This window comes from Styela clava, chromosome 12 (assembly GCF_964204865.1).
Source record: "Styela clava chromosome 12, kaStyClav1.hap1.2, whole genome shotgun sequence".
NCBI lineage: Eukaryota > Metazoa > Chordata > Ascidiacea > Stolidobranchia > Styelidae > Styela > Styela clava.
In genome coordinates this window covers 13,670,970-13,803,684 of record NC_135261.1, presented here as the reverse complement: position 1 = coordinate 13,803,684, position 132,715 = coordinate 13,670,970, and the positions used below count along the sequence as shown (strand labels likewise).

Sequence of the window (132,715 nt, the reverse complement as noted above, 5' to 3'; positions counted from 1 at the left end):
CATATTGAGTATACGAGGTTAATTGAGTACATTTGTATGTAAACCTCGCTAACTTTGTTGTGTGTTGAGTAAACGATTTGTCCTTTGTAGCAACAATAGCTCATAGGTTTTTGATTCATTTCATTGCATATAGCTCACATGCCTACCTATCATGAAATTGTTTTAGGTGTTTGTATCTGAAATTTTTTCTGTTTGAGAAAAAAATTGTTCTGGAAACTTTCATATGACACCTATATATTTGTATATTTAAAAATTTTCCTGGTGCCCTTTGACACACACTGGTAAAGACTCTAAAAACGCCAGTGGATAAGTTCAGTATAACTCATTGTCTTTTTGTGATGTTTGAAAAAATTGATGTAAATTGAGTCTACTGGAAATTTGCGGTGGTGTAAATTCTGAAATTGAGTAGGCTATATGCATATATGACTATTACTGCTGCTATAACACAGAATTTTAAAAGTCCTGTGTAACTATTTTGAGTCCTGACACTTTTTTGTAGCCTGCATCGAGTGCATTTTTCAGTATGCAGGTATAGGATTCTATTTCCTGTGTATATAACTGTGGGCCTTATGCAACACTGATAAAAAATTATCAAACCTCGTGACCCACAAACATTTGCCTTTACTGTATAATACAGGTATGCATGGCTCGCGAGCCAAACTATTATAGTTCAGTGGTTCTCAACCGGGGATCCCCGAAGATTTTACAGGGGGTCCGCGATTAAATTAAGATTTTACGAAATTATTTGCAGTTTGATATCGATTTTATTGTGATACGATCGAACATTTGCTGCCTATGACAATGTGACAATAGCCTACAAAAACTATTTTGATTTATCTCCCGTAGACCTATTGTGACAAATACGAGTTATTACATGACAATGGTAATACGAGAACGCAGCAGCTACAATGATCACTTTCTCAGTTTTGGTGCGCAAGTTTGCCGTCAGACCCAAAAGTATCGATGGAAGCATTACGTGTTATTGTTCCATTCGAATCCAAATACCTTTGTGAAAGTGGATTTTCTGCTCTCGTTCAAATCAAATCCAAGTCTCGTAACCAACTAAACGTCGATGACGATATGCGTCTATCGTTATCAAAAACAAGACCACTAATTTCAAGACTTGCTTTTGATATACAACAGCAGAAATCCCTTTAAGTGTATTCGAAGTTTAAGCTATAAACTAAATTTCAAATAAAAAACTTTTGAGGGGTTAGGGTTAGTCCGCAAAGACAAAAAGGTTGAGAACCACTGATATAGTTATTGCCAAATTTGGCAGAACATTTGCCAATACGATTAAGAACACACTCTCAGCGCCTATCTAAATTATGTGCGCTGGTGCGAGACAGACATTGTGACTAAACTAAGGCTGTAAGAGATTTTGGAACATATTTTGTGACATCACGAAGGAATAAAGTTTCGGAGCAATGAATAAAAGCCCTCCGTCCGTTTGTACTGTTTATTTGTTATATTATTTATAGCACTGTCAGACTGTGGAGATGCCTTATAGAAAAAGACGATGAATATCGAGGATTTCACATCATGTGTTGCATGTTAGCACTCGCTCAAGGCCCTCAGGGACAACATGTAGCATCAGAGGTCACATTAATTGTATATTGTAAGAAACGGACATGATTAAGCAAAGAAAAAAACATACTTTTAGTAGGCGTAGCATAACAATTTTTTGACATGCCAATCCTAACCCTTACCTGACTACGCCATCCAAAAATTACGTCACTACGATGTCACAATCACGTCATAGAGCTTGCCAAATACTCGTACGATCGCCCGAAATGGCATCGGCGCCGACGATAAAGAACTGACTAACGCCAGCGATCTCAATCCTATCGGGATCGTTGCGACGAGAAAACGAGAGAAATGGCTGTTCGATTTCGGGTGCTCATTTGCGCGTCTCGGATGGCAGTTCGTATAGTTTGAAGGGCTCCATTACGTCACTGTGACATCGAGTTGACGTAATTTTTGGATGGTGTAGTCAGGTGGGGGTTAGGATTGATACCGGTACGTGAAAAAATTGTCATGATACGCCCACTAGAAGTATAGTACGGTACCGGTACCGGTACCGTACGAGGTACCGGTACAAAACTACATGAGACCCCTACAGATCTAGTTAAAAAAAATTGGGGTCTGGTATAGTTCAGTAGTTTCGTAAGACATGTACTTCTAGTTGGCCTGGCTCTACAATTTTTGCATATGTCAATCCTATCCCCCACCTGACTACGTCACCGAAAACTACGCCATTTCGACGTCACATTGGCGTAGGCTAATAAGGCCCACCAAAGTATGCGGATGGTCGTCCAAAACGCGGAGACGATCACCCGAAATCGAGCAAGCTATTTCTCTCGTTTTCTAGTCACAACGATCACGATAGGAGAAAGATCGCCGGCTATAGCGAGTTCGTTATCGGCGTCGCAGATGCCATTTCTGGCGATCGTAGTTATACCGGTAGGTAGGCGGTACCGGTACTTTGGCAAGCCCAGAAGCCATACCGGTATGACATGATGGTGATCTCGTAGTGACGTAATTTTTGGATGGCATAGTCGGGTGGGGGCTAGGAATAACATATTTTGCAATGGTGGTACCGTACTAAACTATACTAGACCCAAAATTTGGGCGTATGTTCACCATCTATCTATCTACCGTACGGTACCGGGTACCGTAAAAGCGCCTAACTTCGGACAGTTCCTAACTTCGGACAAAATTTTTGAACGGCCATATCTTGGCTAAAACGCGCCGTATATTGCTAATTTTAATTATTATAGGTTGCGCTGTTATATCTACATCTATTCTCATCTTTTTTAATGTTGCATAAATATTTTTTTGGTGAAAAAACGGAAATTTTGCCGAAAATTGACTGCCCGGCATTCAACGGCGCAGAGCGTCGCTCCTACTGAAGCTATCATCGTCAAAATACCATCATTCGGTAGAGGGCGACAACAATGTATATAATTTATTTGAGTGATCGCAAGATGTCGTACGAGATTTAAATAAAACCTAAAATTCTGAATTATAAATTCCGTAAGAATATTAAGATTTCACGCAGCGTCAAAAATTACGTCAACCTCACGTAGATTATTTTTCGCTCACTTCCGACACGACGTCACACTGCGTCTCGGAAATGAATTTTGACGCCAGACACAACGGAGCCAATATGACAATTTCCGTTAAGATAAAGACGGCGTACCAATGTAATATTTTTGTATTTTGTTCGGTCATGTATGAATATATGCCAAAATAACATTAATGAAAATACATGTCACACTTAATCGATGACGTTAAAAATCGAATATATAAAACTATGATAATTCCAACGTCCATATGGCACAGTGCACTGACTTAACCATTATTTTATGATTAGTAGTCGAAATGACAGTTATTGAATACGGCCTGGGTGAATTTTATTCACTCGAAATTAAAAATAAATTTGATCTCCAACAAATAAACGGGACCTACATGTTTACAAGATTAAGTTGAATTTTAAATTAAACTTTACAATCGGATTTACCGTGTGTTTGATATAAATTATCATTTATAAAGATAACCGCGCAGAATAAAAAAAAGCTATCCGTCGAGAATATTAATACTTCAAAGACTTCGATAGAAGCCCGTTAAAATACTTCATTGTGAATTGAAACGGTTTGCATCAGATATATTTACGTATGCATTTCCTAATTAAAATGACTAACGTGTTATTATACTCATCTGAAGTTTCGAAAATAACGAACGAAAGATGTAAACATAGGACGACGGAAGTTTCAAATAATGCATTTTCGTCGTGACGTCAATGTTACGTTACGACGACGATCGAGCGTCTTATCTTCACGCAACGACGTGATTACGTCATCCGCATCGGAAGCCTCTTTCTCTCTGTGCGTCGCGGTTACGCAGTGAAGAAAATGACTGTCCGAAGTTAGGGCAGTGAAGGATAACGGTCAGATGGCAAGAAATATCGATTATTTCAATAGTAAAAATAGTCCAATTGAACCGAAATTTGCAGGGAATGTAAAGTACCGCACGAATGTTTTACCGAGCAATTTTGGCACCGTTTGGACAATAAATGGCCGAGTAATTGACGAAAATATAGTAATTTTGTCCGAAGTTAGGCGCTTTTACGGTACCGTAATAGTTCTATTTGGCGTACTGGCGTAGCACAACTATTTTGTTATGTGTTATTCCTAACCCCCACCTGGCTCCGTCCTCCAAAGATTACGTCACTATGACCTCATTATCACGTCAAAGAGCTTGTCAAGGTACCGGTACCGGTACCGGTATAACTACGACCGCCAATGATAACGCTCACTACAGGTACCGGTACGGTACCGCACAGTCGCACTCAACGACTAACATACGGTACCGGTCGCACTACAGGTACTGCATTACAGCATCAACGCCGGTCGCCAGCGATCTCTCTCATATCGGGATCGTTACAACGAGAAATAGGCTGCTCGAATTTTTGTTCTGAAGTAACGTTACTTAACTTACGTCGTGTCAGTATAGACTCAATAGAGTATAGATCAGGGTCGTTCAACCCGTGGCCCGCGGGCCACGGCCGCGCTGTATTTTTCGGAATTGGATAAAAAATTGAGTAAAACTTCTACTTTTCGAGTGATGTAGTATACAAATATGTGATACAAACGATTTGTTTATTTTCCTGAAATGCGATCTGCCAGCCCCTTCAAACGAGCCATGCGTGGCTTATTGTATTGAAACCATCTGAGACATCAATGCATAAAGGTTTCGTAGTTGCTTAAACACTTGGTCTTCTACTATTTATTACGTTATCTGATCTGTGAGAGAATCTTCTCCTATTTTATCACGTGGTCTATCATTCAAATGTAGCATTAACCAAATATTACTCGATCAAACATGACATACCAAAATGAGGTGAGACAAGATAAAATAAAATGAACAAAAGTTCTTCGAGGACAACAAAATGTATTTTCGAAACTTTTTATGCATCAGGAGTCAGTCGTAAAAGCGAGCTACTTGGTGGCAGAAATGATAGGAAAACAATCGAAGCCATTCTCAGATGGAGAATTCGTTATGGAATGAATTGTTCGGGTTGTCAATGTTTTAAGTCCGGAAATGAAAGAGGAGTTTGAAAAAATAAGCCTGTCAAGGCAGACCATAACTCGTCGTGTTGAAGAGCTTGGGAATTCTATAGAGGAAAACTTTAAATGCAAAAGCGGGAAAGTTTTCATCGTATTCGTTGGCGCTCGACAAATGCACTGACATCAAGTCTACTGCTCACCTGGCGATCTTCGTGCGGGGAGTTAATGATGATTTTGAAATCACCAAAGAACTCGCAGCCATTGTCCCAATTAAAGGCACGACCAGAGGCATTGATTTGTTGAGAGCTGTGATGGAAACGATCAAGCGTCTTGGCTTGTCTTTGGCAGACCTTTCGGAAATCACCACTGATGGCGCCCCATCAATGGTTGGGAGACAACAGGGTCTAATAAACTTACTCCAAATTGAAGCATGTAAAGTCAGAAATGACACTACTATGCGGTTCCATTGCATAATACACCAAGAGAATCTTTGTGCCAAGTCACTGAAAATGCCAAATGTCATGTCAGTTGTCACTAAAACGGTTAACTTCATTCGTTCCAAAGGACTGCGTCACAAAGAATTTCAAGAACTACTGCACAGTATGGATGCAGACTTCGATGACATTCCATACTACACCGAGGTCCGATGGTTAAGACGCGGCAAAGTGCTGAAACGGGTGTTTGAACTTAAGGATGCAATACCAACTTTTATGGAAAGCAAGGGTAATATCATGGTTGAATTCAATAACAAGGAATGGATAGAAGATTTTGCATTTATGGTGGATATAACTACCCATCTGAACGAATTGAATTCACGTCTGCAAAAAAAGCGGCCGACTAATACATTTCGTATTTGATCATGTCAACGCCTTTGTTGTGAAATTAACTATATGGGAAATGCAAATAAACAACAACAACTTCGTCCATTTCCCTAGTCCTCATAGTCTTCAAGTTCGAAACAGCCAGAAATACGCAAAACTAATAACAGAATTAAAAGAAGATTTCGAACTCAGATTCGCTGACTTTAAAAAGTCTGTCGTGTATTTCAAGCTGTTTTCCTGCCCTTTTTTCTGTGAAGATAGATGAGTTACCTGAAAACCTACAGATGGAGTGCATTGATTTTCAATGTTCAACTGATTTAAAGGAGAGGTTTAAGAACTTGCCATTACTAGAATTTTACCGAAAATGCGTCTCTAAAGAAAAATTTCAGAGGATTCACAGAAAGGCAGTTTTTATGATCTCATTATTTGGCAGCACTTACTTGTGCGAGCAATTTTTTTCACAGATGAACCATGTCAAATCCCCTGTGCGATCACTAATTTTTGACAGTCATGTGGAAAATTCGCTTCGCATTGCTACATCGTCCATTTCAGCGAATATTGACAAACTTGTTAGCGCAAAACAGTGCCAAACTTCACACTAAAATACCAACGTGTAGAGAAAACTTTATTGACTTTACTCTATCTTTGTTTTTGTTTTATTGTTCTTAATACTGAGAAAGTTTGGTGCGAGGGATTTGTTTGTTTTTTCATTAACTTTTAGTCAGTGTAGCGAAACTATAACTTACTTACCATGTTAAGTGGCCCACGCAATTATTAGTAAACTAAGTGTGGCCCGTCGGCCAAGAAGGTTGGCCGACCCTGCTATAAATGGTTATCATTCTCTGTGGTGTCAGCGTGTTGTGAACATGGCCCAAAAGTTGAGTAGGTTTGATATGAGTTAAACCAACCCCGTGTAACTCCCGATGTTGGATTCGCCGTCACGCCCGACTAGATTCAGACAGATTATTGCTTCCAATATCATCGTGCGTTTTCCTGTGTTCTGACGGCGTTGTCTCGCGACAAGATTAAGTGAGTGACTTTATAAATATTCAAATTAATTGTGTATAACATTAATAAAGATTTTATTATAGAATGCAGATTACAAAACAAAGTAGAAAAGCAATCATTTTAGAGGGAAGACCCTAGAACATGTCCTAGCACTTGAAAGCATGTTGACAAATGACAGGAAGATCTGAAGATTTTTAATTCACTTTAAAGCTCCAATGGGTAGATGTAGTAGCATATCAATTGATGAGGGGCCGTGAAAGACTCGGCGAGTCATCTAGTCAGCGACACCTTATATATCGTGAATTTATACCATAATATAAATGTGTTGTGGCTGCAAAATTGGTCAACGTGGTTCATTAAAATTTTGTCAGAGATTTTTCTCTTTCCAGATAGGGTAACCTCATTCCTATGCTGTTTATTCACCGTGAATTCGTATAAATGCACATCAAATTTTGCATTAGTATTTTTGCATACATTCTCCGACCGTATATTGATGTTGTTGATACGTAAGGCTGATGAACAGTCAGTTACGCGTATCTATACTATCACAATGATAAAGTATGTCTGTATACGATCGGACAATGATGATATCTTAAGCGTAGAATGTTGCACAGGTGAGCGTGAAACTCTGCACAGGTGCACACAGCAGGAGGTTGGACCACATACGGGTAAATTGCAAAATTAAAAAAGAGTATCAAAGTTTTTTTGCCGTTTTTATCTGTTTCTTGTCATTTGACGTTGTCTATCTGCTTGTTAATATATTATGTCTGGATTATCAACACAATGCCAAAGCGAACGTACAACTCCTGCAATATCGAGAACTTGCAAAAAGCTATAGATGATGTCAAATCTGGAATATCATATTCGCAAACTGCTAAACGCCATACAGTAAAAAGATCGACATTATTTAATAAAATGAGGAAGATTTACTCTAAAAGTTTTGGTCAACCGACTGGATTGACAAATGAAGAGAAAAAGCGATTTGCCAAGAGCCTCGGAATTGCTGCGCGCTGGGGTTTGCCCATGGGACCGGAGGACATTTGCAACAAGATTAAAAAATATCTGGACACAAAGGAAGTTTGCTCTCCCAGGTTCCGAAATAACAAACCTGGTCGGATATGGGTAGACAGTTTTTGCAATCGACAACGGTTATCTACACGAGTTGCTTCAAATATTGAAAAAGCACGTGCCACCGTGGGCTCCGAAGAAATAGTAAATTATTTCAACGGACTTGAAGGAATAGCGATGCGTTTACTCGCGACAAATATATTCAACCACGATGAAACCAATCTTCGCGATGATCCTGACAGAAAACGATCTATTGTACCAACCGGCACTAATAGGGTGGAGATGATCCGCGACTTTTCTAAGAGTTCTATATCAATCATGTTCTTAGGATCTGCCTCTGAAAAGCTCCTGTCTCCTATGGTAGTATATTCAGCGATGAATGTGTATGAATACTGGACCACAGATGGCCCAAAGTTACAGTTTATGAGGCAACGCTGAGCGGATGGTTCGACACAAGAACTTTCATTCGCTGGTTTAAAAAAGTGTTCGTCCCATTCTGCAATGAACTTGACGGTGACAAACTGCTCGTAGGGGACAATTTATCTTCGCATTTAACAATGAATGTTATCGAGTTGGCCGAACATAACAATGTGTATGCCTATTTTACTTGCTTACCTCCAAATAGTACGCACCTCCTTCAGCCGCTCGATTGTTCATTTTTGCTCTCTTAAAAGCCAAATAGAACACAATACTAGCTGACTGGAGGGCAGAAACATAGGAACACTTCCCGCTTTTATTTTTTTAAATCAGAAAAGACAGCGCTGAAAAATATAAAATCAGGGTTCCGCGTTTGTGGGATTCGTCCATTTAACCCCTCCGCTGTGTTAGCCAAACTGCCAGCCCAAGAATTTCCATCAATCGAAAGTCAGGAAATTGATCAAACGACATCTTGCCTCATAAACTATTTGAAAACTATACATGAAACGAGCGAAAGTCCAACGAAACGTAAGCGAGGATCAAAAATTACTCCAGGAGGGAACATGGGCCGCATGGATCAGCAAAAATGTATTTGTAAACCTGCTAATAAGACAGACGACACACGAGAGGACGTCTGCTCAGCCTGTAGTAAATGGAATGATCTAAATCAGGGGTCGGCAACCTTTTGTCGCTCGCGGGCCAAAATTGAAGGTTGCAATCATTGGCGGGCCGCACATATTTTTAGAATGTTAAAAATCGAATGGATGACTGATGAATCACATTTTATCACACAGACCATAAGTTAAATTTCAAGCAGCGCGCGAGGACTGACCATTTGAATATTTTTTGCGCCATCAAACCATTTGCACTTAGCATCAATTTTTCTGCGTTTTGTTGTCATTTGTCTAAATTATAATTAAATTATAGGCTCATTAAACGAGTAATTATGAATTATATACTTGTTACGTTATAATATAATTTAGTCTACACGTAAATTTTTTTGCGTAAAGAATATAATCGACAAAACAGCTATAATTTGTTACTATAACCCAGTGAAGCGTCGCGGGCCGGATTATATTGCTCCGCGGGCCGGATGCGGCCCGCTCGCCGACCCCTGATCTAAATGGTACAGCAGAAATTGAGGACCAATGGGTTGGTTGTAAAACATGTAAAAAAAACTCATTGGTTTCATTGCTGCAAAGACACATCCAACCCGTGTGAAAAAATTTAGGCATGATTTTTAGACTCTTTTTGCCTTACCTGGTGTTATGCTTGTTCATTCAGTGTCTTTTTTTCAGTTTTATAATTTATACATCACCATGGTGCAATTGTTCCTCGTACTATATTCCTACTATTTCTTCTAATAAAATATGTTACATCCAATGTATCTGCTAAATCGCCAATATACTCCTGTAATTATTGTTAACTTTCACCTGAAAAATTTATTTAGATTTATACAGATATATTTAGACCGCTAACGGTAAACCGTACGGTACCGTATTACGTCTGTACGGGTAAAGGTACCGTACGGCTATCGTTCAGTTGCCCGTTTACCGGCAATGAACTAATGAAACTACTCTCTTATTATTATAAAACTCATTGTGTTAATTCGATTTATTATGGGGTACACCCAACGACTAAAGGGTACACCTTGCTTTTTCTACCAATGCGCACTCCACACTGTGAACACGTGGTTACCAATTCTAGGTCACCTTCAAATTTCCCCTTCCGTCTGTTGGTCTTATTATTAAGGTCTCCTATATAATATCTGGTAAACGATGTTAGTTAAATATTTCATGCAATGCACACCGTCAATGCAATGTAGACCGTCAGCAGCCAGTGCGGAACGCGTCAAAAGTTGTCTGAGCGACTTTCAGCAAAGAATGTTTGTTTACATTTGCTCGCTTGGGTTAGGAATACTGGTGTGTGGATGCCGGGGAAAGGTTCACTGGGTTCTCGCCTCCGTTTCAATTTGCTATGGTATTCTATAATTTGTCTTGTGTGTATACAAAATTTTGTCCTTGTTTAAGGTTCTGCTGTGAAGTTAACGTGAAGGCCAACTTACGTATGGTTAGTGTGGTTTGGGAGTTTTTTCATTGTTTGCGATGTTTTTTGTATAGTAGAATGTCAAAACAATGATTTCCACTCGCATCAGTTTGGTTTCCGCAAGCAACACTTCACTGCTATGGCTGCTTTTGACACCAATGACCAATCCATCCTTTTAAGTAAGCTCTATCACTATAGAATTGGAAGCGTCCCATTGAATTGGATCAGGAGCTACCTGCAAGAGAGGAAACACGTTGTGCAATATGACAATTCATTCTCTACAAATATTTGTGTCACGAAGCACGGAGTTTCTCAAGGATCTTTACTTGGCCCAATATTTTTTCTAACTCACATTAATGACATGACCAGGTGTCTGAAATCCTCTGAGTCAATCATGTTTGCTGATGATACTAACTTGATTCTTCGTGGGAAAAACCTTGAAGATCTACTCACAGTTGCTGGATGCTAGTTAATAAATTATCACTTAATGCTAACAAGACTAAATTTATATTATTCCATCCAAGCAGGCATAAAAGTGTAATTGTGCAAAACCACTGCTGCTCAATGGCAATGAAATTGAAAGAGTGAAAGAAATAAAATTTCTAGGAGTTATCTGTCATTGAAATCACAAATATTGCATGTTATTGGTAAAACAAAATGAAATTTGGCAGTTGCTGCCAAAGTATCCCAGTGAGTTAATAAATCAGCTTTATTAGCAATGTTTGAATCACTACTACTCTGCCACATCCGATGTTGTTGCTCAGTCTGGCTCCATGGTAATAAAACACTTGTCTCAAAGTTGCAAAGTATTTGTTATAATTTTTTAAGAATTGTTTTTAGGAAAAGTAAAGGTGAAAGTGTAAACCATTTCTATAAAACGTTAAATATACTCAAAGTTGAAGATATAATGAAATTTGAAGTATTCTCATTAGTTTCTATGATTCTATGATTTTCATAACAATTTCTTGCCCAACTGCTTCGACGACATAGCCTACTAACTAAAATTACTTCCAATCGAAGAAGTAGTTCCAATTTGTTCATACCTTTTATGACTACATCTGTGAGCCAGCATGCCCTATGTCAGGGGTGGGCAACCCCTGGCACGCGTGTCAAACTTGGCACGCGAATCCATTTATTCGGCACGCGAGCGAGGCCTCAGAAACGAGATCTCATTCCAGATAAAAAGTTTCAAGACTGAATTATCTGATAAAACTCGGTGTTCGTTTATTCATTATCGTTTGTTAACAATCTGTTATTTATTTAAACTCTTTTTGTCTTTTCATGGTATATGGCTTCAAAGAAATATATATATTATGGCGTAACAACTGAGCTCGTGACGAATTACAGAGTTCACGACGTTTGGCTACATTGTTACGTAATATATATTTCTGATTGATTTATGAGGTTGTGCAGCTCATGTTGGTTAGAGATACTTGCTAACTTACTGTTATGTATTGATTTCGAAAGAAATATAAGCTATTAGGAAAGGGAATACAAGAGAGAAGTGCAGAAAACGAATTATTACATATTTGGGATGCCATTCCCGAGAATTTTTTTAAAACTTAAAAACTTTTCAATGCATTACTCTACAACAGGGGTCGGTAAACTGAGGGCCAAATGCGGCCCGGGAGCTAATTTGTTGCGGCCCTCGAACAACCCGACATTTATTAAATGAAACAAAAATCGATCCCAAATTTGTTATTGTCTATACGCGGATTTATGTGGTAACAAGTTCTGCTGCATGACGCTTGTTTTGTAATATGTAGGTCAGTTGCATGACGTTCGAGTTAATTGTGATTTTTAAAATTAAAAAATGTTTGGAAAACGCGGGGTAGCTCGCGACGAGAGCTGAACATTCCAATGTGCTTCGACGAAAAAATTCGACCCGAGACCAAGACTGCGCCACAGCTGATCTATGCGACAGTGCAAAACATGTAATGGGCACGTTCGGAAGCACATATTGCTGCGAACAGCTTTATCTAAAATGCATTACACTTGGAATAAACTTCGTACTCGCTTGTCAAGGATCTTTTGGACGACGTACCGTGGCGGGCAAGTTAGCCTAAAAACATCATCCTTCACATTAATAACAAGTAAATAAAAACAATATGTTGTTGGACAATATATATATATATTGAAAAACGGCACATACACATCTCATAGTAGCAGGCTTTTAACACAATAATAGAAGGTGTGAATGCGCCACAATTTGAAATTCAATCTAGCGATTGTTCGAAGGCGGAAATATTGCGGCCTGCGCGCTACAGGGAATGTGTGTATATTTGGCCCGAAAGTACATAAAGTTTGACGACCACTGCTCTACTTGTTATCATCTGCATATGCCTGTGTGAATCTTTGTTCTCAGTTATGATTGGAACTTTAATAAGTCTCGTAACAGGAGTGGCCTGGAAGTTGAAACCAGTAGTTCGTGTATTTTTTGAAAGTTACAAAATATAAACCCAATGTAAATTCTCTATCAGCGGTAATGCAGCAGTAGGAGTCTCACTGATATAGAATAAGAAAAGTAATCAAATCTATTTGTCAGACTGATATTTATCCGAATAGTGAATCTGTCTGTACATGTTTGAAAGGTTTATTATTATGTATTTTTGCTTTGAAAGTAAGTATCAAAGCATTATTTTTAAATTTGGTCGTAGTCCAGCGGACAAGACCTCAAAAATGATGGAATTGTGCACTTTTGGAAGCAATCATGAAACTTGGCACACATTAACAGTAGCATATTCTGATTAATTTTGGATATGGTGCCATCCATGAAAATACCTCGTTGCCATGGAAACGAGGCATCATCCGTATTGCTATTTAAGTGAAATGAACATTACTTTATTAAAGGATATTTTCAAGACATGTGAACCGATGTGTATGTAAGAAGTGAAGAATATAATCAGAAGTGCATTTTGACAATTTCCCTTGATAACAGAATACCTGGTTACCATGGTAACGAGGTATCATCATCGATCAGACGCGATTATTTGTCGCACAACCTGTATTTTCTGTTATTGTCATGAATCACAAATTAATTAAGCTACATTCACTTTCAAAATGCAATTCCTTTTGTGCTCAATCCACTGACATCGCCAATGGTATACTTTTAAACTCATAGCCACGTAAAGCTGGTGAAAATATAAAATATATATCTCATAGCTGACGGATTATTGTTATCTTGGAGCTATCATATCGTCATCATATATATTATTAAAGATAAATTCATTCTCTTAACTCTGGCATGGAGTATATCAGCCAGATAGAAACGGAAAACTTGCATTATATTTCAGCTCAAACTCGGCTGGAATCGTTGATTATTGTAATATATATCTAACGTCGCCGTATGTGAGTGCTACAATAAAAAATAAATAGAAAAGCGATTGAAATATTTATATTTTCCAAAAATATATTCCACTATTTAGATATATACTCCTGCACTTTTGGATGTAGGCATGAAACTTGGCACACTTGGCACACTCAATTTGACTGCAATGTCAGTCGTTATTTCCGCAATCCCCATCACAGAAACATAGTGGTGTACATACGAAAAATTGTAAAACATTCAAAGATTACAGTATCTCGATGTTTCTTCCACATCTAAAATCATGGCTCAATAAAGCTCAACGAGTCGATTTAGTGTGGGATGATTATTTTGATTACAGCTTAAAAGCAGGCTCGAGAGAAAGAAGAGGAAGAGGCCAACGTAGAAGGGTGCCTTCGTCAGCACCTCTGCCCACTGACCGGCAAGCATTTTTTAGATTGGATGAAAATAAGAAGGAGCTTTTCTTTTTTCTGTCTATGGAAGCTGGAGACCTTGAAACAGGAGGAAAAGAGCTGATTGTTACCCTAAAAGAAGGGGTCGTTTGTCATCCAACAAGGGAAACACACATTCTTGCACTATGCTCACGCGAGGAAGCGGACACGAGAATGATGGTACATGTTGCAGATGCTACTGCATCAGGTTATAGTTCAATCCTGATACGAACTGTGGACACTGACATTGTTGCACTTGCAGTTGCGGTTGTTGATGAAGTTGAAGTTTCAGAACACTGGGTCATGTTCGGAACAGGAAAGAATCCAAGGATTCTACCGATTCATGAAATTTCCAAGAAGCTCGGGAAGGAAAAGTCGCAGAGTTTACTCCTATTTCACGCTCTAACAGGATGTGACACAACGTCTTTCTTCCTTGGTCATGGCAAAAAGAGGGCTTGGACGACGTGGGAAAATCTTCCAGATCTGACTAAGACGCTGTTAAGCCTACTGAAGCTAGAGGGGACAAGCGAAGTGCCTGCACAATGCATGGAGATTGAAAAATTCATCATTCTGCTCTACGATTGGACAAGTATGTTGTCACAGGTATGTACAGTTGAACTTAGCAATTACTCAGATGTTAGATAGATGTTAAAATACTGTTGAATACTAATTGATGACTAGAATCGACAACATTTCGACCTTTATCTATCGACATGTGCCAGCTAGGTAAGCCAAAAAATAATTTAGACTCGTTGGATATTGAACAAACTTCAGAAGCAGAAGCTTTCCTCTCGGATAATTATTTTATTTCCCCTCAGGTTAATGAGCTACAACATCATCTGTTTACAAAGAAAGGGAAAATGCCAGAGAACATCCCCCCTACATCAAATTCTCTGTTGCAACATATACGTAAAGGCAATCTTCCAAGGTGTGTTTATTTGGAGCAAAGCAATAGAGGTTTCACCAAATTTACCTGATGCACAGAGATGGGAATGGGAAAAAGTAGGAGACAAATTTTTTCCAAGATGGATGACTATCCCTGGAGCAGCAAAAATTTGCACAGAGCTGATTCATTGTGGCTGCAAGAAAGGTTGTGCTGCTTGCTGCAAATGTGTCCGTGCTGATTTAGCATGTACACCACTATGTTTCTGTGATGGGGATTGCGGAAATAACGACTTACGTTGCAAAATTGATCAGGGGATGCTACTGTACATGTGTGCCAAATTTCATGCTTGCATCCAAAAGTGCAGGAGTATATATCTAAATAGTAAAATCTCCCCCACTAGTTATTGGGGAGTCTTTGTGGAATATATTTTTGGAAAATATAAATATTTCAATCGTTTTTCTATTTATTTTTTATTATAGCACTTACATACGGCGACGTTAGATATATATTACAATAATCAACGATTCCAGCCGAGTTTGAGCTGAAATATAATGCAAGTTTTCCGTTTTTATCTGGCTGATATACTCCATGCCAGAGTTAAGAGAATGAATTTATCTTTATTAATATATATGATGACGATATGATAGCTCCAAGATAACAATAATCCGTCAGCTATGAGATATATATTTTATATTTTCACCAGCTTTACGTGGCTATGAGTTTAAAAGTATATCATTGGAGATGTCAGTGAATTGAGCACAAAAGGAATTACATTTTGAAAATAAATGTAGCTTAATTAATTTGTGATTCATGACAATAACAGAAAATACAGGTTGTGCGACAAATAATCGCGTTTGGTCGATAATGATACCTCGTTTCCATGGTAACCAGGTATTCTATTATCAAGGGAAATTGTCAAAATGCACTTCTGATCATATTCTTCACTTCTTATATACACATCCGTTCACTTGTCTTGAAAATATTCTTTAATAAAGTAATGTTCATTTCACTTAAATAGCAATACGGATGATGCCTCGTTTCCATGGCAACGAGGTATTTTCTCGGGTGGCACCATATCCAAAATTGATCAGGGGATGCTACTGCACATGTGTGCCAAGTTTCATGCTTGCTTCCAAAAGTGCATGATTTTACCTCTTATCCGCTGGACTATCGGCACGCGGAAGAATGTTGTTGTTAAATTTAGCCGATTTTGGCACGCGAGCCAAAAAAGGTTCCCCACCCCTGCCCTATTATATACTGGGCCCAAGCTGTGGAATTCTCTCCCCTTGAATTTGAAAACATTGAAATCCAAAAAATCATTTCAGAAAAAAGTCAAGTCTTACTTGGTATCCAAATATTGGAAGTTATTTTTTCAGAATCACAATGATATAGATTTTAATTAGCTACAACCTCCAAAGAAAAACCATGACATATGTTGGGACACCCCTCACCTGCACATATTTATTATTTTCATGAGAACGTTGAACAACCATAATATTGTTATTGTACCTGAGATTGATAATTTATTTTTGAACAAGCAGTTAAACTTTCTTCATCTGTTTTGCATTCTAGTTGGCCATTTAGTTTGTTCTATAGCATGCGTAGCATAAGATTTTTCCTCATATGGCTGTTCACATTCTGACATCTGAATGCGCATGTTTCTTTTTTTTAATGTTGGGTTTCTAATACTCCACATGCATGATCTTTGTTTTCCATTTGGGGGTGTGATTCTTTGTGAGGGTTGTAGAAGGTATAATTTAACTCCTGTACCAATTATTGTAATTAGAAGACCAGTCGAGCTATATTTGGATTATCTCCTACATTTTAACTTGCTGTAGTACTATATGCTGTGTCCTGCGTGTATATTTTTGGCAATTTGGCATTAGGTGACTCCAATTATAATCAGCTTGACGATATCTTTTGAGGAATGTTTTTCGATCCACAGTATATAACTCTTGTTGACTAATACGGTATCCAATTTGGCAATCCTCATAAAATTATTAATTTGGTGTGGCAAAAGAATTTACTAATTTTTTATTTGTTTTTATATATATATATTTTTTTACTGACTAATTTAATTGATTTCAAGTCGCTTTTTTTTAACTTTCAACCTTATCATGTCTCGATGATGTGTGTGTGCGTGCTTTAATTTGTTTTATACTTTTGGGTGAGCAAAACGTACTACTTCTTTCATCAATACCTTTCCATCTAAAATCTGTACGCTTTAAACCTTACTTGAGGTTTTGTTTGCTTTCCCGATTCTTTAATCAGTTATTTTCTTCTTTTTTTGTCTTTATCTATTATTTTATCTGATTATGGAGTCGAAATAAACGTATACCTCAACCTAAATTCACCTTGTGTCCCAATCACAATACAACTCAGGTCTTCCAACAAGCGTTTTAAAGATAAATAACTAATGATCAATATCTACTCAAAACAATAATTTCTTTTCAACCAAAGTATAGAGTAGTGCTGTTTCCTAATACGTGATCCTTGAATATTCTACTCGCTGATTTATTTTCTGTTTTTCAGTTAGTTTTGTTATGACGAATTCAGTGGCTAGCTCTATAATTACTATAATTGGCTCCTTATTTGTTGAATTAAGTGGTCCGGCCCAATTCTTCTAACTTTGGTTGGGCGTGGGTGCATTTGTGAAATATTTCAATTTTCAATTATTTTAGGTGAGTGAACACGTACCGCTTCTTCTTAGCAAAACCTTTCATCTTATATACATTCTGTACGTTTTAAACCTAACTAAGGTTTTATTTTGAACCCTGATTTTATAATCAATTTTTGATTTGTTTGTTTTTATCAATCATTTTATTGTTATGCTGATTATGGCGTCGAAATAAACTTACTAACACTTAAAAAATACATGTGTAGCGTACCGGCAGTCTATGAAATAATTATCCAAGTTCAGAATATCTTGCAATATGGTTCGACGTCAAGTTTCCTCTCAATATTCACTTCAATTTATGCTATTTTGTTCTATTGATTAATTATCCTCCAATGAAACGGTTTATACAATCAATTATCAAACACTCCAAAGAAACGGAAAGCACACAACAAAAACAACAATACAAGGCAGTAAAATGTAAGAAAGCAATATACACCATAAAAACACTTGCACAATTTGCAAAATAGGCTGAAAATAACTCATGACAGGCATTTTGAAAGACTATAAACAATTCTATATGTGCACACCATTTGAACAATACTGATGATAGTAAATTCCATGATAAAACTGGAAATACAACACTAAATAAACTGCAATGGCACTACACGCAAACAGCAACAGGGACCCAACATTAGCTCACTGCCCATCACAAAAACATCCAACCAATCCCAATCCAACAGTCACAAAACCACAAACAAACATCCCCGATAACCCACCGTAGACCAGAGGCACTCACACAGACACAAAACACCCAAAATCCAACCGAAACAACCACACTGTACCGGTACCAACCACAGCACACGCTAGCAGACTACACCCAGAAGACAGACCAACAGTGTCACAGCGTCCCCAGTGTCTTCAATATCAAATATGGAAAAATATCACATGACATCATTTAACACAGGGGTGTCAAACTCGCAGCCATATGGAACTTCCAATGCGGCCCTCGAACGCTCAACAAATATCGATATATTTTGTAAGGTTTTTTATCTATATTCTGAATGTAATACATTTTTCAAAACTTTCAAATCGAAATTGATCATCCACGTAGAACACGACAAATTACTGAAAGTAGTTTTGCAAAATTACAATTTTTTTGTTCTTGTTTTGACCTATGGCATTTTCTATAAAAATGGGAGTTGCAATATTTCTCAAAATTCGAAAGCACACTGTTTAATTTGTCACTTTTCTATCAGTACAATGAATAAATACAATATAAGTGGACAATATCAGAATAAGCCCAGCAGTCAATATGACAAATTTAAAGATCAACTTCGAAACATGAAACTGTTGCAGTTGAAAGCACAGCTAATCAGCAGCGAACTTGTCTTGTAAAAACAGTTGGAACAGTTGAAAATTTATCATTGACAAGAAATACAATTGCTACTTGAATTGATAAGATGTCCGCAAATTTAGAAGAACAAATCAAATTTGCCTCTTCTGACTCCGAATGTTTTTTCTTATCAATTGATGAATTGTGTGATATATCAGGCACTGCACAACTTGCGGTTTTTATTCGAGCTTGTGATGCTAAATTACAAATAAGGGAGAAATTTCTGAAATTAATCAAACATTCTCAACGATCCCAATTAACCGATGATCATGTGATCTCGTTAATAAGAGTTGGTAGCCTACTGTAAAATCTGTAAAATTTCAGCCTGATATTAGTAAGATGTTTAAGTTTATTCTGTATTTTTGTAAATTTTAGGTTATATATTAAGATTAAGTCATTTTTAGTATATGCATTTTTCTTTTTTAAAAATGTTTTGGATGTTTGTATATGAAAATTTATGATTTTTTTGTAATAAATAAAGTAAATTGCAATATTATTGAAATGCAAGAAATTAATATGCAAATGCCATTTGAAATTTAGGGAAAAAGCAAAACTTTATTTGGCTGTTTAATTACATCACAATATAAATCACAAAATACACCTATCTAAAAATATGCCCAAAGTATACATTATTAAAAATAAAAACTGCAATGCCGCCCTCGAATACACACGAGTTTGACCAAAGATTTTACATGGCACCCCTGATTTAACAGATATAACAAGGGTCGTCACACATGATTTATTATTTCATGAACACATGGATGATCTCATACATAGATCAATCATTATGTGACATATTCTATGCAATACCGGCTTTAATGAATATATTTAAATGTCTAAAATTCATGCATAAATATGATCAAATATTCATAGATAGATAGTGATTAGAAAAATGCCTGAACATCCACTTTTTTTTTTTTTTTTTGATTTCCTGTTTAATTTTTATATTTAAAAAAAAGAAATTCAATGTCTTGTTGTTGTTTTATTGTTATTAATATTATTATCCTTAGTGTGTCCAAGGCACCAAACATATGCGTTAAAATAAAATTTTGTCATTTATTGTTTCGTTGCTATTTTGCGTACCTGATACCAGGCTGTGTAGTCGAGAAAACTTTACATACGACTCTTTACTGCAAGACATTCAAAAAATGTTAATCAGTTTTCGACTCCAGTAATCCGATCCTTGTCACGTTCAAGCGGGGATTTTCTTCTTGTTTCGTATTGTGCAATCTTTGGTGTTGTGTTCATCTGTTCTTGTTTCGCAAGGATTTTGTTCCTTATTTCGGAGCATCGACAATCGACATCGTAACTTCGTATAGCGATTGCTCGACTGGTGAGTTGTCTGCCTCTCATTGCTCGGTAGTCGAGTTCACAATGTAGACTAATGTTATGTGTGTTACTGCAATGTATAAAGGTTTTATTATGTTTAAAAATACGCATTCGAAAATCCAATATCAACAAAATTCAAACGCACACAGTCCTATATCTGTATATACCGTACCGGTGACAATTTGACGTCGGCGGTCTAACATCACTGATGTTACCATAGACAGACCCAGTTTCCTCTGTCTGTCTGTAGACTGTATTCAGGTATTTGTGTAACATGGTCACTTATACACATAAAAATATTAATGTGTTTTTCTTGCCATTGGAGCCCTGAAAAGATTGAATTTACACTCATATACGGTAGTCTTATAACGTCACCATGGAAAAGGCGAACAACTCATCAGACATCTCCAATCTCTGTAGTCAGTTGCCTCTGCTGCTCTGTGAGTTGATCGTCAGCCTTCTAATCTACAGACAGACAGAGTTGGTGGCATTTCGAATCTAGCTAACTAAGTGTTTATGTAATGAAGACAGCTTTTATCTTGTTTATATCAGCATATACCAGTGTACACAAATATATTGAAAATGTTGAATGCCTCACAAGCAAAATTACAAATTGAACCCCTTGAAGATGGGAGTGGAGAAAATTGCTGTACGTTTGTTTTCTATGATGAAGATCACACACTTGGGAATGCTCTTCGATACATAATTATGAAAAATCCAGAAGTAGAATTTTGTGGATATTCTATTCCTCATCCAGCTGAGAATAAACTTAATTTAAGAATACAAACAAATGGTGTATCTCCTACTGATGTTCTTAGAAAAGGATTGGAAGAACTGCTGAACACTTCGGATCATGTTTTAAAAACCTTTGAAGATGCCATATTCAAATTTGAAAAAGATCAAGATTGATGAATCACTGATTTTGTGCTGTGGATACTAGTTTCTGAGATTCCTATTTCCAAAACGAATTAAGTATACTTAATCGGGGTGTAGAAATTCAGTTTGAAATCACTCTGTTTGACTTGATGCAGCTTTGAGTCATTGACTCGACTTGAGTTACTATTTATCAAAGACTTCATCAAAGAGATTCTTATGATCAGGAGTCAAGTGACTTATACCAGGGTGGTCCAAACCCAGGCCTGCGGGCCACATGTGGCACGCCGCTCCATTATCTGTGGCCCACGTCGCATTTGCGGGAGAGTAAACAAAAAATCCCATTTGGTGTAGTTTTAGCATAAAAATAACCAGAAAATGCCACAATGCTTGTTTGATATGCCCGCAAGTTGTGTTGGTGACATCTAAAACGACATTTTCTTCCTGTGACACTTTCTCCGTTATGAAGAGTTTGAAATCTTACACTAAATGTAGATATAGTAAGATTTTTGCAGGTTTTAGTGAGTTTTTTAGTGTTTTTTTCATGGGTTAGCTTGATGAATGACAAATAATGATCAAGTGTTTGGACAATGAAAATGTTTGTTTTATATTGCACTGTTTACCTATTATTAGCACTTTTGTGGCCCGCGATGCCGACAACCTTGGACCACCCTGACTTATACCCACACTGCCTGACTGTTGAGATATGGCTGCCTGGTTTGGATAAATACCCACGCTTACACAACTATCTATTGTTTGGGAAATTCAATCTGATTGAGTTGGTCCTTATCATGTATGACTTATTGTATCGGTGTGATGCAATTTTTGTGACTGCTATTAATTAATGAATATTGAAATGATTTCTTTTATCACTGATATGTGTCAATGGTATATGACCATAAAGTTATTATTATTTTTAGAAATGACATGATAGTACGTAGAGTTAAATCATTTATATGGCGATCATCATTCGGTATGCTGCAAAGCCAAGAGATGACAAGTTTAAAGCTGTCTCGCTTTTCTTCAAGTAACAGTGATATGGAAAACTTGACCAATGACATTATGAAATCAGTCGAAAATGAAAAATATAGACAAGACGGAGGAAGGATTTTGAAGAAGGAAAGTCTTGAAAAATTTGTGGAAATTTACAAAACCATGTCAGACTATGAAAAAAGAAATATATATTTATCTTTATTTAAAACATATGGATGTAACAGAGAATTACTCCAGAAGCAATGTGAGAGCTTGGCTAATTCATACAAGGATAAAGTAAGTGTTTTGCAACTGTTCATTCAAGTATTTTATTAGAATATCAATAAATAATATAGTATTGAGTATTACTTGCAGAACCAATAATTTAATAAATAATGTATAACCATGGAAAATGTTTTTCATAAATATGGTGTTGAAACTTGCCACTTGTCATTTAGTACGTAAAAGTGTATAGCAAGTTGTATTGTTGATATAATTTCTGCATATAAATATTTGTAGAGTTGTTTATTTATAAATAAGCAACCAAATAATAACTGCGTTCCTTTTTTTAAGAATGGAATATCAACACTACTCCGAAGTGAAAGGAAATTAAACCAATTATTGAAACCAACATATTATACGTTTCTCACTCAACTCGGCAGTCTAAATGACGGAGTGAAATTCTTGATTGACATGAGAAAAGATACAATTACTGAAGCCAGGAGAGGCGAAGGGCCAAGAGAGGAAGCAGATGCTGTCTTGTAAGAGACTATGTGATAACCAAATATCTCAATAAGTTTTTTCTATATTCTAAGGGTGCATTTATTAATTAATAACAACAGGATCAAGAAGTATTTGGAATTTCGCACTAATATTGGGCTATATACTTTTCAGTCTATAGGGGGCTTGGGAATTATTAAAATTGCACAGAGTGCACAAATTATAGGCAGCTTTGAATGAATGGTTGTTATTTCATCAAACAAATTCAATAAATAGGGTATAAATACCTGATGTGCTACCGATACACTCATGAAGTGGCTCAGCTATCTTAAACTGCAAATTAACTGTTGTTGATGATTGTTTTCCAGGCATTTGTCAGAAGATATCAAGGAAATACTGAGCCTGTGGTTTTCTGTAGGACTCCTTCAACTTCGTAGAATAACATGGGAAACTTCTGCTAACATACTTGAAAAGGTTTGTTTATTGTTGTTTGTGTTTCATATAAAGCAGATACTTGAGGTGGTATAGGCTTGTGCAGGGGTGGGCAAAATTACGGCCCACGGGCCAGACGACCCATAGAAGTGTTCCATCCGTCCCATTTCCATGAATTTCCATTGCCTACTAATTGCCCAGTTCTGGGCTAGTGAATGGAAATATCTCATGCATGACTTTAAATGACAAATTAACCCCTGTTTGAATGAAAACGTGTAGTAATGTCTATATGGTTTAGAAAGTACCCAATACATCTTTCGAAAATAAATTCATACAAGCTTTTCACTCTGAACGAGGCCGTGTACAAGCAGCATGTGACATCTAACGAGATGATCGGAGCTGTTAGTACGACATTGCCTGCCCAATTTGGGGTGAGGTGGGGGACATGAAATTTGAACCAGAGTATACGCTGTTGTGTCAAACAGTTAGGTCTAATGTTTCAATCAGTAGGCCATCGTGCCCACAAAGATTTCTATGATTTTAGTCCATCTTTGAAACTTTTTTAAATTCCAATTTTTCATTTTATCAGTTGGCAAAGCATGAAGCTGTACATACAGTTAGAAATTGGATGGACTTGAAACACAGACTGGGTCCCAATCGCCGTTGTTATTCATTTTTTCACGAAAGCATGCCGCATGAACCTATCATTGTTCTACATGTTGCGTTGACTCAAGATATATCTGATAACATTAAGGAAATATTAGATTACAGAGAGACTGAAAAGGGTAAGTGAACATTCCAAAATACTACACAGTTTGAAATTCAGTGTAGTTCTTCATCAGCTGAGAACAAGGATTGCGAACATTCAAATATTGTTTAATAAGGACTACTCAAATATATCTTTAAAATCTATCTTTTAGGTTATGATCCACAGGAAGCAAATTGTGCAATATTTTACTCAATCACTTCAACACAGAAGGGGCTTCAGGTAGTTTCTGATTATGTTGATATAAGCAGTAAACCTTGATTGCATTAGGCCTTGATCTATATTCTATACCTATCGGTATGGTTATTCATTGACCTAATTTCATCACAAGATTTGGAATCCAATGTTTTTTTAACTGGGAAATATAATGCATCTATATTCTGACGGTTATTGAGTGTGTAGGCCTACTAACTATCCTCATTTTAAATATTCTGATATGATTACATTACCCTTTGAGTGATGTATTGAAGCATTGTTCGATTTTCAAATCGTTTTCACTTCTTTTTGTTAAGGGAATTGAACTTGGTGCCTACCTGATACAAGCTGTAGTGGATCAGCTCAAATCTGAATTACCAGGCTTGGAAACGTTTTCAAGTCTCTCTCCAATTCCTGGTAAGTTGCGTTCATAGTCTGTCGAACATTGTACTCCCTAACTCCTAGCACATCATCAATACTTTATGATACAAAAATATAGTTTATTCTATGTGCAAATTCAGTAAAAATTATAGGTATAAAATGAACGAAAAAAGTCATTTTGGTAACAAATTTACAGCAATATAAGCGATTTCACAAAAATTTTTAATGATCAGGTTTTAGGAGATGGTTACTCAGTGGACTTAATGATGGATCATTGGCTATGCAATTAGAAGACTCTGATTTGGGTGACCTGGAATGTGTGAGAAGCCAATATGAGGATGCATCTGAAAACTTGAATGATTATCTCAAAGAATTGGTTACAGATACAAGAAAATTGAAGAACAAAAAGCATGATGTTCATGTAAGGAAACTTCTGACGAAATTGTGTGCAATCTACATATGCAAAATCAAACGACGTAGCTATGCTCTGGACCCGGTCACCAATTTTCATCTTAAAAATGGTGCTACAGTATGGAGGGTCAATTGGATGGCTGATGAAAGCCTATCTGGGATGCAACAGTCTTGCGGCCTCATGGTGAATTATCGCTATTTTTTAAATAAAATGGCAGATAATTCAAATGAATATATCACAAAGCAGACTATTGATATGTCTGAAAAAGTTCACAGATTGTTAAAAGATCACTTGTCCAGTCATTTGTAATTTTATGTTAATTTATATACATTCAACTGTGCAATAAATAAATGATAATTCAGTACTTTGTTTTGGAGTCGACAATCTTTCTTATTGATGGAAAGCATTCAACCAGATCCATAGCAATGGAATCTGAAATCGCTTGTGTGATACTTGCAACATGATCGAGCACTCTTGGCAAATTTGACTCTTGTGCTAGTCTCACTGTACCAGCTGAAAGATCAAATGGTGCAGCGTTTTGAAGCAAGTCTTGACAATAGAGATTCAGCGCTGATGATGACATTGTACCTTGCGCTGTTAAAGTACTATTCAGAATATTACGATAACCTGCAAGCATCAATTTGAGGTTCTTTCTTACTGTTGATGCCGTGTCTGAGATACTATCATATTTTAATCCTTCCCTTATACCTTTAGCAATATCAGATGAGTAGTGCAGTGCACCATAGGGACTATGAAATAACTTCCAACCGAAACCTATTGCTTCAATTCTTTTTTCAGTGAAGTCTTCTCCGGCACTGGTACCAATTCCTTGCACAAGTAAAAATTGTGCGAATGATGGCCAATCAAATTCATTCCATGTCTCCATGATCTTACTTTTTAATAAATCATCATTCGTTTTGTCAAAAATCTGAATACGTCTTGTGTATTCAGCGGCATCAATTCCATTTAGAAAGACCTGGCACAGAGGTGCGAATGGATCATGTTTCGTCAAAAATGTAGTGTCATCTGTCATTTCATTCACAAAATAAACATGGATTATCTTTTTAATTAGTACGTAACGCCAGTCCAGGGGCATAAGCAAATGTATCATAATGGGTTGTTGAGTATCAACAGTAGACACAAACTGGTTGTGAAACTCCGATGAAACAGCATTCAAATCATTAAGTTTCAAATTCACATCAGAAAAAAATGCTCTCACTGGCAAAATACCCTGAGTTTGTAAGTTTCCAAGGTTAATCAACAGTACTTTTGAAAACCTCAATATTCCATCATGTTTTTGAGCCGGTGAGCCCTTGATGAAACAGTATTCGTTGACAGTAATAGTTGATATATAGGGCGTCACTGATCCATACAGTAAAGCTTCATTTGAAATTGCTGTAAAGCATTTCAGCTCGAATGCACCAGCTGCTACAGCAGGTGTTCCTTTTCCTGACTGTGGAGGTATTATTGCTACACTAGAAGCCATAGTGCTAATTTGACGAAAACCAACTGAATTCAGGACAGAAACAGCGCTATATGTTCCATATGCAGACGCACCAGGAATGGAAAATAATTTCAACTTATCATCATAAGATTTTGGTTTGCCAAGCAATCTCCTAACAATGACTGAATTGTCTTCACGGAAAAGCTGAACTTTCAAAGAGGCTTGTCGCAGCAAGGTGACTAAGCTTGGGTAAGGATTTGCCGGAAGATTGTTTTTCATTATAAGCATATTATTCATGAAAGTTTTCCACACTTCATCAATCCTCACATCAATGCAGTATTGCATTCGAGCGGCATGCGGTGAAATTTGTGCAGGGGATGCCACATTTGTCAATGACAAGTCTAGTATTTTTTTATCGATGCTGGTGAATGAGGTAGTCTCGGTTTTATGTCGAAATTCATCCGATCGGAGATCAATGTTGAGATCTTGTCCAAAATCTACTTGCAAAACAGCATTTATTTGTGATTGTGCAGCTCGTATTTTGCCAAACTCTTCAAGTGAATCTTCAATTAAACAAAATGATATGGCTTTAATATAACCCTTCATAAAGCTCAAATATGGTTTTATTTTGTTGAACTTCTGATCATTTGCTAATTTGTCGATTTTTCCCAAATATGATCTTATCACAAGCCGTGCTGAGGCTTCAGCTGAAGACAATTCATGAGCAGTTTCATCAAAGAATTCATTAAGACAACTTTGACACTGTGAAAAAACATTTTGAAATATTTTTACATCAGAGTATAGAAACTTTGATGAAGCAATGTCATTTAATGTGGTTATTAAAGTGCTTATGTATTCCAATTTTTGGCCAAAGCCGCGTAAAACTCTATAAATTTGTATTGCTAGTGAATCTTCATTTTTTGTTGATGATGGTTTGTTCTGGTTTTGTACATGCTCCATAAGAAACTGATGATGTAGGATTTCAGTCAAGTTTGATTCAATTTGCTTTCCCGCGATTCTTTCCTGCCATATTTTTTGCACAGCATTGCATACATTCTGTGACAAAGGAGATCCAGCTGTAGAATACTTCTTAAATGCACTCAGATAAATCTCTGCATCAGATTTCTCGATAAATAAACCTTCATGAAGTGCTTGGTACTGCGCATTCGATATAAACAATGACATTTGTCCAGAATTCTTACTTTTCATCACTGTCATTAAGTTGTAGGATTTTTCAACTTTTATATAGTGGCCACTCAACTTTGAAATAGCATCTTTACTTGTTTGTGCTAGCAATTGTACAATAGTATCATGTTTCTTGAGCGCAGCTACGCCAATGGCTTGCACAAATTCATCTTTAGTTGATACATTGGCGGAAGATAATACTGATTGTATCTCGTCTGCACTCCATGTTTTTGTAACAAAAGTATCATCAGAAATTACCGGTACCTTCAAAGATATAATAAGGTGGTCTGTGTTTGAAGATATATGTTCAAGATCTAATAAAATTGCAAGACCAAGATTCTTTGCTGCAACTTGAAAATCGGTGGTTGTCACAAGAACTGAGACACTAACATCAAGTTTGAAACATTGGTCATGAAGTGACCCAGAGAAAATACAAGGACCAGTAATTGTTGGTAGAAGAGCCACATCATCACCAAATTTTTCACTAATTTTTGTTTGATCCACAGTGCAGGACTTGATAATGGACCTATAATCGTTTAAGATTTTGGGATTTGTACCACTCAAAACATGCTGCAGTCCCCATAATTTTGCTCCAGGCAATTTCACTCCACTCAAAATCCCAGTCCCTGTCAAGAATGTGGGGCACTGTTGTATTTTTCTTTGTACTGTTTGAAGCGTTTCTCTTCTAGTATGAAACTTTTCAGATAACTTTCGGAATCTCTTGATATACCCAGGATATGGATTATAAGGCAAAATATTGTTTTGGAGAAGAGCTGATGTAAATTTATTCATATTTGCATTTACACCAGTATCTCGTAAATACTGTCGTACAAGTCCAACAGATTGCATAATTTCTTTGTCTTTTAAAGGTGTGAGCACAGGTCTCTCATGAATCTCTTCCACGCTCACTGGTAACTGAACAGGGGATGCAGGTTCATCATCATTTTCCAATTGAATCGATGCAGCATCCTTTACTCCCTTTTTTTCTTTAGGCAGATCCAATGGATTCAAAAGTTTGTACCTGCCTGCCATTTTCTATATTTATAAGGTATGAATCATTTTTTAAATTCTGAATGAGAGAATTAAGCATATCAATCAAACAATATATAATTTAAGAAGGGTATAAAGTAGCAGCTCAATTACTCCACTTATATCACAAAAAACAAATTGACACAACCAAATCATAATATAGCAATGTATTGTAGAATGAATTATGCTTGTCTAAACAAATAAATCAATATTATTATCATATCCCATACAAAATACTTGTGGTATGGTAATAAAGCTTTAAGAACATAGAGCAGGGCTACTCAACTGGCGGACCGCGGTCTGAATCCGGACCTTTCGGGTATTCGATTCGAACCGCGCATAATTCCTCATTTTGAATCCTCAGCCCCACTTTTAAAATTTTCTTTATAAAATCACTTTTATAGATTTAAAAATATATATGAAAAGAACTACCTATAACGCCACAACAAACAAACTTGATTAGCTAATAATCATTAGTCAGCTGAGGAATTGCGTGTTTAAAGATGCCGAAATATAATTTCTGGAAAGTCCGGACCCAAATATTTTTGAAGTTTTGTTTGTATGCGCACCTTCGGTAATATATACTTGAGTAGCCCTGATATGAGTATGAACATATAAAATAGGATTATTCATAGCAAGGAGATTCAGATAATCTTTAATCATAGTCAAACTAGGCCTAAACTAGTTAGCATCTTGGCCTCAGGTTACCAAATGAAACCAGCGTCGGGTTGAAGAGAGACAAAAAACAACAGGAAATTTAAAAATAAGTTTTAGCAATAATATGATTGTAATATACAAGTGTTAATTGCATTGATATACCGCAACCAAATTATCTTGAACACGACTAGCTGTGGATGTTCAATAGAAAATTTGCTATAGTTAACCAAAAAGTCTTCCATTAAAGTTTTTGACCATTTAGCAACACGAGCTGGCTCTACAATTTTTTCAACAATGTCTACAAATAAGTCTCTCAGATCTTTAGTATGATATAGATCTGATGCAATTGTAGGAATAATACGACATAAAAGTTTGCAAGCTGCTTCAATACTTGAACCTCCTGCAGCAGAATTTTTTATTAAACACTCTTTACATTTATCCACAAGATCTCTATCAGATGCTAAAAACTTCACACCTCTGAGATCATGCAAAAATTCTCGATCTATATCTACGTTCATATCCAGAGTTTCAGACTCGGAATGACCATACGACCAATTTTCAATTAACACTTGCGAGCAAGTAATAAAATTATTAAGGGTCATATGACTCAGTTTTCGTTTTGTGCATTCAAATCTATGGTTTGCAAGAAACACAACAGTTGCATATGCCCATGATAAATCCTTGGGAAGCAAAAACTGTTTTCCTATATTTTCAACCAGTATTCCTGGTATTTCTTCAACAGCTTTAAAAACTCGCCTGCAGTTATCAAACTGTCTTATGCAGCTTCGTAAATTTATTCCAGTTTTATCTGCAATTTCATCCATGCTTTGATAAGTGTTTCGAGATAGTTTCTTTCCTAAAAGTTCACGTATGACAGTTTCATCAAATGTGTAATATCGTGTGATGAGTTCTCTCTGCATTTTTGGTGTCAGTTGGAAGGACATCTGATGACCAAGGCTAGAGGGTATCTTGAGATATTTTTCAAGTAATCCCAATGTTCGATATTGATCCAGAACATCGCTCAGAACTAAATCTGCAGTTACTGACTTTCCCTTTATCTTATGCTGCTTCACAGCATCTGTTGCAGAAACCCTGCGGAGCCATAAATCATATACATCCATATCAATAACAGTGTTATTGCCAACAAATATATCAATCTCTGGCTGAATCTCCATAATTTTAATCTAAATGACAATGAGTTACCTACTGTCAAACTATGCAAACAGAAGATCAATGCCATTTACATTGTACAAAATGCATATCAATCTGTCGATAGGCGATAGCTGGGTGAAAATCTAGATATCGAAATAATGCTAAAAAAAATTTTAAAATGGCCAATTTATTGTACTGGTGCAAATGTTGCCATATTGCTTATTGAATTGATAGGAACATTAGAAATACCACACGATACTGTTAGGGTACGGTACCTGTTTGGGGATAAATTCGTTATTACAGGTAAAATACATTAAAAAGACTGGAAATTGCTAATTTCCAATTTCTCCGAATTCATGAATTGGATCGATATAGCCTAGGGCCCGTTGTAATTAGACAAACAGATGACAACCAAAAATATAATTGGATCGATAACATATGGTAATTAGTATTCCAAACCCTAATGGAATCGATATCACCATACGCACATACGTCTGTACGTATAAATATGGTTTCAATTGGATATTTGAAAGAGAGGTACCGTTGAAAGGTCTTGTATTAGGAGTCGAATCGTCGTGATAAGTGCCGTCTCGTCTCTCGATGTTCTAATGTTGTATTCATCGTCTGTATTCCGTGTATATCCACAATATTAAACTCATCTACAACGTTCAACGTGTTCTTAATTGGCTAAAATGGTGACAACGTGTTCTTTATTGGCTAAACCTGCACTCTTCTTGAAAATTGAAACGATGCCAGTTATTGATATATTATCATTAATTTGATGATAAGCAGTGATATATACGACAGACCTATATCAGTTTTTTCAGACTTAATGATAAAAGGGAAACCAAATTCGAACCAAACAGCATCCGCATTCCAACAACTTCTTTTATTTTCGATTCTTGCGTTTGAAAAATCCCCAAATTATGGACAGGGAAATCCCCTACTTGCCAAGAGTTTGGAGTTTAGCAGGTGTCATATATATAATCGTTAGTTGTTTTTGAATGTTTAATTCAAAAAAATTGTTCGTTATAAAGATACAGAAAGTGACGAGACAAAAAACAGAAAAGTCTAAACTCATTAAGCGGTAACAATGGGAATGTTGGGAATTGCGGGAAATTTCACCAAAAAGCGGGAACGACGTGAAATCGCTCTATTCAACGGGTAATATACATTATAGTTAAAGTATGCGCAGACGATATTGCACTAAAAAGTAACAGCAACGGGAAATAGACATATGTGTGTGGAAGTACGAAAAATTGCACTCGGAAACGGGAACTATGAAAAATTTCACAAAAAGCGAAAACGACCGGAAATCGTTCTATGAAACGGCAAATATACATTTTAGAGTATGTTTAGCAAAACTGCACTGAAAAGAGAGAGCAAAATATACACATGGATTTGAAAGTACGAGAAATTGCACTAAAAAGCGGGAACTACAGCAATGACGGAAACTACAGAAAATTTTACTAGAAAGCGAGAATGGCGGGAAATCGCTCTATGGAATGGGAATGACGGAAACTACAGAAAATTTTACTATAAAGCGAGAATGGCGGGAAATCGCTCTATGGAATGGGAAATTTTCATTTTAGATAATGTGTAGGAGAAATTGCACTAAAAGGAGAGCAACGTGAAATATACACGCGAATGTGAAAGTACGGGATACTTCAAAAACACCTAAATACACTATTTTTTCACTCTTTCCGCCATTTCTCACTACTTTCATATTTTATTGCAATTTTCTGTTCAAAAACCGCCTTTTCCCACAATTTCTCAATACTTCCACATTTTAATGCAATTTTTTGTATGAAAACCTTTGGATACATATTTCCTGTTTTTCCGCAATTTTCTTTCTCGCCTGCCGCCTTTCTCACTACTTCCACATTTTGTTGCAATTTTCTGTATAAAAACCTCTAAATGCATATTTTCTGTTTTTTTCGACTCTTTCCGCAATTTCCTGTATAAAAATACTTAAATATATATTCCCTGTTTTTCAGAGATTTCTTTCCTCTTTCCGCAATTTCAATTTCAACATTTTTTTGCAATTTTTACACGAAACCCCTAAATACATATACTGTATACTGTTTTCAGCGATTTCCTTGCTCTTCTCGCATTTGCCGTCATTTCTGAATAGGGGCCTACTTTAATATTTATTTGCAATTTTTCGTATAAAAAAACCTAAATACACATTTCATGCTTTCTAACCAATTTTCTTACTTTTTCCGATCTTTCCGCCATTCTCAAATCTTCAGAATTTTATTGCAATTATTTATATGAAAACACCTAATCATAGATTTCCTTATTTTCCTTGTCTCCCAACATTTCCTAATAATTCTGCGTTTCATTCAATTTCTCCCTACAAAATACCTAGATAAATATTTCTGCAAATTCCACGTTATGACCGTTTTTTTAGGGAAATTTTCTGTAGTTTCAGTTCATTAGTAAACTTTTCGCTAGCCTATGTCCCGCGTTTTAGTGAAATATCCCGTATTTCACGCTTTAAAGCTTCCTGCTTTTTATTGAAGTTTCCCGTGGTCCCCTGAATACATATTTCCTGTTTTTCTGTGATTTTTACCTTCTTCCCGTCTTTTCTCAAAATTTCTCAATACTTATACTATTTTTCAGACTCTCAATATCCCTGCGGACCCCTGTGTAGTCGTCACGGAGTGACGTAAGTAACAGTGGATATAGAGGACTTGCACGGGTCACGTGACCTTGTTTACTGGACGGCAATAAAACAAAAACGTCCATTTGGCTCCTGTCAGTTGCAAGTCGGGTTATACGTTTCCGTTTTGTTTGGCTGTTGAAAATGGTTATTTCGTATTGTTCCGCTGGCTGTACGTATAGTATAGACAACGAAATGGATCTTCAGTTATATTCCACTGTTTTCAAAAGATCCGGAACGTCGCGCAATGTGGATATCATCTATTGGCAGGACTGCTTGGTGTCAAGTCCAGAAGCCATCTCACTTGTGTTTCACTGTTTGCGGACAACACTTCGTTGATGGTAAGTCATAATGTGCCGTTAGCAATTTTTTTGAATATTCATAAGCTCCCTCATTTCAATGGAAAGCAGATGACAAACTACTGTTATTGGTAGGCGTAGGCCTACTTGCAGAGTTGCAGACTTGACTCGTGTAAGATATTAATCAATAATTGCCATAAGGTATTGTTTCCCTAGTTAGCAGGTAATCTATTAGTAAGAGTGAAAAGTTGAATAGATAACTAAAGTTTAACGCCAGTGCTAATGCAAAAAATAACCAGAATTCAATTGAATTCTCCATCTAAGAATACGCTCGCCACCGCATCTCTGATCCCCCTGGGAGTTTCACAGGTTCCAATCCCATGCGGGGATAGTTATGTGTGAGGGGATTGCAGCTCTCCTCCCACTGAGGGTGGTTTACACGACCGCTGGTCGATTACGACATCCCCCACCATCAAGTCCATGCTTCTAAATCAAATAACTGGCTAACTAATCCCGACATAGAATGGTAATCGTACGATGTTGCACCTTGCAATCTGTCCCCAACCACAGATAAATTCTATCCTAAAAACTACCCACATTGGTAGGCATAGTTGCGTTTTAAATTGAAAGAAATCTTCATTAATGGTCAGAAGGTGTTGTCTGATTGTTTTGTTAGTTCGCAGGTAATTTATTACTGATCTGATACACAAACTTGGCACTGTCAAATGATGATTAGTGTTTAATTTATTTTCAGGAAAAAGGGAAGATAACCCATTATCAGCTGCTTATATGTCCCATCGATATTTGAATTTTCGCCAGCCCCAGAGAGGAAGAGAATAGTTAGAAAAAGGGGGATTTTGAAGAAAGGAAAAAGGCAGGACCATTTCAATAAATTCTGTTAAATTGTATGTGTTGCAATATTAATTTGCAGTTGTTAGCATAAACATTTAATGTGTCTTTCGACTAGACCTACCACACTTTAAAAAAAGCCGCCTACACCCCTTTTCACTAGAACCATAATACTGTAAAATATTTGATAGAAATTACCCCCGAGGCATCATATCTTCCATTTGAAAGGGCTGTGGAGGCAGATACATTTTTTACTCTAAATTATGGAATGTTACTTCCAGGTTATCTTATCCTTGCTTATAGATATCTTGAGGTTAGTGACTCCAACTGACCCATGCATGCCACACTGAAAATTCTCTTGTGTAGCCATAAAATAATAAGGCTGTTGGAGCCTTCAGACCTTGAAAACAGTCGAATCTGAGCACGATGGATTCATGTGAAACACGTAATATGCATTTAGAGGCAAAAATATCCCATCCTGAGCAGCACCGATCCACAACCTCCTGCCTATGGAATCAAAACATTAGACAAATTGGTGTACTGTGCGCATTCACAAATCTTTGCGAATCAATTGTGCCTTTTGACTAAAGAAAATTTAGCATTGAAATGGTCAATCTCAATATCAACCTAGTATCTGCAGATAAAACCAATTTTTTTTAAAAATACATTTTTGATGTGCTTTATTTTTCAAATATAATTTATAATTACTGTAAAGTGTGTGATACATTTGGTACCATGAATACCATTTGCAAATTAGCTTGGATTACACCCCTTTCAAATAAAAGTTTAGACTCTTAAGTCATATCTCATAATATTCTTTGAACAAAAGGTTGCGGCTAGCCGGCTACCCATCAGAATTTCCTTCCAGATCACAAAGTCGCAATATTACGCCTCGGTAAGTTTCATTGGCAACTGTATCTTGTTGTAGTATCGGTGTCCAACGTTAGACTAAAACCTTCACTACCAGACCCACCGAAACATTTTTTTTTTCTTGATAGGGTCGTCTTGAAGTTGCTTTCGTTAAAGCACAATGGACACTTTATCTCCACCAATCCACAGTAATCACAAGTTACTTTGTCATTACGATAAGCATCAATAAATGGATACTGAGGATGTATTATCAAGTCACGCAAGCTGAGGTCTTGTGCCACTGTGGTCTTGTTGCAACTTATACTTTGCCATCCATCTATTCCATTGTCGCACCCATATCTGTAAGATAATGGATACAGATAGAGTTTTCATAAAATCTAACGATCAAGGAGTGTGAAATTTAAGTCCATATCCCACCACAGCCACTAGTCGTAAATGAATTTGATTCCGGGTAGCATATCTTTTTTACCAATGACAATAAAAAGACATTTTGGATCAGTTGTACAAGCACCATTAGGATAGGATTTATCTGGGGAGGAGCCAGTTATTTGTTTTCAGAAGCATGGACTTGGATGGTGGGGAATGGTCGTAACCGATCAGCGGTCATGTGAACCACCCTCGGTGGGAGTAGAGCTGCAATCCTCTCGCACATAACTATCCGCGCGTGGGATTGAAACCTGTGAAACTACCAGGGTGATCAGAGAGGCGGTGGCGAGCGTATTCCTAGATGGCGAATCAATTGAATTCTGGTTATTTTTTGCATGACCACTGGTGTTAAACTTTAGTTATCTATTCAACCTTTCACACTTAGTAATAGATTACCTGCTAGTTAGGGAAACAATACCTTATAGCAATTGATTATTAATTCCTTACTGTCTCACACAAGTCAAGTCTGCAACTGCAAGTAGGCCCACGCCTAAGCCTACTAATAACAGTAGTTTGTCATCTGCTTTCCATTGAAATGAGGGAGCTTGTGAATATTTGAAAAAATTGATAACGGCACACTATCACCACATTATCACTCACCATCAACGAAGTGCTGTCCGCAAACAGTGAAACACAAGTAATATGGCTTCTGGACTTGACACCAAGCAGTTCTGCCAATAGGCAATAGATGATATCCACATTGCGCGACGTTCCGGATCTTTTGAAATCAGTGGAATATAAATGAAGATCCATTTCGTTGTCTATACTATACGTACAGCTAACGGAACAATACGAAATAACCATTTTCAACAGCCAAACAAAACGGAAACGTATAATCCGACTTGCAACTGACAGGAGCCAAATGGACGTGTTTGTTTTATTGCCGTTCAGTAACAAAGTCACGTGACCCGTGCAAGTCCTCTATATGTTAAATGTACATTTTTCAGTCGCTCAATATCACTGCGGACCCCCTATGTAGTCGTCGCGGACCCCAGTTTGGGAAAACCTGCTCTAGGTTGACGTAACTGAAGTATTCAGTGATAAGGATAAGATAGGATATACATATTTATCCCGGGGGAGAGGAAAGCCGATAAGACGACTTATCCCTATGGCGAACCACGGCCTCTCGTCCGGTTACCATTCCAAGTCGGGTATGGGATTAGTTTTACTGTATTGTTTGTTTTCGGAAGCATGGAATTGATGGTGGAGGAAGCCGTAACCGACCAGCGGTTACGTGAACCACCCAATGACGGCGAGGAGTCCATCCTCTCGCATCTAACCATCCCTGCATGGGATTCAAACCTGCGAACCCACGCAGAGTAATTAGAGGTGCGGTGGCGAGCGTATTCCTAACGCTTAGCCCGTTGAGCCACACCGCCGCGCCTGATGAGGAAATAAAATTAATAGCCTTCTAACGACAGCATAAACTTTCCAATTATCAATTGGCCTGTAGTTGAAGATATTAACAAGAACATAATTGAAAAAACAAAAGCATATGTACATTTCGTGTCCAAAAATAAACTAATATAATCCCGGTTACCGAAATCTTGCAAAAAAAAATCAATGTTCGTGACGTCATCACCGAGTGGATCCGAGTTGGACTCCGACTCCGACCAATGTGACGTCATTACCGATTGTATCCGAGTTGGACTCACCTCCGACCAAGAAATAGCAAAGTTCAGCAGTTGCAGAGTTCTGGAGTTAGTACCGGTACCGGTATAGTTTGGAGACATTTTTACGTTACTGCTGTGCTGTGGTGTCGTAGTGGCGTAATTTCTGAATGCCATAGGTCAAGTGGGGGTTAGGAATAACATATGCAAAAATGGTTGCACAACGCCGAATAGCGAATATAATGTAACTTACGGCTTTAATTTATACCGGTACCGGTACCAGTACCGGTATTGCCTTTGCAGCTTTGGGTCTCATGTAGTTTCGTACCTAACATACTTCTAGTGGGCGTAGCATGACACTTTTTGTCTTGTGAAGGAAACACCGTAACTGCTTAAATACCCCCAAACACAAATGTGGTGGGAAAATGACTGCTGTAAGGCGCGGCGGTGTGGCTCAACGGGCTAAGCGTTAGAAATACGCTCGCCACCGCACCTTTACTTACTCTGCGTGGATTCGCAGGTTCGAATCCCATTCAGGGATGGTTATGTGCGAGAGGATTGCTGGACTCCTCGCCGTCGTTGGGTGGTTCACGTAACCGCTGGTTCGGTTACGGCTTCCTCCACCACCAAGTCCATGCTTCCGAAAACAAACAATATAACTAATCCCATACCCGACTTGGAATGGTAACCGGACGAGAGGCTGTGGTTCGCCATATGGATAAGCCGTCTTATCGGCTTTCCTCTCCCCCGGGATAAATATGTAAATCTTATCTAAGTGCTTCAATAACGTCAAACAAAAATGTGATTTGAAAATACAACCCAAATTTTCATTTTTTTCTAAAAATAAAAGTCTGGCTTGCACGAATACCGTATGCTTACCGCATGGCATGGGACAAAGGGAGGCGGACAACTCAACTCACAAGACAACAGATGAGTCGTCCATCTTTTTGCATTTTCGACGGCGACACTTTAAGACAATACGGGTGTAATTTCGACCTTTTACATTAAAATCTTGAATCACATTTTTTTGTAACTAACAGTTGAGGTTGCGTTAAACTAACTACCTTTCCTTGCTCCTTATGCCTTTGCGCAGGTGGATCCGTATGCGTATTACGCAAGGATGCTGTAGCAAGAGAACATTACATTTCATTGTCACATTTTTTGGGGGTGTAATTTGAGCAGTTACACTGTTACAGCGTTCATTTCATATTACATTTTTGTAAGGCGATATTTAAATATGTAAATCTTATCCTACTGTCATAAGCAGTTACGGCGTTTAGCCTACTTTAGTACCAGTGTATTTATATATCGTACTGTCTGACTTTATATAATGAATATGAGAACTGCATTTTTTTTGACTAATATATACATACAGACATACCGTACGGTACCGGTGTTTTTTGAAACTGTGTACAAGTGTCATAGGTCGAAATATTGCTGTATTGCAGCGACTTTGTAATTTCATTTTTCAATGACAGAATGATATGAAGTACTGAATATATTCTGTATAATTTATTACTACAAAACAAGAAGATGAGCGTTGCTAATTATATGACATCTGCACTGGATCATTCGCAAATCCTCATTGGTGTCAAATATGCTGCAAACATAAACACAGCATCAGTACAGTTTGTCTTGAAGAAATTGGAACTTTACAAATCTCTTGTGATAAATGATGCTGGGTACACAATTAACATTCGATTTGATGATAATGCATCCCCACAAAATAGCCATTGGGGTCCATTACAGGCACATAGACAAGTGTGTGGAATTGTATTTATTGGAGAAGCTATTAATCCAATGGAAGCAGCTTTAATCCTGGATAAATTTAATAAACTGAAAGAGGAGTACAGTCCAGGATTATTGCATTCTAGGTGTATTATCTTTGGAATAGACACAACCATTCGTCCCCACAGTCAAGATGTTTTTCAATTTTCATCTCACAATGCATGGAAATCTGTGGATTATGATATCAAACAGTTTGTCACAGCAATTTTTTATGAGCTGGAATCAAAACGTTTGCGAATGGCTCAAGAAAGAAGTGGAAAACCAATGCTTATAGCCACTCCGTTTGAAAATCCAGATGAAAAAAATGAGTCTGACAGTAAAGTGATGCGCAAAAAATGTTCTGGTCGTCACTATAAGCATCTTGCTGACGTTAACTTGCTGGTGGGACAAATATCTGAAGCATTACAATGTTATCACAGTGCACTTGACATATTGATTCCAATTAATGATACAGTTTGGGTAGGAAGTGCTTTGGAAGGTTTGTGTGTGGTTTCAGCCCTGGTGCATTTTGCTAGTCTGAAAACTGAGAAATCTTCTGTGAATTTCACCCTTGACCCCCGAAATCTTTCTAAAAAGCCAATATCGTCTTTTGCAGCACCTGATGTTAAAAAGCTTTGTATTTCGTCAATGAAAGATTTAGTGGATCGATACAGAGAAGCTATTATTCATTATAGCAGATATAAAAACTTGGCTGTTATTGAAATGGAAGCTTGTATCAAAGCAACAAAAGTATTTGCTGAGGCTAAAAGCTTTTTAGAAGCTTCAGAATTCATTCAAAATGCTGTTTACATCACACTCAATGTTTCAGATACCGAAAGATTACAACGATACAGTGTGATGGCTGATTTATATAAAAGTATAGGATTTTACAGAAAATCTGCATTTTACAAACGAGTGGCTGCGATGCAATGTGTAGCACATCATATCAAAGAACCTGATTGGAAACTTTGCAACAGACTTTTATTGAACACAATATCATGTCCGACTAAACACTCTATCATCTCCCCATACCTTAAAAACAGACATGGATGGCCAAGTATTAGTCTTAGAATATTACATGAACTTGTATATTCTTTGGAAAAAATTAATAATCATAGTCTTGCACTTCGTTATTTGCTTTATTTGATTTTGAATATGTTTCCTTATTTGTCTGAAACTGATGAAAAGGCAACTTGCTCTGCATTGGAAAATTATGTCAAGAAAAATATTAGTGTACTCGATAGCACATCACCTGAACTCAACTTCTATGTTTTACCAGTCATAACTAAGATTTCTCCTTTATTTGAAGATGATGGAATGAGACCAACAAAGTCTAAAACTGAATCTGATGCTCAAAGTGTTTTTATTTACACACCAACGATTAGACAGTCACAAACACACGAGCTTAAAAAAATTTGTTTTAGATGGTGTGTAAACACAATGTTCGAGATTATAGTACATGTATTTAATCCACTTTCTCATTGCAGTATCAAGATATCAGAATTTTCGCTGATTCTTGATTCAAACAGTTCAGCTATAGATTGTCAACCACAGACTTTTAACATTGCGCCGCAATCATCCTTTGAAGTCGGGATTAAAGTAACTCCAGTAGAATTAGGTACAGTCACTATTATTGGATATGCATTTTCAATGTATGGAGTTTATGCAAAATGTTACTTCAACAAAAATGATAACATTGAAACAACTGAAGTACAGATTCAAGTTATTGGTGACTTGCCGTTACTAAAGTGCATCAAGGATGACAAATGTAAAGAAGAGGAAGGGAAGCCTTTAATTGTATATTATTTTGGTGAAAAGACAAACTTACCATTCCATCTTACCAACATTGGAAAACAACCAATTTGTGATTGGAATATTTTAATTAAAACTAAACACAACATGCAAGACATATTAATAAATGTTGATGACAATATTAAGCAAGTATCACTCCCTCCTGGGAAAACTGTTCAGATTCCTGTGCACATTGAACCAAAAACTACTGTTTTGGAAATTGAGAAGTGTCAAGAATTTTTGTGTGTGGCTACGATAAAGTATGCAGGAAATTTGGGTAAAGATATATGGTGGCGATGTACAGAAATTGAAATGGTTATAAAAACTGATGTCAGTATTGTAGTTGAAGCTATTGAAGTAAAGAGCCTAGAGTCAAAATCTTGTGATTATTGTCTTGTGTGCTTGCATCTAAAAAATACATTGCAATATGATGCAGAGATTCATTTCAAATCTTTTGATGGTGAAGGTGGTTGCAATGACAATATGATACCAATTGAGTGTGATGAGGGAAAAGTTTGTCAAGTTCAAATGCAAAAAATGGATCTACCATCAAGTGGCATTATTGATGAACTATGTATTCTTCACATTAAAAAAATGCTGGATTTGTCTTGGAAAGTAAAACACGATGGCAATGAATTTGAACATGGAGGAAACATCCATCTTCCCAGTTTACTTTCATATGAAAGCTCTTGTAAAATGATAAACTGTCCAATTGAATGCTCCCTTTTATATGGCAACGATTCAATAACAAGTTCCCTCAGTGCTTTTATTACCACAAACAGTGTAAACTATGTAACTTTTGAATTCCATAACAAATCAAACATTTGTCAGACCTTGGAGGTGTCGTTGGATGTTTTTCAAGATCAACGAAATGGATATGTTGAGCGGAATCTTGAAGACTGTGTCATGTTCGTTGGATGTACCCGAGCCACTATTCAAGTAAAAAAGTCGGAAACTGTATACTTTGAATGTGGTGTACTGTTCATCAGGAGTGGTTCTTTTGATTTTAGAGCCGCTATTTCATTACAATTATGTGACAAAGTCGGTTATAAAGATCATACACAAAAATCACTAAAATGTGTTTCTCCAGTTCTTACTTTTGTTGTGCAATAATCGTTATTATTATTATTAAATTATACAAGTTTCAATGATTTAAAACTTGCAATTCATTATATCTGGCTGTTAGGTTCCATGGTTGGGTGATGTTGCGGCGTTATTTTCCAGCCATTTTCACAATTAAGTAATTCGTACTATTTCAACTTAAACCCGGAATGCATTCCGCAGTCGCCTTCGTTTAAAGACTCAATAATTATAAAACGAAAAGACTTTTTGGGTGGGAATTCAAATGATTTTTTTTCATTATAAAAAAAGATTTGCTATCTGTCTTGACGCATCGTGCCATGCGTTGGAAATGCGCTCGCCACTGAACCACTGATTACCCCGCTTGGGTTCGAAATACCGTAGGGACAATTGTGTGCGAGAGGATTGATGGACTCTTCACCGCCATGGAGTGTTTCACGTAACTGCTTCTCGGTTACGTCTTCCCCCGCCACCAAAACCCGTCCAAAACAAATAACTGACCAACTAGTCAGACACCCGACCTGTTAACCGGACGAGAGGCCGTGGTTCGTCATATGATTAATCCGTCTTGTCGGGTTTCCTTGTAAACCCTAACTTTGTATTAGAAATCATCTCTTCAATCAATTTTATTTGGTCACTCTGATACAAACAAAACAACAACAAAGGGACAAACAAAATACATAGGACCTGGATCTCTTCTAGGAATAAGTTTGAAAATTCATAAAAATGACTTTATTTTTCGTCCCAAATATGGTTATCGTTCAAGATGGTACCTATAAAATTAAATACGATTGAATAAATGGATTTCTCTACATTTGAAAATCCACACTACTGGTAATTTTCTGTGACAGATTGCATACCCGTACCATTTCGTGTCCAAATATTTGAGCATCAATATCTTTGTTCGAATTGGAGGTTTGTTTATATATACACACTTTTTAAACACATACCTTCTCAATAAAATACTGTTATCAAAAGTTTTGCTAACGAATATTCCATATTAAAGAGAGAGAGAGAGTGATATTTTCTTTTTACACCAACCAAAAGGCAGTCATCTTAAGAATAATAGCAATTGATAAATGTGTGGGGTATAGATAGGAGAGAGTATTACGATTATATGGTTTTCAAAAAATTTAAAAAGCCACTGTCAAATCGTAAAGTCAAATGAATACTTTCAATCGGGTAAATGACAATTGTGTAATTTTGGGGGGCTCCCAAGTGTCTTTCGAGATGTGTTGGTTTGTCCCTCAGATTTCATATCAAATATTATGTAAACTCCAATATACAAAACTTTTTGAATCAAATTTCTCTATAATTCCGGTACGACACATCATGTTCAAACGTCGGTCATGTCTCAGTGATATCCATTAGTGATTGAGTGGGTAGGAAGTTTTTTCTGGAACATTGCCAAATGATGGTATGGGTGTTTCCCCAAATATCCTTGTTTTTCCCGTAACAATGACCAATCAGTCAAAAGTCGAAGATGACGTAACAATTGCAATTTTTGCAGTTACTTAGACACTTTGTTCTCTCAGACCATGAATATATACAGATATTCGAGCATGGTTGTAAGCATTGCATCGTTTCTGCGGTTTTGCGTATTTTCAGTCGTTTCCGAAAATTATTTGTAAATGAAGTAATCATATTCATCAAAAACAAACTACCAAACTAACAGTACTGTATATTTCAATAGTAATGATGGGTTTGAGCATGTAAACAAGTTTGTAAGTGCCAACTCTCCAAAACACTCGCGAAATAAGCATCCAAAATTTATAATATTTTTCCTGGGGTCAAGGGTCGGGGATGGCAAAGCACTGACCAACGGGTCATACAAATATAATAAAACTGGCTCTAGCTGCTGCTGTGTTACAGCAAGCTAACAATTGATCTGTCTATTTCTCGTATCGTAACTGATAGCTAGCTGGATCTGAAACATGTTAATAAGGTGCTGGGGTGTGCACGGGATAACATATGCAGGCTCATATACCGGTACTGGTATCGTTAGTGGTACTTTTACTAACATGGCTTGCTTTTTGCATTGAAATATGTGTGTTTATCTGTGACTTGATTCATTCCTTCAGTCCGTGGTGAATCACAAAAATACCTGTTGCAGTATTGCCTTTCCTCCCACTCCACTTGGATCGATTTAAGGTTATTGGGATTGAGAACCATAAATGTCTTCAAACATGTGTTTGTCGTAGATGTTTTAAGACAAGTTGATGGTCCGAGTACTTTTATACCTTATTCATTTTTAGATAAAGATGATGTCTTCTAGGCCCATATTTTGCAACAGATCACGGAAATGGTGCCATTGTTTCAAGCGAAATGAATCTGCATCAATATCAAAAAGACCAGTAATAAAACGACGTGAGTACAAAAACGACCAAAATGGAAGTACCGCAAAACCAGGGAAATGGATTTTATTTGGAATACCTGTTGCTACATTTTGCCTTGGTACATGGCAAGTTCGAAGACGAACATGGAAAAATGATTTAATAGAATCACTCAATAAAAAGACTACAGCAGAACCCCAACCTCTCCCACAGAATTTAGAAAGCATAAATTCAAAAGACTTTGAGTACTCAAAATTTTATGTGAATGGTGTACTTGATCATTCAAAAGAAATGCATGTAATGCCAAGAACTTTTGCCAAGCTTAAAGAACAAAGCGGTGGCTCACTTTTATCAACAGGTAGTCGAGTGGGGTTACATGTCATAACTCCATTTTATATCCCAGAACGAGATTACAGTATCCTAATAAATCGTGGTTTTGTCGATAGCGATTATAGAAATCCAGGAACCAGAAAACGGGGACAAATTGATGGCGAGGTGAACATCACCGGCCTATTGAGACTTACAGAAAGAACAAAAATTAAAGGTACAAATATGATAGAACTAAATCAATGGTCACATGTTGATGTTGAAAAAATGGCCGAGTTATCTGGAACAAAGCCTATTTTACTTGATGCTGTGGCAGAATCTTCTTCACCTGGGGGACCTATTGGCGGTCAAACACGTATTCGTATATGGAATCAGCATGCTTCGTATATTATTACATGGTACAGTCTTTCTGCTATAACTGCCCTTATGTGGTGGTCTAGATACATACGGTGAGGTATTCTAGTGATGTTCAGTAAATAGAAACGTATTAGAGTAAACAATTGAAGCTAAAATTTATAAAGATTTGTGAAATGTTCTGATTGCTAATCCTGTGTTATGTCAAAAGACTTGCAAATTTCAGAATAACCAATTCTGATAGAGCTTAAATTCATTTAGACTGCATTTTCTACATCCAATGCGGTGAGGTCTAATTTTCGAATTGATGAAACAAATGATAATTATAACGAAACACTGTTTTTTGTTGAGATACTGTTTGTTACTTCCACCTAATTTACTGCGAGATCACATGGTAACCCTTTTATTTAATTACTTTTTATCTTCATTATGAGAGAAACTAGATTAAATACAAACTTTAAAATAACTTTTTATGAATAAGGCCTATGTTCAGATGCTCGACCTAGTACCCAAATGCTAATCCATTCATCATCGTAAAATTGATAATGTATAATTGCATATTTATTACACTAAATCATATTGAATTATTTAGTTTTGTTGAGGATTTCTTAATCCTAGAGTAATTAGTTTTCATATGCATAATGCCGAAATGTTTCAAACACACTCGTGCAGCTTGAGTAAGGTGAAACAAATTAAAGTGGTTGTAAGCTGCATCATTCTCGATGAAGATGACCAAATTTGCATTAATACTCAAACTTGATCATGATATGCTTAATAAGTTACACTGCTGCATTTTTATTTTGAGATTTTTCTAGAAACCCACTAACATATTCAAGAGCGTCTGATATGGCAATATAACGCTTCACACTAATATTATTATTTGAAGACTGAGCTCCATCAATCATTGCAGACAGGCGACGACCAGCGTCATCTCTAAATAGACATAAAATGTTTTTTCCCATGTCTAGAGCTCTTCCTATTTCGTATCCCACTCCGAGTGAGGGTGTTGTAACCTCAGCAACAACAACATCACTGTCTGTAAGCCATTCCATATCACGATCATGGATCTCTGTGGCAGATAGATTTCCATCGGGTCCTACTCTTCCATCAGCAGTTTGCTTCAATGACGCTACATGTTCTGTTAGGACAGTACCAAACGTCTTCATATGTTCTACAATTTGGCAATATAGTTCTGCATCTCCTCTCCCTCCGGATATGCTGCCACAGAAATATATTTTAAGTCCCATTTTTGCTTATTATATTAGATATCTAAGCTGCAAGGTGTTGTTATATCATAGGTTGAAAAAGTAAAACCCTAAAATAGATAAGTGTAGGTTCATAAATAGATTCTAAAATGAGCCCACTTGTATAGTAAAGTTGGATATGATTTAGCCAGGGGAAAGATAAAACAATGCAGCAATGGGACGGCATAATCATATGGCGAACCACAGTCTCTCATCTAGTTACCAGGTCTGGTATGAGATTAGTATTGATTTCAAATGGGACACTTGATGGTGGAGGAAACCATAACTGACATGGTTTTATGGCGCTATTACAGTATTATCGGTGTATTCACAAAGTCATGTACCAGATTTTAATTTATCATGCGGAATTATACCATATCGACTGAAACCTAACCCCAAAACTGTATCAACAAGAAAAATGTTCCAACTTACTGGTACCCAAAGTTTGTCACCATCAGGGGCATCCCTGTCATTACAGCCAACATGCCTTGGTTTGTGACAGCAAAATTTTACCCGCCATCTGTTTTCAATTTGCTGCGGTAGTACCTGCCTCACGCCATCAGTTTGTCGCAGCCAAAAAGTCAGCCGCCATGGTTTTGCAGCAGCTTCAGACGCCACAAAATACTTAAAAAAATTGCACTTACATTGCCGAGCCAGAGCATAGTTTCATTTATATAAAAGGACCTGTTCTGTGATTTTTTCAAATTATTTATCACTCAGCTAAAAAGATTATGGGATGCATATCTTTACCTTACAGACTTATGTGGTCCTGTCCTTCAGATTCAAATTACAGTACCAGTATTATTTCACTAGCACATGGTAAATGGCACACAAGTACAATCAATCAACCACCTCGGTACAATGAAGTAACCACGATGGTACACGCAAAGTGACTATGATACCAATGATTTTCGCGCTTCTACAAGGTCGGTGGTTTCCCGACCCTTGAACCCAGAAAAATTCTTCACCCCGAGCAACGATTTCCGCAATAATGACTAATTAGCTATAAATCGACAATGACGTAACAATTGCAATTTTCTATCCGCTTAGCCTTAAACGTTTCTTTCACTCAGACAGATATCAAGCATGGCTTTACCTGTTATTTGCCAGTTTTAAGTAGGGTCACAAAAAAATTAGGTATAAATCTAATTACTTATTTATCATTATGTCTTTCAAGAAGATTTAGTTTAGTTGCAATAATCAAAAATTAGCTCAGAAAAGCCGCGATAAAAGTAGCTATCAGAACCTGTAAGCGGCACATGATCGAATAGTTTTATGAAAAAATGATGGTTTTGATAACTAACCAGCCTATGAGCGGCAACTATCCGAAATCTTCTCAAAATGAACGTTAAAAACTGGCAAGAGTAATATATAGGGAGAATTTCTTCGGCGGTGGGTCGTTCTCATTGGACGGGGAAACATCCATACCTCAAAATCTAGTTTGGGAGATTTTTCGAGTTGGCGCTTACAAACTGGTTTGCATGATTATATCCATTGATTTGATCCAAATTATTTAAATAAATGGATTACTAACTTGGCCTAATTCATTACATCTTTTTCTGGACTAATTTTTGATGGCTCTTTACTGTTCACTCCCATTTAGAAAATCGATCAATTCGGCAGTGGCAACCATTATAAATTTATTAATATGGTGTGGCAAACATTTCCATTACAAGAAAAATAAATATATTTCCCGAACCGTATTGATAAATTATGTCACAGCACATTATTTCCATTATCTAGACAATTTTATAAAAGCGGAGGAAAAATATATTTCGCCTTCGGCTTCATTTGCCAAGCTCAAGGTTGGCTGTTTTACATGTGTATGCTACTGCTACTCTTGCTATTTAAAGTGTCGAGTTGCTTTTTTCAATAAATAATCAATCCGGAATCTTGGGTCTTATGATGTAACAGCCACAGTAAAACAATCTAACTGTGACATTATGAGCATGACGACGAATATGGTAAAGTACGACTTTCAAGGTTCAGATAATAAAAGGAATTTCTGCCTTAAGAAAACTGCGGTTGCTGCGTCGTTGTATATAAACTTACGTGTGTCATCCACCCTTCAATTATCCTGCGCGGGTTTGCAGGTTTGAATTCCGTGGTGGATAATCAGTGATGAGCTAGAACAGGGGTCACCAAACTTTTTTGACAGCGGGCCGGGTATGACTCAAGTTGTGTTGAAACGGGCCGGATGAATATTTTTGTCAATGCAATACAATAAATTCACAAATGTTGGGAATATCGCAGAATATAGATCGAGAACATCCTAGGAAAAAAAATCATAAAAACGACTACCTGCTGTAGCTTGGAATTCTATGAAATTTTGACATAATTTAGATAAAATAAACAACTATTATCTGGTATTTGATTTTTTTCATTAGCGCATAAATTTCCCAACATTCGACGCTTTTAAAAATTACGCTCCAGTTATACGTAGTGCAAATTAATGATATTGTCTATGGACACCAATGAAATGTATGTGGACGTGTGTATTTCTTTCCTAACTTGATAAAATTTTTATGAAGTTCGTACAATCAGCACATCGTTAATTATTACCCACAATGAACCACTGTCAAACTATCATGCACAACTCCAGCGTTTATTTGCGATCTTTCGGCGGTGTCAATGACCGTTGCCAGAATAAAATTCTGAAATAGTCTCAATATACCATAGATGTGACGCACATCGAAAGATTAGTGATTGATATGTGTTATTTTTCCATATTTAGTTCAGTTCTTATTAAAAAAGTAATACAATCATTATATGGAAAAAATTGGCCTGTCGGGCGATACTAAAATTCCGATATCTTCGGTATTGTTTTCTATTTTTACTCAGATCTTTCCACTGAAGCAGTTTTTATTTAAATCGGATGGACTTCAATTTTTTTGTAACATACCTACATGAATATCTGCATTAAAGCAGTACAAAAGTTAGTGTGGCGTTTGAAATTGGAGCAGTACGCGAGGGATTACAGTACTGCACAAAATGCACATTCGACGTTTATTTTAGCACAAAAAACAAACAGTTTCGTCGAAAGCACGCGCCACGAGTGTAGAAGTGTATCGCAGAAAACGTTACGTACTGGTAGCAATGTTACGAAAAAACAAAGACGACGATGCTCGTGAAAATCTCCCTTGAAAAAAAAAATTTAGCCATTTTTGTGTGTTACTGCGGACCGGATAAAATGACGTCGCGGGCCGGATCCGGCCCGCGGGCCGTAGTTTGGTGACCCCTGAGCTAGAAGAATCGTCCACTGAAGTTTACAAATTTACTTGTCTGGCAAAAGATAAAACTGAAGAGCTGTGCAATAAAATTCGAGAGAATTATCTGAAATATGTCTGTGTAAAATGGCAACTATATATACTTATACCAATTCAATACAAATGCTAATCAAAAAAAACTTGCAATGTTCTTATTAATATTCACAATAAGCATGAGAAATGTTATATTGGTGTGGTAAAAGGAGAAATTTCCGTAGTTCAAAGGTCGGGGAAACATCGATCACACGTTAAGGCTGTATTATTTATTTTTTAGCTGCGATGTAAAAATAATTATGATTATTAACTAAGTTTACCAGCGAAACTAAACTTTCTATAACAAAAATTTTATGTTAACAATACAACGCAAATGCAATAAACTATTTTACAACAGGAACGGCGCTCCGACGCGTTCCGGCTACAGATCATCTGTGATCGTACCTATGTCGACGAATTGCCAATCGTTGATAGGAAAACCCCCATATTTAACTACGGAATACTTTTGGTCCAGTACATAAATATAACAAGGAATTAGAAAAACTTACCATAAGTCCAATAGCAACAAGCCAAACAACATGAAAAACAGCAATTCATCAAATAATATAAAGCAACTTATATTAACAATAGCTTGCATTGAAATAAATGAGTAAATATAGAACTACAATGTTTGAAACGAATACGCTTAATGTGGCTGTTATTAGAGTGTTTATTTTAGCATATGGTGTCATGTATAGAAATATATATGAACTGTAAATCCATTCATAGCAAATTAGTAAGTAGGCTATGTATAAATATGGTTACTGCCGCCAAACCCGGTAATCCTCTCGCACCCACGATTTCAACCTACGTTCGCCTATTTCTGTATAATTCAGTCAGCACATTTCCTACAGAACTCATTCTTCATAAGAGCTCGCAGGCAGCACAAGTCAAAGAAAAATGTTTCTCGTGAATTTCGTTTCATTCGAGCCTGCTCGGGCAAGGTGTTTTTTGAAATCAAATACAGCTACGGAAGGCCATTCAATATTTCAACATGGCCACGAACATGACGCGACATTTAAACGATGAGGAAATTCGATATTGATGTTGGAAGCATTGGAACGGATACAATGATTTTAAATTGAACTAATCGAAAATGACAAAAGAACCCGATAGCCCAATCCATGACTTGTGCATAGACGGCTATAGAACATTCATTCTATTTACCAAGCTTGTTTTTTTAGTAACAATTTTTTGTCACTGTATTGTTTTCGCAATGAAATTGAACTAGACCTACAGCATCACCGTTTTGCGTCAGGGAGTGTTTTTTTGTTTCATGTTTTTGTAGGAAAAGCACTGTTGTGTTACACATACACGTCTCACATTTTAATTTAAAAGGGAGAAGTTTATTGCATTCAATTATTTGGACCTTCTGGAGTATGCGCACCAAGATGGCGCACAGCCTGAACTCAGGTTGTGTACCAGGTTAGGGTTCAGGTTATGCGACATCTTGGTGCGCACACTTGTATGTATGCATGTTTGTTCATCTCGTAAAAGCAAAAACACAGGCGTTAGCAAATATCAACATTGAAGACGGGATGTATACACAAGACCATACTGGCTTAAAACACATGGAAGTGCGGCATACACCCCTTATGATAAGCATAAATTGCAATAAATCAAATAAGTATAATGTGGTCCTTCATACAGACAATTGTGCGAGTAGGGTGGATCAGGAAACATGGGTAAGGGTGGAGTATGCCCAACTGTTTGTACAAAGGAGTTGATAGGACAAGACAACATCAATAAATAGAGACAATACAACATGAAATAAATTTCATGTAAACAAAATAATAAAATTTGGACATATAGCACCCTTAAGTAATGATGCCACATAATATAAATGGGAGAAATAGTAAGTTTATAGGAGTATGTACATATCGACACCTCAAAACCAAACAGTGCTAAGTCCACTTTTCCAAAAAATGACATTTTTCAATTGCTGATTTTCCTGGACTTAGCTCTACATTTTGGTCTATTTGCCTTGTCTCTAGGTGCACTAGATCTCAAGACAGCTATGGACATAACCCTGCTTTTTTAGGGCATTTGAGAACTAAACAGAGCTGTGTCTACTATAGTGGACTTAGCTCTGGATAACTGCATTGTAAGTTGGGGCTAAGTCCGTTTTTTGGACATAGCTCCTTTCAAAAAATATAATACAAAGCGCTAAGTCCATACCAGTCTCTATAATAACATAATAAATTGGCCCTAAGTCCAATAAAATTGTTCCTGGTCCAGAAAATTGAGAGCCAAAAAGGGTTAAGTTTAAAAAAAAAAAAACCCCAAAAAATTGGGGCGGAGCACAACTTTTTTTATACCATCTAAATATGGCCTTCATTGTAACTTTGGTGGACCATAAAAACTAGACATCCTCGATGTAAGGTATTAGAGAAATAAAAAAAAGAAACAAAAAAAAAAACGTTTTTTGCGTTTTTCTCAAAACTAGAAAAATGGACTTGGCCCAATTTGGATTTCATGCGTCGATATATGGTATGCCCTACCACTCAAGGGTGGGTATCTCAAGTAATATATGGCTAATCTGGCAAAAATACGTTCCTTCCAGGCTTGGGGAAATTCAATGTAATAAGTTCTGTCAAGTTATTCGCTTTTTCAAGGTACTCTGTATTTTATAGTTCTGAATTCAGGAGCACCTATTATTTACTTCAATTTGCTGTTTTTGTTAAATTGCTTTCAAAGTACTGCCCGATTGTAAATCGCGTTTTTCTGTGTTTGTTTTATTCTTTTTTTGTGGGCGGGCACGTACATTGTACGCTTTTTAACTTTTTTTAAAGTTATGTCCGTCTTCCAGATATCTCTGCATTTCGTTTTGTCTGTTTACTTTTTGTGTTGTTTTTGTCAGAGAACCAAAATAAATGATTGATTGATTGAAAAAGCGTTTGTAAAGTTTTTTGGTAAAATAATCTTGACACTCCCTACTGAATCCGCTCGATCCAGAATTGCCGTTCCGAGAACTTGAACAAACGTGTCAGCGATTAAAACATACAGCATCAGGATAAAATTTGCTATATTTAATCCCGGAAGGAAAAAATTGGAGAAGGCTTCATGCTGAAGCGTGGTTTGAATTAGTATAAAGTCGAGGTAATACGAGCGGGACAGATGATTCATTTTGATAATTTGCACAGTATAATTTTACATCATAATATCTAAGGAAAGTATTCAAATAATATGCGTACTATTTGCAATATCATAGTCATAGACTTTGAAAACAACAGTCAAGCAACGTGATATAAAGTCGCGAGCAGAGCGAAAGCTGAGTTATATAAATTTTGGGACCTCCTGAAGTATGCGCACAAAGATGGCGCACAACCTGAACTCAGGTTGTGTACCAGGTAGAGGATCAGGTTGTGCGACATCTTGATGCGCATACTTCGGGAGTACCGAATTTTGTTTAAAAATCCTCACATAGCGTATATGGGTACTCCGCAAAAATGGTCATCCAGGTCCAAAACAGGGGTAGTTTGTTGTATAATGTCTGGCTCTAGATATTAATTTTTTTTCGCGATTGGTGGCTGGCCTTACCACTTTTTTGTTCAAATTTTGCCACGCGCTTCGAACTCGTGTAGGCATCGCTGTGAATAGCCGGCCGCTTTACAGGCATGCTTTTATAGCGCGATAGACCGCGTGTGACGCCGAATTATTTCGTATGTTGTGCTCACTCGCGTGGTCGCAGTTTTCTTCGTTCACTGCGTCTAGACATCCTTTCTTGCGTTCCAAACGGTAATACTACAACCGAATTTCCGAGATCTTTTATCGATTCTATTTCTGAAGGAAGTAGTTTCGGGACTAAACACTGTTGTAAATGATCTTTTTTATATCAAGGGTGTGTCGGAGGTGTGGTCCATCTCCGCTCACATTCGCATGCTTGTTTCGATAGGCCGATTCTATAGTGTGCGAGTGCAGTACCGGTAGTAGTGTGTCGAGTGCTTGTCATCGCTATACTATTACATGTATTAAGAACGAATCCATGTATGGCTATTATATTATTTATGTGGAACCTTGAAAAAATAACTATTAGGGACCGACCAATCTTTTAGCCACAACTACCTTCATTATGCGCGGTAGTTGCAGGTTCGATCCTCCGTAAAAGATATCATATGGCAATGCCCGTATGGCTGTAAGGGGAAATTGGGGCTGGTCTGACCATTCAGGATATATTCCTGTATTCAGTATGTTCTGCTGTCATAGTTTAAAAATAGCATATTTTTATAGTGATATTCTGAATTCAGAAAGGTGTTTAAAGTGTAGAAAAATTACTTCATTATCCTACAGGGGTGGTGACTCCTCTACGACCCATGGGCCGGGGCCACGGCCCATCTAATTGGGCCACATGGGCCGTGGCCCATCAAGCTATGGGCCGCGGCCCCGTCAGGAAAAATTCAATTATCTTACCAAAATTTTCAATTTTTACAAAATTGTCAATATTCGAACCAAAAAAATAAACTCCTGTAGTATGTGTACCAGGTTAGGGTTAGGGCAAAATTTTGTTCAGATTTTTTACATTTTAGTTCTATTATGAGTTTGGAGACTGTTTGTGTTAGCCAAGTGAATAGTTTCTTTACACAACTTGATGGGCCGCGGCCCATAGCCTGATGGGCCGTGGCCCCGGCCCATGGGCCGAAGAGGAGTCACCACTTCCACTCTCATTATCTTGTAATCTATCAAATATTTACTTAAATATAAATTGAAGAGTAAGTTTATCAGAGTAAGTTTGTGGTGATATTTAGTGTTTTATCGCATTTTAATGCTTTATAGTGACATACTACTGTACTAATGCAGTAATGAAGCTAACAGTGTTTCACTATTCTTCTGTTGTTGTATGACATTGGACTCTTTTGCCCAAATTCCTCAACTTTTCTCCATGGCTTTTAGTTTTGACTATCCTCGTCATTTTATCTTTGAGCTGTGTGTCATTCGGAATGTTTTTCTAGAGGTAATTCAGATATCTGGATATTTCGAAATTCCTGACTTTTTTATTTTTGAAAAATATGCATATTTCATTTATAAATTAAGTAAGATCATTTAGAACATTATAAGATAGATTGATGACAGACTTTTAAAGATTAACATTTAGTCAGTATATACATCATTAACTGATATATTATTTTATTACAGAACTACATTTTAAGTCTTTTCGGTTCTGAGTAATCAAATAATAATTTGGAAACTTGAAACATAAGGAGGATAATATTTTACCAACACATTGGTTTTGTATCATCTGATTGAAATGTCGCTTCGGTCAATCAAAAGAAATTTGTATTTGTTTCGGAAAACGATTATTCTCATTCTTACTCCTTTAATATTTTGCCCGCTGCTCATTCTTGCAGAAAAGGAATATTTCGAGGTATGTATTCGTTATAATTTTATTTATCTGATATTGAATTTTATAGAATGTTCATCTGTAAAATTGCAAATTAATTAACAATATACAATACCCAATAAAAGTCAATCTCAATGCATTTATTTGTAATTGTTATTTTATATATAAACAGTAGGCTATTATATAAACTGATAAATAGCACATTTCATTATCACGGTTAAATCAAAATTATGTTGCTTTTTATCCTTGTAAAATGTTGTAGGGTAAGTACTATGTTTTATATAGTTTTCTTTCAAAATTCGCAATTGTCATTTAATTTACTTCATGAATTAAAGTTTGTATGCAAAAAAAATTATTTCTCATTCGCTTAATAGTAATTGATTGTAATATTACAGTTTCGTCATTTTATTTTTTCAGCGATCAGCATGCGCTTACACTATACTATTGATGGCAGTATACTGGGTGTCTGAAGTTGTACCTCTTGCTGTAACAGCTTTATTACCTCTTGTTCTGTATCCACTTCTCGGAGTTTTGCCTGCCTCTGTGGTATGATTTTTATATACAATATTGGTATTTATGTGATTTTGTTATTTGTTTTACTCTGTTTTATTCATCTTTGCGTTTCAGGTCAGTGTTCAGTATTTGAAAGACATCAATATTCTCTTCCTTGGAGGACTGACGGTTGCCGTTGCTGTTGAAAATTGGAATCTACACAAAAGAATTGCCCTTAAAGTTTTGACTTTTGTTGGAGCCAAACCAAGATGGTAAGTTATTCATTAACTTCAACATTTTAAGATGATTTACTTTCATTTCATTTTTTATAGTTTTTGTTGCCAGCAAAGTATGCAAATTTAAAGCAATAAATGACAATTGTAAGTTATAATATTTTCTGTAATGAAAAACATGCCGTGGCATACGAAAGATCAACAAATTCTGGATGTTTTTTCTGAAACTGAATAAGATTTTATTGGAAGTTTCTTTGAAATAGCATTTCAAAGATATATAATATATATATTATTACTATAAATATATTATATTTTATTACCGTACAAATGTAAATACGTAACTTTTCTTATCAATAAATGACAATTGTAAGTTATAATATTTTCTGTAATGAAAAACATGCCGTGGCATACGAAAGATCAACAAATTCTGGATGTTTTTTCTGAAACTGAATAAGATTTTATTGGAAGTTTCTTTGAAATAGCATTTCAAAGATATATAATATATATATTATTATTATAAATATATTATATTTTATTACCGTACAAATGTAAATACGTAACTTTTCTTATCAAGCTTTGCCGTCTATGAAATTCCTGTGTTTTACTCTTATTCAAATATTTATCCATGTCTTAATAAATTGACTTGATATGATTGGTCGAAAGTTTTGGGTGGGTTAGGGTGTGTGTCAAATAGTATAATCTGAGTTTCGAGTGGGTCATTGACTCGACGATCTCCACGCAGAACGTCTGTGAGCAGTTGCCGAAGCTGTATATTATCAAATTTGTTGAATTTTTAATAAGATTTCTATCGTAAATGCTTTTTGTAATAAATTATATTATTTAAACCTTAAATAACTGTACGCCAAATTTTGAACATTTTTTTATTTCATGAATATTCTGCTTTGCTATAAAATTTTTTATGAACTAGTTATTATGACTCATGATTGATGATTTTTTTTTACGGAATAGGAATATCGTACATTGTCACTTCGTTGACAAAAGGTGGTGACTCGGCATGGAAGAATGCGCTATCATGCTGAATAACTCACTAATATCAAGGCACTGCTATATAATATATATATATAGTATTTTATATATTCATTTCCTAATAAAAAATTTTATTGGATGAAATTGTCAAAAGTGTAAAATTTGTTTCATAGTTATGAGGTGTGAAATTGAAAATTTTAGAATAAAATAAAATAGATAGCCTAATATAGAACATCCAATATATTCCAACCAATATTACAGTATAGTAATATTGTACAAATTTGAAATTGTTTATTCAGCATTTTTATTACAGCCATCAATTCATATTTGCTTGGTTTATTTAACAAAACAAGTTTTATTTTAATTTAAATTTTTCTTTATTTTGGCTGAAATTTCCATCTTCCATCCAATTAAGTATGGACTAATGCTAGAATGGACTATGGACTATGCATGCCTTATTATAAGATAATGGTAATTTTGCTACCGGCAATGGAACTCCACCCTCTTTTTTGTCCAATCGGATTTTAGTTTCATTTTAAAATTACAGGTTCGAATCCAGACACGTTTTCTAATAAGTAAGAGGTGTATCGACCATACCTACATGTAAAACTAATAATATACTTGAAGAAGGCTGAAGGGCAATGTTTTTTATAGCTGAGTTCTTGGAAATTGGACACACCCCTCTGCAATAACTTTGCCATGGGGGATTAGTTCCGTCTAAGGCTAACCATTGACGTCATTGGTGATTTATTAATAAATTTATCATGAATATTTTATTTTATTAAACAATTTATTCTTCAGTAGCCTACATTAAGTTCATGGATGTTATTACGTAAGTCTGTTGTAATAACCTCAAAGAAAATTTAATTCGAGTGTATTTTGAAAATTGTGTTTGCATAATTTGTTGAAATCGCTGTTCTTTTTAAATGAAACAATCCGTGTAATATAAAAAAAATAACTGTGATAAAGTTACAATATGTCCAGGACAAATCATTATACAACACAATATTTTGAAAATGGTTTATTATTTGAATGCTATTAGCTTATTGGTTGCTAAATAAAATATGTAAATTTAAAAAAAAATAATATAAAATGAAATATAACTGTTCTCCCATTGACAGACTAATTATCATATATAATATTGTGCCATATGTTATCAGTTTATCACCAATGGTGTTATGTTAATCCAATTACCATTAATTAAATGAAAAACACATTATCACATAATGAATTTAGGAATATTCATGCTCTTCCAAGTAAAAGCCATTGCCCAAATATGAATTATGCAGAAATTTCCACCTTTCACTAAAGGAAGACCAATCCATAACTATTATTATTCAAAAGTGTTATGCTTTGTACCTGTTCAAAGCAGATTATGGGTATTACCGTAATTAATATTATTAAGAGAAATCAAGGTTTAGTCACATTTTTTTTCAGACCTTCTTCCAAATAACGGTTATAATTTTTCAAAATTTTGTGTTGCTTTGATGCTAAGGTTTTTTTTAATGGGTAATTTTGAGCAGTTGCTCATTGACAATAGAATAGATGGTTGTTTTTTGACTAACATTTATTTTTAATGAATCATACTGTTGTATCATTTTTACCCTAGAAACGGAAAATAGTATTACTGAAAACAAATTGTTGACACATTTTATTGAACAGGATTTTTTGTTTGCATTGTCATTTTCGGGAAGACAATTCGTCTGGTCTGAAACTGAAAGGTATTTCCTGATCAAAGCTCTTTTGCGTTATGCTTGAACTCGTGAAGGATCCCACAGAACATTTCAACTTTTTCTATATTGTTTCAATTGCTTTGTGTATACCTTTATTAATTGAGTGCATATTGGACATGACACATTATGCTTTACTGAATAAAGAAGAGTTTTCTCGCTAGGATATACTGTATTTTCTAGCTAATAAGTCATTTTTCTTCTGATTTTCTGGGGTTGGCATATTTGATGGCTGGGCGTATTTTCTTTATTCCGGGGTTGGCTTGTTGTTAGCCTTGGACCAGAACTACCTGGAAACGAGGGCAAAAATGTGGCTTCGGCATCAGTTAGTTCCATTTATAGTATATATGTTGAATAAGACATTTTGATATAATATTATCAACCATCTTTTTCTATTCAAAGCATGGATTTTGAAACAAAAATAAGCAATTGAAAGTAGTAGAAAGAAATGTCTTGCTCTTGGTCATAAAGAACCTTTGGAAAATTCACTGATGGCCATATACACATAACTTTAGTTTTCTATAGTATTTTATTTGAACAAATACATATCATTGTCAATACAATTTATTTATTTTCTCAAAGAGCGGTACAAAAATAACAAGTAAATTGTGATCCTAATGTAGTATTTAATAATATAGATATATATTAATATGAATAAACGTTGTGGTAATCTGGATAGGGTGGGTTCAAGGTGTGAGCTCAATATCTTATATAGAAGTGTTTAGATTTGCGCTCATTGAAAATGATATCACACAGTGCTCGCCTAACAATTGTATGTGAGCAGAAATGTAATTATTTTTTACATGATATCGAGTATCCTCCATAATATTAAATTATACAACAAATATGATAACCTAATACGATTGTTTCTTAAGGTCATACTATTTGTCTCATAATGTGTACCAATGGAGATGATTATTGACATAACTTAATATTATAGTGGACAGTTCCTATTGTTTTCAGAATTTTGACCACACATTGAGACATCTGATATTATAGTTGATTGTGATTATTTTTATTACATAGTGAAGAATTGAATACTTGGATATTGTATTATAATTGTATTATAATAGCATAGTACCAACTGGGGCCGAAGCTATTTTTAATACACTATTGTTTAAAATAGAATGAAAGTCGTGTGAGTGAAATTCTATACTATTTTACTTCAAAGTTTTTAATGTAAATTCATTAAATATTTTAGCTTGGTCCATGGAAATCCAATTTTGATATTGGTCTTATTTTGTGTAGTTCTTGATTGATCTAATTTATTGCCTTAAACAAAAATTAATGTGAAAAATGATTTGTTTATGTGTTTTGTAATCACACGGTAAAGACTTTTCTCAATTAAATTTTCTCCCGATGTGGTGCTTTTTAATATGCCATACCACGGAAGACCCCCTAAATACATTTTAGATTTTTTTCTGTAGTGGGTGTGTTATTGTACCATATAGTTTTGGCTACATATAATTAAGTACAATAATATAAGCAACAATGATGTATCCACTATTTCATTCACGTTTTTGGAACCGTGGAAAATTTATACCATGCTCTGAACACTGAGCTATTTATTAAAATAGGATGCTGGATCATGACTGTAAGTTGAATACTAATTTCAACTTAAACTGAATTTTGAAAGAACCAAATTTTGATGACAAGTTCTTTGGCACATGTAAGCGTTCTGTAATATACTGTGGGTAATGATTGGTGAACTTAATGATTTTTGGGTTCTTGTTGAAAATTTTGACTCTGATTATCACCATCAAAAGCCTTGATAAGAGCTCCTTCTCCCAATTTAATAAAATTCAAAATATACGAATTTGAATGACGACTCTGAAAATAAATAAATTAAAATAAAACACAAGTTCATGAATATTGTACATGGAAAATTTTCATATGTTCTGCAGAACCACATATTTATCTTTTCTCACAAGGTAAAATTAAGCTTATTATCATGCTATTCAAGCTGTAAAGAAAAAAATCACTTTATATTTGGATACATGCATCCTGCCTAGATGTTCAATTTCTTAAACCCTGTTTTTTAATCCTTGTATAATAGGGTTCTGTATTCAAATTACCAAATGTTATTCTGTTTTGTTTCTCTTAAAGAAATATTAGGATTACAATTGTTTTATTCATCGAAATGGATTTTAATTTGTTAAAATAAATTTAATCTTTAATGATCCTAAGTAATCACCAACTGTGGTAAATGTAAATGACTTTAATATTGATTACAAAATGCAATTCTCTCCCAAGTGTACTGAATCGCTTGTTTTTACCAACATTAGCATTTTGCTTTCTTCATTTCTATCGTAATATACATAAATTATTTTCTTCTTACAAAAAAGGTATGAGCTAACTCATTTGGATTTTTGAAAATTTAATATATGTAGAACAGACCCATTTCAGAATATTTTTTATATTTGTTATTCGTAAAGAATATTTTAGAATATATTCGGAATACTGAATTATTTGGTTTTGGCCATTCCTGCATTGCTAAAATTGATAAGTTGATTCAATATTTTTGAATTTATCAATTTGTGCAATTTTCTTATCTTCTTGATGTAAAATCTTTTCAGCTTTCTTTTTTTTGTTTTCAATGAAAATATTCGTGCAATCCTATAAACCTTTTGAGATAGACAGCCATCATATGAACTTACCATAATTCATGTCGATTTATTGTGAAAATATAATAATCTAAAAAAAAAGCCGGTATTGAAACGTTTGTTTTATATTCTTCAATACGTAAGCTTACATACATTATTATCATTCATGAATTTCATCCCTGTTTTGTTTTTCTTTTTCATCAGGTTATTGTTTGGATTCATGGTAACAACTGCCTTCTTATCAATGTGGATAAGTAATGTTGCTACAACAGCTATGATGATTCCGATTGCACAAGCTGTATTGACTGAAATGGAAGAAGACTCTGAAAGAAAGGTAATTTGCTTGCTAATTAATCTTCAATGTTTTAGTTATTTTCGATTACCTGATAATTTTTAGGAAGTTGAAGTTGTTATGTTTTAGTACAAATATATATCCATACAGTTCGAGTCTAACTGATCGGCATTTTTGTAAACATCTCTTTTTATTTTGATGAGGGCAATACATAAAAAAAAATATATATTTTAAACATGAAAATAAAAAGAATCAATATCAAATCACATTGACAGAAAAAATTATAAAATGCTTTTAGTAATACTAGGTAACTTATACCTGCATCATAACTATTTTATTAATAATATATGCAGGAGGATAGCAGTGATTCAGGTTGTAATACTCCAGATGAAATTGTTGTTGATGCTCCCGAACGAAAGAGATACAGCACTACAATTGAAGAAACTCCATTAGGTGAGATATTTCACAGAAATTATGCTGCAAAAATTACTTATGACTTTTCCTCATTATGATATTTTTGATATTGTTTTATCAGCCTTTTTTCCAGTACCTTCTTTTTTTTCAAAAACTTTGATTGAAAACATTTTTGATATTTTTTTCTTATTTGTCATTGTTGTCAAAATAGCCGGTGCAAAACAGACATAGATATAATTAAACTTGTCAGAGTTTGTTTGAACACTTTGAAGTGGGATACTGACTACTGTATCCGCCTGTCTGGTTATAGAGTACCATTGATATTGTTGAAGGACTCTTGGTTAAGTACTACTTGTACATTCTTAAACTTCAGTCTAAATGTTGCTATATTATATATCGTTAAACATAATTATGCTGCAATTGTCTGCTTGTCTATGAAGTTGCATTGTGTTGCACATATAGATATGAAGCAGGATTGCCGAAACAAAAATGAACAGTTATCAATAATAAATGTTTATTAATTCAAATATTTACCTGGTATATTCAGGAATTGCACAAATTATATAAGCTTGTTATTCGTTATATGTTGAACCAAATAAGAAAAAACTTATTGTTCTATTTCACATTTTTGCGGCGGGGCCGTATAGGCTTGAGCTGTTTCAAGTCTCGCTCCAATTAATACAGTACGTTGTACTGATGCGTAATACACTATCAAAATTTTATTTAGTTTTAGTGGTTTTTGGTATTTCGGTTGACTTCCATACTAGTCTTCTTTATTACTGAGTAAGTGTACATGACATTGCTTGAGCAAGTTTTTTGAAAAAACATTCAATAAGAAGGATATAATATGCCAATGACACAACAAACTTTCTATAATCATATATCAATCACGCGGGTTTCATTGTTTACTAGCATGTGGTTGATCCGGTATTTAAAAAACTGTACCATATAATCATCTAGCTACAGAACCACCATTTGCAGACATGAATGTTATTTCTGAAACAATACTGTAGTAGTAATATAAAGCTCTCATGTCTTTTTTGTAAATTTGTAGTATATTTTTCCATTTTTTTTTCAAAAGTCACTGTTTAAGGTTGCACAAGTTCATCGCCGCAGTGTTATACTTTAAAACCACAAATCCATCGCAGTCCAAAGGTTACGCCTCTATCTACTTTTGATCTGTAAGCCTCTGTCTATCCAACAAACAACCAAACCTGATTTTAAACGGACCTAACCGCTTACCACTTTGGTATTATGGTTATAATAAATACAATAAGAAAAGTTTTTTGCAAAATGCAGTTATCGTTTGAAAATTGAATGGCTGCAAAATCGGATGTCGTTTGCTATTCAAATTTATCTTCAAAATATAATATTTCTTGATTGTCCCGTAACTCTTGAATGTCTCGTGAAGTCTGTTTTCTCAAGCATAATGCGGAAAACCCTGTCTGTTTATTTTAATCAGGTTACTATGACCTCCCCAAAGCAATAATTTATATTTGAAATAAAAATGAATTGTTTCAAAATTCTTTAATAATACACATCTATTCTGGTATAGTATGCCAATTTACAGGGTGTTCATAAAGGCCTGTATTAAATTAGGTTAACTTTGTGCAACTAATATTGAGCAAAAAAGGTGTATTAAATGGAATAATATAATCTGAAATAATCACTGATAAAAATAAAACAAAACCTATTGAGAACTGACTTCATATAAAAATTGTAATTATAATAGATAGGACTTTGTGTAAGTATGTATATTATTTAAGTTGTTCAATTATTTTTTATTTTTTTATATTATAAAATATAAATTTTTGTGCCATCAAAATTCAGGGGCCGAGATGGGAAATATTGGTGATGCTGCGGAGCTCGGTAAGCGATTAGCTTCTCATGATATCAATGATGTTCCAACTTGGGCCCAAAGTGAAACAACAAAAAGATATTCTAATGGAGCAAAATATGATCTCGTTGGGTAAGTTAAATTCATATTTATATAAAAATTTTGGAATTTTTCCATTTTTTTTTCATATTCTTTATATAATATTAAAATATTTATTTTGTTTTATTTTTTTAATGATTATATACTTCCACTCTATATTTGATAATTTTACTCATAAAACTGCTGCTGCTATGGGGATTATTTTCTCCAGAATTGTTTTTGTTCTGATTGTGTTAACATAATACAGATCGAATTTAATGTCAATTCCCTTTTTAGAGAGTAAATATTTCATATGGCTGCGACCAAAATTGTTTAAAAATTGACAAAGGAATAGATTGCTACTCCAAATACCCCTTGTGAAAAATTTTCATATTTTGATGTTTGAATAGCCATTCCAGAAATTCATTAAATAATAGTAAAATATAAAATATTTCTGGGAATTTCTTGTTAGTTTCTGTGGGGTTTTCAATACATTGAAATTACGTAATTCCGACAAACCGACTTCCTCCTAATGCTTTCTGTTGTGGATAGTCTGTCCTGTTATAATTAGGTCTAAATTTGGCCCAATGATCAGCATTATTCTTTGAGTACAATTCAACTATGGAACATGATTGGGCGTACTTAATTCAGAAAGTATATTGAATTTGGCAATGTCTTGAGATTCTGAAGCAAGTGCTTCAAGTTTTGCGTCAATCGGTATTTATTAACGTGCAATCCTATACCATAGGGCTGGCCAGTGATTCACAAATTGGGCAAATGGGGACGAAAGAGACACAATAATAATGAGCAAAAATCCAGACGGGGCAAAATGTCTCCAAATGTTAAGAAAAAATTAAGAAGCAATGGTGCCTAAAAGAGCAATCGTGCGAATTTAGAAGATGTTTTATTTGGAACCATATTATTTTGATCGTTTGAAGTCTTTCAGTATGATTAAAAAGGCCTTTACTGTTAATCTTCACTTTCCTTCATTTTCAATTTTAAAATCATGGAAAATACATAGACTTCTAAGTGTTTTTTGTCCAAAATTAACCAAATTAGAAAATACCGGTATATTCGATTAAGTTCCAAAATACTATTTTAGAATGTATTTGGAATAGTAGAATATTTGGTTTTGCCTTTCCCTTTTGCAGACATTTTCCAAATTATGTTATCATGCTTTTGACTAAATTTATTCTTTATTTTGGTATTCGTATACTGAAGACATAGCTAATATGTAATTTTTTATGATTGTCCGCCACCCCGTCGCCATCGTCAAAAGATTAATAAGGGAAAAATAGAAAACATGGCACTCACATTCTCTATACACACAAACATGCAGTTTTTTCCCTATAGGATGTAATGTTACTTTATGCTTCACGGACATTCGGGTCCCAGTCCGTCTGTCGCTATAAATAAATTACAATTCTCGTTTCGGATCCTGTGGGAATTGAATTTCAAATCAAAGTTCATTTGCGGACTGTATAGATTACGGCCATATAAATTATAAAACACAGTTGGAACATACTATGACGGCTGGATGGAATTTAATATTATTTTTACTCTAGAATCGAACACATCTTCATCAATTCTTAATAAATTTTTAAATTCCTAATGGACAGACATTTGGATAATAATAAAACTTTTGCATTTAAATCTGATATGTAAAAAAATTTAAGTTTTCGTAATATTCTATAATCTTTTCGTTGAGCATCATAAACAGCTTTCTTTTCAATGATATTAAGAGGTGGAATTTTGAGAGTATTCTTTTACAAGTTTTAAATACCGTAATAATAAATAATAATATAATAAATGTATTCACACACACAAATGGAAAAGTCAAGAGTGCCTAGACGAAAAGATGAATGTTCTTTTAATTAAAAAACAATTATTTGAGAATTTCACAAACAACATGGTTCCTACTTTCTTCCTAATTATATTTAGAAGCAATTACCGAAATATTGTAATCAAAAGTTGTAGAAGTTTAAAATCTTATCCTTGCACATTTCCTTAAAGCAGCTTTTTCAACTTTTATTAAGACTTCGAAATTGAATCTCAACGCTATATTTGTCATATTTTGCCTGTTGCTCTTTAGCTTGAAAGCTTGATTCTAAGATTACAATCAAACTTATGTAAGAAATACCATTTTATATGGCCTTCGTGTGACACTTTTATATATCTAACTATGTGCGTTTTTTAACATTTTAAATATGACATTATGGACACCATGTTATCTCTCTTGTCCGGCAAAGTTTTTCAGATATGCCATGTATTGTATTGTCTGAAGAAGTTAGATTATGATTTAATAACAAAAATTTGAAAATATACTTTCTATGGTACTCCCGTAGTGTGTGTACCAGGTTAGGGTTAGGGTTAGGTCATAATTTACTAATTTTATCCCTATTTTCCTTAATTTGGTTCTATTATGAGTTCGGGGACTGTCTGTGTTAGCCAAGTGAATATACCCCCTGACCAAAGGTTTCAGTCCCTTTACACAACTTGATGTAAAGTAGGCGAACAAAATTAGTTCCTAATTAACCTCCATATTGGTACACACACTTCTGGACCGCCTTTTCTATTTTGTTGAAAGAGATAATGTTGTTTATTTCAATCATTAGAATAAAAGGGTCTTATATTATAATGTTATTAAAACCCATCAGTCCCCTGACCAAAGGTTTCAGTCCCTTTACACAACTTGATGTAAAGTAGGCGAACAAAATTAGTTCCTAATTAACCTCCATATTGGTACACACACTTCTGGACCGCCTTTTCTATTTTGTTGAAAGAGATAATGTTGTTTATTTCAATCATTAGAATAAAAGGGTCTTATATTATAATGTTATTAAAACCCATCAGTCTGGTTTCGTCATACTCAAAAAACTTTTTTTGTTTTTACAGGAATCATACAAATATGGTAAGTAGTAATGGCAAGATATTAGTAATGTAAGGTATGTTTATATTTTGTCTAGTGTTCAAGATTAAAAGTTGTGGGAGTGATTACATGATTTAATTCTGTTGTAACAAGATTTGTTGCAATGACATGTTTCATAATACTGATATATACTCCTTAAATATTTTTTCTCAGAAAATGTTTTATCTTGTTTAAGAAAGGTCAAATTCTTGTCTCCCGGTTTCATTGATTCAAATCCCATGCCCCCCCCAAGGTATAATCAATTGGGTAGGCAATGCTAAACTGAAAATATTCAGGTCCTTTCAAAAATAGCAGCTTCTTACATATTGTTAGATATTAATAATGAAATGCTTGATTATGGTCTTGTTCAGTCAAGAGGCATGCATAAGCATCGTGCAAAAAAACTTAAAGTAAACTCCATGAATATTCCGAGCAGTAATAGAAAACAGCTATTTTGCATGTGTGCACTTGTGTTGTTATATTACCTGGTGTCATCGTAATCATTATAGTTTCTATTCCATATAAAACTTGACGGGTGTAATGTTAACTTGTGTTAAAGTATATGTCACTAATGTCAGATTTTTTAAGCATAAATTGGTCAACTTTTATCAAGTTTATTGTTTTTAGATTTCGAAAATCAGAAATTAAGATTGAAAAATTTCATTTTTTGAACTGCTCTCAGCTAATTTTACTTTCCAACTCTATATAGCTTTAACATTTTGTCCAAATTTTCATTTCATTTTAAAAAATTGTAACTATATAGATGCTGACTGTACCAACGCCAGGTTCAGATGAAGGGCCTGATACATCCACCACATTACTTGTACCGGATCAGCAACAGAATAATATGAATGCTGATATTGAGGTAATCTTGGGTCTCAAGTCAAGTCGAGTCACTGTACCGACACATCTAGTCGAGAGTTTTTATACCACAACTTTAATGGAAAACTTATCTTTATGTTCCGATAACATTTACCTTGACCTCATCGCATATATATTTGTTTGCTATTTGTAGCTATTGCTGCAACAAGCTAATGAATTTTTGATAATTTTCAATCCAACAATAAATTGGTGAATTGTATTTCACAACCGTTTTTTTTCGATTGTGAAAACTTGCTTAATTTCTTTCTATGCCCCTCTGGCAATTAGTTAAGTTTGAGTCACCTCTTGAGTCTACAAAAAAGCGAATTAAGTTCAACTGATCTCCGACAGTAATGTAGGACACTTTGCACAAAAGTTATGTTTTCCAGTTTGGAATAAGTATGATTCTAATGACCTGGGTACTGTTTTGGGATCACCATGTTATATTTCCGCACTTACCGATACTCTATTTCTAATTCTGTACATTTTTTGTTTCTAACTTTATTTCAAATTCAATCCTTTTCAGAAATTGGACTATTCTAGTAAGCCGAAACATAAAACTAACGAAGGAATGTGCAAAGCATTAACAATTTGTATCTGTTATGCGGCGAATATTGGTGGGACAGCTACCTTGACTGGCACAGGGCCCAATCTTATTATGGCAGGACAGTTTAAAACGTAAGTATTTATATATTCCAGCCACACAAGTCTTGTAGGATATTTTATTCTTATTATTCAACAGCAATAATAATAGTCTTCTATTGCTGTTTCAACTGTCAAATCTAGTCCCCGACCTTTGACCCTAGAAATTTTTTTGAGAACATCCATTGTTACATGTCAATGATGGGAACAATACTATACTTTTAGAACCTACAAAGAAGCACCTGAAGTTGATTTTGGATCTTGGGCAATGTATGCTTTCCCCGGCATGGTCCTATTTCTTCTATTTGCTTGGTTGTGGTTGCAATATCTCTTCTTAGACATGGGGTAAGGTTGCTAGTTTATAATACTAAGAAATTCTATTTGCGAGAAATTTTTCTCATACTACAAATTTGTGATGTATTTGACATTTTTCTCTTAGCAAGTCTCTAGACAGGTGATCACTGACAGGAATCCTTCGACATGGCCCAACGGTTCTTGAAATTCCAATATGTGTGTCCCCCCCTATAAGGAAACCATTATAGTCAAACTATTGAGTACATCATATCAATTCACTTCATTTTAATTAAGCTATCGCGAGTGGTACTACTAAGTAACGTCTTTTGCTCGTGCCATCAGAAATCCACTTTATTGATTCCTAGAGGGCCAACAACCTAGCTTGAGAACATGAAATATGCTAAATTTCACTATACAGATAGATAACTTTGAAATGTTTGAGCAGTTTTGGAAATTAGTGTAGTTACCATATCACTTTCGAATGAGTTTAAATTTCTTTTTTAGTAATGCCTAATTTGATATAAATTACCAATTTATTAAAACATCTTCAATTCTCTAGCTATTCAAAATAATTATTTTAAAGTAACTTTCTACTTATCGTGAGATATCAGTGGCTTCCTGTATAGGGCTTTTTTTTCGGAGCGAAACTGGAAATAAGCATCATTAAAAAATATAATATATTTCAATATACCGGTACCTCTGAACATTTATATTCACGACATAAAATCAAAATATTTAATTTTGAAAAAATTTGTAATATTTTGCTAATTATTTTCATACAATGCATGATAATGATCAGTGTGTAATAACTGATAATATATCCAGGAAAATTCGATGGTATTTGAAATATTTTAAAGGAGGTGTGACTTTGGTAAGAGTGATCTGATTGGTTGTTACCATAGTTATATATCCAAACCTTATCTTTACCACAAAATGTGTATTTTTGTTGTTGTTTGATAAGAAAATCTTCTCTCTGAACCTAGCACTGTGTAAGCAGAATCTTAATGTTATAGCTAATATTTGAAATGTTTTCAGCAAACCTGTTTATTTTATTTTATAATGTGTGGACGCATCGTTTAATCTTTCTTGTTATTTTCATTTTAGATTCAAAGATCTATTTACTTGCTGCTGCAAAAAACATGCCAAAACTCCTGAAGAAATTTCTGCGGAAAACGTAATCTATAGACAATATAGAGATCTGGGGCCTATGAGGTGTGATATGTTGAAATTGAATTCATTCGTATGTTTTTTGTATCTTTATGAAAATATTGTTTTCATAAGTTAAGTTTAAGAAAATAAGTTTTTTGTGGAATGTCTTTGTAAACATGACATTACAGTACAGGTCTCATTGGTGAATAAATATTAGTTGTGAATTTGTGATATATTTCCATTGGCGGAGATCTGATGTTTTATAAAGACAGGCCAGCGAAAAATTTTCTTTTTTAAATTTGCTTACTTTTATAATAAAGAATTCAAATTGCCATTTTTTACAAAATTTGATGATTTGGGGTGTATTGATGATAATTTATCATTCAAAAATTCAAATTTATTGCTATATGTAATTCTACAATACTAAGCTATATGGACAATATTAGTAGTTAAGTAATTTGCATCGTTTTGCACTAAAACAGTAAATCTTGTATGCATCACACGTATAAATCACCTTTCTAGATCTATATCTGAGTTTGTACTTGCTCCTGTTAATATGATAGCTATCATTTGTTTCAATATTTATTAACACATCTAATCTTTTGATGCCAAATGACTTACAACCTTTGTATTTTACTCTTATTACCTACTTGTTCAGCTTTCGTTTATATGTTTTCGGATTAAAGTGTAATATTATCCGGATATCATTAAAGCAATGTTCTAGAGATTTTTAAATAAAATTATGGTTCAGTGAAGACGCATTAAGATTTATTTTGACCAAATCATTTGCTTCCATAACAGTGGTTCATAGACTCTCATGTTTGGGGTTTATTTTATTTCAGTATTTACTAATGCAGAAGATCAATCTCCTCAATTTCTGAGTGAGTGGCCATGACCTCGCTTTTAGCAAATTTCCTTAAAATCATGTAATATTTTCAAATAAAAGTTGGCATACTTATTTGAATATTTCAAACAAAAATTGTTTGTTTTATCTAACTATAACATAGGATGTGTAGTCGTATTGTGTTTTTCAATTTTTATAGAATATTCATCAAATCGTCATTTTCTTGTTTGTTATGCGAAGATATTGAATACCATGTACCTTGAAAATGATTTCAAATATTTACTGTGCCCAATTTTGAGACATCAGATCAAAATTAACATTTTTTATATTGCTACCTTTTTTTGCATAGATAATGCCATGTAATTTCGAAAAAAGGACAGAGGATTTATTAATCATACTAGTTTAGCAGAATTCCCATAACTGTAGTTCTGCAAATTTCGACAAAATTTTCCGATGCAACCTCGTATGCGAAATCAGTGGTTGTGTGATCACAGTGATTTCAATTACCCAAACTAACCCCAACTCAACAATGACAGGGTTAGGAACTGAATTCTATCAGAATATCTTTATGCGATTGTGAGATCACATCAAGCAAGTGAGATCAGGTACCAAAGTAGTTTTATGACGTTAAAATCGCATACCAAAGTGGCACATATTTTTCTGTTACTAATATTTTATATTTGTAGTTCATTGTTATTTTATTTTATTCTTTTTACTTTTTAGTTTTGCTGAAATATCTGTCTTGGTATTGTTCATTTTACTCGCTTTGCTGTGGTTGACAAGAGCTCCAGGGTTTGTCAATGGCTGGGGATCATTATACATTTTCAAAGAGAAGTAAGAAAATTTTTTATTTTAATATATAGAATGTGACATTATTTAGATGAGGGGATTTATTTGTTGAAGAAAAAGAAAAAAGATTTCACTGTAAGAACTGTATTACTGTTTACCTTATACTCCATATAGTTGAGCATTGCTCTGTTGTTGATATTTATGACTCAATAAACAGTAATTGCGACTCTGCTAAATCATATTTTATAATTCTGTTTCAGCCAGATTTACGAGTAATCGGCATATTTTTCCATTTTTTTTTAAGATAAATATGAGCGATGTGACAATGGCAAAAACCTGGAATGTGTTTCTTAAATACTTATGTATAGAAAGACTTTTGATTATGGTGGCCAAAAAATCTAAAATAAATTAAAAAATACCTTCTTTTTTAATATGGAATATCGAATATATTCTATAATGGCTCATCGAGAATGGAGAAATTCACTCAAAACATTGTTTAGCTTGATATAGTTTGAATATTATATCTGTTTTTCTATTAATATCAAAAGTTTAACCAGGTATATTTTTGTCTGACCATGAGATGTCAAATTCTCAAAGTAAAAACTCAAAATTCTTTCAAAATTCATGAATCAACTATATTGAAAAATTACCAATTTTGAATTTTTTTGAATATTTTTTTCCTTTTGAACATCTTAATCTACTCGCCTATTTCATCTTAACCTACTCTAGTATTTCTGTGAATATGAGATTATTATTTGACATTACTTCAATGCCCTTTCATTTAGATATGTAACAGATGCAACAGTTGCAATGTTGATTACATTTATTCTTTTTGTCTTCCCTTCGAAAAGACCTAACATGTATTGTTTCCAACCATATGGTTCAGGTTAGTTCAATTTCTCCATTTTCGTTTTATGAAACTTGAAATTTGCTTGCTATTATTCTAATCTATTAAATTTGTTATTTTTAATTTTAATATGAATGTCTGTTTGACTAAAAACAGTCTTATGATTTTCCATAGAATAGGATTTTCATATTTATCTTGAGGGAGGGAGAAGCCGGTAAGACCGCTAAATCATATGAAGTAACGCAATCTCTCGTCCCGTTACCAGTTGCTGTATGATTTGGGAATAGTCTGCAAGTTATTTGTTTCAGATTGATTTGATGGAGGAGGTAGCCGTTAACCAACCGCAGTTACATGAACCACCCTACAGTGGTGTGAAGTTCAACAATCCTCTCGCACATAAATAACCCCTACAGAATTCCAGCCTGCAAACACATGCAGGGTAATCAGAGGTGAGATAGCAAGCCTATTCCTTATAAATTGAACCCTCTCTACCTATTAGTGCGTAATGTACTAATACATAATTTTATACAGTTTCAGTAGCTGTTAGCATTAAAGCTGTCTTACATAATCTTTCAGAAACCAGTCTCTTTGACTTCGGAGTGGGAGTGTATGATTATGTTCATGAGTGAATTTTCTTAAATTATGTTAACCTATGGGTTGGGGATTGTGTCACAGAAAGTCTATCCTATGTTATACCTTTGTAGATGAGTTAGGTGTCTGGGTCATACGTATACTTGGGAAAGACAAATTCATAAATTTACTACAAAAAAGGAAAATATTTTTCACATCATATGAAAGTTCCATCTAACACAGAACAAAAAACTTTGTTATTTTATTGCTTAGTAAAATGTTACACTCTAAAAAAAATTGTAAAATTATTTGAATCTAACAAATAAAATGCGGTATAGTTTAATTAGCGTTTTGTTAAACATGTCATTTATGGACAAAATGATCTTTTAGTATGTGTAGTAAATCTGCCCAGGAGGCATTTCTAACACTGTGGTTGATGATTATTATAGACCACGTCTTATCAAACCTGATAATGTTACTATAATTTGAGGTTAGATATTATCGTGTACATTGTTCAATGCACGTATACATTGTTTATCGCTAAATAAAAACTGTAAATTCTTAGAAATAAAATTCTTTTTCTTTTAATAAGACTTGTTATGGTCTTGCTTTTGCTTCGTGAGAAATGACATGTGTGTGATAACCCGGTTGTTCGCATTCTGCATTGCTTTCTTAGTTTTGAAAATATCGGTTCATACTTATTATTGCCATTGATTTTCGAATATTATACTCTCACCATGGTATATTAAGCAGATTATGTAAAGTACGGTATGTAAGGTTCTTATTTTCGAATGAGAATCGTGTTGCATCGCAACTTACCTTTGAACTGTTTGCAGCATCAAAATAGGATAGAATTTTCTTATTTATTCCGGGCTAGAAGAAAACTGATAAGATGGCCTAATCATATGGTGACCAACGGCCACAGCCTCTCATTCGCTTACCAGTTCATGTTGGGTATGGGAATAATTAATCGGTGATTTGTTTCAAATGCATGGACCAGGGTTGTCCAAAACGAATCGAATATTCGAAATTATTCGAATATCAAGGTATTCGAATACCTTTTCGGCTCATTTCCGAATAATTACGAATAGTAGTCACTTTTCGCCGTAAACACGGTGTTTCGTTTTACCGGAATCTTCAAACGACTTTCTACGCTTTCTCACGTATTGTAATGACAATGAAATAGAGTCGGCATTTTGATTGTTTATATTCAGCGCGAATGTACGTCGCATAGTGTTGCGACACATTTGCACGTTTGCGTTGGTGGACATGGCCGACATTCGTCTTTTAATTCACAAAATCATTTCCATTAGTCGAAAAATCGACAATCCCCGTATTTCCTATTTCCCGGCTAATAAGTCGCTTTTCTAGACCCAATTTTGGCTTGATTTTTGGGGGGAAGGGGCGCCTTATTAAGAAAGCAAGTTTATTTTATTTCTATGTGGCCTGCTTATTTTTCGCATTAGTCTTCTCAAGCATAATTTGTGTTAAACCTTATATTTGGTTCTTATGGGTCTGCCAATCATGATTTTTAATCGTAGGCCGGTTATCGTTACTTATAAGAGAAAACACGGCCACCGCCACCGAGATAAAGTAAGTGATTTATGACCCTTTGGTTTTGCCGATTCAGCAGAAAACGACAGGGACATGAAACACAGCTGTGAAATAACCCGTGGACGTACCGTGTGGTACTTATCACATTCCAAAATTATTTCAACATTCGTGTTGATAGGTTGTCCAAAATGATTGCCGCTTTATTATTTAAATTTACCGCTTCGTTGTTGAGAATAGTTAATTTCGTGAGTATGGTTCTACCAAACAAACATGATCTGGTTCTGTTCTGACCCTATAAAATTATAGATTGTTCAAAATGATTGTGATTTTTAACTGAAAATTACCGCTTTATTGTTAAAAATATTTAATTCTGTGAGTATGATTCTACTAAACAAACGTGATCTGGTTCTAAATATTATTATTAGCGCATATTAGCATAACTGAACAACAGGGAATAATTTTTCTACCCGTCTTCTTGGAGGCCTATATGGAAAACCCCCTTTTTTGAGTGCTAAAAATATACATCGTCCTATTTATTTGCCATGTAGACTTATTAGCCGGGAAATACGGTATTTATAGCCGTAATTGTTACGATATCCAATAAATTGTCACAAGTTGGGAAACAAGTTGATTAATTAGAAAAATACTTTCACCCGCTTTCTGGGAAATAATTTTGATAATGATGGTCAAAAGTATCGATAATGAAAGTATTAATACCAAATACCACGGGTATTTGTGGGCATGAAATGTGTGGTAAACTGCCCAATTATAATTAATTTCGGATTCGTATTTACAAAATATTAAAACTATTATAAGTTTATAACTCAAAAATACAACGGCGATTTGTTGACTTGAATGTGTAATAAAGTATAAATTATTTTTCCGACTTGTGACAATTTTTTCGAGTACGAAAATAAGAATCAAAAATTAATTATATTCGGGCACAATATCACGGCATTCTGTGGACATAAATTGTGAGGCAAACTCGCGATTGATATTAATTTTTGATTCCTATTTACAAAATACAACGGTGATCTGTGGACATTGAATGTGTGGTAAACTACCCGATTATAAATAGTTTTTGAACCCTATTTTCGTATTTATAAAATAATAAAAGTATTATTACACAAACATACAACGGCGATCTGCGGACTTAAAATGTGTGGTAAAGTTCCCGAATATATTTACTTTTTGATCCGTATTTTTGTACTCAGGAAAAAATTGTCACAAGTCTGAAAAAGAACTCATACTTTATCCCGCTTTTTGACAAATAATTTGGATAATGGTTGGTATTTAAAAGTATGGGCGTTTTACTAGGATGATTTTGTGTTGCGCAAGCATTCAAATCCATCACCGATACCACTATTTAAAATGCCTTGTCGTATTATTTTAATTCTGTTAATTAACACAACTCATGTTATATAAAATATATATCGCAATAATCTGCAAACATGAAATGCCTGATAATATAGCCAGGTTGTAGATAGAAGTTATTCCATTGTTTATTGTATAAAAATTCCTTCATACACTTAGATTCTATTACTGAATTTTATTTTCGAAGTATTCGAAATTTCATATTCGAAAATAATAATTTCGAATGTATTCGAAATAGTGAACTATTCGGTATTGGCCATCCCTGGCATGGACTTGATTGTGGACGAAAACGTCATTGACCAGCCAGTTACGACTACCATACAACAGTGAAGAGTCCAGCAATCCTTCAGCACATAATTATTCCAACAGGATTCGAACCTGCGAGCCCAAACAGGGTAATCAAAGGGGCGGTGGTAAGCATATTTGTAATGGTTCGGCAAAGGGCAAGTCATATATGCAAAACATTTCTTGTATAATTGAATTGCAGAGAACCACAATTTCATTTTCTCTTGCGTACAAACCGAATTTGTTTTCGTTCAACTCATTATGTTCAGATGTTTTGTGCATTTATAATACCAAAAATCCTAAAACAGTCCATAATTCTGACCACTTCTCAATATGTGTCTCTTTTTTACTGATTTCAATTATTATTTTATCAGTATATATTCTTTTATTATAGAAGAAAAAGGCCCTGTCCCACCGCTCCTAACCTGGGCAGTCGTTCAACAAAAAATGGCCTGGAATGTTATTCTCCTTTTGGGAGGTGGATTTGCTATGGCGTTAGGATCTAAGGTGAGAAAAGTTTGACAATATTATTTAGAATTGCTACTCGATTAGTCTCAATTTAAAAAAAAAATTTGTTTCATAAATTGATTATACCTGTGTTAGATTTTATTGAGAAGTTATTGAGAAGAATATTTGCCGCAAGTTTATATTTTAAAAATACCACTCTTATTGACAGTGGAGACAGTGGAGCTGCAGGGCAGCGGCGTAGCCAAGGGAGGGAATTTAGGCGTCGAAAATCCCCCTTTTTGAAATGTAAAAAAAAGCATTTTTCTGGATCATACATAGCAATTTTTCGTAGCTTGAAACATTTTTTAGACCCACAAAACTCTTTAAAACCCACGTACTTTGGCCCCCAGCCGGACCCGTTAGTTCATATGGTCTGACTTGGCAATTACAAATTTCAGAACCCGCGTTTGAAAATTACTTGTTTACGCCTCTTTATGTTGCAGGGGTTCTATTTTCCACATTCACCATATGGGCATTACACGAGTTATGATTTTGTGACATCCACATCACCCAGTGTGTAATAAATTGGGTAGACAATTTCAAATCGAAGATTTTCCGTTTTTCCAAATGGTAATAAATAACTCCTCCCATACGTTACATATTAGGTCTTTGTTTGAAGGGAAATTCAATAAACTTGGAAGAAATTTCAAGTCGAGACTAAAATTGCTTGGGAGTCTATGATACAATATCTAATTTATGTTTCTAGACTTCAGGGCTTTCTGCATGGATCGGAAGTAAATTGGAGCCACTGAGTGAAATACCACCGTTCGGTGCAACATTCATTTGCTGTTTCGTTATCTGTGCATTAACGCAATGTACGAGCAACACAGCAACTGCCACTGTGTTCATTCCCATACTCGCTGAATTGGTAAGTTAACTGGCGAATGACCGTGAATCGAAAGTATTTCAATATATTGATTTTGACTTTTTTAATAAAAAGTCATTGTACATGAGTTTTAAGTATGAGATTAGGTGGGATTTTTGGATAATTATAATCGAACTGTCGTCATTTTTTGTTGTAATTACGGTGATTTTTATTTTCGATTATCATTACTTCTGTGAAACATAATATGCTCGACTGCATTTGATTCTGGTCACCTATATTAGATGGAAACTCATTCACAAATATTTATCAGATATCAAGGACTTCAGCTTCTGATGATTGTCGTTATTTTGTTCTGCTTTATTCATTATAATCGTGTCATACCCCAAATCGTGTAATTGCAAAGTATTTTATTTTTAGGCTGAGGTTCTGCATGTGAATCCACTTTACCTAATGTTACCTGCAACTGTGACGACTTCTTATGCTTTCATGTTGCCTGTCTCGACACCTCCAAACGCAATTGCTTATTCTTATGGTCATTTGAAAATGAAAGACATGGTGCGTATAAGATATACTGAGAAATTTGTTCCTTGAAGAATTTCGTACTTGGAATATTTCAACTAGATATACTTCAACTATGATTGTATTCGTAACCTTTATTATTGAGAGGCTTTTTTTAATCGATTCTTTGTGCAGGATGATTTTAAAAAATTAGAACCCATAAATTTCTTAATTGATATGAAAATGAACACTGTTTGTGTATGATTGTATAGAAAATGTCCAGTAATCAAGGGTGCTTTGCACAAAAGTCATTTTCTTTCTAGAATATGTTCAAATGACAGCGGGACTGTTTTTTTGGGGGTCATCAATATTCTTTGATTATATTTTTTTATCAAAATTTTTTTTTTAAAGAATTTGTTGGCTTTTATAAATGATAACCCCATTTTTAAGATTTTTTCAATATATTTTTCAAATTTTATTTTTATTTTTTACAGATCAAAGCAGGTTCACTTTTAAACCTTGTCGGCATTGTCATTGTAGTATCATCGATTTATATCATGGGTGGACCAGCCTTCGATGTTTTTGATATTTGTCCAAAATGGCTTCATAGCCCTTACTGTAATGGCTTGAGGTAAGTACAGCATATCTTTAAAATCGGCTTATAGGCTTCAACGTCAATACATTTCTCAGATTGGGGTTTTGTCCATACACAAGGCGCACCGTGCTATTAGACGCACCGTTTTTTTACGGGTTTTTACCGGGTTACGGTACAAAGCTCATTGAAAAAAATCCTAATTTTTTTATGGTTGTTTTATTTAAAAAAACGTAAAATGGTGGTTTGTTTATAAAACAATGGCACCGGTACTGGTTTTGAGTGTAGGAAATGAAACATAAAGCACTATCTGAAACATACATTAGGCGCACTGGCTTATAAGTCATAAGATCGATTTTTGAGAAAAAAAGGATTTAAAGTACACATTATTATGGTCCATAAAATACAGTAGATTTAGTATTCAGATAATTCCAGGATATCCTTAGTTTGAATACAGTGGGTTGATTCTCACTTGAAAACCATTTCCTTTCATACCAAATTGAATCAGATTTTCGACATTTGTCCCAACAATTTAAATTATTGGGTCTTGTTCATTTAAAAAGAGTAACTGTTTAACGTTTCCCCTACCCAATCTAGACTGGTAACTTGTACCCATATGATTTTCTTTCCTATCTCCTGGGATAAATATGATATTCCTATGTGAAAATTCTATCCTTTATACTTAACGAATATGTGTATTATTTTAGGAATATGACGATGAACAATTCTACATTATTGTCTACTATCGCTCCTAATATAACATCTCTGGGAAGCTAAAATGAAAATCTTGCAATTGATGATTGTCAAACAGTCAATATTGTAAATAGTTAGCTGACCGGCATACGGGGGTCGGAAGACGAACAATGCAATTGATAGTGTTTATTTATTTTTGAGCGTCTGGAGAAGTTATCGAGACTGGTATTATTGCAACATTTTCATTATAAAGAAAGTTTGAATGAATTCTATCTGGAGAAATGGATTTTGAATAGCTAATAATTATTTTTTCCATGAAGTTTGTTATTTTACTGTGAAATCAGGATTTAACCGTAAAAAAGATCAATTCAAATTATTCTGACATTAAGTGAAATCCCAGAAACGATTTCGAAATGGACATCAAGGTTACTTCCCTCAACCAAAAGTTCCAATGATCTGGGCAAATCAGTATTTTTAAAAGAACTTTATTCCTTGGATAATTTTGACAACGTTTTCTCCGTTTAACAACATTTATACTAGGGACTATTTTGTTGGGCAGGTCAGGGATTCACAACCGACTCCCAAACCCAAATTTTGGCCGCAAAAATTTGGCAAAAACAAACCTTCTATTATTGTAAGTTGAGAATGCTTAGCTAACTTGATGCTCTTTGTGTGTTTTTGCCACTAATTTTGACTGCGATTATCACCATTAGAAGTCTAAATTCCGAAAACTCAAGCTCAGACTCAAATATCAATGAAAACACAAAAATCTCCTCTATTTATAGATACATCGTTTTTTTTATTCATCATATGCTTAACCACAGTGATTAGTCAAAAATGTAGTCTCTTTGTGTGATCTCATCTAAATTCTTTTGGTGCAAATAAATGCTAGTCGAATTTAAGTTATTTTAATAACTGTGTGCATTGCGCAATATCTGAGCATTATGGTGCAAAAATATGATATGGCACTGTGTTTTTTTTCGCTGATACAATGTTGGATTGGTATTGAAATTGAATTTTTCATCTAGTTTTGTGCTAATTTGGAATTCAACATTATAAACTTGAAAATTTGATCAGATTTTATACATGTTCACTCTAATATGGGAATGGATAGGACTTCTATTTGGCTAGAGTGTCATAGCCTACTTGTTTTCCTAAACTCTGGGTGAGTAGATAGTCTGATTGTAAACAATGGAGACCTCTATCCTTTGATATCCTATATAGACGAATGCTCTAACTTTAAGCCATAATGATAACTCATAAAACTTCTATCTATAAGCGTTTTTGCATTGTTTATTGTTAATCTAATCTTGATATGCAAAGTTGTCTAAGCTTGTTAATCTAAAACTGTAGGGAAAGCCAAAATTAAATAAAATACGGGCTAATTTATTTTGCATTGAAACTAAAAAGAAAATGGCTTTGGCATGAAAATATAAAAATGTGAAATTTTCAATGTCTGTAGCTTTTCTAAATTATATAAATAGGACTTTGAGAAAAGTTTTATTACGGACCAAATTCGCAAAATTTTTGTACCTCAAACTAGCCTGTTCTGAAATACTCAAATAGAATTTTGAATATGCTTGGTTTTGCACATCCTCGATCAAGTCTATCTACGTAGAAGGGATATATAAATTCTATATTAAACATTTCTTCCACCTCTTTGTATATAAATATACCTGTTAAATTTATTTGTACACTGTAGTTATGAAATTGGTAAAATTTACCGTTTTTTTCAACTATTTTCGTCGTAGGAATGTTCCGAAAGTTTCTTATAAATAAATAGCTTCCAAGCAACACTGTTTCCTCAACTATTTCTCAAATTCGCATCCAATTTTCTTGAATTAAAATCTTTAGCCATTAAAAAGTACCATTTATTTATTTTATGGAACAATATGTTCTATTTTTATCATTTTGTCCTAAAATTTTTGCGATACACAGAACTCGTTCATACACATGTTATCACTGATCATGCACAGTTGGAATAACTGAATATTTTCAGTCTAAATCGAGTTTCGTAATTTTTTTCCTGGTTTTTAAGTAAAGGAAACTTAGTTTTCTTTTTACTATTATTTATTGATATTTTTAAATGTATTTAATAGTGTAATTGTATTTAGATCTTTTGCAGCTAATCACTTATCAAGGCTAATATGAAGACTAGTTACTGGTAAAACTGCTGAATTATCGCCAACAGCCTTTATTTTAATTTGAAATTATTTTTTCTGTTTTTTTTTTCTGATTTTATCAACACCTCATTCTATTCTATCCTACTCAGTCGAACTTTGTACAATTTAATCTAAATATCTTAGTGAGATTGATTTTAAATCATATTATATGTATAATATTCCCGACAAAAACAGATATTTCCAACAGTTATTAAATCTGAATCCAGAAACACTTGGAAAATTAATTTTAAGGTTACCATCCGCACATTGGGTAATGAAAATTTACCATACAGGTTATTTGAAATAAATTTTCAACTTTCCTATTATTATGAAATGGAATCACTTTGTTGAATTAAAATAATGGTTTTTATATACAAATCTTTTTAATTATGTGCATTCTAAATTTACCAAATCTCAATAAAAGAACAATATAGTCAAACTCTGCTCTCAAATCAAAATTTTATTTTTATTTGAAATGACTTTGTCTTGATTCAGGTTTTTCTTTGATTATTATCAGCCATAATTATTCTAAGTCAATTATTTCTTTGTATATTATTTCCAAGTTTAGTTTCGTTTGGTGCTTTTTTGCGTTTTGCTCAAATTATAAATAAATCTATTTTCTAGTTGCGTGATATAATTCAAAAAATGGTTTCATTGACTCATTTGAAGTATTTCAATTTGTTACTGAAACCAATTCAAACATACATAAATTTTGGTCCAACTGCTGTGTGGGTTTTGAAATGTATAAATTTGATTTTATTCTGTTGTTGGTGCCATTTATGTATATACGGTACTTTTGTGCATATATATTGGTTTAGACAAAATTACATTAATTTTTGAAGGAAAAATACCAGTAATCAGTGCTGTCTGAAGAAAAATCTTTTGTTTTTGAATTTTTCTATCCTAAACATGGTATACACACAGAATTTTCTATTTTTTTTGTTTTTATGGCTTTAATCATGTTAACAAAAATTGCTCTTTTCATCTACCAATCTCAGGAGTTTCGGTTGTTAAATTTGGGACTGGTTTAATTTTTCCTATCTTTCCATGTTTCACCAAATATTCTCTGAGATTTCTGTGTTGTTAAGTTTAACTCTACTATGAAGTTTTTTTCGATTCTAGTAAGCTACGTCATGATGGACAGTTATGGTACCACATTTATGTCCATGCATTTTTTTTTTTATGTAACGCTTTTGCTCCGAACAAGGCCTTATACAAGCAGTCACTGATATCTAACAGTATGAACAGAGCAACTATTATTTGGAAGGATCGGAATCTTTTCGATTCGGCATCGCATACCTGGTTTATTAAACCCAGGGGTGTGCAATCTGCAATGCTATCACAGTTAAACCTAATGCTTTAACTACCAGGTTATCACATTAATCTCTTATTGGAATAGTTGAACCGAATTCAATGTTTGTGGATATTTTTTGCTTAAAATTTTTTTTCTTATGTTTTGGTGCATATTGATTTATTTTCCAATGAACTTTTTTTCTGCATATATAACATCTGAAATTAATCTTCCTACTGTTATAGTTTGCCGTAGGTGCAAATATTTTTAAATTAACTTACCAATTTGTACTGTTATCCTTTTTCCATCTATTAAACTGCCATGTGCGGTTTATACACCATGTAAAATGGATTTACGAATCTACTGTGCCATGTGTCTAAAATCATTCAGAAAAAATAAAACTGTTATCATAGATTTTGTTTTGCTATAACTTAATAAATTCGTTAGCTTAACCGAAGGCAATATCGTCAATTTCAAAGACATTTTATTCCTTTAATTCTTTATAAAGTATTATACAGGGTGTCCATAAAGTCCTTTTACAATTTCATATTTGGTATGAATTCAGTTCTCAATATATCTTAACCAGGTTTGTTTTTTTTTATTCAGTAGTTTAGTATTTATACTTCATTGAATACATATGTGAGGGTTAAAACAATATATGATATTGATAATTTGCAATTTTTAAACTTTATGGACACCATATATATTTAAGTCCAGAATCCCATATTTTCTGAGATATCCAGTCTAATTTGAAGATCCCTCTCATTTGTTCCTCTATTAGAAATCTCAATTCTCGAATTTTGTGACTATAACTAATAATACTGAGTCACAACCAGTAGAAATTCATTGTCCCGTTGAAGAAAATGAAATTGTTATGGGAATCCAGAATGAAATGTTTTCATAATTGCTCCCTTTTCATAACATGAAAGTTCCAATTTTTTAAATATCTGTTTATGCAATGTGCGGGTTTTTCCACAGATTCGTTAAAATAGAAATAATCTAAAATATTGAATTAGTTTTCAATGAGTTCCAGGTAACTAGATATACACATTTTTTATCATCTATTATTTGCATCTTTATTGATTTTGAATAAATACCACAGATAAAAGTTCCATATTCAGCTATATGTAGCAAAATCTTTTAACAAAAGTTTGTTAAATTTACTAGCGTTTTCCAGTAGTTTACAAATGGTATTAAGTTTGTGTTGCTGATAGTAATGTCCTGTTCTCACTCCAAATTTACCTATATGAATCTGTAGGTTTTTAGCACTGTTGTGTAAGACTATTTGATCGAGAATTGAAAATTATTCTCTTCTGGAGGGTAATACACCTTATCAACAACCTCTTGAGCAAATATCCATGTGATTTCAGCCAAGGAACGGTAGTATGTTTTTTTTCTTGATATCTATTTTTTATCATAATTTTATGGTACTTCTCCGCCTGTAGAAATAGTTAGCATATAACATTGCTAGTTTTGTGGATTATGTACGTAATAACTCTAATTAATGTATTATAATTATGTCGCTATTATGAAATTATAAATTGCCCAAAATACATTGTTGGTTCTTCTTCAATCTTGAGAGTGGGTCTGCAAAAATTTCACTCTTACACCCCTTGGTTATTTTATGTCATGACTACACACAAAACCATTTTTCAAACTACTCATCCACGAGGAAACCAAATTTTAATGACAAAATTAGGCAACGATGTATTGACAACATACTTCATTTTGATATTGCAACAATCTGAGGACACTTTTGGTGCCAATTGTGATGTAATACCAACTTGTTTTGACCCAAATCTCCCCACAAAGGACATCCTGGCAAATTTGATAATTCTGAATACTTTCCTAACTTACCAACCCCAAAACCACAAATGCTGTTTCCTGCTCAATAATCAGAACACCAGAGTTGAAAAAAGGCAGTTATCATTTTAAAGAGCACTTAATTCAAAATTTATAAATCTACTGATGCATGAAAAATCTGTATAGTATATCAACTAAATTATACAAATAAACTATGATAAATTGAAAGTGCCATGGAAGGTTATGTAAAATATTTGATTTGTGGAACACACAATATATATGTTTATAAATAAACCGACTAGTTTTTGTAGCTCACAGATGAATGGCTTCAAAAACTAAGGCGGTGATACAGAATTCTGATTTGCCAATATTATACCCAGCAGAGTATAGAAGTATAATTTTTTGGAAAATAATATTTAGTATTTGCTGAGGTATAGCCAATTTTTCTCACTTAGGGCTTGAAACATATTCACTTTAAATGGAGACAATGCAAATAGCCTATACCTATTTTGGCATATTATATAGTCAGAGTCATAGCCCTTAAATTTAGGTTTAAGAAAACAATTGTCAGTGACATACACAAAATAGAATATGATTATATGTCACTTAATGATAGGCAGCTGAATATAGATGAATATATTTATGATTAAGCACAGTAGGCATGAATAATCAAGTTAGCAAACTCAGTAAGATTAGTGAATGTACCGGTGAAGCGTTGAGCAAAATGAATAATATACCGTAGATATTTGTTTGTACAAAACGACAAAAGTAGTGCCTTTCACTTACATTAAGTGAAATGAAAGTTATTTTAACAAGTTCATATATCAGATTGAGATAGATACTCATAAATAAAAGTTGAATATATACTAAAAAATTGAAAATTTGAACAATATTTTATCACTTATAATTTCAGTAATATTTTATTGGTCAGAATAAAATGTGAAATAATGTCCAAACATAAGATTAATTAAAACCAGACAGACTTAGCTGCTTAAGAATAAAAGTAGGGAACAAAAATATTTGTATTATTTAAAAATACCTAATAAAATTCCTAAAAAATGCATACTTTCATTATTCTTATTTATCACCTGCATTATTTAAATCATTAATGTTTTAAAATGAAAGTCAACTATTTAATGCATTGTATTTGCAGTTAATATTGTTTTAAATATTCAAATCAACTGTAGCATAAAATCATGATTAAATATAAATTTTATAATGGCGACTTCAAATGTTTTTAGATATTTTTTTCACTATTTTCATCTTATTTTTGAATCCCCAAATTCAGCAGTATAAAAGTCTTCAGGCCTTCAAAACTTAAATAGGTACACATAACATATGCATAAATTTAGAACATTACGTGTTAAGAACATATAGAAAGGTTTAAAAAAGTTTTCAGAAAATTTTTTTTCATAATCATGACTTCTTGTAATGCTTCAAAGATTTATTTTTTGCTTCGTTCATTTTTTTTTGAATCCCAAACTCAGCGGTATAAAACTTTTCAGGCGTTCAAAAACAAATAGGTACACATATCATGCATAAATTTAGAACATTACGTGTTATAACTTTGAGAAACGCTTATAAGATTAGAAAGTAGTACGTCAATGTCTTGATAAGCAAAATTCCATGTCTGTTAAATTTAACTTCAAAGGATAGATTACATTTGTCATGATGATTAACAGGAGTATTGGATTAACAGTTCTACCAGAATAGCACCATAATATATTGTTTGATAAAATGATAACAAGAAAATATTTGCACCGATAATTGATAGCACTTGTTGGTTTTTAAAATAAAAATAAATTATGGACAGAAAGAGCTTAATAACACTGCATATATTTAGAAATATGTACGCTCAAATAAAGCAACTATCTACGTTATTTCACATTATTACATGCATTAAGGTAGTGTTTCCCAACCAAAGAGGGGTTTTGTTTTTCTTGGAGGAAATACAGAAATATTACTTTGTATTCAGTGCAGTTCTACTAATATTAGTTACTTTTATTGTAATACATATGTATGCACGCATTATGGACTATTCAAATCGTAGTAAACCCAGACTGAGAGTCGTGCATAACATCAGCTAAGTATCTTTTAAAAATTGAACAAATAACGTAAACTGATTTTTCAATGCACAGGTAGGGAGGAAAAAAAGGTTGAGAACCACTCCATTAAGGTGTAATACACTTATACACAGATCAGAACTACATGATTTACTGGTAGGATTGGGCTCAATTCTGAAATATTTCAAAATTTCATCCATAGGAAAATGTAAGTCCGAGACATGGTGTAAAATGATTCTTCAAAAAAGTATAGTACATACAAGGTGTTCATTCATAAGGTCCCATTTCAATTTTGTTATGAAGTCAATTTTTTATATTATTTTGATCAATGTTTAATTACATTTTTTACAATACATACATGTATGTGCCTACCATTAGTTAAATATCAAAAAAAAATTTTCGTAATTTAATTTATGACTTTCAGATTTTAATACTGATCATATGATGACCAATACAAAAACGAATCAAAATAAGACTTACAGAATGGATAACACTGGCATTGTGTCAAAAATTAAAAACTACACATTTACTTTATATTTACCATAATCAGCACCACAATTACTATGTACTGCATGATACATTAAAGATACAGAAAAGGCACATATGTTACTAATATTGCAGTTGAAAATTCTATCACAAAAAAGGCCCCAAAATCGTATATTTGTTTGACAAGGAACACAGTGGATCACAGTACAGACAGACAAATACCAATAAAAATCACAATCAGAACATATGGGATGAAACTTTGTTTAAAGCAAAAAGTGTTTTACCAAATTTCGTAATGACAGTCCGATTGTTTTTCAGTTCAGAATCAAATCTAATGTTTCTAATTTTAATGAATATAAACTTGTCAAAGTTATGATAGGTGGTTTGGCATATATGATGACCGCAATATGTTGGTTCAACTTGGTTGTGATTATGATGTTATTATAAAATTAGTGCTAAAATAGTCCACATGCTAGGGATCTTTATCCCAAGATTTTACTAGTTTTAAAATTTAATAAAAATAATTCTGTTAGCCAAATTTAAATGCACAATGGTAGATTTCACAGTTCTCAAAAACGTTTCATAAAATTTTTGTTTCTAGTTTGAAATTTTTTTTCGATTTTCCAAACAAAACCCAATGTGATTTACTAGTGCTAGTAGATTACACAATTAACACCAAATTCTAAGTGAAAACTTTAAAATTTGACTCAATCTCATTCATAAGACACAATCTATGATTGGGTAAGACACGAAGAAGCATTCCACCATATTTATCTGCAGCACCAGTTTTTTATATGCCGTTTGAAAAATATCAGCCAGTATGAAATCCTTTTATTGGTGATGTCACTATCGTTCTGTTACAATTTTATTCCATTCTCTACATTCAGTTGGTTTTTGCGTAGACTTAGATTTACAGTTGACTAGCGTTAATTGATGCAACGGGGCTCCATTAACAGTCGGGCATGAATATAAACAAAGTTCACTGATCCTATGAATGATCATATTGTCTTTTAACTTCCATCTCTGTAAAAATATGAATGAATAAATTATTTGTAGGTTTAGGACACGGCTCGGCAACCTTGAGCATTGAAAGAGGCATTTGGCATTCTTGCCAACAACTTCAAACTTACTTGTGGCCACTACATATACTGAAACTAGTATAAATTAAAAACCACTTATGATGCAATAAACTAGTTTTTCCTGAAAATTTAAATGAAATACGAATGATGTAATAAATCAGTCTATGACGAAATGAAAACAACTTGTAAAATAAAAAGTTTTGACAGACATGAATCACTTTAATGCGACCCATTTTTACCGCTCGCGACTTACACATTGGGAACCGTTGTGATGTGAATTGTATTTGGATTTATGCTTCCGCCTGGCATTGAATCCTAAACTGCTTTAACCACTTTGATTCACAGTAGCCAAAGCTCCGAGAACAAAGAGCTGCAGGTTGCCGCAGGTTAGGATATGAATGATTAATAATAAAAAAGGTCATTTCCTCCTGTCTTTACACGCTAATGATCTGGACCAGTGGTCCCAACACTTTCAGCTTTGCCATTTCAGTAAAAGCAGTCAAAATGCATTTCTATTGATGCATTGATATTGTGGTCTCTAATTTATACAATGCTATTGAAATGAAAATAGAGACAATAGTAGAAGGAACATCTTATCGAAGTTAATAATACTTCTGAAGGTAATAAACGTGTTTATTCATAACCGTATGAACCGTGGTTGATTTGTCACCCTATGAGAACTAGACAACAATGGCAAGTAGTTTTTCTTGCTGCTCCATTTCATCATATGCATTCATTTTATCTTTAAATGCATAAAACTTACTTGATCAGAAATGCTTCCCATGCATGGTGTCAACACAATATGTAATTTATCAAGCATTTTAACAGGCTCTGCACATCTGCGTGTACCCTGATGTTCAAGGTGACCTTCTGGAGACAATTTCCAAATCTGAAATATAACACATTACAGCTATTATGTTTCTAAATAATTTAATATAGCACATTTTACACATCTTTCCACCCGCTTTCACCCCCGGCCTGGAGCCTTAGTTGGAGAGAAAAGCCATGAAAATGCTTCATTAAAAATGCAATACCTGATTTTCTTCATTTTTACTGCAAGATTGAAACTCAAGAATTTGTTCCGATGATGGACCAACACAATTATCATCATCTTTAACACGAAGTATAAAAGTTGACAATGGATTTGTTAACAATGGTATACTGAAAACAAATTTCATGAAGATTGAAAGAAATGATAGTTTTATTATATGGAGGCAAATTTTTCATTGAAAATCTGTGCGATTACACTAATTGGTAAAAGCTGACTTTTTTAAATAAAGGTTTTTCACTTGGACAAAATATTCAATCCATGATAGAGATGGAGAGCATTTAAAGTACCGGTATATTGCCATATTAATTTGATTGTATTCAACGCAACTCGCGATTGCTTCGACTTACAGACAGGGTTACATGTTGTCCATAAAGTGAATAAGACTTTTATTTCTTATTTATCTCTGGGGCGATGGAAGCCGATAAGACGCCTATTCATAAGTTTAAGGCCTTTCTTCGGCAGGTGAAATGACGAGCAAATTTCTAAAAGCGCTATGTGCCCCGCCGTCAACATTTATAAAATTTTCAAATAATTTTAAATAAGTTATTTCAATTTATTACCTGAGCTGTGGATAAATTGTATCCAGATACCATTCAAAAGTTTTGCATTGAAGATCCTTTCTCAACTTTTTTCTTTCATCAATACTGTAAAAACAATTTGATATCAAGCACAAAATAATGGGTACATCATAAATATATGCCTTTGAATAAGCAAAGTATTTGTTATCTAGATTGGAATAGCATGATAACACAGGGGTTGTAGATTTATCCTTTAGCAAGTTTTGACTGATATTGGACTATGAGGCCGAGCTGTGTTTTTGAATTCGAGAGTCTTGGCAAAATTAGGCATTTCTAATTCTTCAGAGTCAAAATTCTAAACTTCTTACTTATTAAAAACTCTAAACTTATTTTCAAAAGACTATTAAAAGAAGGCTTGCATTTGTCAAAATTTTGGTTTTCATAGATATTTGAAATTTACACCAATTGAAATTTTAATTCCTTTTTCGTCAAACCATATTAAAGCGAAAAACGTTTTGAGATGACTACGACGTAAATTTATTCCTAATCCCCATCCAGATTATCTCACTGGTAGATGCACAACTTCTTACTTTAGGTTTAATAACCATTAAAAACTGATCCAAAAACACTGTCTGTTTGCTGCATTGACTATGGTTACATTTCGTATTATCTTATTATTTGTGATAACATTTGGACTGCTTAAAATGTGTTATAAGTTTCGTTACACTGAACAATATTAAATCATAGAATTATGCTGTGTTTACAAAATCTAACATACTTTCCATAATTTTTATTTATTGCGGACGGTCTTGCAGCAAAATAATATTTTTTATAATCGTCCATCCATACTTCTGCCGTTCTTCTTGTGTTTCTGAAATTATAACACAGATTGACAAAATAGAAAAAGGATAAGGAAAACCAGTGAACAAAAATGATGTCATACCTCATTTCAAATCCTATGATAAACAGTTCCGTAGAAAAAGAAAAATGTTAAACCAAAAGCATTAATGTGCGGGGAGGGGGGTCTGCGTGTATGTGGTCTAAACTCAGTGGTTCTCAACTTTCCATTCTGTTGTGGCCCATTTTCAGCATAAAAAAAAGTTCAAATTTCCCTCAAAAGATTATTCAACTTCAATTATTTTTTCAAATTCAAGGGCTGATCAACATTAATAACACTGCTCGCTCTCGAGTAGCTTATCAATGCAAGGCAAAATTTCTGACAGAGCTAATTTTGTATCAGCCTTTTGCAATCAGTTTTGATGATAGGGACACTTCCACTTTTTCGGGGTCTCAAACTGCCATGGAAATCATCAATTCAGAAAGATTCTGCTCTTTCAAAACTAAATTGCTGTGAGGAGCATTGTTCAGAGCAAAAGTCACATAAATATTTGATATAGATAAAAATATCCATATATAAATTGGAGGGTGAAAACTTCATCAGAGAGCGGAAAAAATCTTTCTGAAGAAAACTTGTTAGGCAGCGGACATGAAATCAAAGCACACCTTATATAAGTATTAGCGTTTCCGTCAGGAAAAGTATACGGATGCTTTTTTCTGAAGACATGTCCAACTCTACTGCAAGGTATGATTTCAAGGGTTCCCCCACACATCCACGTTCTAAATGAAATTTCTAAAACAGAAAATGTCTTTGTTATTACAACAAGGGAGAAATGAACAAGAATTGTAAAAAAAACATAGGTACTGCCTCATTTTTTATTTTTATTTTTTCATATACGGTAAGTAAATTTGCTCATGGCAAGTTCGTTTGAACTCAATCAGATATATATGAGATTGATCTCCGAGCGAGGAGACCTCTAAAGTGCCAAGAGCTGCTGAGACTATAAATCATTATAGGGTAGAATTGCAAGTGAGTAAAACCCGATTGACGTGAGGCCTAGTGCAGTTCATGTTAATACAAACAGGAAAACAATTACAAAGTAGTGAATTCCACAAAAATTAGACCAAAATCAAAAGTTTTTCAAAATTTAGGAAGTTTCCAATTGAGTTCGAAATGGGTTTTTAATACTAAATATTATATCCACCCACATGAAATGAGTTTTTTTAGTATCAGAATTTCAAGGCTGTCCTAATTTTATTTGACCTATTTAAATTAGAAGCTAACATAAAGCATATCAGATTTTTAAAACATTGATAGGATAATCATATTGCGATTACAGATAATTATAATTATAATCTCAAGAATCTTACCAAAATTTTCGCCTCCCCAAATGTTCATTGCAGTATCATATTTTCCAAGTCTATTGAACCAATATTTATCAATGACAAACAGGCCTCCAGCTATCACAGGAGTTCTAAATATAACAAGATTGCAATGCTCAAATATATGGATATGAAGGCCAAAACGAAGTAGCACAGGTATGCAATCTATTACCAGTACCGCAGTCTTCATGACTTCGCCTGGCAACCAGATAACGACGAACGTGGTAAACAATTATTTATTTTGATGAAGTCCTGGCACACAAAAATCGAATTCCATAGAGCCAACAGAAATATTTGGATTGAATAAAAGTAATGGTCATTTAGCGACAAATACAATCTTTCATCACTGAAAATTCCGAAGCAACTGGTTCAGTAATTAAAGAGAAAAACGATTTTTCCACAACAAAAAAATAAGAGAAGAATGACTAACAAGATGAACAACGACAACAAAATAATCCCTATGTACACTTAGTGTCTAATTAAGTAAATATTAGAAGATACTAAACATACTTAATAAAAATAAAAAATAGCTTTTGTGGCTAATGCAAAATAGTCAAGACTTGCCAATCGTTTTTTCAAAACACAAAAATTTGGCTGGCTCCAGCCAGATATTAATAACAAAACCGAAAAACTTACATTTAAACTCCACAGTACACTTTAAAAACAATATTTACAATAATGGAATCTCAAATATGTGGTAAATATTGATAAATGTGATATATTTTGCACAGAAATTAACTTTTTGATAACCCTACGAGACTTCAATTGGTCAAAATGATAATATTTCAAATAAAAATTTTCTGAAACTTAGTTTCAAAATAAAGAATTACAAATATTGAAATAGTTAATTTTGAACAGACTCAAATTTTTGTTCCATTCCAGAGATTCCTGGTTCAAGTCACATATTTTGACAGTATTTCAATACAAATTAAATCCTTAATAATGCTATAAATATATTTATTAAACCTACCTAATGGGGCCGACGGGGTCATATCGCTTTTCTAGTGTTTCTGCATCGAGTCGTTCCCATTTAAAATGCAAGCTCCAATCAAAGCCACCCCTCAGATCTGCCGATGCCGACATATAATTGAAATTATCCATATTTATTATATCAATAATGGGGCTAACCACTCTTGTAGAGTCCTGCAAGAGAAACTCATATTAGACAAGATCGTGGGGTAAATCGAGTAGCCTATTATGCATAGATGGCCTCTTCCGCTGCTGTAACACAGGATTATGAGGTTCTTTGTGACCATTTTGAGCCCTAACACTTTTTTGTAGCCTACAACATTACCATCTTTCAATATAGGCTTATATTCTTAATGAATATGAGTGTAAATCCGCAATGCGCAACTGTAAAATTTTGAGAAAGCGGTTCTTTTCTTGTACCTAAAAAATATTTAAAAAGAGAGCTGTGGACAAGCCAAGCACAGAGTCCTACTCCACCAGTAAGCTTAGTGCATTCACAAAGGCTTTAGTTGATGTAATCCCAACCAATGTCATCTCTGAAAACATGTAGCAATAATAAAAAAAACAGCCGACACAGAAAAAGAATTCAGGCGAAAATTATTATTTTAAATGAAAGCCTATCTGTGGCAATAAGTTTATGGCAACCATAATTGCGATCTATCATACCAAGTTTAAAGTGATATCAGATAATTTTGTTTCAAGGTTTTTGTAATTAGTATTTTTCAAAATAAACTATATGTACCCAAGTTTCTCATGAAGGTCTTTGATTTGGTTCTAGGGCTTTCTTAGCTTTGACTTTACTGGTAGATGTCAGTATACTCAATTATCCTTGAAAAATGAGCATTTGAAAAATTGCATATTTGAGGCGATTTAAATACATTGATTAAGACTAACTGTTATGCAAGGAAGTACAGAGTCAGAATGTTACAATGAAACTATAATTTCAGTGAAAATCGATTTCAATCAGAATTACAACGCTTCAAATGTCAAAAACTACTCAAATAACCCCACCGTCTTCATTAGTTTATTATGGAGTAATATGGAATATCTGCTAAAATAACCTTCTGAATAATAGTTTTATTATAAATATAAATACTATATTTACCTCTGTAACTCTTTCCAGTAAAGGTGGCAACCATCCAACATTACATTCACAATGCGAATCAAGAAAAGTTAAGATTGGAGCAACAGCTCGGATGGCACCAGACACCCGAGACCTTATCAGACCTGTGGAGAAGTAAAATAAAATGACTCAGAATAGGACTTTCAATATTTAACCTAGGTGGAGGAAAGTTTAAAAGGCGGTCTAGACCACAGCCCCTCATCTAGTTACCAGTCTATATTAGATATGGCAATAGTGAATTTTTTTTCAGTTGAATGGACTTGATGATAGAAGCCGTAACTAAACAGCGGACTACTCTCGAATAGCAAGTTTACCAATCCTCTCATATGGGATTCGGACCTGCGCAAGGTAGTGAAAGGTGAGATGGCAAGCCTGTTCCTCATGTTTAGCATCATGTGCCAACCACAAGCCAAGTCAGCACTGCCCAAGTTAAAAGAGGAGTATCACTATATTTTAGGAGTCTACTTTAACTGTTCAGGAATATTCATAGTGTATGTAACAAAATGATACTGGACTTAGACCATTATTCTGTGATTCAACAAGCTTGCTGCAAACTAACATACACGCATGGCTTAGCTGTAATGTTTTGTCTGATTTTCTACCTCATTTTAAAGAACATTTAGTAAAACCATAATATTATCACCATCACAATTCACAATATTATCTCAAAATGAATATTCATGATAGGATAGCCCATAAAGTTTTGAAAGATAGAAAAAGAATTTTCATATTCACAATTCACAATATATTCCAGGATAAGCAATTGAACCACTAAGAACAATAAAATAGGATATGATTTCATTGATTTCCTAAGCGGAGGAAAACCAGGATGGCTTGATTTCCAAAGAAGTCGGATATGAACATAATAATACAATTTAAAGTAATGTTACCTTCTCTTTGTGTATTTCGAATACATCTAACTTTCGGAATCCTTTCAAGCATTTTGCAATCATCGGCTAAAAATAATAAAATAATGCAAGTCAAGCAAATGCAATCCCAATCAAAGCATGAGGTTATCATCTAAAAGACACAATTTGGAATATCGGGTAAACAAGGAAATACTTGTACAAAAAATTATCATCTTGAAGCGCTTTATAAAAATATAATTGAAATTTTTATGTAGTACTGGTCATAATTTAGTTGCAGTTCATGCTCAAGACAAGATTGTTATTACTTTATGCTAGATTTGTAACTTGTTCATGGGTGAAGCCAATATACAAAAGATTTTAATGAGGTCGTCTGATGAAAGAATTATGTATATTCAGCACAAAAACACACCCTTTTGAACCTTAATTGCACAAGAATAAGTGTCACAAGGCATGTATTTATTGGAGTTGATACATAAACTGCTATTATTATACAATAGAAATTAAAATACCTAGATCACACCTACATAGAGATCATGCTGGGTTTAGTATGAATCCATGAAGTCAAAACTATATTCAAGTATATAAGATATGTATAATGTTGAAGAAAAATATAAAAATTAGAGATATAGTTAAATATAAAGCGCGCTCATGAAGTCCTGTATTAAATTAGGTAAAAGAATTTGGATGTGCTTTAATGTTACCAACAGATTACTAAATATGCGGGCATATTTTAATATCATAAAACTGCATCTACGGCCATAGATGGAAATGACAATGCTGTAGTTTTCTATTCAATCTAGAAAGATTCAAACTACAATCTCTCAGGAGTCTTATATAGAAATCCAATTTGATAAAAGCATGAGTTTACAGAGAACAAGCACAAGGCAAGAGTGATCATCAAAGAAGGTAATGCACTAATGCAGCTTGTTCACCAATATTACATGCCATGGCACTTTGGAGCAGTCAAACATGATATTAATTCCCATTCGCCTTTAATCATCATTTGGTAGAATATGTTTCGAAATTTATGAAACCAATAGTGGGAATATATAAATGTACTAAATGAAGCAAAAAATACAAATAAACACGGATAAAAATTAAAATGAGAATGTCAGTCAGAGACCGAAGACTTATCGATCAAAAGTTAGGGGATCCCAGGGTTGTCCAAAACGAATCGAATATTCGAAATTATTCGAATATCAAAGTATTCGAATACCTTTTCGGCTCATTTCCGAATAATTACGAATAGTAGTCACGGTGTTTCGTTTTACCGGAATCTTCAAACGACTTTTTACGCTTTCTGGCGTATTGTAATGACGATGAAATAGAGTCGGCATTTTGATTGTTTATATTCAGCGCGAATATACGTCGCATAGTGTTGCGACACATTTGCACGTTTGCGTTGGTGGACAGTGCCGACATTCGTCTTTTAATTCACAAAATCATTTCCATTAGTCGAAAAATCGACAATCACCGTATTTCCTGGCTAATAAGTCGCTTATGCTTTTCTAGACCCAATTTTGGCTTGATTTTTTGGGGGGTGGGGCGCCTTATTGAGAAAGCATGTTTATTTTATTTCTATGTGGCCTGCTTATTTTTCGCATTAGTCTTCTCAAGCATAATTTGTGTTAACCTTATATTTGGTTCTTATGGGTCTGCCAATCATGATATTTAATCGTAGGCCGGTTATCGTTACTTAAAAGAGAAAACACGGCCACCGCCACCGAGATAAAGTAAGTGATTTATGACCCTTTGGTTTTGCCGATTCAGCAGAAAATGACAGGGACATGAAACACAGCTGTGAAATAACCAGTGGACGTACCATGTGGAACTTATCACATTCCAAAATTATTTCAACATTCGGGTTGATAGGTTGTCCAAAATGATTGCCGCTTTATAATTTAAATTTACCGCTTCGTTGTTGAGAATAGTTAATTCCGTGAGTATGGTTCTACCAAACAAACATGATCTGGTTCTGTTCTGACCCTATAAAATTATAGATTGTTCAAAATGATTGTGATTTTTAACTTAAAATTACCGCTTTATTGTTAAAAATAGTTAATTCTGTGAGTATGATTCTACTAAACAAACGTGATCTGGTTCTAAACATTATTATTAGCGCATATTAGCATAACTGAACAACAGGGAACAATTTTTCTACCCGTCTTCTTGGAGGCCTATATGGAAAACCCCCTTTTTTTGAGTGCTAAAAATATACATCGTCCTATTTGCCGTGTAGACTTATTAGCCGGGAAATACGGTATTTATAGCCGTAATTGTTACGATATCCAATAAATTGTCACAAGTTGGGAAACAAGTTGATTTATTAGAAAAATACTTTCACCCGCTTTCTTGCTAATAATTTTGATAATGATGGTCAAAAGTATCGATAATGATAATTAATACCGATCGATAATTAATACCAAATACCACGGGTATTTGTTGGCATGAAATGTGTGGTAAACTGCCCAATTATAATTAAATTCGGATTCGTATTTACAAAATATTAAAACTATTATAACTCAAAAATACAACGGCGATTTGTGGACTTGAATGTGTAATAAAGTATAAATTATTTTTCCGACTTGTGACAATTTTTTCGTGAGTACGAAAATAAGAATCAAAAATTAATTATATTCGGGCACAATATCACGGCATTCTGTGGACATAAATTGTGAGGCAAACTCGCGATTGATATTATTCTTTGATTCCTATTTTCGTATTTACAAAATACAACGGTGATCTGTGGACATTGAATGTGTGGTAAACTACCCGATTATAAATAGTTTTCGTATTTATAAAATAATAAAAGTATTATTACACAAACATACAACGGCGATCTGCGGACTTAAAATGTGTGGTAAAGTTCCCGAATATAATTATTTTTTGATTCGTATTTTTGTACTCACACAAAATTGTCACAAGTCTGAAAAAGAACTCATACTTTATCCCGCTTTTTGACAAATAATTTGGATAATGGTTGGTATTTAAAAGTATGGGCGTTTTACTAGGATGATTTTGTGTTGCGCAAGCATTCAAATCCATCACCGATACCACTATTTAAAATGCCTTGTCGTATTATTTTAATTCTGTTAATTAACACAACTCATGTTAAATAAAATATATATCGCAATAATCTGCAAACATGAAATGCCTGGTAATATAGCCAGGTTGTAAATAGAAGTTTTCCCATTGTTTATTGTATAAAAATTCCTTCATACACTTAGATTCTATTACTGGATTTTAATTTCGAAGTATTCGAAATTTCATATTCGAAAATAATAATTTCGAATGTATTCGAAATAGTGAACTATTCGGTATTGGCCATCCCTGGGGGATCCCCCAAAAAAGCGCTCTTACTCCATAGTGACACCTTGTGTCCCATCACTAATTAATTAATAACTCGCTAATTATACGACATAATTCATCCAAAATCAATAGGCTTCTGGTCCGACATATGATGAATGCACATGCAAAATTTGGAGCAGATTCAATCTCGCTTTCGTGAGATATCGCGTGCATCTAACAGACAGACAGACAGACAAATACCTATCAACATACTTACCGATTAAAATCGATAAGTAACAAAGCCGGTTGAGAAATATTGGGAATTGACTTCATAATGAAATTATAAATTGTAATAGGAATTTATGACCACCCCGCACTAAACATATTATCATGTATGATATTTATATTTCGTAGAAGTAGACAAGACCATACATAGATTTAGAAAATACCCATCGAATATGGAAGACAAATAAAAAATTACATTCATGTGAAGTTATAATTATTAAAAGTTTAACAAGAAAAAAAACAAAATAAATTTTAACTTTTTCTTCTAAGAGTATACGCCCTCCGAAAAAATAATAAAAAGATAACACTCACGATCATCACTGAAATCATCAACCAATATAACTTCTTTTATTAGTTCTTCCGGACTTCTTGTTAGTACACTAAAAAACAATGTTATTGTCAATAAAGGAATAATTTCGTAATTGAATGAAAATATTTGCCAAATGGGCCCAAAAAAAGCAAATTGCAAACCTCATATCAACTGTAAAATAGGATTATTTATTTGCGTGTGATATTTACATTTGATAAATGGCACAAAAAGACTTATTTGTGAACAATTAAAAAGATCAAAAAGTAAAATTTATGATATTGTAATATCAAGTTATCAACAATAATTTATAGAATTTTCAGCTAAGTTAGCGTAATCTACCTCACAAAATTTTATGAGACTTTGATAGAAGTTTTGCTCGCTTTTTCAGAGTCTCCATTTTATTTATGCGATGCGTAACAGAGATTCAAAAAATAATTATTACCACTAAATTGATTCAATTTGTATGAAAATATTAATGTTAAATATGACTTCTCAAGAACCAAAATGACAAATTGACTGAATTTTTGGAAGGTTTTTATTTAACTTAACCTCATTAGGCTTTGGGTGGTTAAAGTTAATAAAAGAATGATAATTTCTTTCAAAAATGTAAATACACCATACCTAACCACAGTTCTCAGAAGAGTAGATCTCGCTTCATTGTGAAAAGTGATTATAACCGAAGTTTTCTTTTTCTGAAGTATTTTGAGGTTATATTGGTGGTTGAGACATCTAGAGTAAAATACAGACTTTGTGTCGAAGTGTTTTTATACAATGCAAGTACATTCAATTACAACAGAGTAAATGCATTGTCAAACTTGTTATAAGTTTTTGAATTTTTTTTTCATTCTTTCGACTCCATTTATTAATTGATTTAAAATTAGGAGAATTATAATACTATTGTACCTTATAACTAGTGGTTATTTCAATAAGTATTCAAACTCAAGTTTAAGTTCAGCGGAGGCTTAAATAGGTCACCTTATAGCAAAATGCTTCATCGTTCCAAAATCGAATAAAACATGAAAAAGTCAAGCCTAAATATATTGATAATTTAAAAACATGCAGAAAAACGAATGTGAAACAATAGCTGGTGATGCCAGGAAAAAACGAGATTTATGTGAAAAAATTCATTAAAACAAAAATGGTTGGGGGTCGGGGGATATTCAGAGACAATTTGTTTGCTGCCATAAAATAGAAAAAAATAAAAATGAAGAAATGAAAATTTCTAAACAATGGAATATACGCAAAGTTTAAACTTGGTACTTATCAAAAAATGTTATGTTAATTAACATCCGCAAACAATATTACCTCTTTTCCAATAATAAAGCCTAGGCAATGCAGTTAAAACTACCAATGTATAAAAAAGTAATGCTTACTGTCGATTCCGTGAATCAGGTAAATCTCTATCTGTGCGTATTTCATCACTTCGTTTTTGATTAAATGAATTTCTTATATAAGGATCTTCTGATTTAAATTTTTGCTGGGCAATGTATCTTTCAAAATTGAATTCTGTATTCAACTTTACTTTTTCCTGGAATAACAACAATATTGAACTAATTATGTCAGAAATTGGGAAGTAAGGACATCGGCATCAAAACTATATAAAATTATGAAATTTATTGTATCAATTTAATTACATTGCACATAATTCTTTGCTGACCCTACAGCCCTAATGCTGACATTTGCTTTCATTGGCAAAACCAATCTCAGAATCTTGTTACTACTATCTCACTATACTGCAGCAATTTTATTATTGTTTTTCAGTATTAAGGGGAATATCAGGCTACAGAAAGACAGTGTCATTTTTGCAAATCATAAAATTTTTCCCAATAGTCAGATAGTCTGGATAGTAGTGGTCATAAATATAGAATTTAATTAGCCGCTGATAAACATTGTAGCAAACATTAATGTAAATTATACAATACTGCAATAATCTAGTGCTGTAGTAGTCAGAGTTATTTTATTTATCACTTCAGCAGTCAAAAAGATCCAACATTAAAGTTTCTGAATAATATCTGAATATAGAAACGACAGGAGTCGTGACGGACGGATCGCACCGTCATCAGGTCTACAATACTTTTCACGTATTTTGAGTCATCTGCAATGATAAAATGTGTACAAACCTCACTCTTAGCAAAGAATTTTCCCCTTTTTGTCCAAGAAAAACAACTAATTATTGTCCAACAAAAGAGAGCAACGACTATGCCTATTTTAAAAGTTCGCAAAGAGAAGGGCTTCATGTTTGCAGTTCCCAAATCCGATATTGCATCATCAAGTCATTTCAGAATTTTCCAATATTGCAATTCCACGATGTTAAAAATCTATGTTTACTCTACGTTAAAGTACAATTCTTAAACCAGTCGTTCTATTTCTGTATTTGATGTCGTCGCTATAAATCATCACCAGACAACGCCGACGGCAAAGTTCATAACGTCGCCAATTAATTTTCGCGACACCTGCAACCACATGAAAAAATTGACTTGTGAATGCAGCAAGATCACCGCCGCGTGTGTCTGGCGACATATATTATAGCACAATTCACTGGAAACCGGTATGTTAGTCGTTCAATAAAATAGAATCAGAACACACTGTAGTATATTCCTCCAACATTTCACAGTATTTCGTTCTCTCTCTCTTTATGTATAAATATATATATATATATATATATATAGAGAGAGAAAGGGAGAATGTTTCAATATTTTCGCTATCTCTCCTGTACACGGTAGCTGCCGCTGCGGAGCCATGCAGAGTTCGCGTTGTCGCTAATGACAACAACTGTTTTCTGGTCAGGGTTAGGTGTATATAAGTTATTCATAATTTATGTCATGCAGCTCTGTTCTTTTTTTTTTTTATCTACTCTAGGTGTAATAAGATATTCAGCATCAGATAATAGAAAAATAATTTGGGGTGGATTTTTGTATAGATAGATAGTTTATTTTGAAAACTTTAAAATATGACAATACAAACAAATTAAAAATGACGAAGTTTGACCTTATTATTAGGAGATCCCTTTTCATAAATCAGATGACATAGCGTAACTTAGTTCAGTAGTTGCCAAATGCTACCGTACTGAGGTAGAGCCATTAAAATTATGTCAAATTCAACATCTTCTGATCTTACAGTCAAATAAACATTCACAAGTTCACTGACTATATACTTTTATGTTTCAAATATATAAGTTAACTATAAAAATATCAACTTGAAATATACTTCAAATCGTATATTTAGGAATTAAATTTTTTTTTTCATAATCAACACCTTCATAAATGTATGTGGAGTCTTTTAATTAGCTGACCAAGTCTGAAAATGGTAACAATTACAACGAACAATGCAATTCAACAAAAGTACAAAAAGTATAGTAACACTTGAGATTATTTTAAACAGACCTATATGACATATTTTTTTTCAAAATACTTTTTTACAGTTTCATGTTTGCATAAAGAATTATTTTATGTTGCCATTGATCATTCCACAACAAAAATTCTTTTTGTAATAATATCAATAAATTTTTATTAAACCTCTATTTAGAGGTCAGTTGTAGAGTCCAGTTTTATTGTTTACTCCAGAATAATGGAATTTTATTATATTTAAATAATATACATATATTCATTCACGGTAGACTATCGTATTTGAATGTAAACTTGTGGAACATCTCGACTGTACTGGCACTCTGGCAGAACCCTAAAGCGTCGCTGAACTATGTTTGAATACTGCTGTTCTAATGTCTGAATTTATCTGAACTATTGAGTTAAACAAGCTTCACAAAACTTTCTGCTATTCATCCAATCTGCCAATGTTCATTTCTGTTTTAGTTTTTTTAAACGTGTTGTTTGTGACTTATTATAATCATTTGTTCAGATTTTATTCACAGCTTAAATTCCCCTGTGTTTTTGTATTCATCAAGAAATCTTTGATTTTATTCTGACTTAATGAAATGGAATACACTGGTAGTCAATATGATGGGGACTGGCATAATGGAAGGCTAGAGGGACATGGAAAATATCAATTTCCCACCGAAACTCAATATGTTGGAGATCTGAAGGATGGTACTTTTCATGGCAAAGGAACTTTATTTTTTCCTAATAAGAGTAAATATGAAGGTGAATGGAAAAATGGTCGAGTCGTATCTGGAAAATACACTTTTGCTGATGGATTAGAATATAATAGCGAGGAAGATTGGGAATATTGTGATGGATATGATAGGAGATTTTATACGGAAATATGCCACGGATTGAAGCCCGCTGGTCGTTCACAACTTACGAACAGAATTCCCCCAAGAAGAATTCCAGAAAACCATTATGATTGTGGAGATGGTTTTTACAATCCTTCAACAAGAATTGTTACTGACTATAATCAAAAATTTCTACGAAATGCCGATGATGACGAGCATGAATGGATTGTAAAGGAATGTCGTAAAGGATGGGATGAAATTGTTGGGTATAAAGGGAAAACTGAAGCTTAAACATCAAAAAGTTACTGCACAATTCTTCAGCTATAAGTTGAAGTTATAGTCGTAATACCTGTTGCGTGTGTATTTGTTTTCCAAAGAAATTGGCATGCAAAAATGTTATCTTACTTATTAATACTGAGTAGTTTTTTAATTGTATTGTATTTATGAGGTAGCAGATTGTATGTATTAATTTTGATTTGCAATGGGAATGACTTGCTATTGCATATCTATTTCGAACTCATATCATTTTAGTTTCTTTATCAAAAGTTATCATAAAGCAGATTATACAAAAAATGATTTTAAATGGTAGTTCTACAGCAAAACTATTAAATTCTCTGTTTTCTTTTCATTGGTAAAAAGCATTCGATTAGTAAAAATTTTCCTGATTGGAAATATACAGCTTTAATGGCCTTGTATACTCCTATTTATCAAATTATCATCTATCTAAAATTTCTTTTTTAAATTTTCTTCAAATTGTGGTTTTCACTGTATCATAGTGCTACTGATATGATTTATCAAAAACTTCTGAAACACCATACCAAATTTTTTTTCCATTTCATATGCAAACCTCCATGAGAATTGTGTGAAAAAGGATTACTAGTTACTACATTTTAATTTCAGATACGAGAAAACAAATTAAAATGAATAATTCCGATTTATCTGAGAAGAGGTAATTTTTTTTACTCAATTTTTTTGTCATTCCTTGGTCATTTCACCTAGAGCGTAATAAATTTGGTAGACAATGCTGTACTATATAAATTCTGGTCCTTCTAAGCTATATTTACTATTTACTTACCTAGTAGTGGCTGCTTGTGCAGAGCCTTGTTTGAAGCAAACGACCAACCAAATTTCTATTTTTATATATCAGAGCCTTTTCATGAATAAGCATACGATTATATACTTTTATGAATTTTTTTATTTTGAACTGTTTTTATATTTTCAGGTAATATAAGTACTCAAATGTATTCTCGAAATGACTCAAAATAATGAACAAAATAGAGAATTCCATAAAATAATTATAAGTGATACAAAAATTGGACTTGGTATTAAAATAACTGGTGGACTTCAAAAGGATAATGGGGAAGATATTGGTATCTTTGTCAGAAAAGTTCTCCACGGTGGAGCAGTTTCACAACATGGTAATATCAGAGTTGGTGACGAAATAATCCAAATCAATGACAGTAATGTGACAGGATTGAGCAATTACAGGTAAACAAAGGTTTCTTCTCCAAGATCTCAAACAGGTTTCCTGCTTAGGGCCTACAAAATTAACATTAATGATGACATTTGACTTCTTCACTTGGCTTATTGGACACGGAGTGGACTGTGAGATTGAAGATCGGTATTTCTTCTGTATCGAACCTATGGATGTTTTGCTAAATTGTTGTTATTTTTTATTGTTTGGATGCTTGTTGGATTTATGAAAAATCACTTCTGTGTGCAACTACCAGTAATTAACCTGTCGATATCAAACTTCAATACCCAAAATATTGAAAATTTAGCTATTTTTTTTGTTTTTTCCAACCAATTTTTCTTTTCAAATTTTGCTGTTTTTTCGTGATTCCCATCTTTATATGACGTTTGTTTGATTATTTATTAAACATTTTGGTAAAATTTTGTTCAAATTGTGATAGTCATTTGACTTTTGCGTTCATTTAATTGAGCATTGCTCTCTTTATCATCCTTGACTCTGTTATGAAATTTTTGCATTTTGAGTAGACATGCTACAAGCTATTAATATTACAACACATAAAAAAATTCGGTGCTCCCGAAGTATGCGAACCAAGATGGCGGACATCGGAACGTAACATGGGTAACAGGTTAGAGTTAGGCGATAATTTTTTTCCAATTTTCCTTATTTTGGTCCTATTATCAGTTCGAAGACTAGCCAAGAGCCTCCCGTAGTATTTATACCTAAAATTATGTCCTAACCCTAACCTAGTACACATATTACATTCCGATGTCCGCCATCTTGGTTCGCATACTTCGGGAGCCCCAAAAATTCTTAAATTGTAATTGCATTCCAGAGTTGTTGATCTGTTGAGACAAGCGGCTGCAACCAGTAGGGTTGAAATTGTGTATGCCTCGGATAAACTTGCAAGGTAATTGTCTTTTTAAAATCACAAAAAAATGAATTATTGATATTTTCTTGTTTGACAAAATTTTGAGTGGCATTTTTTGTCGAAATTTTTTTCTGTAGAATGATTATTATTCTATGAATTAACTAATAAACAAATGAAACATTTTGTTTGTAATTTTCGTCTTTATTTTCAACTTAATTTTCATTTCAGATCTAGATTTTCAGAACTTATCTCATTAAAAAGGAGAAAATACATAGAGGGCAAGTTAGGTAGGTTTAGCAAATATATATTATCAAATAGAAAGTCTTTCAACTTGACAATTTGCTCTCCACGTCCAACAGCTCTGTGGCCCCCTTGTTATGTTCTTGATTTCTTGTTGGTATTTTTTTATGTTGTTTTATGTTATAATGGCTTTACCCTTTAAATACTTGACCAATGGCTTTAAAATATTCATGAATTAAAGATTGTTGTTCTCGCTAGAAGTCCATCACTTTTATTTATTTTCAAAAATTTCTGTGGACTTTATTTGGTTTGTGCTTTTGTCTGCAATGAAATCATCAAAATTAAAAATGGCACCCAGTGGCAGTTCTACATTCGTTTCTATCAGGTAGTCAGGCAAATTCGGGAAGACTTTGGTACCGGTAGTCTACTTAGAAGGATTAGATCAGTGCTCGTTTTCGTTTTTTTATGGAACCCAAAATAACAAAAATAAAAATGAAACAGGATATACTAGTAACACGAAATATTTGTAATTCAAATATTTCTACTTCAACAACGAAACAGAAAGAAGGTAACAAGCAAGAAATTCAAGGACTAGGTTGTTCTTGCATTTCCTTTGCAATCTTCTGAATCGTGGCCCCACGGCGCTCAAAGCAATTCTCATACTCATGTCTACACACTTTAAACAACTTCTTTTTTGTTTTTAGTAGTTGTTAAAGCAAAAAATGCTGATTCACACAAATAGGTATTGGGAAATTATCACAGAAGTTTTAATGCTTCTTTTGCAATTGCTGTACCCTCTTTGTGAAGAGAAATCCAAAATGTTCCTTTCCATGTTTTTTCGAAGGTTTACTCCGAATCAAGAATAATCATTTTTTGCAACTTTACTGGCCCGGCAGTCAAATTTCCCTTTACGCAGAACCCCCAAGGAACCCTATGAACTCACGGAATCCCACTGCATGTGTTGCGGAACCCTAGGGTTCTGCGGAACCCCTGTTGAAGAGCACTGGATTAGATAGATACTCATACTACTTTGTTTTGGCCATCGTGTCCATTTTTTTGAGCATTGCTCTTCTGTTTTACTTCATTGTTTATTCATGTTTTTCAGTTCATTTAACCCACCTTATTAAGCCCACCATTAAAGGCACGGTTCACATCAAATCTTTTTTACCTAATTTAATACAGGACTCCATCAACACCATGTGTATTGTATATATTATAGATTTAATTTTTTGTGCATTTTTCAGATATTTCTCCTCCAATTACTGATCGTAGTCAAGATCAACATCCAGTAAGTGTTTTTTATATTGTGTTATTATAATAAGTTCACATGGGCCAATAATTCCTTTTTTTTGTTGCATTATGATGTGCTTATTTTTATTGCGTATCATGTAGTTCTAAAGCCTCATGAAAATTTTCACTATAGGGGAATGGTCGAAACTGAATATTTCATTATTCCGAATACATTCCGAGAAGATATTTTCGAATATGGCATATTGAATACATTCTAAATTGGGGCCAAGTTAATGTGGAAATTACCTAAATTGCTATACCTCATTGTTCAACAATGATGATCAAATATAAACCGATATAAATAAGTACAAGTATAAGTTTATTTCGACTCCATAATCAGCATAACAGACGAAAAAATAATTGATAAAAACAATTTAAATAAAACTGATTATAGAATGGGGACAGCAAACAAAACCTCAAGTAAGGTTTGAAGTGTACAGATTTTAGATGAAAAGGTATTGATAAAAGAAATAGTATGTGTTCACTCACCCAAGGGTCATTAATTTCTCTATGTTGTTTGTTACCAGTTGGGGAATCATACATTTTGATCTGCTTGTCTGATAGCTTAAAATCCTTAAATAAAAATGTTCTATATCGAATGTAATGAATTTAGGATGTATTCGAAGATTCGATTTGTATTGGACATCCCTGAGTATGCTATATTTATGCCATTTTTTGAGGTCATTACATTGTATAATAATATTCTCATTCTAGAAAGAAGACAATAATTTTGTCAAAAAAATTTGTGTGATGAAAAATTACTTTGGAATCGGAGTGAATGTTATAGCAAAACAAATTAAACATTTAGAAGGTAAGATTGCTGAGGTCCATCAATGATTGGTTTCTATTATTTCTAAATGTAATGTATCACATTTTACGGACTGTAAGGGACACTGACAAACACGCAACGCCAATATATTGCTTAGATTGGGGTTTTGTCCATATCCACACACAAGGCGCACTATAAGATGCAATGATTTTGGGGGGTATTGGGGTTACCGTACAAAGCTCATTAAACCTTAAAAAACTCAAATATTTTTTATGGTTATTGTATTTTATTAAAAGGAAATGTAAAACAGTCGTTTGTTTATAAAACAATAGTACCTGTACTGGTTTTGAAATAGTGTTTTAGAAATTGAATGACTGTGAGTTTCATTTTTGTATACACAAGTTATATCATGTGGGAATATTAGCTGAGGCCAAATTTTGCTTGGTAAAATCGATTAATGTTTGTATAGTCTAATTTGAAGTCAATTGCGGGAATCATTGTCTGTGGTGAGCTTAGAATCAAAAACAATCAAATTGTTCAGAGAAAATACTCCAAATAGAAAGTATAGCAGACGAAAGCACTGTTGCAGCAGATGGCAGATTACAATGTGGTGATTTCATCATTAGTTTCAATGGAATTAATGTCATCAATTGGAAACCTGAGCAGCTTCATTCAGTATTTTTGAGAGAAAAATTGATGATTGAACCAAGGTAAGAATGCTCCCAGAAGTTTCAGTAATCTAGAACTTTTTCCTCTATAAAATAGGTTCTCTATAAAATAGGTTCTAAATGACCTGGGTTCTGTTTTTGTCACCCTTACTCTCATCATTGCGTCATTCCTCGTTCCTGTGTCATATAAATTATCCATATAATTTGCAATATTTGTAAATTCTTTTCAGCATTGATATTGAATACATACCACATAATACAACACTAGATGATATTGCAAGTATAATTCAGATGAAAAGGATATCACAAAATCTCCAATCAATCGGCACTAGTGAAAAAGGTTCGAAAACTGTTTTTAGCAATTTTTATAAATGTTTTATTTTGAAGTTCTTGCTTTGGATAATTTTGATAACATATGGCATTTTATATAGAACCATTATTGTTCTATTTTAAATGGAATTGTTTCTGAGCAACACATTAGTTTGTATTATTGGACACAAAGAATACATATGGATCATTTTGTTAACATGTTGTTGTTGATGTTCAGCTTATTAGTATTGTTTTCCTTGTTGTTATGGACAAAACGCTTCTTTTGGAGTCATTTTTAGTAGATTTTATCATCAGTTAATCTAAATCTATGCCTCTATTTTAAGTATTATGATGATGACTCATTCTAGCATAACTAATTATGTATTATTTTTTCAGTTCTTACAGACCAATCTGTCCAGATAAAATCAGAAAACAAAGAAAAAAGGGTATACTACTTTATATTCATAAGTGAAATTGTACAAAACACATACTAGCTTCCGTACCCACTGCTTATGAATCTGCATGGTTTCACATTTACACATTTGAATTCTATGGGAGATAATTATATGCAAAAGGATTGTTGGACTAGCTGGTTCAGTGTGATTCATAAACATGCTGATTAGTAGGGGCGTCCTCTGCCATCCAAATCCACGAATGACAATCTGGCTAACTAATTATCATTAGGATAAATGTGAAAATCCTATTCCAATCTTAAAGACAGAGAACGTAAAGTCTGTGTAGTGTTTGGAGCGGATTCATTATAAGATGCATTAATGTGCCATCAGCTATCAAGTTTTCTAAACTCAGCAATGATTTGTACAATTAGAAGTTATACAAAAAATATACTCCAAGTCCAAACCATCTAGTTTCATTTATTTATAAAAAAGACTGAAATTACTCCACAAATGTCATTATTTTTAAATATGTTCCAGGAACTGCAAAATACCTATCTTTCATCTGACTTTGATGTGGAAAAGTATCTTCCCCCTCCTAGCAGAATATTAAAATCTTGCTCAAACCGAAGAAAATTAACACTGGATAATGAAACAAGAGTTAAAGTTCACAAGTTGGAATCTGCTCTACAATATTTAGGAATTGTAGTTCCGAATAAAAATGAATTAAAGAAATTACATGAAATGTTGATAAAAGATGAAAATGAAATGGTTCGGTACGGAGGTAAAGTATTTTCAGCTACCGGTATTTTAATTTTAAACATTCTAAATAAATTTGAAATTCAAGATACTTATTTTTAGAAAGGAACACTGAAAGTATAGCCTATATCGCCCCATCAAACCAAAGTAATTTATGTCAAATTTTCCATAAATGGACTTTATGATCTTCTGTATATATATCTTTTTTGTCTGGTTTTCGAGGCTTTACCTATTTTTGTTTTGAATTTATTAGGTAGTGCCATATGTCCATTTTTTGGTTCAGCTGTACAGATCTGATAATACCTAACATGTTAGTTTCTCAAAACCTTAAATGTGATGTGGCAGAAGCTAAGTTGCTTATACCTTGGTGATATGCCCAGGTAAAACCTCTCATTGAGTTATCAGTCCATGTTGGCTTCGACTAATTACTGATTGTTTTCAGATTCGTAGAAATAACAGACACTATTAGTCTGATAGACTTGAAAAGTCACGGAATCTTCCAAACTGCACACATGCACAGTGATAAAAATATTGATTAACACAAAATCATTCTATTGAGAGAATGTGAACTGTGAGAAATCTATTATTGGTTTGAAGCAGCGGCAATCAAGATTCATGGAGTCCAACAATCCTATCGCACATAATTAATCAGCATGGAATTTGAACATGAATCCGCATGGTGAAATCAGAGGTCCGATCGCAAGCATGTTTTTGATGCATAGAACCATGCTTCAACTTCAAAGAATATGTCTGCTTTTTTCGAGTTAATAATTCTACTTAATGTATTTGCATGAGCTATTTTTGCTATGAAAGATAATATATACCTTGACCTTCGCATACCGTATTTGTTTAAAATGATATAATTTAACATTATTTTTAAAAATACGATGAACTGTTTTCAGATTTTGTTGAAGCGATCAAAGAAGTTTTTCATTCACAATTACAAGATCTTGGTTTGAATAAGTCAATGTTACATTTTGCTGGGTCAGATATATTAGAACATTTACAACAACGTTCAGCAGTTCCCCCAATGAAGATTGACAAGACAGTTGACACTAATGATTTGGAGGACATGCAGGTATTATAGATTATGAATTGAATTAGTTATTTTTCGATTTTTTTTCATTTTTTAATTCATTACAAGACTCACACAATGAAACACTAACATGAAGACACACAGGTAAATAATAGGTTATAGATTCAAATAAGCTATTTCTAATTTGCTTGTCTCACACAATGGAACACTAACAGGAATATTCTTGGAAGAGGCATTCTGATTCAGTATAGCCCAAACATTTTTTTTGTTAATGTAATTTTGGAAGGACCGTAATCTATCTTTTCGGCCTAACCCATTGTATTCAGCTATACCTCGGCTACAATTTGGTTTGAGTTCGAGATCTTAGACTTGTGATGCTAACAGAGTTAGTTCCAAGACTATAACTACTAGGCCATACCACCCAAACCCCGATTGGATTGTTGGAATATGAAATTTCAACCCTGAACCCCTTAAGTTGCATTGCCGAAATAGTTTATCCCAGTGAGCGAGTACTCTATCGTTTATCAAATTCTTGTGAATCAATAAAATTCAATGTAACAACGAGCAATTTTATAATAATATTACTCAGTCATAAACAGTTGGTTGATTTTATTTTGTTGTTCTTTTATTACTGTTTTTATATAAATTTTGCCCATTCATATATTTCTTTTATACAGAAATTGTCTCAACAAAAAGACTTTACCAATATTGAAAAAGAAAATATGAAATTGCGTCAAGAAATTAAATATTTAAAGGAAGAAAAAGAGAAATTGAATGAAAGTTTATCATCATATTTGCAAATGCTTGAAAAATCTAGAAAAGATGTTACAATGTTACGAAATGAAAATGATAAAATACAGGCAGATCATGACAATGTAGTAAAGTGAGTATACCAATATATCTCACCGAATTAGCGATATATGTATATGTGTATAAGCGGTTAGTATGAATTTGGGCATCATTTTTTTATTTTATTCCCTACAGAGATCTTAGAGAAAAAATTGCTTTGCTACAAACAAAGAAAAATCCAGAAACTAATAGTTCAAATGAAAATTCTTGTGATGATATTGATGAGTTAAAAACAAGAGCATCACTAGTTGATTGTGAATATAGAAAATCTATGGAAATTCGGAAATCTCAAGAAGATGCCATTAAGTGTTTGTTGCAGTTTACTACAAACGTAACAATAGTAGGTTAGTGGGCATTTTGTGAATGAGTTAAAATAATGTAGATTAGAGTTTATGTTTCTGCTATATTCAGTTTTAATCTGGAATTTGCTAACACGGACTCGGCAGTTAGTGCTAAGCATTAGAAAATCGCTTTCCGTTGCACCTCTGTTCGAGCAGTTTAAACATTTCCCACATTCGACATTGACTTGTAAACGTTAGAGAGTTCGTGGTTCATCATGTCGGTAAGCTGCCTTATCCGTTCTCCTCTCCCCCTGGATATATAGTAAAATCTTTTCTCTATCCTATATTGCCTTACAGAACACTATATTGTCGCTTGTTCATTATGTCGTTGAGAACCTTAGGAGAAGAATAAGCTATCAATTTTATCATGGGTGTGATGAAAGTGTATTCCTAATGCTCAGCACGATCCGCCATGCAATAGGATTAGATTTCTCATATTTATTATGGAGAATCTTGACAGTTGTCTGTTGAAATGGCTGACAATCTCCATGCTTAACCGTGACTGGTAACTGACTGACTTTCATATTGATCTTTCCAACAGACCCTCCTCATCTCGGGTATAATTATTAGAATCCTTCCGTGGCATGTTGCTGTTCTGTTTTCTGTGGCTTAAGTGTACAAGAGCATTGGTTAGGAAAGAATTGAATCTCTTGAGAATATTCTAATTGATGATCTTATTTTAGAATCTTCACATTTGGAAAATAATCTCTCAACCAAATTGAATTCACTAATTGAAGAAGCACATCTTGCTATTGACTCTATAAAGTAAGTTGCTCTTAGATTCCAATATATGACATCTAACTCTGCTGATGTTAGAAAGATGGGTAGATAGGGGTTAAATTTCATAATGGCACCTCCCAATAGTCCATCGCCTGAAGCATCTGCGTCAAAACGTCTGGGACAAGAAAAGTCTGTAATCTCGTTAATGCACCTCTACATGCCATTTGATTTGACCCAGTTTATTTGGCGATGCCTTGATGTGACTAAATAAATCTGTCTTAATGGACAAAATCACAATGCAGCTGTGTAGCCTGAATTTTATATAAGATAGGATTCACATATTTATCCTGGGGGAGAGGAATGTCGACACGACAGCTTAATCATATTGTCGGTCGTCGTCCGGTTAGCAGCCCATGTCGGGTTTAGAATTACTTGGCCAGTTGTTTGTGTATAGATGCCTGGACTTGAGGGTGGGGAAGTCGTAAGTGATCAGTGGTTATGTGAACCACCCTACGTGGGCGAGGAGTCCAGTAATACTCTCACACATAATTATGACCCACAGGTTTCAAACCTGCCAATCCATGCATGAGGTGTGGTGGCAAGCGTATTAATAATGACTAGCATGATGCACCCTACCGCCGAGTATTTCTTATGAAATATTTTCCATACTAACAGACCGCTGCTTGAAAACGAAGAGTTGCCATACGGCTGGGAAGAAGCAACATTACCCGATGGTAGTAAATATTTTATTAATCATGCAAATCGTACAACATCATGGATCGATCCACGAGATGATAATACTTTTCATGACATTATCTCAGAACCTATTGACCATGATGCTCAAAAGTATCCGCCTTTAATTGAAATATCTCCTTCAGATAGTGACACACAGGATGATCTTTAATATGGAGTAGCATCACGATCAGATATATCCACATTTTTTTCATGCATCCAACTTTTCTGATTGGGCAATTTGGCATTAGTAGACTCTAAGTATAATCAGCTTGGCGATATATTTTATTAAATATTGTTTTTACAGTTCATTTCTGTTTACTAAATTGGTGGGAAAATCTTACAAATTTTTAATATGCCGTCGTAAATCATTTTTTCTTTAATTTTTCTAGTTTTCTTTTATGTTCATCAAGTGATTTATACCAAGTTTCCCGCGTTTATTTTATTATATCTGTTTGGTTGTATGTATGTGTTGGTGTGTGTGAATTGATTGTATATTTTCAGGTATGTGAAAACGTACCACTTTTTTGGCAACCGCTTTCAATTTATTTAAGGTTTCGTTTGCTCTCCTGATTCTGTAATCATTCTCCATTTGTTTTTATCAATTATTTTATTGTCTGTTATACTGATTATGGAGTCGAAATAAAATTATACTTATATTCTTTTGATCTTCTCCTCATCTTATATATATATACATGTTAAAAGTCGCGAATCAGTGAACCATCATGTCTAGATATAATACCCACGAAGTAGTGAAAGAGTTTTAATTGAAGACACTGTAATCCTCACTAAATTTTGCAATGAAAAGATTGAGGGGCCGAAAGCTGGCCCTTGGAAGACTCCAATTTTTTATTGATATGCAGACACTGTACTCCTTGCTAAATTTTTCACTGAAAAAATATTTAGAGGCCCAGAGCTGACCCTTGGAAGACTCCAAATTTTTAGTGATATGCAATGGCACTGAGAGTTAATAAAAAATTAACTGCAAACTGAAATTGAATTGAAAAATTTATACATGACCATACATGTCCCAAGTAAATATGGTAATCTATATTCTGGAAGTTTTATGATAATTTTTGCTTTTCTACGTTATTTCAGCGTTTTTTTTTAAATCAAGACATGTCTTTCATGTGTCATGTCTTCATTAATGTCGTCTTAGACTTTTATGCCTTTGACTTGCCTTTGTTATTTTTTGTGTCAAAATATAATTTTGGAGTGAAGTAAAAAATACTACTGCTTAATTTATAGAATAGTTCTATTGCACAATTCGGCGTCCTGAATATACTAGATAGGAGGATAAGATTTTCATAATTGTCCACGAAGTTATTAAGAAGGAGTAATCAAAAGTGATACTGAACGTGTCCATTCACTAACCTTCCTAAGTAGGCTTTTCAAAAAATCATTATGGAAAACGAGCGTGTGATTGTTTCCCCCCAGGTACAAAGCTTAGCATTTCTTCATGTTAATTTTGCATCCAGACATGGAATAGCAAATATCGGTTTCATAAAATATTGTTTTGATTCTTTTTTCTGAGCCATCAGAATATAATGTTGCATCATCTGCAAGCAAGAAAATTTTAATTTCTGTGTTTCCAAGACAAATTCCTTTTATGTCATGGTTTTGTCGAATTATACATGCTAATATTTCGATTATTAATTAATGAAAAAAAATATATGGTGAGAGACTACAACCTTGCCTCAAACCTTTTTTTAACTTGAAACATTTTTTTACAAATAGTTAATATTGATAACAGTACTTTGACTTTGGTAATACAATGTTTTGACCCACCTAATAAACATATGATCTAAATTAAAAAATTTCAACACTTCAAAAAGATAATCCCACGAAACAGAATCATAAGCTTTTTCTATATCTGAGTTTAGTGCAGTTCCAGAGAGACCTTTATATTCTAATAAATCTCTGATATAAAAAAATACTTCGAGCAACCGATCCAGTGGCGCTGTTGACTACACTACGATGGAAAAGATTCTGGTTATTTAGGCAAAGAAGACCATCGCTATCCCAATTGCATCCTTAGAATATTGGTGATAGCCTAAAATATTGCATCGATCACGTTTATCATAATTCAAAATGTTTGGGAATTTTCTAGACGATTTTTGTATTTTTCTATATATATATATATATATGTATATATATATATATATATATATATATATACCGTTTTAAGTTATAGACGAGATTGTTTTCGATGTTGGGAATGCGGCACAAAAAGTAAATAGAGGCTTCAGGAATGACGTTTTTAGCCATCTACGATATCTGCTGCATAAACGACGAAGTTTGAAATTACTTATACTGTATGAGAACAATTGGAGTCTTCGTGGAAATTTATCTTTCCATGTAGCTGAGCAGGATATGTTTCAATCTTAATTTAGCATATCATAAAGTATAACTCAGTATCCAGATAAAACATTCACCTTGAATAAATGTTATGTTTTTATCACGGTATATAAGGATCGAAAGCAATACCCTTTATTAAATGCATAGAATCTTTATTATTAATATCTTCCTTTGTATGAATAAAAAACGTAGGCGTTTCCTAATAGTTGAAATTGATAATGCTACTTGTAATCTTTAAAATTTATTGGCATGCTGAATCGAGCATATGAAAGGGTAAAGCTTTATATTTTCCCATCCATTCTTCCATTTGGCGAAAGTATTGTGGACATAGAGAGCATCTTCAGCAGTCGACTTTGTACTCCCTTTGAACACTTCAACCGCTCTTCCTATCAATAAGCAAGAAAATTTAGCCGAAAATATTCTGTATTGCTTTGTGCTATTGTAATTTAAGGCAGTAATTCAAGAGACGACAGCGTTTCGTCGAGGACTATAAAATATCAAATCTTGTATTTACTTCATTTACCGAATGCAATAGATTTAGATATTATCTAGCAGCGCTCAAAGTGAAGTATAAAACATGCTCTTATTTGTTTTACGGGTGAATAGAAAGAGTGAATAGAAAAGGTTTTCTCATTGTTTGTTCATTTTACTATGGAAGAGGTTTTTCCAAAATATTCCCAATGTATCATTAATTTCTATTTCGGCATATTCACGTTAATTGCATAATAAACGAGATGAAATCAGTTTACTGAATTGGAATTTTGAACATGATCTTTGTCTCCTTCAAATTTGTTTACGATTTTCTGATACTGATATGAACATTCACAATTTGTCAAGTTCTTACCGTTTTCACTGCACCAAACATGAATGAGCAATTTTCCATCGCATGAATAAAAGACATGATCCACATTCATGAATGAATTGAATTCTAAATTGAGTTCAAATGCATTTGATTTAATTACTATTTTTTTTTCGAACATCGTGTTTTAAAACATGAGTTTGGTTTTGATATCAATTTTTTCCACTTCTTTCCTCGCAAAACTACGCAAAAATGGTTTATCTGGCAGAGGCACACCATGCCGGTATAGTAATTTCAAAAATTTATTTTCGACCTCCAATTTCATAACGTCGCTTTATGGCCAAGTTAGTACACCAAAGCCACAAGATCCTAACAGCAATGTTCATTGGACATCTTAGCGTGACGCTTTGAGTAAAAGAGTAGAGATAAATCATGAAACATACCATCAGTCTTGTTAAACACAATTCAAAAGCAGTAGGATCGTAATCTGCTCACTGCCTAAATCTGCAATTGTTCTAGTAGTCGAAGAGAATTCGCGCACCAACTATTTTCAGGCAATTATAGAAGTGTTACCAAATGTAATTGTAAGCAGAAAAATGGCACTGTCATGACGGGTTGTTTTACCAATTTCAATAAAAAATAATTGATTACTAAACAGAACCTTTAGTGAAATTCGCGGCATTCCCTGTTTTCTTCCCTTCAGCAATGAATTTGTCATGAAGTATTACGTCTAACGAAAGAGTTTTAGAAGAATATATATTTTTATGATAATCTATAATATTGATTATTGGTATACATGATCAAAACTTATTTATTCATTGCATCATCTCCGAAAAATTCAGGTATGCAATGACATAAAGAAAAATATGAAACAATTTCAGCAATGTGAACAATAACTCATTTTACCCAGGTCGGAAGAGAGATGGTGAGACGTATAAATCATAATATATACTGTATATGAAAATAGCGGACGACAGTCAGATACTTTGACAATATTTAAAATTTGGTCCATGTGCATAATGATATGGGATTTGATACTACACTAAAACAAACAGAAAATTAACCAGCTATATATCGTCTTCTCAGGCCATGGATTTGATCATCAGCTATACTACTATTTCAGTTTATACTACTTGTTTGAAATAGACAATCAAGGTCGATAATACCTTTACGAGCTTCTTCCGATATGATTATTTTGTAGGTGCCTGTGTTTTTCTTTTGAAAAACGCCATCGACAGAGTCGGGACCAAACGTTTCACTGAAATTTTGAAAAGATATCAAATTATATATGCGTTTCAAATAGCTCACCATGCAAATATAAATTATAACTCCCCTTCACTTTTCATCACGTATTGCCACTAAGTCATTTTCACTGTACATGATACAATAATACAAATAAAGTAGGCTAGAACAAACAACAGTCTCGTGTCACACAAAATATTTTTATTCGGACATAGAATGTTAAATTTCCTTGACATGTTACATTGATTTGAAAATAATTGTTGTATTTTCTTTTTTAGTATTGTGTCTAGAAACTATTTCAAAAGAATTCATTTGTGTCTGTCGCAACTCCGACTGTAGGAATTAATCTCATACAGTCATAGGCTACTTCCAAACTTGTATATTTTCATGGATGTGCTATCTATTTTCTGTTGAATAAACATATTGCATATTATGCATATCCGTATTTAGCAAGTATAGTTGAAACTCATATGCAATAAGATATTTAGATTTCGTTATATGTTCAGGCATCGTGCAAATACACACAATCAGTTAAAGCTTAAACATGTGGAACTGTAGCAAAAAAAGACAATGAATCAACTATAGCCCGTTTTGATTTGTTTAAAACTGAGAGTTAAATATTCGTATATGCTGAAAGATATTACATATGTGAAGTATTGAGACAAACCATGGTTGGCAGCGCTCAAAGACGTTTGAAATTGATATAAATAGATATATATTTGCTATTAAAAGTTTTTTGTATGAATCTAACTATTGTAAATCCATAATAAAAGTTCGGCAAATTATAATGAACTTACGAGTAACTTGTAAAATTTATTTTCATCTGCTGTGTGTTGCATATAGGTCGTATGTTCGTTATAGTTCGACATGATGTTACTTCGTTAAACGGATCATTGTCGGCAAATACCAGGTATAACTTATCCGGCATCTGAGAAGAAGAAATATAGGATCCTACTACCTAAATTGTATATGTGGAAGTATCAAGATACAAAGATGGCATATACTACTCCTTTTTCACAAAAATTTGTTTCAAACTCAACATGGGACAAATAAATAATAGAACAACATGGCAATAATTCGCAGCAAGTAGTATCGTGAGTTTCTTATCACTCCTTTCTACGCTCGCCACCGCACCTCTAATTGCTCTGCGTGGGTTCGCAGGTTCGAATCCCATGCAGGGATGGTTATGTGCGAGAGGACTGCTGGACTCCTCGCCGTCGTTGGGTGGTTCACGTAACCGCTGGTCCGTTACGGCTTCCTCCACCACCAAGTCCATGCTTCCGAAAACAAACAATACAGTAAAAAACTAAATCCCATACCCGACTTGGAATGGTAACCGGACGAGAGGCCGTGGTTCGCCATATGGATAAGCCGTCTTATCGGCTTTCCTCTCCCCCGGGATAAATATGTAAATCCTATCCTATCCTAATAAAACAAAAAATGAGAACAAGCAACTCCAATATGAGCAAAAAAAATATTCAAGGTAGAGCATGATACCGTGATTGGTATCTACCTGGATGAAAGTGAGGACTCTATACCACCTTCGTAATTAGTTTGAATACCAGACTGTAAATGTGTTTTTGACATCCCTGACACAGTGGAATTTGCAGTTACATCCTCCCAAAAGTTTTGGCCTATCACGGAAATTTTTAAGTATTGACGATGGGTCGATGACAATGGATAAAGTAGGCCTATAGCGACAACGGTAAATGAATGTTTATAGACCACACAAGGGGCATGCAAGCTGCCACCCGCGGGCCAAGTGCGCCCCGTAAGGAAAAATTGTGCGACCCGCGGAAAAGTGCCAATTTTGAATGAAGTGCCGCAAAACGAGTTTTTAGTTTGGTTAATACGGTAGCCTACGTGCGAGCAATTTCAATCTCTTTGCGTCGCAAAGTCGATATATCAGTATATATCTGAGTGTCACTGTCATATTAGTAAAACTTGCTAGCCAAATCCTGTAGCAAAATACACAATGTTATAAAAACGTGTTTCTCATTGAATTCATTTGCAGTTGGTGTGACAATAAATTTGCATAGAAGTTTTCTTTCGAAATTTATGCGTTTTAACTCATCATTTATGCAAGAACAAGAAGGAACAATTTTATGTGACTGCAACTACTAGAAAGGCTATCTAGATTTTAGAATAAAGGTGCGACCCGCGGCCTCACCCAGTTACTTGTATCGGGCCTTTCTGTAATAAAGATTGCACACCCCTGCACTACGCTACAACATTCAAGTTTGACGGGATAGAAACAAGTTGCAGGCCTACTGCTCAATATCACCCTCTCGCGTTGATTAGCATCTATACACAATTTGATTTCCGTCGCCTAGCTAGAGTTTGACCTGGTAGAAATAAAATGTACTGCTCACGTAGACAAATAGGCAACTTACACCTAGTGCAGATCCAAACAAATCTCAACTAATGACAGGTACTTTCTATCATAGCAATATCCGGGCATTCACCCTGTCCTGACCTTCAATTGTTGAGCTTCAACCGTTACTGGAATGACAAAAAGGGTTCTTGGCAGAATTTTTCTGTCACAAAGTCTACTATACAATACTAACCCTGTAGACAATTGATCGGTATTATAGAATAAATATATAATGTAGTGTTGATCTGAATATAACGTATAAACAATGTAACGCATGAACTAATTGACACAAGATCCAACCGCTAAAGAAAATAGTTTCACCGATTGCCGACGACAAGCTTCTCAAAATTTGGCGCAATCTTTGAAGTTGATATTTTTAAAATATTTCACAAATTCAGAGAGTACAAAACACTGCTTGTTTATGGTAATTTCTATTCCAAAATATTTGTTAGCATACATGAGGTTTTTTCCGATAAAGTTGAACATTTATACCAGTAGGTTTTTAAAATGTACGTTTCATACAGTGGCACTAACACCGCGTTGCGGTATGCAAGACAGGGGTACTATTGAATTGTTGACCACAAATAAGTATTTATTTGTCTATTTTATCTAAATGCCTGTTTTCAATCATTTTTCGGCAATTGCGGTTTTGTTGGGAAATGATGTAATCGAATGCTATTATCGTATGCGCTCCCACACGATTGTCCTTTTAATTAAGCGAACAAGTCATTATAATGAAAAACCGCATAAAAAGCTTTCGTGCCGAGAATTGCCGTATGCATGAAGAGTGCACCTACAGCTTTGGCAGGCCATCGGAACTTAAGAAGTTACCTAAGTTTCAGGCAAAATATTACTGCTATTGTCAGAACACAATGAACGTAGAAGATCTTGAGCAAAAACAATTTATCATATCTATTTTACACTAGTGTCAAATTGCTATCATTTTAAAAAATCGTTTCGAGGATTTTCCGAGAATAAAATTGACATGATTACGTTTTGCTGTAAGTTGTTCAATTTTTTTGAACGTATCAAATCTTATTCAATATCTCTGATAACAAGCACATGACTGTAAATACATGCACATGATTTCATAGGATAGGTATGCGTAAAACTTAAGTGAGGAAATAGCTATTTATTTATATACGACTGGCAATATAGGCTATGTATTTCATTTACTTTTATGCATATGAATTGGCTGTATATGCACATCATGTTACAAATGGCATCAGATCCGGCCGGTGAGTTTACTCCAATATGCATGTATATATCGAATTATCTCGTATGTCGATGATCGATGATGAAATATGCACCGAAGCAGGGATTAAATTTATTCTAGTTTTACCCCCCAGTAATAAAGGTCACTCATTACATTTTATCAAGGCTTATGGTATATAAACACGACTGGAATCTTGGAATTACATGCCCTCACTAACTTTTATTTTCCGCTCGTTTTTAAAATAAATTACTCACTTGCTCCCATGCTGTTTCACATGTTATCTCCGGCAATATACAAGTACTTGCACATTCTGTCACGGCGATTGCAGAAACAATTGCAAGAAGGATGAACATCATGAAGCGATCGCAACGGTCTCTCCTTCTCGAATGAAAATCGCCTTAAATCGATTTGATTATATATTGGTGCTTATACGTATAATTTTGTGTACGTTGAGAAACTGCAACAATGATTCATGACACGTTGTGCATGCGCACGTCTCTGCTCTGCCTTAACTTAGAATTCAATTCATTCGTGAATATGGATCATGTCTTCCATTCACGCGACGGGAATGTGCTCATCCATGTTTGGTGCAATAAACATGATAAGGAATTTATTATTTCCATGTGTACATGAAAGTGTTCCGACAGTGGGAGAAAAATTTCATCTGAAAAATATCGTGTTTCAAATTTCTATCCAATACACAATGATTCAATCTCGAATATTTTGCAATTAATGTACCAGATTAAATATGCCAACGAGAAAAAAGGCTTTGTTAAGAGTCTAAAACAAATGAATACACAAAAATATGGGGAAATGTTATATTGCAGAGGATTTAGCAGTGGATCGCTTCGATTAGACGTAGCATAGTTTTTTAATAACAAAGTCTGTAAAATCCAACATAATATTGATCTAGTAATCGATCTGAAATTACAAACTAGAGCTTCTCAAAACAGATTAGAACATGGGTTATAATTTCACTGCGATCACATCTAAAAATATTAAGAAGTTAAATAAAAACTAAATGTGATATTTTCTAGTCCTCGTCATTGTCGTCACTTTAGATTTTGGCACACAACTCATGGAGGATGGTGTCACATGAATTGATTCTTACTTCGTGACAGGAAATGTGGTTCAAGTGTTCAAAGAGAGTTTAAAGTCGACTGTTGACGATGCAGCCCATGTCAACAATACTTTCATCAAGAGGAATAATGGATGGGAGAATGTAAAGATTCGCCCGTCCACTTGCGCATAATAGCAAACCGTTATTATAAGAATGCTTATAAGACTATTGAGACTACCAAGTTATATGCAGTGGTGGGATTCAAATTTTTTGTCAGCCGGTTCCAGCATCATACAAATGTCATATTTTCGGGCGGTTCTATTACAAAAAGTCATGTAATGCTAACCGGTTCGCTGATCTCATAAAATTCCGTGAGACGGTTCTATAGAACCGGTGCGAACCGGCTGAATCCCACTACTGGCAATATGTCATAGAGGTTGATCACAGTGGAAACAATAATTAGGGTTCGAAATGGTTAACCAGTTAATCGGTTAACCGATTTTAGATGGTTGACGTTGACGATTTTTTACCGTTAACTGACATCTCGGGTAATAATCATTTTTGTACTGTACAATTTCTTCGAAAATTATCAGTTCATCATAAATTTATCTCCGGTGGCGTTTAATTCACAAGAATATCTTTATATAAATTAGTGAGTACCAATAAAATGTGGAGAAATACCTGAACTATTGCTGATAATGAACATTTGACAATACCAAGTTCAGAATCCGTTTCCGGTCAAAATATGTTGTTCATGATTTTATTGCAAGAGCTTCTATTCAGTGTAATTCAACATAGCGCATTCTGTCGCAAGAATATTAGCGTATCGACATTGTAGGGAAGTAGCGACGAACGCTTTGAATTTACAATATTTATCGCCGTGCTAAATACACACTCTGATGGTACACTGGTAGCTGGTATGCGAAAGTATATGGCACCCATTACCATTGATATAAATATCTTGTTGCGTCTTCAGTCGTAAAAAGTTACTAACTGACATGTAGTATGCAGGAGTGGGTAAGGTTTTTGGACCACGCGCCAAAAATTTTGACCACTTAGACAGGCGGGTCATGTAAGTATAACGTAATAAGTTACATTTTATGAACAATATTTACAGTGTAACGAAAGCAAAAGTGGAAAACAATATGTCTTGTTCCAAAACTAAATTTAATCGCAAACACAAAAAATTCCTTGAGCTCTTTTTAGCTAAAACATCAGATTTGACCCACGGACCTTAGTTTGCCCATGTCAGTTAGAGAGTACTGACTCTCAACCGTTTTTAGTGTCGGAGCAAATTTCCAAACCTTAAAATTGTAAGGAGCAGCATAAAAAAAATGCAAATCAAAATAGCAGCAAATCAAAACTCAAGTATGTATTTTAAAAATAACAAAATCAACAAAACTCTGGGTAAAAAAAGTTTAACGCTTGGATTTGGGTTTGACTTTTAATTCTGCAGTACGAACAGCAATCGTGTTGAACGCATTCTTCAGCATTATATATAACAATAGCTGGCTTTATATTATCATAATAATATTTATTTAAATTTGAAAAGAGTGTACATGTTGGATGAAATCAGTGCATTGAAACGTGGGCAAAACATTGAGAAAAACACTATGACATCAGGATTAGGACATCAATTCAACTACTGCACTTTAGTATTTCAATTTCAAGTCATTGATCACAGAAAATGATTATTTTTTAAAGGATAATGAGAGACGCAGAAAGCATAGCTGAGAGCCACATGTGGCTCTAAGAGCTGCGGTTGAGAATCACTTACAAAGAGCTTCTTGTCACTCATTTAAATTGCAGCTGAAAACAATAGACTGTAGTATCAGATCAATGTGTTTTAATCAACTCGGCATTTTGTTATTCATAGATTTAGAATTGCCAATCAACAATAAGTGGAAATCGAGACGTAATGCTTGTTAAACACAAAAGTTTGATTGTTTAATATCACTGTGTGAAATACATGGAAACTGACGATACACTCTTATTTTTCTCTTAAAAACTGGTCAATTGAACTAGACACGAGGAAGTGTAAAGCTTTACATTTTTCCATCCATTCTGCCATTTGGTGAAAGTGTTTCTTACATAATGAGTGTCTTCAGCAGTTGGCCTACAACCCTCTTTCGTAACATTAACCGCACGTTTTCATGAAAAAATAAAGATAACCTCTTCCGATATATTATTTTTCGAAGTGTCACATAAACAATTCGCTATTAAGTTCTTGGTTTTTGTAATACAGTACTTTATAAAACTCCCTCACTAAGTATGAATGCGGGCGTATGCGTGATGACCGTATTTAAAAAAATATAAACGAGAATATCGGTCAGAGACCGAAGACATATCGATCGAAAGTAATAAAGCGTTTGACTTACAGGTATTTTGCTATAGCAGTTTACAAATGTCGGGTTTAAATCCCATGTGGGCAATACCGTAAAGATTATGGTCTTTCCAAAAATAATAACCCATTATTACGTATGAAAAACGTAGAAAGAAAAAATGAATTGCAAATAAGAATCATTGACCCACATATATTTAAATTTCCCTGACAAATTTCAGGGCACGTACATGGAATAATCGGTTGAATTCGAATTCGAAAAAGGTGGGACCAACTCGAAGAAATTGAGATGATTTATTTAGAATTTTATAACCAATATTACAGCTGTTTCAGAATTATTATAATGATTGATGTAGAGATACTTACATTCTTACATACATGCTGTACTCAGTGGTAAATGATACCACACGCGATTCGGAAAATATTTATTAAATTTTTGGGGAATCACACATTTAATCCGCATTATATTTTAATAGGATAATGAATCATAATAACTACTTTTGTCGCTAAATATTCAATTCCGTTAAATCAGTGGTTCATGTGGTGTACGTGTATGGAAATACTCATTGTTGTGTCACAATGGCGTCGGCGGCAAGGCGAAAAAGATGCTTTTGTCGCTAGGTTATGCAGGTGAAAAGGCGAAAAACTGATCATGCAAAAATTGCAACTTTGGAAATCCGGAAGATGATATATCGTCTCAAAAACGTTGGCAGCTCAAGTCATTTGTTTCCTAAACTTTAAACTGAATTGAAATGTGAATAAAATTCAAACACTCAAAGGATTTTACATTATTTATCTACAATTACTTTCTACCTTCTTGACTTAACTCGAGATAAGCCCATTAACTTGAGTTACATTTTTTCAGTGGCCTAGCCCTAGACTATGAATAAGGATTTGGTCACGCAAAATCAATTTGGCTTGAAATCTCAAGTCATAGTAACCTAAGATATTTCGTGCCCACAAAAAACCACCTGAAAGCTCTATAATAAAAAGTACATCCAAGCGTACGACATCTGTAAGGATATATATATATATATATAAGTTCGATGAGATGTGCTGAAATTTAGGGTGTAACATTCATTTTAAAGGCCACTAAAACTTACATCTGTGCGAAGCTACACACAGTATTATGAGTTGTTCAAATGTCTACGTTTGTATATCTGTGATGAGCTATAGATATATTTGCCTAATTAGTAGGCTGGATAATAGGGAGGTTCCATGATATACAATAACTCTTTCAGAGGACCTTCGTCGATCCCCTGGAACAGATCCACCGAACCCCAGGGGTTCGATCGAACCCAGGTTAAACACTGCGTGAAATGTATATAAGATGATATGTTTTGTAATTAATTTGAACTTTCGAGACAAGCAGTGTAAGCAAGGCCAAAAATATTCTGCAATATCTAGCTGTGTAGTATGCAGTTCACATCTGTCTAAGAAGTACTTGAAGACATTGAATTGATTACACAGATATCAGATTGTATCTGTTGCGTGGATTGATTAAACGAAGCAAGCAGAGGCGTGAACAAAGAATTCGTGATCCGCCATCTTACATATCGAACATTAGAGGCATATATTGAAAACGATTTTCTGTGGGTTTTTCTTCAGCTCAGAAGAAGAGACTTACTGTATAGAGTCTAGGCTAGATGTCCAAATACACACAGCTTTTACATAAATCTGCAAACATTTTTGAGATTGCGTTGAGATGATTTTTCTTTTTTTGATTGGATCTTGTTTCGTAGTTGCAACATATACAAGTGCATGTCTATTGCCGAAAATAAACTGTGAAACGGCGTGGAAACAAGTAAGTGATTGTTCCTGAATTAGACAAAAATGCTTTCATGGTGCATGAGTAAAATTATGAACTAATATTCTTCTGCTCAGATGCCGAATAAGTTATACCAAGTGATTAGCAACGACGATCCATTTGACGAAGTAACAACGTGTCGAACTATAACGAATATAGAAGCAACGATTGATAAACTGAAGCTAAATTTTACGAGTTTCTCGTAAGTCAGCTTGTATTATTGAAATATTACCACGACTTTAATAATATTCAAATCGCACCATTCAAGAGGAAAATGTCGCCAAGTGCATAATGTTTAGATACCCTTAAAAGATATAAGGATGGATTTGCATGGATATTGTACAATAATAATATTGTACCACCTATTTGGGTATTGTATGGTTTTAACTTTCAATAAACAATAGACAAATAAAAACTTACAGTCGTATCTCCATCTCGTTATACACCAGCAGATTGTATTGCACGCACTATACATGATGAAACGTATGCATGGAAAGTTATGATATACAAAATATTGTTTGAGAACTACATACTTATTTTCAGTGAAAAATTTGGCCACGACTCTTTTGTTGCTGTTTTCCAAAAGAAAAAACCAGGCGTGTATAGAGTCATCATATCGGAGCAAGAACGTAAAGGTAATAAACTACCCAACGTATTAGTTTAATCGAATGGAAAATCATATTGTAGACCTAGAGAATAAATTAGTCATTATTTTTTTATTACAAAATTAAAGAGATAAATAAAAAGAATCAGCAGACAACCACCATGCATTTTCATAAATTTTACTATTCCGCTTTAACAAAGTCAAGTTGGTTCTTCATAGGAACAACAAGTCTTGGTGATTTTTTCCCTAACTGGAATAGCTGATATGGAATCGTATTCTGTCTATAGGGTTTATTTCAGTAGAAACAGACAATACCATTTTCACTATGTCCAATGCCATATCATGATGGGCCAGGATACATGTTCTCCCGAAAATGTGCATAAAGACAGAAATATAAAAAAAAAATACGCATGTCAGATAAATATATATTTCGTATTTGTTTCTATGGTATTTATTCAAAACTATTTCATTAGATTTGGAAGAACAGAAATTTGTTGCTAACGAAAAAAAAAAAGAAAACATCGGGAATTTTGTTGGAGGTACCGCGCTTAATATTGAATATACATGTTCTATAAATATTTAAATAAATTTACTCTTCGGCCTGATATTGTAAATTGTCAAATAACAAGTTCCGGTGAGGAAATTGCAACCAAATAAACGAAGTTGGTGTATGAGTTGGACCACTTGGCGCGGCAATTAGCCCAGTATAATTTTCCCACATGATGTTTGCAAGGTAAAGAACGGCTCAGTGACAATATTACTGACTGATCCAATATCCCAGTGAATAAACTATACATGGCTCTAGTACGTCTAGTTTAATTCCACAAATACATTATATAACCAAATAGACGATGATAATGTTGATAAACAATATATATATATTCAGAATTAAATTCATATCTGGACTTGGATCACGTCTTCTATTCATGTGATGGAAAAATACTTATTCATGTATGGTGTAATGAAAATGGTAAGGATTTCATGATTGTATAGTAATAGACGGAAAGTTTGAGTCAAACGTAATTATTGAAATTAATATATTGTTGCTGCCTGGGAAATTGTAATCTCAAATTTCTATATTAATATGATTACAAAAAAGGGCTATTTTTTGATTGATTAATTAAACAATTGCATGCAGCTGACAATTGCAGTGCCGGTATTAGCAGTCGATATAGACATTAAAAGATTTCAAGTCTGCTATAGATTGAGTATGGAATAATAATATTTAAATTACGTTCACTACAGGAGAAAATAAATCATCCGATAAAGTCATCTGTATTTTTTCGCAGGAGAAAATGCGGTTCATGTTTCGAAAGTAGATTCTAGGCCAACTGCTGAAGACGCTGTTTATGTGAGAAATACTTTCATCAAGTGGCAGAATGGCTGGGAAAATGTAAAGCTTTACACCTCCTCATGTGGAACTGGCCAGTTCTGAAGAGAACTAAGAGTGTTTCATTAGTTTACATCTATTTTCCACAGTGGTATTTTGAAAAATCAAACTTTTGTCTTCTATAAACAATACGTCTCGATTTCCACTTATTGTTGATTGGCAATTCTAAATCTATGAATAACAAAAGGCCGAGTTGATTAAAACACATTGATCGAATACCACCAAAACGAACAAGAGCGGTGGCAAGAGAGTCGCGTTTTTAGTCCTAGACATTCTATTTAAGCCATCCGTTACCTCTCTACATAGTACAGAATAATATTTCACTTTGGCTGTTAAAATATTGAAAAAAAAAGCAACATTTATGATCGTTTTCTCAGTTTTTTAGACTCTATGCACACATGTCATTTTGTAATGAATGAAAATAGTATTACCATCGGGTATGCCATGATATACCTGTTCGTAAAATTGTCCCGCTTAATAACGACCTTCAATTTCACTTTTTACCAATATGTTACCTTGAAGTGCGCCCCGTTTTATCCAGTATTTACCAAATAGTAATAATATTGCGGTATCGATGTATAATACCAACGTGTATAAACGGTTTTATCTGTGTTTCACTTTCTTCGAGGTGAAGCCTCGCTAGCTTATGCTGTGCGTATTCAAATTCAAAATGAGTTATTATATTTAATTACTTAATTACTTGCACATAAGTTTATTGATTTCAGAATAAAGTAGAAGGGCATTTGCCGAAATATGAGTCGTTACTCTGAAATTTGTCCTCTTTATATTTAAACTATAGTATATAATATAAACAAAACACTCAGATAAAAGTATTAAACAAAAGTGGTCTCGTAAATTCGAAATAACAGAATTAACAAAGGAAGAAATAATATTTTATGAAGAAAATCGACTAATCGAAAATGATAAATTTAATAAAATTTAATGTGATATGGTGAATTGTTTCTCAATCAATAAAAATAAAATCAATGTAACATCAATGAACCTTGCCTACAGCAGGAGTGGAATGAAAAGTATGTCATTGCATTATGGCAACGGCACTAATATTTTTAAACTAAAAGTCTTTTTTCTTCGTGTTTTTCACTGGCATGACGCATACTGCCTTAAACAGTTACCATATTACATTTTTCTACGTGGATATGAAGACTGTAATTATCATCATACTAAAACTGGGGCACATCTGATCAAAATAACGTGTGCTAAATGTGTTTGTTCATCGACATATTTGCAGTAGGGATGGCGAACCACTGACCATCTTGTCAGAAAGTGAGCGCCATTGTTTTTGGTGGCCAACAAGTCACGAATCCATGGAATATGATAAAATAAACCGGGCTTCAATTCAATCTAATAATGAGTGAACTATTATGGTACTCCAGGTATAGCGGTATGTAACTACTGGCGACAATGCTGTTTCGACTTTTATGAGATATTAATACAATTGATCTATTCATTGCTTACAACCTGTAGTGTTACAGCAGTCTCCTTTCAAACGTGCATGAACTGAAGGAGAAGCAGAATATATTTGAGGAGGGTATACGAGAGCTAAATGCTAATTTGCCTTTTATTTTTTTCTCGCATACAATGCCATTTGGAAAACAAATAAAAAACAGAATTACCAACTACAGACATCTGAGATAAAAATGAAGCTGAGTGGTAGTGAATTCAATGCAGTTGTACGCCGATCGGAAAATATCATTTTATCCTAGGTGAATTCTTTCCTGAACTCCATCGAAAAAATTTACGTTGTCAATATGTACGTTTGTCGGTCATTCGTATACATTCGCAATCGTGTTTTATCACATGAATTGCGTGCAATCAAGTAACACAACGTTGAATCGTTCAAAATATTTTTACAAAGTGTTTTATGCTAAAAACTGGAAAAACAAATAAAAATAACAGAACGGCTTGAATAACAAAAGTTGTGCATGCTATTCTAGTTAAAGGCATCATATCGTGAGATGTTGAACAGCCATACGGTGGTAATGGCCTGTAATTTAAATATTTTGTTATATAGTAAACTGTTACAGAAAGATAAAGCCCTAGTAAAGTAGGCAAAATGGCGATACTTGCGAATCGCGTCCATCTATTCGTTAAATTTGAATTCTCGTAAAATAGTCTCTGCCGGAACCAAAATGTAAAGCATAGAGAAACAATCCCCATTAAGACGACATTGATTTTTTTCCAAGTAGAGCAAACTAGGTGAATAACTGTATCGTCCCCGTATCACATCGACTTGAAAAAAGCAACGCTAAAAAGTAAAAAATACTGTAGCCATACAAAATGTGTTCATTGTCAAGACTGACGAATATATATGCTGAAAAATTTCTTTCAATCTCATATGGTGATATTTACTTTTTTTGTGTAATAAACGGACAACGCTATCCATGTATAAAAAGTTACAAGTAAAAGTATAATCGACATGGTCTCACAAGCAACCCATTCGATAAGTATGGCATTGGGATCAATCATAATTTGAGTTGGATTTTCCACCCTGTTCGCATTTCATAATTGATACTTTCTATTCTAAATTCTCACTGAAATACAATTATATTTACCTGGTCTAAATATTTTAATGAGAATATACATGCGAAGTAAAAAATCACAAATAAATGATAAATGCGACATCTGCAATGTGGGTTTTGCTTATTTCGTAATAGCTTGGCATTATCCCAAGTTTCAGCATCATGTTGTTGAAAATCTTCAAAAAAAAAATTAAAATTTTTTAGTTGCGGAGAATTTTTTGTTTGCAAACTAGATAAACTATTACTGAACGCATATGTACTAAACAATTGGGTTACGGGTAGATCGCCTCAGAGTAGTATAATCTAGATCTCTAGATTCTAGAGACAAACGAGAAAAGGCACGAATGAAAAAAAAAATTATTCATGCCGCATGTATTATGTTAGCAACTGCACAAATTCAGAGCGCTCAGCTTTAAACATTCTTCTTCTCTTCTAAATATATAATATATCAAAATTCTTGGTTGCTAAGAACGTCATCGATTTAGCGATCTAACTTAAGCGAAAACTTATCTAGATAGGATGAAAGATGTCTATCATGCAAAATTTGCTGCTTTCTTTTTGAGAGCTTTTGAGAAATTCAACTTGACTGCTGACTTTTCTGCAGGAATCAAAGAAGGATATGATGCTTCTAGGACAAGGTGATCCATAATGGCTTCGTCCATGTTAAGCGTTTTATACAGTTTAATTACGATTTACTTGAAAACAAAAAATCAATTTTTACTTAGATTTCACGGATCTTCACAGTTATTGGTAATCGGAAAAGGAGTAGAAGATATTTCGATTCCCAGAGAGTAGAATTTTACATAAATCAGAATGAGTACAATTTGACAATACATATTTGAAATATAATCGTATCAACTTTTTGTATTGCAAATTTATTATTAATTTATTTCTGCGCAAGTTTCTGAAGTATTGGCGTATGTTTACTTCCAACGAACCTTGCTACGACCTCTCCCAATCTCGAATCATTTCTTACACAACAGAACTTTTCTTCAGCACGTCAGATTATTTTTAAATTATAGGAAATCACACTAAATATTATAATAAACAATAGTTCAGATAAACTTATCTATCTTTTATCATTAAATTTGATTTTAGTCTTTAGTGTTCATTCTCTTTGCTACCATTCTGATAGTCTGTGTTAGTCTGGGTATGTGTTATACAGTGACTATATTTCTCATTTCAGTAAAACTATATTCGACTGAAATAACATTTTTAACGGCAAACTTTTACAAAACTTGTAAAACAGAATTTTAAATTACAAAACGAATACATTTTATGAAAGCAACCAAAACCATTATAAAGCTTTTACATAACGTGTGCAACTTATTTAAATTAAAGAGCTTTTTTGACAATAACTTTTACTATGAATATAAATATCTAGATCATTAAAAAAGCAAATTGCTATATAATCATAACAACAACAAAACATCGCAATAGAATTGAATGAAGAAACAGCGACAACTAGAAACTATGTTGTTTCCTTTTGAAGAAAGTTTGGAAAAAATAAATTACATATAAACTATTATTCACGTGAGTGGATTGTCTTCATCTTCATATGCATTGAGCCACATACCGAACTCAAATTGCATTTTTTGGGCATTTGACTGAGAGACAAGAGTAAAAATTTGTTATGAAAAACGATTGTAACAAATATTTTACAGAAGGTAAATTTACAATTTTTTACAGTCAATGTTCTCCATGTGTTTCTTATTGTTTGATCAATAATACTAGTGTATCACAAAATTTTATGCATTGGTTTTTCTTGTGCTTTGCTCACTAAATTTTGTTTCTTGACTACCAGGCAACCTTCTTCGATTTTGTTCCGATTCCTGCAAAGGTCTCGAATCTCGTTTCCAGCAACAAAACAATTTTTTGAGTAAGTCTACAGATGCATTTCTAATTGAGCTGCAAAAAGTATGAAAAAAAAGAAACATTACTTTTATTATTATGAGTTGATTGTTGTGAACCGCTTGTCTGAGAAAGTATGACTTCGTTCAGGCAAAACGTTACAGAAATACATTTGTGTTAGTGTGTAGCAAGACTCTTGAATTGCATAATATACTTTTATTA

The 132,715-nt window shown here is 34.1% G+C and overlaps 13 protein-coding genes and 2 long non-coding RNA genes across 16 annotated transcripts in view; 8 read left to right on the top strand and 7 right to left on the bottom strand.

Annotated features, from left to right (window-relative positions):
- The first annotated feature begins 20,273 nt into the window (after window positions 1-20,273).
- LOC120330421 (DNA-directed RNA polymerases I and III subunit RPAC2-like) lies at window positions 20,274-21,581 on the top strand. Its single transcript, XM_078118431.1, has 2 exons — window positions 20,274-20,414; window positions 20,963-21,581. Exon 2 carries the CDS (start codon window positions 20,993-20,995, stop codon window positions 21,317-21,319), a length of 327 nt encoding a protein of 108 aa, XP_077974557.1. The 5' UTR covers window positions 20,274-20,414; window positions 20,963-20,992; the 3' UTR covers window positions 21,320-21,581.
- Window positions 21,582-22,203: 622 nt separating this feature from the next.
- LOC120329686 (malonyl-CoA decarboxylase, mitochondrial-like) lies at window positions 22,204-25,546 on the top strand. Its single transcript, XM_039396431.2, has 7 exons — window positions 22,204-22,552; window positions 22,829-23,016; window positions 23,344-23,449; window positions 23,997-24,192; window positions 24,328-24,395; window positions 24,686-24,785; window positions 24,983-25,546. The coding sequence occupies exons 1-7, from the start codon at window positions 22,211-22,213 to the stop codon at window positions 25,468-25,470; spliced, it is 1,488 nt and encodes a 495-aa protein (XP_039252365.2). The 5' UTR covers window positions 22,204-22,210; the 3' UTR covers window positions 25,471-25,546.
- Window positions 25,286-28,929, bottom strand: LOC120329685 (uncharacterized). The gene has a single exon (XM_039396430.2). It carries the CDS (start codon window positions 28,820-28,822, stop codon window positions 25,520-25,522), a length of 3,303 nt encoding a protein of 1,100 aa, XP_039252364.2. The 5' UTR covers window positions 28,823-28,929; the 3' UTR covers window positions 25,286-25,519.
- On the bottom strand, window positions 28,858-32,124 carry LOC120329623 (acidic fibroblast growth factor intracellular-binding protein B-like). Its single transcript, XM_078118430.1, has 2 exons — window positions 31,170-32,124; window positions 28,858-30,660 (listed from the first exon to the last, which is right to left on the bottom strand). The coding sequence occupies exon 2, from the start codon at window positions 30,649-30,651 to the stop codon at window positions 29,590-29,592; it is 1,062 nt and encodes a 353-aa protein (XP_077974556.1). The 5' UTR covers window positions 30,652-30,660; window positions 31,170-32,124; the 3' UTR covers window positions 28,858-29,589.
- Window positions 32,125-33,351: 1,227 nt separating this feature from the next.
- Window positions 33,352-34,455, top strand: LOC144430412 (uncharacterized). Its single transcript, XR_013479527.1, has 2 exons — window positions 33,352-33,634; window positions 34,347-34,455. It is a non-coding gene; the product is annotated as an uncharacterized LOC144430412 (long non-coding RNA).
- A 39-nt stretch (window positions 34,456-34,494) lies between these two features.
- LOC144430766 (uncharacterized) lies at window positions 34,495-36,543 on the bottom strand. The gene is made up of 2 exons (XR_013479710.1): window positions 36,338-36,543; window positions 34,495-35,650 (listed from the first exon to the last, which is right to left on the bottom strand). It is a non-coding gene; the product is annotated as an uncharacterized LOC144430766 (long non-coding RNA).
- Window positions 36,544-37,616: 1,073 nt separating this feature from the next.
- Window positions 37,617-42,883, top strand: LOC120329448 (trafficking protein particle complex subunit 9-like). Its single transcript, XM_039396075.2, has one exon. It carries the CDS (start codon window positions 38,881-38,883, stop codon window positions 42,016-42,018), a length of 3,138 nt encoding a protein of 1,045 aa, XP_039252009.2. The 5' UTR covers window positions 37,617-38,880; the 3' UTR covers window positions 42,019-42,883.
- Window positions 42,884-44,191: 1,308 nt separating this feature from the next.
- Window positions 44,192-45,472, top strand: LOC120329449 (surfeit locus protein 1-like). Its single transcript, XM_039396076.2, has one exon. The coding sequence runs from the start codon at window positions 44,247-44,249 to the stop codon at window positions 45,096-45,098; it is 852 nt and encodes a 283-aa protein (XP_039252010.2). The 5' UTR covers window positions 44,192-44,246; the 3' UTR covers window positions 45,099-45,472.
- LOC120329450 (5-hydroxymethyl-dUMP N-hydrolase-like) lies at window positions 45,400-46,332 on the bottom strand. Its single transcript, XM_039396078.2, has one exon. It carries the CDS (start codon window positions 46,244-46,246, stop codon window positions 45,779-45,781), a length of 468 nt encoding a protein of 155 aa, XP_039252012.2. The 5' UTR covers window positions 46,247-46,332; the 3' UTR covers window positions 45,400-45,778.
- Window positions 46,333-54,679: 8,347 nt separating this feature from the next.
- LOC120329452 (Na(+)/citrate cotransporter-like) lies at window positions 54,680-83,789 on the top strand. The gene is made up of 18 exons (XM_039396087.2): window positions 54,680-54,904; window positions 55,298-55,426; window positions 55,508-55,644; window positions 61,130-61,259; window positions 61,571-61,670; window positions 63,462-63,600; window positions 66,442-66,457; window positions 67,218-67,319; window positions 67,842-67,993; window positions 68,183-68,302; window positions 69,356-69,463; window positions 70,968-71,078; window positions 71,819-71,919; window positions 76,058-76,170; window positions 76,877-77,038; window positions 77,414-77,551; window positions 77,989-78,125; window positions 78,794-83,789. The coding sequence occupies exons 1-18, from the start codon at window positions 54,788-54,790 to the stop codon at window positions 78,861-78,863; spliced, it is 2,082 nt and encodes a 693-aa protein (XP_039252021.2). The 5' UTR covers window positions 54,680-54,787; the 3' UTR covers window positions 78,864-83,789.
- A 2,705-nt stretch (window positions 83,790-86,494) lies between these two features.
- LOC120329582 (polypeptide N-acetylgalactosaminyltransferase 16-like) lies at window positions 86,495-100,797 on the bottom strand. The gene is made up of 14 exons (XM_039396239.2): window positions 100,417-100,797; window positions 99,670-99,824; window positions 98,918-99,025; window positions 98,299-98,366; window positions 94,435-94,500; window positions 93,527-93,648; window positions 92,423-92,595; window positions 91,441-91,544; window positions 90,736-90,862; window positions 90,011-90,103; window positions 89,275-89,358; window positions 88,698-88,824; window positions 88,427-88,552; window positions 86,495-87,607 (listed from the first exon to the last, which is right to left on the bottom strand). Exons 1-14 carry the CDS (start codon window positions 100,531-100,533, stop codon window positions 87,431-87,433), a joined length of 1,647 nt encoding a protein of 548 aa, XP_039252173.2. The 5' UTR covers window positions 100,534-100,797; the 3' UTR covers window positions 86,495-87,430.
- A 1,330-nt stretch (window positions 100,798-102,127) lies between these two features.
- On the top strand, window positions 102,128-103,686 carry LOC120329803 (MORN repeat-containing protein 5-like). Its single transcript, XM_039396585.2, has one exon. The coding sequence runs from the start codon at window positions 102,228-102,230 to the stop codon at window positions 102,753-102,755; it is 528 nt and encodes a 175-aa protein (XP_039252519.1). The 5' UTR covers window positions 102,128-102,227; the 3' UTR covers window positions 102,756-103,686.
- LOC120329659 (syntaxin-binding protein 4-like) lies at window positions 103,327-114,836 on the top strand. Its single transcript, XM_078118781.1, has 15 exons — window positions 103,327-103,413; window positions 103,687-103,952; window positions 104,771-104,845; window positions 105,035-105,093; window positions 106,291-106,334; window positions 107,051-107,147; window positions 107,647-107,815; window positions 108,004-108,113; window positions 108,479-108,528; window positions 109,015-109,258; window positions 110,136-110,311; window positions 110,947-111,152; window positions 111,254-111,462; window positions 112,143-112,224; window positions 112,855-114,836. Exons 2-15 carry the CDS (start codon window positions 103,717-103,719, stop codon window positions 113,081-113,083), a joined length of 1,986 nt encoding a protein of 661 aa, XP_077974907.1. The 5' UTR covers window positions 103,327-103,413; window positions 103,687-103,716; the 3' UTR covers window positions 113,084-114,836.
- Window positions 114,837-115,369: 533 nt separating this feature from the next.
- LOC120330281 (uncharacterized) lies at window positions 115,370-121,273 on the bottom strand. Of its 2 annotated transcripts, XM_078118954.1 has the most exons (6): window positions 121,155-121,273; window positions 118,108-118,238; window positions 117,235-117,326; window positions 116,730-116,798; window positions 116,114-116,197; window positions 115,374-115,655 (listed from the first exon to the last, which is right to left on the bottom strand). In XM_078118954.1, exons 1-6 carry the CDS (start codon window positions 121,254-121,256, stop codon window positions 115,504-115,506), a joined length of 630 nt encoding a protein of 209 aa, XP_077975080.1. In that variant the 5' UTR covers window positions 121,257-121,273; the 3' UTR covers window positions 115,374-115,503. The 2 variants fall into 2 exon arrangements, with proteins under 2 accessions (XP_077975081.1, XP_077975080.1); XM_078118955.1 differs by lacking the exon at window positions 116,730-116,798 and having other exon boundaries at window positions 115,370-115,655.
- Window positions 121,274-131,644: 10,371 nt separating this feature from the next.
- LOC120329896 (uncharacterized) overlaps window positions 131,645-132,715 on the bottom strand; it is a 7,509-nt gene continuing 6,438 nt past the window's right edge. Inside the window, exon 9 of the mRNA XM_039396687.2 lies at window positions 131,645-132,550. Coding sequence (XP_039252621.2) covers window positions 132,391-132,550 — 160 coding nt within the window. The 3' untranslated portion in view covers window positions 131,645-132,390. The remainder of the gene's footprint in view (window positions 132,551-132,715) is intronic.

What these genes read in the sequence shown, in the direction of transcription:
- LOC120329449 (XM_039396076.2), top strand. Translation starts at nt 44,247, where the DNA reads ATGATGTCTTCTAGGCCCATATTTTGCAACAGATCACGGAAATGGTGC.
- LOC120329685 (XM_039396430.2), bottom strand. Translation starts at nt 28,822, where the DNA reads ATGGCAGGCAGGTACAAACTTTTGAATCCATTGGATCTGCCTAAAGAA.
- LOC120330421 (XM_078118431.1), top strand. Translation starts at nt 20,993, where the DNA reads ATGTTGAATGCCTCACAAGCAAAATTACAAATTGAACCCCTTGAAGAT.
- LOC120329659 (XM_078118781.1), top strand. Translation starts at nt 103,717, where the DNA reads ATGACTCAAAATAATGAACAAAATAGAGAATTCCATAAAATAATTATA. An exon ending in AAATTGATGATTGAACCAAG is followed by an intron (nt 107,816 to 108,003) that starts GTAAGAATGCTC and finishes AATTCTTTTCAG; the next exon opens with CATTGATATTGAATACATAC. An exon ending in TGAAATGGTTCGGTACGGAG is followed by an intron (nt 109,259 to 110,135) that starts GTAAAGTATTTT and finishes AACTGTTTTCAG; the next exon opens with ATTTTGTTGAAGCGATCAAA.
- LOC120330281 (XM_078118954.1), bottom strand. Translation starts at nt 121,256, where the DNA reads ATGATGTTCATCCTTCTTGCAATTGTTTCTGCAATCGCCGTGACAGAA. An exon ending in GTGAAACAGCATGGGAGCAA is followed by an intron (nt 118,239 to 121,154) that starts GTGAGTAATTTA and finishes TCTTCTTCTCAG; the next exon opens with ATGCCGGATAAGTTATACCT. An exon ending in ATCGGAAGAAGCTCGTAAAG is followed by an intron (nt 116,799 to 117,234) that starts GTATTATCGACC and finishes CTCTTTCGTTAG; the next exon opens with ACGTAATACTTCATGACAAA.
- LOC120329803 (XM_039396585.2), top strand. Translation starts at nt 102,228, where the DNA reads ATGGAATACACTGGTAGTCAATATGATGGGGACTGGCATAATGGAAGG.
- LOC120329452 (XM_039396087.2), top strand. Translation starts at nt 54,788, where the DNA reads ATGTCGCTTCGGTCAATCAAAAGAAATTTGTATTTGTTTCGGAAAACG. An exon ending in CAGAAAAGGAATATTTCGAG is followed by an intron (nt 54,905 to 55,297) that starts GTATGTATTCGT and finishes TTATTTTTTCAG; the next exon opens with CGATCAGCATGCGCTTACAC. An exon ending in CTATGGCGTTAGGATCTAAG is followed by an intron (nt 76,171 to 76,876) that starts GTGAGAAAAGTT and finishes TTATGTTTCTAG; the next exon opens with ACTTCAGGGCTTTCTGCATG.
- LOC120329623 (XM_078118430.1), bottom strand. Translation starts at nt 30,651, where the DNA reads ATGGAGATTCAGCCAGAGATTGATATATTTGTTGGCAATAACACTGTT.
- LOC120329448 (XM_039396075.2), top strand. Translation starts at nt 38,881, where the DNA reads ATGAGCGTTGCTAATTATATGACATCTGCACTGGATCATTCGCAAATC.
- LOC120329450 (XM_039396078.2), bottom strand. Translation starts at nt 46,246, where the DNA reads ATGGGACTTAAAATATATTTCTGTGGCAGCATATCCGGAGGGAGAGGA.
- LOC120329582 (XM_039396239.2), bottom strand. Translation starts at nt 100,533, where the DNA reads ATGAAGCCCTTCTCTTTGCGAACTTTTAAAATAGGCATAGTCGTTGCT. An exon ending in GACCCCGTCGGCCCCATTAG is followed by an intron (nt 91,545 to 92,422) that starts GTAGGTTTAATA and finishes TGTTATATTTAG; the next exon opens with AACTCCTGTGATAGCTGGAG. An exon ending in ACAATTTATCCACAGCTCAG is followed by an intron (nt 88,825 to 89,274) that starts GTAATAAATTGA and finishes ATTTGTTTTCAG; the next exon opens with TATACCATTGTTAACAAATC.
- LOC120329686 (XM_039396431.2), top strand. Translation starts at nt 22,211, where the DNA reads ATGATAGTACGTAGAGTTAAATCATTTATATGGCGATCATCATTCGGT. An exon ending in CTAATTCATACAAGGATAAA is followed by an intron (nt 22,553 to 22,828) that starts GTAAGTGTTTTG and finishes CCTTTTTTTAAG; the next exon opens with AATGGAATATCAACACTACT. An exon ending in GAGGAAGCAGATGCTGTCTT is followed by an intron (nt 23,017 to 23,343) that starts GTAAGAGACTAT and finishes ATTGTTTTCCAG; the next exon opens with GCATTTGTCAGAAGATATCA.